At 39.9% G+C, this 144,179-nt stretch overlaps 3 protein-coding genes across 11 annotated transcripts; all 3 read right to left on the reverse strand.

Moving 5' to 3' along the window:
• Window positions 1-4,075: 4,075 nt before the first annotated feature.
• Window positions 4,076-31,584, reverse strand: zgc:113516 (uncharacterized protein LOC541449 homolog). Of its 2 annotated transcripts, XR_004104240.2 has the most exons (9): window positions 31,157-31,584; window positions 25,182-25,444; window positions 23,657-23,800; window positions 16,136-16,284; window positions 15,587-15,670; window positions 13,838-13,998; window positions 10,449-10,522; window positions 4,398-5,283; window positions 4,076-4,182 (listed from the first exon to the last, which is right to left on the reverse strand). XR_004104240.2 is itself a non-coding variant. In XM_031295258.2 (8 exons), the coding sequence occupies exons 1-8, from the start codon at window positions 31,295-31,297 to the stop codon at window positions 5,214-5,216; spliced, it is 1,086 nt and encodes a 361-aa protein (XP_031151118.1). In that variant the 5' UTR covers window positions 31,298-31,584; the 3' UTR covers window positions 4,076-5,213. The 2 variants fall into 2 exon arrangements, 1 of the variants encoding a protein (XP_031151118.1); XM_031295258.2 differs by having other exon boundaries at window positions 4,076-5,283.
• A 24,051-nt stretch (window positions 31,585-55,635) lies between these two features.
• LOC116046824 (protein inscuteable homolog) lies at window positions 55,636-116,037 on the reverse strand. Of its 2 annotated transcripts, none has more exons than XM_031295259.2 (13): window positions 115,742-116,037; window positions 97,136-97,227; window positions 84,019-84,385; window positions 82,807-82,859; window positions 82,588-82,711; window positions 81,856-81,969; window positions 72,372-72,497; window positions 64,088-64,259; window positions 62,554-62,732; window positions 61,847-61,913; window positions 59,864-60,019; window positions 58,025-58,101; window positions 55,636-56,825 (listed from the first exon to the last, which is right to left on the reverse strand). In XM_031295259.2, the coding sequence occupies exons 2-13, from the start codon at window positions 97,207-97,209 to the stop codon at window positions 56,697-56,699; spliced, it is 1,638 nt and encodes a 545-aa protein (XP_031151119.1). In that variant the 5' UTR covers window positions 97,210-97,227; window positions 115,742-116,037; the 3' UTR covers window positions 55,636-56,696. The 2 variants fall into 2 exon arrangements, with proteins under 2 accessions (XP_031151119.1, XP_031151120.1); XM_031295260.2 differs by lacking the exon at window positions 115,742-116,037 and adding an exon at window positions 100,855-101,192.
• A 6,625-nt stretch (window positions 116,038-122,662) lies between these two features.
• Window positions 122,663-136,641, reverse strand: LOC116046825 (calcitonin gene-related peptide). Of its 7 annotated transcripts, none has more exons than XM_031295264.2 (5): window positions 128,306-128,461; window positions 127,064-127,155; window positions 125,811-125,945; window positions 123,740-123,924; window positions 122,663-123,364 (listed from the first exon to the last, which is right to left on the reverse strand). In XM_031295264.2, exons 2-4 carry the CDS (start codon window positions 127,147-127,149, stop codon window positions 123,765-123,767), a joined length of 381 nt encoding a protein of 126 aa, XP_031151124.1. In that variant the 5' UTR covers window positions 127,150-127,155; window positions 128,306-128,461; the 3' UTR covers window positions 122,663-123,364; window positions 123,740-123,764. The 7 variants fall into 7 exon arrangements, with proteins under 7 accessions (XP_031151124.1, XP_031151123.1, XP_035859425.1 ...); XM_031295263.2 differs by having other exon boundaries at window positions 123,740-123,927; XM_036003532.1 differs by lacking the exon at window positions 128,306-128,461 and adding an exon at window positions 127,291-127,608 and having other exon boundaries at window positions 123,740-123,927.
• Window positions 136,642-144,179: the final 7,538 nt, after the last annotated feature.

The following is a 144,179-nucleotide window of genomic DNA, read 5'->3' on the forward strand; positions in this document are numbered from 1 at the left end:
CATTCCATGTAAGTAGGAGGCAAACATAATGTAAGAGTCAACACATTAAAATTAACACATATTCGGTTTTTCATGTTTGCATCTCTGTAGAGCTAAGATTACTTGGTCACTTCCCCCTTTACACTGCCCCAACTGGTCTGGAAAGCTTTAACCTCTCAACCTTTAATGCTCTCTCTAATGATATACTGTGTGTAAAAACATGGTTGATTGAATTCTTTACTTGGCATATTTTGGGTATATTCATAAAAAAGCTGCAGAATGTTTCTCTTTAAAACACTTTCTGTGTGAATTATCAAATTGTGCTCTCTCCGTTTCTCTTCCATGGATAATGTTCAATACTAATATGTTTCGGAGGAAACACGATGATGCATAGATTATGTTGACTTTATTGTCATTTTAATGCACTTTTCTTTTCTTTTTTTAGGTTGCCATTTTCAAACTGGCCAGGGACAACATATGAAAATTAGCCTGCTGAGTTAAATCTGGCTCATTTACCATTGCTTTGCTGTTGATTAATGAGCATTGTCCCTCTTAAATGAATAAATAAATGAAATGCAAAATCATAACTATGTTCTTTTGTCAACTGCTGTTACTCAAGTCAAGAATAAACATTCAATCTCAATTTTTGAAGCCAAAATGGATGAGAAGTCCCTAAGGCGTTTGTAAAAATGAAAATTTGAGCATGCGATTACATACAAGCAATCTTCTGATGAAGGTAATGCCATATGATCAAAAGCTCCAGAACAGCTACTAAAACCTTGGACCCTGTAGAGACATTGTTCAACTTTACTCTAAAAGTTTTTCCTCCAGTATCTGCTCCTGGCATCTAAAACGTGATTAAGGGCTTCATCATTATGTTTGGGCAACTCAAAGCACTTGGTGAAGGTTCTGGAAATATTGTGGTAATGGCAAATACATCACAAGGCTAGGCAACCAAAGCACTTGGTTACATTTTGAGAAAGGTTGTGGTCTTGGTTTAATTTTGAAAAGTCAATGCAGATTTGAAGGATTAGAGAGTCGAACTAATGAGCATTGTATGCTCTGCCATCCACCCCTCCATCGTCTCCACAAACTTTCACTGCAGTATTACAAGGTTCAACCCAGTCTCACGGCAGTTCGTGAAGTGGTCACGTAATTTAATCTATTGATTCGTGTACACGGACAAGTTTATCTCATTTTTTCGTGATGGTCAGCATCTACTAATGTATTAAGAGTGACTACGGTAGCGAGTAGTATGAAAGGCCGAAAATCCGCGTAGGAAGGTTGGTTGGGGTGGTGGATGGGTCAAATAACACAAGACTTTCACCCAGGAGACCGGGGATCGTGTCCCGGGTGTCACATTTCCACGTCACGGAATTTTCGGCGATCGTGTTCATTTCACGGCCGACTGACAGAAAGAATCGTGCTGTGATCACGAAACCCGACTGACAGAAAGAATCGTGCTGTGATTACACAACTCGACTGACAGAAAGAATCGTGCTTTGATCACAAAAGATGCTTCCCATTGAAATACCTCAGTTTAAAAAACGTGCTGGCCATCACGAAAAAAACGAGATAAACGTGTCCATGTACACGAATCAATAGATTAAAAATTATGTGACCATTTCACAAACTGCCAACTGTGTTGCAAGGTTGCACCACTTTGCATTGAAGCAACATGTCACCAGTGGACATAATCCAGGTGGCAATTTCTTACAGTATGTATTTGGTAATGCAAATTTGTTGTGTATAAACCAGTGGTGGAAGAAGTATTCAAATCCTTTACTTAAAGTACTAATATCACACTGTAAAAATACTCTGTTACAAGTAAAAGTCCTGCATTGAAAATATTACTTAAGTAAAAGTATGTAAGTATAATCAGGGAAATGTACTTAAAGTATTTAAAGTCAAACTACTCAATGCACATTTTAGAAACTGGGAATGATCAAAACAGTTCTGTCAATCGAGTGTTTAATCGTCTAATCATTTCAGCTGTACTTGTAGGTCTATCAGTTGTTGGGTAGTTTAAGAATACGAATTTTTAAGAATCAACGATTGCCTCTATAAGAGTTTTCCCTCCTTAGTTTGTGAGAAATTCCGTAAAACACATTTTACATTTAAGCAGCACTGTACTATCAATGAAATGTCCTCATTCACATTACTGACACTTTTTCTACTTTACACTGGAAAGGTACAAAAAAAAAATTGGTGTTGCAGTGAGGTCATTTTAGTACTACAGTACATTTATATTAATGTGTCAGTAATTCACTTGCACACTTGTCCCCAGCAGTTCTGCCTCATATGTAAATATGCACACCTATTGATCCAAGGTGGGATTAGCCACATTTACCACATTAGAAAGCACTTTGATCACTTTGAGCCACCTTCGAACAAAGAAGAAGAAGCTTTTCATCCTAAAATATCTTCTAGCCTCAGATCATAGAGTAAAAAGTTAAATTTGACATGTGTGGAACCTATTAATTACACAGCTCATGTCTGTCTCTGAATATTGTTTGTTTATGATTTATATTCTTACTTTTATGAATGTTTGAAGCATAGAAAACACCTGTTTCTGATGTTGAGAGCACTCCTTACAGAAGAGAAGAAGAAAGTTTTTTTGCAGTGTCCATTTAGCTTTTATGTTTCAAACAAATGAAGAGCATTTGAGTGAATGACGAACCATATTTTTGACGTCTGGTTTTGGAGAGGAGTTCGTGAGCAGCACCTCAGGGTTCATGAGTGGGTCACACAAACACAGGACTTTTCCCCCAGAAGACCGCTGTGTGTGTCCTGTGTGAAACCAAAAGTAAAATACTTAATTTACGTCACATACGTAATCTACTTAATTTACGTATGTAACTTAAGCCACTGCCAACTAATAGCAATATTTGAACCCAAACCATGTTTTTTTTTGTAAACCTAACGTTAAGGTGTTCAAAACTGTGATTGTTTCACAACGTGAACCTGTCGCTGGTATGAGGATATGTTTAAACAAAGTAATCCGGGGAAAAATACTTTTTTCTCCAAACATAATCGAGACTGACACTATAGGCCGTTTTCATGAAAAATATTTTGACTTGTCATAGCAGAAAAAGCGCCGGTTGAATTATAATAATTGTGGCTAAACAGTTCATTCTACAAATGTATTGCAGTTCTACTGTAGGAATGCATGCTGGCTTCCTAGCATCCATAAATGAACCTAAATGGAACAGACCCATCATTAATGTTATTAGTTACACTTGTGCTTTTCCTGGTAAGACAAGTCAAAATGTCTGCTGTGGAAAAGGCCTCCTTCTACACTGTAAATCATTTTAAGCTGGTTCAACTTCAAATTTCCCTGCTGCCTCAAAATGTGAGTTATTGAGCTGAAGATGAGTAAATAATTTAAGTCTAATACGTCTTCTCTCATGTAAAGACAACTGATGTAAATACATTCAATTTCAGATATTAAGTTGAATCAACAACTGTTCAGTCACGCGGACAACCATTGCAAACAGATTTGGTTTCCATTCACATTTTCTCCAATTTAGACTGCACAGCTGTGGCAGCTATTGAAGCACCGTATAGTAAAAACACAAGATGCAGGCTGCTCCCAGTGACCTGATATCATAGGAATATATACAGAATTATAGTGCAAAGCTTACCTTCATCATGGTTGATGAAAAGGAAACAACCATGAATTATCTTGACATGCATTAAAGAACCAGCAGTTTTCCATTTTCTTCGTCTCTCACACACAAAGAAGGGTCACTGTGGAGTTTGAACTCTAAAGCAATGCATGCTGGGAAGTATAATATACTAATGATTTTTCTTTAGAAACGGAATTTGATGAGTTCAGTGAACTCAGTACTTAAAGTCGGGTCAACTCATGTTAATAAGATCTGAAGTGGAATTTGCTTGAAATTAATACAACTTATATATTTATTTAATTAAAGAAAAATATATTGTAACACATTTCTGTATTGTGTTTTACAGTGTAGTGGTCCCTCCTTTGAACTCTTCTTAACTCAGTAACACTTTATACATTAAATCAAACTATTACAGTATATATACTGTACATTGTCCATTATTGCATTATACACTGGGCTAAATTTTAAACAGTTATTAGGCCACTTATTTGGTGAACATTGGGGACAATGTTAATGACGTGCAACAGGCATCCAAGAGGAGGCAGATGATACAGTGTGTCTCCATAGTTGTAGGCTATAGTGTAAAAAGCAATGAGAAACAAATTAATTGTGCAAGCACATACAAATACACCATAATTACAGTGTCCTTCAAGGAAACCTTTTCAGAGAACTACAATAACAAAAAAGCATCTGGAGCTCATTAAGTTAATGTGTTGAGTTGAATTTAGTTGTGAAAGCATTGTTAATAGTCAGTATTATAGTTAAGTAGCACAAGTAAATCAAACTTACCAATTATTTATTCCATAAGCCGTCGTTGTGTTTGCCTTGCTATGGCACTGTGAACAGTGTCTGTTGAAAGTGCAATGAAAGACAAGCGTAGTAACAGTCTTTTCCATCCGTCAGTGAGCAAAGATGCTTTTATACAGTGAATATTTCTGGAAGCTGAAACCTTTAATTTGAACAAATGTCTGACTCTCTGAGCATTTCAATAAAATTAGGACCAATTTGACATGATTTATATATTGCTCCACAAACCTAATTCACTGTTTTTAAACACGCTGTTTTAGCACTTAAATAATGATGAATTTGCAATGTATTTTCAAATTTGCAGAATACTGTATGATTCGTGAACATCCTGTAAGGTATATAAAAATATCCTTTACAACAATAGTCCTTAGGAAAGATAAGGATTTAAAATAATGCAATACTTGGTACAGTCAATAAGCCGAAATGGAAACTTGTTTTCCATCAGAGCTGTGGTACACACTGAATAAGCATGCAAATAACCCGCTTATGGGTTTTATGATCAGCCTCATTTTTTGTGGCTTTATGCGACTCGGCTAAATGTGGGAACAATTAATGTGTTTCTGGCACGATCTCCGTCTCAATTTGCCAAAAAGGCTTATCGGCATACTGGCTGTGGTTAAACAAATATTTTAAAAATCACAGTGATAGCAAAACATATTATCTCATACTACAGCCTGAAATAACAAACAATGGGGAGCATGTGTCTAAGCTAATTCTATGCCTTCCACAGTACTGTATGATTTGACAAAGAAGGACTTTAGTCACTCTTCTTGGATTCTGGTCCTTTATCCTCCGATTCTAGATTATTGTCAATCCAAAATATTCGTCTTTTTTCTCAAAGTAGAAGTTGAATCGTGCCATGGCATATCTGTGAGGAGAGCAGAGAACAAGGAAAAAAACTGATCAGAGAAGATTTTTCTACAAAGCTCTTAATAAAGCTCTTAATGTTTTACCATCCTTGTCAGAAGTTTACGGTCAACCCGTTCTCACTCCCAACTCATCAAATACGGAAGCTTGGGCAGTGGCTCTCAGCGTCAGATATGACGCAAAAAGCACCCTTTAGTATCTGTATGAAACACACCAGGCAGAGCAGCAGCTCTGCGGCACTTTAAGATGACGTAGTATTAAAGGACAAATCCGGCACAAAATTAACCTAGGGGTTAATAACACGTGTACCGAGTCGACCGTTCTCTGGGATCTGTTTTCATGCTAATCAAATGTGATCAGTTTTATCGCAAACCGCTAATTAGCTTATAACGCTAGTCGTCGGGGCACGGGTAAAGTAAAAACAAATTACTATTTCGATACCACTAACAAGGCTCAAAATAGCACCACACTTCCACGGTAGCATAATGAGGGTACTGTTCACGTATACAGGTGGGCGCCATCTTGGGAAAACAGTCATGACCAGTCGAACGACGAACACCGTTCTTGAGCTGTTACTGGTTACTGGTTGCACGGCGTTCGTCGTTCGACTGGTCATGACTGTTTTCCCAAGATAGCGCCTGTCTGTATACCGAACGGTACTGTCTTTATAAACTATCTTTTTAATAAACTGTCTGTACACTTAGAAAGTTCTCAATTCTTCGGGACCCTCATTATGCTCGGTACACGTGTTATTAACCCCTAGGTTCATTTTGAGAGCGACAATGATTGCGAGTAGTATGAAAACCTGAAATGCCACATAAGGAGGCTTGTTGGGGTGGTGGATGGGTCAAACAACATAGGACTTCTCACCCATGAGACTGTGGTTTGTGTCCCGTTGTTGTCCCGCGTGTCACTGAAACGTACATTTACAATAAATGTTATTGATGCTAAAGGAGAGTCAATAACAATGCCAAAGGCACATGCCCAAGTGTCTGTATTTTACGCGATGGGAGTGAGAATGTGTTGTAACGGTGCATTATCACAATGTAACGGCTTCAAATGTGACCCACGACTTTTGTTTTGTGCTCCTTCTGTATGGCTTTCCTTGTCTTTCCATTCCTCCTGGTTTTAGATAAATGAACACATAAATAAATAAAAATTTAAAGTGTAATTATTTATGGTTTTGAAAAGGAATTGAGAACTTCCTCCTTGAATGACACCTTAATAAAATACTCTGTACATATCAAAATGTGGCAATTTAGAGAATCAATTCAAATGTTGTCACTATTTAAACAGGAATATGCAGATGTAGTCTTTTGGCCAGCATGCTGAACACCGGCGATCCTGAGAATATATGGGTAGATGGACAAGGATGATTTTTTTTTTCTGAAGTGATCAGACAATATTTTGTCTGTATTTAAGGTTTGTTGCAGATATTTAAACTACTTAAACTAAGTTCTCTTTAACATATCTGGCCTTTCGCAAAAATCTGTAGACTTATATTTGGAAGTGAATATATGCAGTAATGCTGAATCAATTTTCTCTAATAATAACAACAACAACAACAACAACAACAACAACAACAACAACAATAATAATAATAATAATAATAATAATAATAATAATAGTTCAGACACATGGCATTTATTTGCTTGTGTTCCATCACTCTGTTCACCACCTATATCTCTGGGTAAAACTGCTTTCTAATTATTGTCAGAGTTGGACTGTGTCTGCTCTTTGTTGTTTTCCTAGAGTTGTTTCTGTCTTGTCGATCCATAGCATTTCGAATAAAAGATTGCCTCTATAAGAGGTTTCCATCCTTAGTTTGTGAGAAATACCATAATACACATTTTACATTTAACCAGCACCATACTATCAATGAAATGTCCTCATTCACATTACTGACACTAGTTCTACTTTACACTAGAAGGGTAAAATAAATAATTGAAATCCACTTTTTAAATCTAAAAAAGTCATTAAATGGATATTCAGTAAGTTAAAAAGTGAAAAGAGCCTCAATGTCAGCTTATCCAAGAAAAAATGAAACAAAAAAGTCACTAGTCATAGTACTAATACAAACACTTTTGTTCTGCTAATCTAATTACCCGTTGTGCCCACACCGTCAAATTATAGTTGAGTATACCCATTTAAAAGAACAGCAACCTTCACAGGTGATCCCATTCATCCCTATTTTTTATTAAGGCCGACACCTAAAACTAGCGTGCTTAACATTTATCATCATCAGAGATGAAACTGAGACGTTTTTCTATTTAGCAGAAGTAGGGGAAAATGAACTCCCTCCAAAGCAGGTATTCCTTTTCACAATGTGCTTTTGTGCACAAGTCCCTCAATTTTGCAGTCAGGCTATTCCAAACAGTGGGCCTCCTCCTCAGTCATTTCCTCATAATAATGTCTTTGTCAAATAACAGCTCACCTTGCCAACACATCCACAAATCTAAACTGCTGACTTGCAGACACTTTCAACACATGAATTAAATCATATAAGGAAAGTAAATATGAACAGTAGAGGGAGGGCGGGTTTGCATTCCCCTTGTGGCTCTCTATTGTCACATCTACATCTGGCCTTGGTTAAAGCACAAGGCCTGGGCGACGCCTGTCACTCGTTGGGAAGTCTGCAGAGATTTGGCTCAGGGGGATAACAGTGAGAGGAAACACACACACACACACACACACACACACACATAATCAGGGTTTAACTCTAACTTCCTATCACTTTCCTCAAAAAGAACTTTAAAAAAGCATAAAGCTAGTGCTAGAGTGTTGTGTGTTCTCTTAAGTTAAGGGAAATAAAACTGGTGAAGCTATAAGGTAACATTTGGGTATATTTGATGTGAAAAAAGGTCTTGCAGTAACTAACCCACAGAGAATTATCTCCCAACTCTGCTTTTCGGCAATGGGCTGCCGTAGCTCAGTCCATATAGGGACTTGGCTTGGGAACCAGAGGGTAGTTGATTCAAGTCCCGGGCAGACCAGGTACAGAGTGTGGACTGAAGAGGGCCCAGTTTACATCCTTAAGCAAACCGCAGAAGCCCTAACATCAATCTTTCACAGATAATGAATGTGTGTGTGTGTGTGTGTGTGTGTGAATGAAAAAAATGAAGTCCCCCATGGGGACAAATAAAGTAGCCTACATTATTATACACTCATTGTAACTGCCCCGCACCGAATGGTGGATGGACAAAGTAAGCGGCTAGCTTGTGAAGAAAGTTGAGCATCTAAAGAGACAGATATTTTGTTGTGCGTGTAAGCTTGTTTTGGAGAATACCTCTTAATAGCAAAAACGTTATTTGGTGTAACTACTGTAGCTGGCGAGCTAACCACAAGCATGCTAGCTAGCTGTGACATGCTAATGCTAGTTAGTCACAATAGCTCCCACAGCTTCTTCTTTCTATTACCCCTGGCATTTTGTTCTCGGGATTGTACACTATTTCATATTGAAGATGGAGAAAAAAAAGTTCTGAGAGGCTAACAAGCTTACTACCTGTCAGTTAGCTATTACTAATCCTGGTGTTACCTGGCATCAAAATCTTTTGCAGCAAAATAACAAAGCCACAGTAACATTACTTAACGCTTTGCTATTTAATGTAAATGTCGGTTGCTTTATGCTATCTAAACAAATGGCAAGGACAGTCTGTCTCATAAGGTTATTATGACTGTGGTATGTGCTCATTGTCTGTGTATTTAAAGGAAAAGATGAAAGGATGAACTTGACCGTTGTCATCCACGTTTCCACATCGTTTCTTTCTTTACTGCATGAATGACTAAGAATTCTGAAAGCAGTGCTGGCAGAGGGAATTAGGATACCGGCCTATATACGTATGTGTATCAATGTATGTGCATTGGGGGACAGAGGTTGGCTGGGTAGTGATACCTTCAAACCTGGTTTTCCATTGTTACTGTTGCTCTCTGAGCTCATTTAGGTCTAACTCTCCAGTTAAAGAAAGGTAACCCGACCCTCACCATGCACTTTAGGACAACCTCAGCCGGCGGCTTAGAGGAGCAGACGTCTAGCAGGCGCATGTGGCCCAGCCAGGGATGAGAGACGTATATGTAAGGGAGGACCGACGGCATGGGAACAATAGTGCCTCTGTGCCTCGGCACCCCTCTGGATCACATTTCCTTCGAGGTCCAGATCGAAATGAGGCGGGGGCCCTGTCGCTGATCTCACAAGCGAGCAGGGAAAGCCACACAGAGGGGAGGGTGCCGTATGTCAATAGTGATTAGGATCATGATCACAACTGTGGCGGGTGTGGGGCACACAGAGAAGGGAGAAGGGAAGAAAGCGTAGGGATGAAGGGAAACATTTTGCCCTCCTGAACTTTATTGTCTGGTTGCTGGTAGTGAGGAATGTCTCCTGGACTTGTTTAAAGATAACTACGGAGATCATAATACATTTAAAAAAATAAAACAAATTAGTTCTGATTTCTTTTGTGAAAGCAAAGCCTTCCATCTTTTCATGATTTGTGGTTTAAGAGTGAAGAAAGGCAGAGACTTTCACGTGTAAATAGTTTGTCTGCTACAAGAAGAAGTGTGCTTGTCCAGCCTGTTTGATGCCAGATTCTAGATACACAAAGTCTTGAAACACTGGTGGAAAAAAAAGGAAATATTTCCACACTCTGGGCTCAAGTTCCCAGTCCTTTATTGCATTTTCTCTGCCAACAAATTATTTGTCAGGCAATCCTAATGAAGATCCTGTTTGTCTAAACATTGCAATAAAATAGTGAGTGCTTGAATTCAACACGTAGGATACATTTTTCCATTTGTGAGTATTTAAGTGATGTATGATGAGGTTAAGTGGTACGGTGGTCCCATGAAATTGCACTGAGGTCATATTTTTTTCTTTGTGGTTTCATGTGTTTCTACATTAAACAGTTACTGAGGTGGTGTCAATGTGAAGGCGGTGCTTAATTTCAAGAGTAGCCTACGTCGATTTTAAGATTAACGATTTGTAAACGTTTCTTTTTTGTGCAGCATTCGATTCACGAAACGTCAAAACCACCGAGCTTTAGGAAACTGGAACAATGTTTATACAAAGTGACACCCAGACACACTCCTCCAACTGTGGACACAAGGTAACCACATGGAAAAAGGCTTTTTCTTTCTACTTCATGGGACCTTTAAGCCACCTTCGTCAGAAATACAAACCTTTGGAAGTCAAAGTCAATCGAGGAGAACCGTGATTGCAGGATGGCCCAAAGACCCCAGAAGAAGTTGGATGCCTGGTGGAAGAGAAAGAAAAAAACATTAAAGGGCCATACTGGTAGTTTTCAAACTTTAGACCATTTATTACTACAGTTTTCAAAGCATGTTGTAGTGTTTCAGATTTTTTTTTAAATGTTCCTGCATTGGGTAATCCATAACAGTGAAAATCGTGTCTGCTTCTATTGTGGTCAAAATTGAGAGTAATGCAGTTAAAGTTGTACATACAAATGAAATTACAGCACTATAGAACGTGTGTGTGGTTTGTTAAAACGACAGCAGTACCACTGAAAAACACAATGTGATGCTGTCTTTAAATGAATGGCAGCAAGAACATGTGACTGACATGAAAATCTCATGTGGCCTTTTGATGATCCAATTAAAGCTTCAAAAGCACACTACTTCTCGCCCCCTGCAGGCGCGTCACAGTGGGGTCAGAAGTCAGTGTCTTCAGCAGGGCAAATTCTGGCTGACAGAGACTGAATTGGAGCCATCTAATTGAATGACAGACTCATTAACTGCATGCAGCTAGCCCATGATACTCCTGTAGGGCTGGGATGTGTTTCAAAAGTGCAGAAATCTGGGTTATGTGTAGCATTTGCACACGTGTGAAAATATGTCGTGCTGATTGTTCTAAATTAAATATCACAGGTGGTGTATGGTTTCACCAGCTTATTATTTTTATTTTTTTATGATGTTTTTGCTTGTGCCATAGAGCAGAACTGTAAAAAACACACCTCAGTGCCCTCCAGTTGTCGTGTTATAGCTGCTCCCATAACTGCTGCTGCTGCATACCAGCTGCATGCTGCTCAGTCAGAATGACAAACCTCTGTATTGAATGGTTCCCTCCTTAATGGCTTTGCTCACTTAGGCTTGCGGACATCCATGCCTCCATAAATTTCTGTTGTTCTCCACCCTTATTGTAAATCTTCATGGTTAGGACCACTAATAGCTAGGTCCTAATAAGATCCAGACAGGCCTCTGTTCAGTGGCCCAGTGATATAATCACATTTTTATTTGATAATCAAATAAAGGGTGGAATGAAATGCTTGAAGAGCGATGTGCTCTTTTTCCCCTCGCTGGCAGATTTTCATCTCTAATCTCTGTCTTGAGTTGGAGAGAGAGATTAAGTGTGTTTCCATTATGATTAATAACTGCTCTCCATTAAGGGAGCATTAGTCTAACACTAAGCAGAGACCGTTAGTGACAGGGAGCCATTGAGAAAAACGGAGATGAGAGACATGTGGGCAGAGTGACATCACAGAGCCGCAGTCTTTAGCCTTGACATCACGGGGGATCCCTGTGGAGGAGGCAAGTCGTAAAGACCCCACTGCGTCTTGGCACAGTTTGCCAGGGATTAAGATTTGAAAGCGGCAGCTTCACGCCGCAGAGCTTTGGCTACTGGCCAGGCTTTGTCGATGCCACACAGCTTCCTTCAGTGCAGACTGCTTTCCTTGGTTTAAATTATATTCATTTGTATAGTGTGAATTCAATGTAGTTTGATTATTCCAAGCAATTACCAAGTGATATGGAAGTGGTACAAAAGGATAAAATGGCATTTATTTCCAATTCATAAAAAAGAGAATACAAAAAAAACCAAAAAAAAAAACATGTAAAAGGCATCAGACTGAATTGATGATTATTGCGGTTTTGGAATTTTTCCAAAGCCTGTTACACATAATTAATATATCATCTGGTTTTTCCAGATGTGATGAGAAACCATTTTAAAACCATTGTGAGACTTGTATGGTGCAAATTAATGGTCAAAAATTGTGTGGACAAAACTTTTATTGTGCCACTTCCGATGAAAAGGGATGCAATGAATGATTTTTGGTGGTGATGGTTTTTATTAGCACATGATCTAACAATGATTTGATGAATTGATGATGAATTGATGATGAATTGTTTGATATATAAACTGTCAGATAATAAAAAAGCCCATCACAATTTCCGGGAGCCCAAGGTCATGTCTTGAAATTGTTTGTTTTCTCAGACCAAAATCATTTCATTTACTATTACAGAAAATCAGCAAATATCAAGATTATTCAAGGTTTTAAGATTATTTTTTGGGCATTTCCGCCTTTAATGGATTGGACAGATAGATATGAAATGGGAGTGAGAGGGGGAGGACATGCAGGTAATTGTCACAGGTTGGACTCGAACCCTGGACCTTCTGCGTCAAAGCATTTTTAAACACACTTTTAAAATATGGCTCCTTAAGCAATGGATTATTAGATTGTTGCACTAATGGTTTCAGCTTTAAAAGTAATCCTGTTTTCAGGTCATCATAATGTTTCATATAATAAAAATCACTATTGGATATTTTGTTTATTTTTTGTCTCGCATCAAAGGTTCTGTGGATAAAAAATAAATTAAGTGAAGTTCTGTACACCAACACAACATTAAGTGGGTAAAAAAAAGTGTACATTTTTTTGAAAGAGAAGTTTCAGCTCGATGTTCTAAAAAGTAGACCCTGTGATTTTCTCAGTTATTAGGCTCAGTATCCCTCATTTTGACACACAGCTTGTCAAAAATAAATCGAGCTGGAAACTTGGCTTTTTAAGCGTCAGTGATAAATTTCTCCCACTTCCCTCGAGTCAAGAGTCCTCCTCGGTTTGTCACAGAAAATCTGATTCCAATCAACATGATGTTATCGCCTCTCTCACTCCATTCCAGGCTTTATTTCTTTTCCCCCGCTCACTTCTCCCTCTCAGATTTTTGGCCGAGGCACAAGTTATTTTAAAAAGTAATATGCTTCCTCATCATTTCTGGGCTATTTCAAGAGACATTCACACCACCCCAAAATTGGTCAGGACAATTCTGCATATTGTGTTGAGCTATGAAAGCACTTTTAGACAGATAGCCCGGCACCACTTGAGCCACCAAAGAATGAAAATTGTGGTCATAAGAAAAATAATTTTGGCTGCTGTCTTTCATTTTTCCCTGCGGCAGTTTCTAATCAACTCAGATGAAGTCCATCAAACTTTGAACAGTGGTAGGTCAGCTGTGGACTGGGTTTGGTTTTCTTTGGGGAGGTTTTTTTTTTTTTTTCTTCTCTGGGAGCTGGAAAAGTAAATTGTCGAAATGTGATGGTTAAAATGGTGAGGTGTTGCCGGCATTTCATTTCAGAGGTCTGCGCACATACAGATATTGTTGAAATGCACACACTAATCTCATAATATGGAGATATTTGAGTCCCCCCCAAGAACAGATCTTAAAAAGCAGAAATAACTGTTGATAGATTTGTCACTTTCCAAAGTCTTACCAAAGTGTCAAGGCACTACATAATGACGTATTTCAACATTTCAACAAAGTCGATGGGAGCAGACACTTACCAGTGAGAATTTGCAGACTTGAATGTAGAGCTGCGTAACTTCTGCCTCTGTCACGGTGACCTCATGTCCTTTGCTACGCTTGTAACTCTCCAGATAGGCCATCAGCCAGTCCCTCTGCAGCTCCAGGCTCGGGTACAGGCTGTAGTTCACATCTTTCACACCTCAAACACAAAACACACACACACACACACACACACACACACACACACACACACACACACACACACACACACACACACACTTACACATATGCACATGTTTGTGGAACTACTGTCAGTGTAACAATTCAACACAATGCCTAAACTAAGTGATAGTTTTGAATGTTTGCCACAGAGCTAAATCAGCTTAACTCTCCAGTCAAACTTGTTCCACTTAATTTCTCTCCATCTGTGTACTTAAACTATATATATTGCATCCACACATATATATATATAAGGAATAATGACTCCAACTAATGATTATTTTCTATATAAATCACTGACAAGAATTTCTGCAATAATCTGTTGGTTTCAAAATGTCAGAAAAATACCCTTCCCAATTTTGATGTTACACACACATATTGTCTCTGGTCTAATGTATCTTCCGGTAAGCCATATCACTAATGCGCAAATTTGAGGAACTTGCATTTTACTTGAGTATTTCCATTTTATGCCACTTTATACCTAAAATAGAAAATATTGTACCACACTACATTTATCTGACAGCTATAGTTACTTTATAATCCAGAGTTTAAATACAGTAGGAAACATAACAAGAATAAGATGCATTGTTATACAACTAACAGTATACAAAATAGTTGAAATGAGCTCCATGTGGAACTGCAACAGTTTAATAATCTATTAATAAAGTAGTACAACACTTATAGGGGCCAGTGCTCTGCATTACAGTTTTTTTTTTATAATATTGGATTTAAACTTTAAATAGATTTAGCAGATACTATTTACTTTTACTAAGTACAAATTTTAATGCAGGACATTTAAATGTAACAGTATTTTTACAGAGATACATTGCTACTTTTAGTGTACTTTACTTACAGTAAAGGCCCTGAATACTTCCTCCACCACTGCATACATATGAAATTGTAGTGAGATCTGTATGTTGCAAATGAAGGAAAGTGGATCCAGTTTTGATAATTGACTGCATTGCAACTCTCTCTTTAAATGAAAAAAGGGATTTATAGCCTATGTTGTCATTAAAAAGACTCCAACATACAAACAATTGTGTGCATTTTTGTGACATTTGGCACATTCCAGCCACAATTTGGCATCATGATAATTTAGGGTCTGGACCGTGTTTGCAAAACACATCCATATTTCAGACATTATTTCACTTACAATAATTTGAGGTTGGCACGTGTTGACACGAAAGCTGACACGGTATGCTTCTTCTAAACTATCTAAAAGTGATAAATTGATGATTGTTCCACAAATGTTCAAATGAACCCTGTCAAGCCTTGCTGTGACACAGCTAGTACATCAAAGCTACTTTTATCACCACGCAGAATAGACACTGAATACAGTCATTTGTCTTGGCAGCATCAGAAGAAGGACAGTTTCATGGTACATAATGGCAAAAAGATAAAGATTGTCAAAGAGACAGCACAAACTGGACAATGATTCTGCATACCACTTACTGTATATACAACTTCTACTTCACGCAATATTCCACATTAGGCATTCTTATATGTTCCGGCCCATGAAACCGATTTGGAAGCAAATTGAACTTCTTTTCATCACATGACAGACCTACCAGCAAATTCATTGAAGTGATTGCCAATATCAAAGGCCTGGTAGTTGTAATCGGCGTACTCGTAGTCGATGAATTTCACCATTTCTGACAGAGGCGGAGAGGGAAAGAAAAGAAGCAGCGGTTACCAAGACAACATGATGAACATATCTAAGATATATAACTGGCGACATTCCCTCCTTTTATTCAAAGTACAGGACCTTGTGGGAGTCAAAGGAATAAGAAGTATCTTTTGATTCAGAGTCACTCTGGGCATCCTTTTAAATATGTAAAAGGGGCAAAGGTTTTATTCTGTATGTAAAATATAAATAAATAATAAAAGAAAGAAGACTGAAGCTGCATTATTTCAAACTGATAAAAAGAAACACACTCATCTATTTTAACATTAGCTTCAATAACAGACTTTCATCAGAGAGCTATAATTCAGATGCTTTCATTGCTTCTGATTGATGGAAATCTGCTACATATGTCCACATACATATAATGCAAGTTTATTCTGTATTATATGCAACATGTTTTCCAGTGTCAGTGATGTGCACAACTGTTCCTCACCCTCTTTGTGGTTGTAGATGATGTTTTTTGTGAGGAGGTCGTTGTGGCAGAGGACAGTCGGCGAGTCAATCTGTGAGAGGTGTCTCTTCAGTGACTCCATTTCCACTGACAAAGTCTCAAAGCTGGGCACCTCTCGTAGAGCCACGGGTCTGTAAGAGGTAAAACCACTAAAATTTAATTTTTTCCCCAATGGAGAAGGCAAAATTATCTGTGAGGAATGTTTTGTGAAAGAGGGGTGTCTTTAATTCATTATTACCAATTAGTGGGTGATGCTTTACACCAAAGCAAATAGACAAGAGCTTCAACTTTAAAGGAGACATATCCTGCTCATTTTCAGGTTTCATACTTGTATTTTGGGTTTCTACTAGAACATGTTTACATGCTTTAATGTTCAAAACATACATTCTTTTTCTAATGCTGTCTGTCTGAATATACCTCTATTCACCCTCTGTCTGAAATGTGCCGTTTTAGCGCCTGTCTCTTTAAGCCCCCCTCCCAAAAAGCCCAGTCTGATCTGATTGGCTTGCGAGAAAAATATGGCGCACCTTTGCAAAGGGTTAAGGCTAGAAGGGATATAGCTACGACAACAACAGTTAAGTCTAGGCACCAAAACAAATAGTTAAGTTTAGAGAAAAGATCATGGTTGGGATTAAAACACTCCCAGGCAGTATATGCTAATGAGCCTGCATGCGACATAGGAAAGGAAGCCAAATCTGAATGGCTTGTTGAATCCCATGTTTTCTGACTGGTTTGTCTTATTTCACAGTTTGTGGGTTAGTAGGCTAGCCTGACAAGCCAGACCCACATCAAGATGTTGGGTCTGGGAACACACCACTGGCAGGGCTTAATCCGATGGGCGGGATAAACGGTTGTCTTTCAAATTCCCTCTGCACGCAATAGGATAGCGCTACAACCAACCAGAGCAACAAAGAAGGTAGCAGAGCTAGATAGATTAAACTTTTGCCGTATCCGGTCGGCAAAACTCTGAACACATCTTCCTTTTTTAAGAATGACTTCAGTGCCGTTCTTTGTTCTTTCTCAAAGAAAAGCTTAACTCCAAGTCTTCCAGAGTCACGGCCAAAGCCAATTCGAAAGACATCTTCTTTGTTTTCAAGAAGCAGGGAACTCACGCGGAACCGTCGTAACTCTGCCGTCATTATGTTAAGCCCGCCCACCGACTCTATACACGATGTGATACTGACTAGAGTTTGGTTTTTCCAGCTCGCAAGCCAACGGAGAGTTGCTAGACGACCCTGGCTGCAAATTACATTCTAGGCCATTGGTAGGCCCTACAAATACCCAAATGAGTTTGTTATGATATGTCCCCTTTAAGATGAATCACTGAAGCTGACAAATACACTACCAGTGAGTTACATGTAGGAATAAGACAGGTGTTATTATTTAGCAAATATTAAATCCAGTCAGTCAAAATTCTTCACCTCTAAAATAATGCAGCTTGTTACGTTTTGCTGGTACAACTTCACAAAAATCCATTAAAGGGGTTAATTAAAAAGGCAGTTTGAGGTTTCCACATTTAATTGATGAATACATTTATGTTTTGTGAACACCCTCTAAGCAAAGTAACCAGTCTCGCATTGCCAGACATATGACTCCTCTGTAACTCTTCCTGAGATTTCTTCAACATTTTTTTGCTGTTAAAGAGTTTTTTGGGGGCGAGTTTTTTCAGGGGGTCATATACTGTACAGATTAAAGCCCCTTGATGTAAATTTGTGATTTGTGATATGATCTGTGTAAATAAAATTGACTTCAATAGCTTTCAAGTATCTCAAAATTGCACTTAAGTAGAGTACTTGAGTAAATATGCATTCCACCACTGAGCATAGATAGTCTTTAGAAATATGGGACATTGGAGGGGCTCTTCTAATTAACAACAAGCTAGTTAAAGGCCAGACAAAGAAGAAAAGACATGCTAAAGTAACTAGAAAGACATTTTAAACACAGTATTGTAAAGTAGTACTATCCCTACTTCTTCAAATGTTATTGTAAAGGCTCAATCTTCATGCTGTTTCAGAAGGTTTCCAATCATGGTAAAACAGACTTCTTGCAATTCTTCTTAAATGTTAGTTTGAGTCGTGAAATATTAGCCTGCAGAAATCCCCGAAGCTTGATGGAGTTTTTTGAACATTTGACAAGGATAGGTTTTTAAAAGGATAGTGTGTGTATAGAGCAGCTAAGGAAAAGAAAATCTAAACTAAACTTGTATGAAGGGAAAACAAGACTTTGATGGTGCAGTTGTCAGAGGGAATAAGAAAGTTTGCTGAATGAGAGTTCGGGTGTGCAAAACCAACTTTGTCACAAAGTCCGCACTTTTCTTCTTGGAGCAACATGTTTGTAAACTGAAGCAGTTCAACGTGCCTCATTGAGAGGTTACATGCCTTGTTTTCACTCTGTTGATTACCCGATCTTTCAAAGAAGACACTAATGTCCTTGGACGTCAGTGCAAAATGCACCTGGAAGAAATGCTGCGCAAGCATCCGTCTCCTAATTAATTTTCGTGTTTCCTTTTCAGTTGTCAGGCCACGATAAGAGGGTCATTTAAACAGTGCAATTTAAACACTACCTATTTATTCGAGGAGGAACAAACAGATGCTCCGGTATTATACACACTTGTAGACATAATTTAGTGAGGCCTGTTAGGAACACACAATAAAAGCAGAGGAGCAGAGCCTTGTTTATCGCTGTGCCACAGAGGCTCTGCTGCCTTATACAAGTCCTCCTACACATCCTCAACAACACAAGTCATTTTTGTATATTATCCTTCATTCACTTAGTGAATCCACTCCTTCCTGCTGTAGATAGACAGATCGAGAAAGGATTGATTGAACAAAGACACAGAGATCTAAAATACCTGCAAGCAAGCATGCAAAAAGTATGCAAATATATATTCTTTTTTTATGAAGCCGTTTCCTGCTTGAGTTGGGATCTTTTTTAAATTTCTTATTTGACTTATTGTCAACTGAAATAGTGCATGTATAATTCATCAATCTCCTCTCTAATATGAATAAAAACACACAGTTCAATGGTGAATCACCCTGATTCCTTTTCAACCCATCCATTGCTTTAACTTAACAAACTGACTTTACCATAGAAAACTCACGTTTACTCGAAGTCAAAGGCTAAATGAAAGACTTCCATTGACTTTAAATGGAAACCTGTCGCCTTGCCATCAGATCTTTTCCTCTCTCTTTTCTGTCCTTTTCATGAGAAACTGTATGTCAAGTACATTCGCCTCCTGCTCCTTCAAGTCTCTGTAAGGTAATTAGTGGAATTTCCTCCTCTGGCGCTTCATTATCAATGTGCCTTATTTACATATGATTTCAAACACCAGCCGAGCACTGATTTTCTTCTCTTTTTTCCCCCTTTTTGCAGTTTTATGTGATTCGTAGGAGTGCAAATGGAAGACGTAGTAGGGGGCCATTGGGAGAAGAAGAGGTTGCACTCTTGCTTTCTATTGCTTTTCTCTCTTTTCTCTCCCATCTCTGACTTCTACTGTGCACTCTCCCTCTCTCTCTCTCTCTCCGAACCTTGCAGCTGCTGCAGCCTCTTTCGCTCTCTCTCTCTCTCTCTCTCTCTCTCTCTCTCTCTGTATCATTCTCTCTCTCTTTCTCTGCACAGCGGGTGGCTTGAGAGCTGAAGACCTCCTCTGCAGGTGCAGCCTCTTCCTGCTCTCTCTCTGCCTTTCTTTTACCATTTCCTCTGAAGATCACATTCATACCAGCCCTCATACATTCTCAAGTACAAAAGTTTCTCTGCCTGTTTAAAACCACTTTTGCGTTGTCTCTGTCTCTGCTTCTGTGTGTGTGTGTGTGTGTGTGGTGTGTGAGAGACAGGCCAGTGAATATGTAAACAGACACACACCATACACATGACTTTTAACCATAAATCAACCTCTTAAATGTCATCTCTTGAATCTCAAATCTCATATATTCTCTTATCATCCTTTTCCAACACTCTGTTTTATATGTCCTAATTATTGACCTTTCGCTGACCATTGTGATTTTGTCTGTATGTCTGTGTTTGAGCAGCAGTGGACTGTGTCAAGCTCCTCCATCACACAAATGTCTCACAATATAGCACCATCTATTGGGCCTCGAAATGTGGTGCAGCCTGCTTCTGTAGATGAATATTACAGTGAGAAATATCCTAATTCATCCATACACTCATCACTTTTGTAAGAAAATGTGATCCTCCTAAACTGTAAACTGAAACAAAAGGGCAAAATTAGTTGAATATTGGTCAATAAAACTCCTCATTATCTTGTAAAAGAATGGAGCTCAAGAAATAGTCCACTGCTCCTCTGTACTCCATTTCACTGTGCCTTATGAGGTGTATCCTTTTATGCATTATGCATTTTTAAGCATTATGCACTTATTATAATCTTAAATGGATATTGTCTATCTCATAACAACTTGGCTCAGTTCAACAACCAGGCCAAAGCAGAACATAATAACAAATCTGTAGATTTTCTTATGGGCTTTGTAAAAGAAGTGCTCTAAAATGAATGGCTTTATAATGAAATAGTAGAGGAACCAGAAAATATGGACTTAGAGTGAGAATAGTTGTCTGTGTCTTGTCTTACTGATGACAAAAAAACATTGGTCACACTGGCTTCTCTTTCTGGGACTTTTGTCTTTCTGAATCCAGGAAGCTAAAAACTGCTTTTCATAAAAGCCTTCTCCACATTCCCTTTCTTTAATGGGTGAGTCACAACGCCTTGGGCTAAAATTCAAAGAAGAAACTCCAAATTGTTCAAAAGCGACTTAGAGATTTTGGGCCTTCCAGCTTCAGTTTGTGTGGACTTCCGACCCTTCCGCTGCTTACATAAACAAGGTTGAACGCTTGACTGATAAGGGAGAGCTCTGCAGGAAGCTCGTGGCCGAGCGTCTGTTTCTTTGTAGTGTCTGTAAGGCCCCTCTCACCCCGTGACCCCCGTGACCCCTGTCAGAGATAATGCAATGTCACTGCCACCGAGGCCACTCCCCCACCTCGTCCCTCTGACCAATGACAGCTCACAGCGGCGGACTCTATCCACATTGTGAGAGAAGTGAATATGCAACTCTGAGCAGTGACTGCTCAGTTACTTGAGACACAATGTTTGGGTGAAAAGGAGCACTGTGGGCAGGTTTGAGAAATGTACATTTGGCATGTGAAAAAAATGATAAGGCATCAGTGGAAGTGCTGCTGCCTAAAAGATAAAGATGTGGAAAATGTTGCTGGTTTCTATCAAAGGGATGGCTGCACAAATTAACATGAGGTATTTTACCACTGAGGTACAGCCTCCCAGTGCCAGTTTAATATTTGTTTTAACCTGATGTGATTTCCACTACAGTAGATAATTGACAGCTTTTTTCTCTCACTCATACATTAATGTAAACCCTTCCTACTCTGGATAGGACAAATGACCATTCACTAAGACTCGCCCCCCTTAATTACTGTTGCAACACCTGCGGTTTCCAATGATAATGGTGGCCGATAGCAGAGGCGGAGTGGCAATCGGGAAAGTCGGGACTTTTTCTGGTGGGCCGGTAGTGTTTCGAGGCCGCGAGGGCCGGTCTGATTATAGTTATACATTGCAAGTTCTTAGCAACACCATCCGGCGGCCTGGTGTGCTGTGCAGCCTCTGCTCAACCCGTACAGCAGGCCGCAGCAGCCTTTTATTTGAAAACATTCATCTCCCCCACCCGAATTTCCCGGTAGACAGAGGTAGACAAAGGCCATACAAAATAGAATGACAGTAAACAGACTTTGAACTTTTTGCCGTGGACATTTGACTGGTTCAAAAGAAAATGGTGCTCAGCACTGTGCAATGACCATAGAAATAGAATAAGTTAGCCAGCTACACCGGTCATAGTTCTTTGCAATGGCAACGGTACACATAAAAATGGCCGCCACTCTGACCATCCTGCTATGTTGATTTGATCAGGAGTGTCCGTTCTACTCTCATTCTATATCTATGACAAAAGCACACTTCTAGTTGGCAACCATTGCTAATGATTTTGTTGGCAGAAATGACAGCTGTTGCAGGCAGATCTTATCAGCCTACTAATAAAGCTAAAGTCACCAGCTGACTTTTTAATGTTTTCAGGTGGCTCGTTTTTTAATCTTCTAAACGGATCCTAAATATGACCTTGATGGCTACTGTACATACATGATATTGTGAGTCTAAAGATGCATTTTCCAGGCAGAAAGTCAGCATCCCGGCTCCCACACAGTGGGAAAACACTACACAGTGGATGGGCCAGTTGACAATTGAGCTTTTTTTTTTTAACATAACAAATCATCAGCTAATGTTGTGCTCTTTGGCCTTTAAAGTAAGGCTTGAATAGGTTAGTACTGTTGGTAATAAGCTTGATTGCCAAGTGTACTGTTTTTAGTTTATGTGAAAGCAGACAGACACCGTGAAATCCAGTCCTTACACTTTTGCTCTAATGTTTTTAGTTTCAGAAAGGCCACAAATCCAAAGCTTGAACTTCATTTCTGACCAAGCCAAAGCACCCACAGAATGCTTTTTTGGTGACTCCAGTGCCTCTCTGTTGTGATTGTAGGGCAAAGTTATCCCCTAAACCTAAACATGCATGTGGTAGATGTAGTCTAACACTTCAGAGAGACTGCCACTGTCCACCAAAATCTTGTTAAGAACTCAGGTGCTAAATCGGTCATACAGTTGAGTCATGCTCCATTTCATATCTGTAACATAAAATAGTGTATAGTTATAGTAAAGGTTGAAAGTGGTTGGTGTCATCAACTAAACATTCCCATGAGCCCAACAAGTCACTGACAACTAGTCACTCTACTCGCATTGCCAGACCTTCTTTCACAGCGCTGTGGAGGAGGGTCTAGCGAGTCCACACAGCAATCCGGGAGGGGAGAAAAATGTGCTCTCGTTTATTGGCATTCCTTTAAGCCAATCACAATCGTCTTGGGCAGTGCTAAACGCCGAGCGGAGCCATGGTGCCTCTGCAAAATAGCCTCGGGAAGGAACTTGTTTTGGTGGAACGTGTGTACGTTCAAAGGTTGTTTTAGTCGTGCAACAGAAAACTATGTTTGGACAGATAGTCTAGCTAGCTATCTGGATTTACCCTGCAGAGATCTGAGGAGCAGTTAACCATAGTCCTCATAAATCCACCGGAGTTAAAAATTACAACACAAAGAAAGGGGAAGGTAATGGACATCTGAAAACGGACGTCCAAAAAGAGTCTGGCGGAATTTCTGGCAGAACGAGAGCAATCCTGGAAGTGGAACGTCATGGATATAGACTACTGACAACAAATCAATTCTCCAGACTTCTTCCAGAAGTTCTTCCAGACATTTTATAGCAAAATACTGAGTTTGCAAGATGTAGTTTGGCTTTGCAAAGCTGCTCTTGAGCAATGTAGTCATCACTTGCTCTGGTGCTGCTGCTCATGGCCAACTGTGAGAGTCTGTGGTTGCACGAAGGAAATATGTTGAGATGACCATGATATCTCAAATACATTGAAATGATTTTGTCAAGAGTTGTACCTTTTTGTGCAGCGCTGCTTAGCTGGGCTACTGCTCTGCACCAGCGTGAGAAAGTGGGACATTTTTGTCCAGAGAAGAGGTTCAACAGGCAGAGCACATTTTGGCTGGATAGAGTGGATTCTCCCCATCTCTGCTGCGATCAATCTACAGAGAGAAAACATTTTCTCAGATGAGCCTGGCTGACGCTGTTATTGCACAAACAACCATTATCAGAGTAGAAACACAACTCCCTTTCCATTTAGCACTCTTATCTTGTTCTTCTTTCCCAACAAATGGGCCTTGTTGCATTCGTGACCTTTTGGCTACTTGAGTGCTCGTTCTCGAGGTATCTTAGCGGTGACATAAAGTTTTCTGGGCATTCCCCACAGAGGGTATCAGGCAGAGCAAGGTTGATTGATGTGTATCGTGGCCCTGGCTGTTTAGCCTTGGCTAGCTGTGTTGTGTCCTACTGTCCTGTGGTGAGAATAATGTTGCTGGCCTGTAACCATGTGGATGATGAATGAGACCGGGGGCATGACTAAACAACATTGCTCAACATATATACACATGACCTCTAACAATCACTAACTGTTTCCTTAGAAAACAAGCTGTCGAGGTTTTACATTACTCTCAGTAAACCTGTTGAGTTTATACAGCTTGACCACTGAATGGACCTGGAAATAATAGCCACTGATATTGATGGCATTGTATGGCCAGCCTTCACATTAAATGCAAATGTGTGTGGATTTCTTAACTGCCATATCATGTTTTTGACTTTTAAAATTGAAATTTCAAATAAGTAGCTTTGTTAAAAAAAATATTTCTACGTAGTTATGCTATATCATTACAGGCGCAGGTCATTATGAGTTTGACTGAACACATTAATGATGTGATAATAACTCAACAAATAAACCTTTGTTTCTTAAAATAGAAATCAACAGACAGTCGAATGAAGGACATTTTTACAGCCAAACGTTTCAAAATAAATACATATTTTAAACAGTATAAAGTGTTAGTGAATGTTCAAATGTGTCCTGGGTTTAAAAAAAAAAAAAAAAAAAATATATATATATATATATATATATATATATATATATATATATATATATATATATATATATATATATATAATTTATTGCATGCTTTTCAAAATAGCTTTTTCATAGATTGCTTTTGTTTTGAAAAACGAAAACCTGAATTGTCAGAATTATTAATATAGGCAAACATAGTGGTAAGGCTGATTCTTATACAGTTTTTGAAAAGTCTTGAACGTGAGCATGACTTGTTTCAGATTCAACTTTTCAACAATGAATTCTGAAGAAATGCTAAAATTCTCATCACCTTTTTTTCCCTTTCATGACCAAAAAGCTACACTGGATGATAATCATCATATTGTCGTTTCCAGCTGTGAATGTGTGAACTGTGGAAATGTGAACCAGGACATTCCCCAAAAAAGGCAGATAACTACTCTTAGCACACCGTCTCTGATCAAATCAGCTTTAACAAAAGAAATGAATGAAAATGTGAAAGCTGTTCTGGCAGAGACCTGTAGATGGATGGTTGTCGGAGCAGCTCATCATCCAGTACCGTTCCTCTAACAAACTCGTAGCATATGCCATTCTGAAAGCTGCAGTAGATCTGTGGACCACACCCGTGGGCGTGGAAGACCTGGAACATTTCCACCTCCAGGTCCCTGTTCACATAGAGCTCCGTCATTTTGCCGTACAGTCGCACCAGAACACAGCCGGGCTCCTGGAGAGATGTCACGTAGCATCCAATTAGCTGGTTGGTGATGCCTTCTGTGAATTTCTGAAAGGACAGGAAATCAACTCAGAAAAATTAAAAATCAGCTTAGATGTTCCTCATTTCAGCCGGATGTCCGTTAGACTCTGGTGGATTTATGAGGACTATGGTTAACTGCTCCTCAGATCTCTGCAGGGTAAATCCAGACAGCTACTAGACTATCTGTCCAATCTGAGTTTTCTGTTGCACGACTAAAACAACTTTTGAGCGTACACATGTTCCACCAAAACAAGTTCCTATCCGAGGCTAATTTGCAGTGTTGCACTGTTGCTCCATAATCCAGAGCACGTTTCTCTCCCATGCTGAAATGCTGTGTGCACTAGCCAGACCCTCTTCCGCAGCACTGTGGATGAAGGTCTGGCAATGTGAGACTAGTGTTTGCATAACAGGCAGTCACATAATTATTCTGTAATTATTATGTAAGTGAATAACGTGCAAAGTGTAATGGGTCACTCTACTAAACCTCAGCCTGAGTTACTGTTTATCCATGTCAATGTTGGACTAATCAATCTGAACATGGTTGCACTCAGAGCTTTAGAAGGTGAATAAAAGCAATATGTTTGGTCTCGGGATTTCGACTTTTGGTACCATATCAATTTACAGGCTGCCGTAATGGCTCATTTACCTAACATTTTATACCAACCTTCCATTAATTACACAGTTTGTGCAAAAGAATAAACTATAGAAACAAAGAGATAATTTGCCAGCTATTGTAACATTTGTGTACTAGAAAAGAAACTTGAGAAAATAATTGTGTATTTTGAATCACAACACATTTGATCCTGAATTTCTCAAATATCTAAAGACCCTCACTGATGGTAACATGGCACCATTGTGTGTAAAACATGAAGGATCGAAGGATCAGCAGTGGTGGAAGAAGTTTTAAGATCTTAAAAATAGTGAAAATAGCAAAACCACAGTATAAAGATACTAATCAATACCACAAGTAAGTAAGAGTATTAGCAGCAAAATGTACTTCAAAAGTATAAAAAAAAATAATTTTAATATTGTCAAAGTGGCACTAAATATGAACCTTTTGTAGTTTAGTCTTTCTTTTTCATATTTTCAAATCAACTGATCATATGTTTACATGGAAAATCCTGAAAAGTAACTGGTAACTATGGCTGTGACAATTTCCCTCTGAAATGAAATGGAGTAGAAGTATAAAGTAGCATAACATTAAAAATAAGTAAGTAAATACTTGGTTACATTCCACCACTGAGAATTAGTTAGTTATGCCATTAATATACTGTATCTATTGATTATTCAGATATTCATAAGTATAGAAAATACTGGTATACAGTATGTGCCAAAGAGAATGAGGTGGAAGTAATTTTTCTGTTAAAATATTGAGCTGTTAGTTATATTGCAAGATAACATGTAAGGTTGGATTACAGTACCAACTGGGCAAAGCACGTAAACTGCACAGGGGCCCAAGACTCCAATGGGCTCCCACAAATCTCTGGTTCATTGTATTTCAATTGGTTTTTGGTTATTTGATTAATAGCATATTTGTAAGAGAATTCACACCATTAAAATACAATATTAACAAAGATGAATGAATTACTAACTAATGTTGTGGTCCTGTCTTGTAGAGTGATTATGTGTCAAAAAAACAAATATAAATAAATGTAAAATTGATCTGGCATAGAGAAAAACAGATACGGGTAGGCTATGTGCATGCGACCGAAGGTAAATGACAGATGTAGATGTACAGCTGTGGAGAGCTGCAGTCTGAACTTGTTGACGTTAACGATCACACTTCCAGCAGTACTGCTCTATATGTGTACACAACTATACCACAGTGACCACTGTTTGCTTGCAAAGGCCCCATCGGACATTTGTTGTCATTCAGTGGTTTCTCAAAAGTCTCTCATTCTCTGCTACAGTCGCCACAGCAGAGCCTCAGATGGGCCCTGCACACAACAGCTTTTCATCTAGATGGAAAGTCAACAAACATGCCCACCTTGATATCTCACCAAGTATTTATAAAGTGGATGGAAGGCCACTTGGAATATTTCCACATGGCTTTGCCATTGTTACCAGACTCGCTTTGTTTTGGATTTTCACATATTATCTTTACATGAAAGTTGGTCAAATTTTCTTATTTAACGCGTTTATTTATTATTGTCATATGAAAAAACACTCACTATTTATAGCACTTCTTAAAGTCGAGAAATGCAGAGTACAGCAGGTGTATCTAATGTGCTAAAGGGCTACAACAAGCCATGCAAATACTCAGGCTTGCCTCTAAATATGTATGTTTTTCCTTTTTTTCAGTCTCTTTTAAAATAATTTTAATTATTTCTTACCTGTGAAGCTCTTTGACTTTGTCTCTTTCTGTTTTTTAACAATCCCTATTATGCCTACTATTTGTCTTGTATTCCTTTTATTTTTAATTTCCTTTAAACTTAAAGTGCATGTAAAGCATTCAAATTGCCTTTGAGTTTGAGCTATTGTTTAATATGTCAAAAAACAGATTACAACACGTGTCACAGGAAGGAATTAAAAACAAGCGCAGTAAGAAATACACTAGGATGAAATACAAGATATGACAGAAAGGAAGAAAAACAGTGTAACAGTAGGAATTATCTCCCCTTTCCCTGTACATTCTATAGTGTATGGTCCAAAAAGAACACAATACATCATTAAAGGGACTTTTGGGATCTAGGGGCAGAAGTGAAACATTCACTCCTTTGTGTACACTACTGGACCTGGTGTAGATTGAGAGGTCACCCACCCAATGTGCTGTCACATAACAAACATAAACCCTATTTCTGCGAAAGATTGGACCTTGTGTTTGCACATGGGCCCAGAATGGGATTATCCTGTTCTGAAAAGATGCTCTGACAACACTACACATCTGTCCCAGGGTTAATAAAATAAAAATGTCTACTTTTGTTGTCCAGTTACCTTGGCTTTTCTGCTGGTTTTATACGTTTGTCTTTCTTTATAGTGCCATGTGTACAGAAAATGAGACTTTTCAGTTTTGTGTTACATTTTATCACCATGTATGTTTTTAATTTATCTGTTACATAAAGTGCTTTTATTTGTTTTTTTAAAGAAAAAGAAAACGTATTGTCAGCAGGTTGTACTTTAGACATGGTCATAACTTTCCATTTTAAAGCATATACATGGCTATATTCTATATTTATGTTATTCATTATGTCAACATATCCCATGAAAAGACCAAAACCAACACTGCATTAGTCTGTCTCTCAACACTGACTTCCCCAGCCTGTGGCTCTCATTTTTCAGCCCATTGGTTCCTACTAAAGACGCAACCCTTTAAAAACACATCACAAATATACTTCTTTTTTTTAAAGCTAAATAATGTCCTAAAACAGCTGGGCTTTGTTGTTTTTAGCATACGTTACTGAAGACAGAGGAAATAATAACTATTTTAGCTGCAGATTTGGTGTGCTAGTGAGTATTTACAGCAGCAAAATTTCAAAACAACGCTTTAGCTCATCTTTATATGACAACTAAAAACCAAACCACTGATTCACACACACAGGTGTTTTAACTTGTCTTGGCTGATTATGCTGCTAGGCAACAGGCAGCATGCTGGACAAGCCAATTTGAGCACAGCCAATCACAGAGGAGTAAGCAGTCCTGCTAACAGGTGCATCAATCATGCCTGGTCAGTGCAGGCCCACACAGTCCTGAGAAAGAGTCTACTCAGCCTTTGACTGAGAACACCTGTGGGGAGTTAGTACATGAGCACTTGCAGGTATGGGTTTATACCCCGTTTACACGTACATGGTTATTTTGAAAAACGGAGACATTTCATTTCGTTTGTGCCTTTCGTTTACACGCAAACGGAGAATTCACCTGAAAACAATTCTTTCTAAGACTACATTTACACGTGGCCGGCTATTTTCATAAACGGACATTTAGAACCTCTACGTTTTCAGAAAAGTGTTCGTTTACATGTACCCGTGTATATATGCTGTCAATGTCGTTAAGAGCATGCCACACCTGTAGGTGGCATTTTAACGAGAAGCTCAAGCTCATGTTAGCCAATCACAATCCCAAAAATAGCAACAACAGCAACGAATCACTTCCTCTTTCTCTCTCTCGGCTGTCTAAACCTCCGTTTGTCTCAGTTTACATGCAAACGTGCAAACAAAGTTTTCCAAAATCTCCACTTTGGCCGGAGTTTTTAGAAATAATTGTTTTCTGTGATAAAAACGGGGTTTTCGTGTAAATGAGAGGCCAAACCGCAGGAAAATATCTGCGTCTTCCCTTCGTGTAAACGGGGCCTAAAAATTCCGGCCAGAGTGGAGATTTTGGAAAACTTCATTAGCACGTTTGCATGTAAACTGAGACTGACAGCTGTGCACAATGTTATTTTTGAAAACGGAGAGGTTGAAATGTCAGTTTATGAAAATAGCTGGCCACGTGTAAATGTAGAATTAGTTAAAGGGGAACTACCGTTTTTTTCAACCTGGACCCTATTGTCCAGCTTGTATTTACCTTCACAAAAGTGCTTGTTTTGCCACTGACAGGCTCAGATTAATATTCTAAGTGTCTGACAACATTATGGAAAGGATTTCTAAGGAGGTCAACCTTTCTGTTAAAGAGTAAGATCGTTTTTTTAAACATAAAAACATTCGCGAAATTGCATTCGCTAAAGCCACCAGACTCCATGTAAATAAACAGTAATTTTAGCATTGTAAAATACACTTCATTCAAAGTTGACAGAAACAAAATAAAACTATGAAAAGCCGTTTTGGGTTGTCTTTCCACTTTGTAAACCATGACAACTCTAGTTGTGGTTGAAATAAACACATAGTTTACCGATATGTGAAAATTGTTGGCTCTGTATACGCTAAAAGTATTGTTTTTTTTTCAAATGGAGTCTGGTGGGTTTAGCGCTAGCGACCTCAGAGCTGTTTCTGGTTAAACAGAAAGGTCTTAAATTTAAACTGGGCAGACGCTGTTTATTAATGTTCTACATTTTGTTAACTCACACTACACGTTTAATCGGCCTTTCTGCACGGCCAGAAACTGCTCGAAAAAAGGTTTATTGAAACAAGACTTCAATCAAAACAACTTCATCCTTAACCATGTTGCCTAAAAGAGAGAAAGGCAGCATTTGGCCTTCTTTGTGCAATTAAAGAAGGAAGAGAGATATGGAGCCGTGGGTAGCTGGAAAATGCAATACAACGTACATACAATATGGTCTGTTCTGCAGTGAAATTCTGTTTTATATTACAGCAATTTCAGTCAAGACTGCAGTTTGTAAAATACTACTCTACTAAACTGTGGAACTGCTCAAATTGCAGTAACACAAAGGGTGAAACAGCATGAATTCAGTGTTATATTCCCTGTGAACACAAGAACCTCATCATAAGTCTACACTTTTAAAAATTGGATGTTCTATGAAAATGAGTGTGGGGAGAAAATATTAAATTTAGTTTGCCTTCTCCACATCTTTTTTTTTTGCTTCTGTTTCATCCGTGCAGCTTTTTGTCTTAAGATACTAAACAAACCCAGTTGAAAGGACTATTAACAAATGTCACAGTGACATCCATGATGCAGTGACAATGTCAATGACAGGTCCAATTGAGATGTCATGTGACATAATAATGTGGCATTTGACATCTGAGTTAGGGTTGCACAGTCTGTAGAGATGCAGTGAGTTAAAGTGACACTTGAATGTGAACTTACTGGAAAACAGGGTTAGAAACTAAGACACAAACATTCACTTGCCTTCATCTGAATGTTCTGTGCCTTCCAAAGAGGACGGAGTCTGCTGAGGAGATCCAGGATGCCTCTACGAGGTTCATGCTCATCAATATGGAGGTCCACATGGAGAAGCTGATTCTCAGCACCAGCACACCTAATGTCCATTTTTTTTTTTTTAACAAAGCAGATGTAAAGTCTGAAGAGATTTTACTTTCAAAAAGTTTGAGGTCCAGAACTTGTTCAAAAACCTTTGGACCAAAGTCCTATTCTGTTCAAAGACCATCAAAACATCCTGCAAAACTGGAACCACTTGAATCACAATTCTGGAAAGCCAAATGTGGGTTTAATTTTGAAACAAGAAAAAAATTGTCTGAACAATTCAAGAGCCATCAGTGGTATTTGTAGGTCACTGAAATTGTCCACTTGTGTGTCCAGTGACTCAGCAGTCCAGCTTGCTTATCAGGGGCCAATGTTCCTATGGGTATCTTCATCCCCACTCCTTCGGAGTTTACATATTAACCACTGGTGCCAGGAGGCACAGTGAGTGTTAAACATAATTCATTGGGAGGAAAATGCCTGTATATAGAATATTACTTAATATAATGTGAAATTACAATGTACTAAAAGATGCAAATATTTCACAAAAAATGAAGAAGAAGAAACTTTCACTGTACTTGAAATTACTACTTAAATAAAAAATAAAACATTCTTCAAGTGTCAAACAAGTTGCAACACACGCATAAAGGCCTGGAATTAATTAACTTTTCATGATGGGATGTCTGTAATCCATTCAAACAGATGCCAGTATGTGCTGTCAGCCACAAAGACACAACACTTGTGTCCAAATGGAGCTCAGCCTGTTTTCTCTCCAAACACTGAGCTCTCTTTGCAGTTAATTTCAGCAGAGCTCTCTGACACTAGCTGCCCCACCACGCTGTTCTAACGTTAAAATGGAACATGCTGCAAACATCACTGCAGCAAGTCCCACAGGCCGTGTGCAGAATTTAGGTTACAGTTTACTTTATTGAATTTCATTCAAGCTAAAAAGTAAGCACACGACAAAAATCCAGCCAATAAGATGACTTTTGATTCTGTAAATAATTTTCAGATGCATTACATTTGGCTGCACCAGCAAAGACTTTGAATGGGTGAAGTCTATTGTCTGACCCGAGTCACCGTGTAATCCAGAGGACCCATTTAAATATCATAGAATGAGTTCATTCAAACATGACCTTTCATGCTAGCTCAATGCCATGGAACATTTCAACATGATCACACTGTAAACACAAAACGAATTTCATAAACATTGGAGGAGCATGTTTTCAGTCTGTTAAATTATTTAGATGTTGGGCCAATGTTTACCATTTTGCATCATTGCAGTAATTGCCTAGAAGTCACAAATGTGGTGATCATCTCAAACCGAATACTTTGCAAGCTTTTAGACGAAAATGAAATTCACTTGCCATCAAAGAGAGTCTCATCATCAAAGATGTTGTGTATTGAAAGAGAGATGAGTGTCTTGATTAAAAATGTAAGGGTCAGGCGGTAGAATAGAGTAGTGGAGTGAGTATTTGTGTTACTGCAAGGCATGGCAAGGCATGGCAAGGCAAGGCAAGGCAAGGCAATGCTACTGCATGTAGCTATCAAGTACAGCTCAACAAATGGGCTGGCTGAAAAAGAGATGACACACACAATAGCCCAGGCATGTGAAGCTATACTGTCATGACACTTTTCAGACAGATTCATTTACTGTATGTCTGGCTTCTCTCTTCGTGATTGTAAGTATGGAGAATGCTGGCATTAACCTTTGAGCCTTGGAAATTAGTCATCTATGAAAGAATCAACAAAGTATCAGTTGTGTTGGAGACAAAATGAAAGAGTAGCAAAACTGAGTTAATGTTGATGGTGTTTCACTTCTTGAAATCACTCAAGTCCTTAAGTCAATGGGACTATGAGACAGTAAGAAAATCTATTCAGCAAAATGGAAAACAGATGAGGAGAGGGTCAGAAGATGTCATTATTTATAGATGATTTTTTTGTTGCCGATAAAAGATTATATGCTTTCACTTTTCCTTCTAATGGAAACTGCTACAAAGCATTTCAAAGATCTCTGGATAAAGAATCGATTTCATGCAGGCATAAGTGTGGACAGGCTGTTCTCATGTTCTCAATAACTATTCGTACAAATAGCCACGAAAAGTAATGCACTGTACTTTGTATGTATTCCACGTACTTCTTACTGTAATCCCCACATTGAAGACTGCTGTAAGGCGGCGCCCTCTACTGTCCGTAGTAATAATGAACCGAGGACGTAGTATAAGACCACGAAACAGATATTTGTTTGATGTTGTCCTCGGGTCAAATTTGACCCGTTTTCAAAGTTTTTTATATCAGAAATATGGGACGTCGAAATAAGCGCCTAAAACTTTGGGAAAAGTGTCATGTTGGAAAAAATCTGGCAAAAACGATGAAAAAAACTTCAAAAACACCAGAACAAAGCATCAAAAAGTTGGAAAAAAGTGTCAAAAACACCGGCAAAAGCAACAAAATGTCCAAAAAAAGGGTTACAAACTCTGAAAAAGCTATACAAATGTGGAAAAAAGTGACCAAAACACACACAAAAGACAAAAAACTTAACAAATTTAAAAAGCAACAAAAACATTGAGATAGGGACAACAAAAAGTGTTTTTTTTTCATGTTTGACGAAGACAACACAAGGGTTAAGGGGACTGGTGTTTTAACCCAAATCGCAAACTTTTTTCTAATCTTAACCACTAGCTTTGGAGCCTAAACTTAACTCATGTCACGACTGCTGTCACAGCCATATCACAGTCACCTTTTGGTGGCTAAACTTAACTGTCACGTATGCCTACCGGTGACTGGTCACCGTAATTTCTTAAGATATTATACACATTTTTGGGCTTATGTTTTCGCACGTTATTGATAAAACAACCCTGTGATTATTTGCTCTCATTGTCTAGGTTTTTATCAGAGATTGGTTACATCATACATTATGATTCAATGAGCTAAATGATTGACCGCTGACTAGGGACAGTGTGAGTGCAGCGTTTCTGCTGCTGTTTTCCGCCGGGCCGGCTAGCCCTGACGCTGCTGCTGCTCCTCTCGGCTGGACCAACTGTTCATCTAGTGTACATTGAAACATGTCGACAAAACTCAACATATATGGAGGAAAGGGAAATCCGTCAATTAACTCAGAAAAACGCTCAACTGGCATCTCCCCCAGACTGACCCGGATAGCTCATTTCAATTGGATTATAACGTGACAATAGCACACAAACCCGTTGATGTGGACCTCATGATGGCACTAAAGGCTAAAAGTCAGGGGATCATCAAAGTCAATATGATTCATCCCCTGGTCACAATTAATGTCTACACTATATGTCATGGCATTCCATCCAATGGTTATTGAGATATTTCACTGGATAGGTGAAAGCTTTGTCCTGTTGGTGGCGCTAGATTAAAAATCAGGGGATCTGCAAAAATCATTACGATTCATCGTGTGGGCACCATGAATTTCTGTACCTAATCTAATGCAACTTCATGGTGGCGCTAGAGGAGAATGGCATCTTCGCTTGGGTAAATTGAAGTGTGTGGAATATAAATTGAATCATGTTTTTATCAGAGATTGGTTACATTATGATTCAATGAGCTAAATGATTGACCAATGGTCAATCATTTAGCTCATTGAAGAGTGAAGTGTTTGAAGTGTGTGGAATCTAAATTGAATCTAAGTGATGTTTGGAGATTCAACTTAAAAACTGTAAACAGAATAAGAAAAATGTGAGTTGATTTTTATACCGCAAACAATCGATCAATATATATTTGTCACATGAAATCGTATGAGGTACAATGCAGTGAAATGTTTTCCCATTAGCTCCTTCGACTTGTGCATGAGTCATCATAAAGCAGAATGTGGCTGCCAGATCGGCACACAGAAAAAAAGTCACCTGGTTGAATGGCACCGGCACTTCAGGATCCAGCCAAGTCTTGGTGAAGGGACACCACAGCTCCCAACATCTTCATGTTACCAACTGTGGTGTAAAACTGATACTGGTACTTAATACAACAAAGATATAACATTTGTGTGAAATAGGGAAGGAAAAAGCCATTTATTGTATCAAAGCAATGCAATTGAAGTGAAGAAATTGAGAAACCTGTCTCAAATTCAATTCACCTATTCAATTACTTGAGAACCATTATGGGGCAGGGCAGTGTATAAAGGATGACCTCTGTCTTTCAATACCAAGAACTCAAACTGTATTTTGTATTTGATGAACTGGGAGTAAAATTGAAAGAGATCAAACTTAAAATGTTTTGAATGTGTATTAATACATTCTTTCGAACAAAAAATCTTGAGAAGTTCTCAATAATTCTCCCCTTCAAGGAAACGCTAACTAATAACTAGCTAATCAACAAAGACTCTTTCTGATGGTAGAATTAGATGTTGTTATTGTTATTAACAATGTTAACAATTAACAATTATGTTATTTATTGTTATTATTAGATGGTGGTTATTAAATATAGAAGAAGTGTGTATGTAGGAGTAGGTTGTGTGTGTTTGTTTCAGTGTTGTATTATGTTTAGATATTTATTTATTCATACAACTTTATATATACATTTCATCCAATTCATACAAGTCTCCAAATTCTAACTTGAGTACATCTTAAGGTTTGTCGTGTTTCTTTCTGCCGTACTTTGACAATTTTGATGCCACTTAATATTTTAAGGGCCCTATCTTGCACCCAGCGCAATTGACTTTGTACACCGACGCATGTATCATTCCTATTTACACCCGACGAACAGCGGACTTTTCCCTCAACAGACTGACGTCGGTAAATTAGGGATGATATGAATTATGAATTTGCGCTCCCGGGGCCGGTTCAGCAAAAAGAAGAGGCGTGTTCCGGCGCAAACGTTCCCTAGTGCTATTTTGCAGTTTCAGAAAACCTAGTCTAAAGTCAGTGGTACATTATTCAGATACTATTTTAAGGGCGCGTGCTTGGCCGTAATGTAGAGTGTGCACACCGCGGATACACTTTGCTTCTCTCATCTCACAGACCCAGCAGTTCCCATTTTTGCAAACCATACATAAATACAAGGAACAATATGACTTTGTTTTACACAACATCTCCATGAACCATGGATGTGTTGATGACATAAATGAGGAAATATTAGAGGACTTAAGGAGATGTGATGTTGAACTGCATGTGCCGATGCCACTTAACCCAAATGTCCCAGCAGCAGCACGGGAGAGGAGAGACAGAAGAGCTGCATCATCTATAGTGAGGTATCTCGGTCTAATGTTAGACTACGTTGCAAAAATATCACCATGCATTCATAACCTCATGATTCAGTGAGAGTGAGCCGAAAACATCGGAAAGTATGTTTTTGTGACATTTCTTTATTTACATTTTGAGAAAAAGAAAAATCTATAACAAACATCGGTCTCCTCGGCTGTGAATCGCTCCTGGCGTGTGCCCATGGATGTATTAAGAGCGTGCGCCTAGCAAATCCGCCTTTATAATAGCAATGCGCCATGGAACAAGCGCGCCTGCTTTTAAAGGGAATGTGAGATAACGCTCTGATTGGTTTATTGCACGTTACGCGCCAAACCACACCTATGAGTGATGTAGCTACTTCAGACCAACCCATTTTAGATTTGCGTCGGGCGCAAGAGTCATTTATCCCAATAATAGCAACAGCACCCGAGATCCGCCCACAAAGCTACTTGCGTTTGGCGTTTGATACTTGCGTTTCAGATCGTTAAAATAGGGCCCTAAGTGTTTTAGATCATTATGATACAAAGAAATTACCTACAGAATGTATCCTCCACTCTGTTTCAACGCATTCTCATGAAAAGGTCCGTGTGATATTGTACAAAAATGTATGCACACCAAAACGTATGATATCCTACGAAATTAGGAGACCGCCGGCTGGTCACGTGATGCCGGCTGGCTACGAGCTCCATGACGCCGAGCGGCAGTTGCTAGTTGTTTAAGCTGCTACAGAGCTTTGTGACGCCGGCTACAGACCTCCGTTGTATCAGCGGTAGTTGGTGGTTCAGTTTTCCTAAAATAGGTAACTTTGAGCCAAGTACAAAGCTGACAGTCATTTCAGCAGACATTACGGTACTCTTTAATTTTAGTTCACAAAATATGAGCGTTTTGCCATGACGAAAGTTAAAGGACAATTCCGGCGCAAAACAAAACTAGGGGTTATTAACAGATGTGTACCCACTCGATCGCTCTCTGGGACATGTTTTCATGCTAATTGAATGTGTTTGTAGCTTGAAAGAAGCTAGCGCGGACCGCTGATTAGCTTACAATGCTAGTATTCGGGGCACAGGGAAAGTAAAAACAAATCGCTATTTTGTACCACTAAAAAGGCTCAAAATATCACCCAACTTCAATGGTAGCATAATGAGGGTCCCTAAATGTTAATTGAAGCATTGAGAACATTGTAAGTGTACAGACAGTTTATTGAACGAAGAGCTGCGAAAGCTCTGTGAAAGGGCTACGAGAGAGAGAGAGAGCTACCGGTAGTCAATGCCGCAACACAGCCTTGTACTACGGGAAACTGGTGGTGTACCTGTGGACATTGTGAAGCTATGGCCACCGAACAGGAGTATCTGTGTTGCATGGAGTGGGACCTGTTGCATCGTGACACCCAAGAGATGCAGTGTTTTGTACAGTCTGAATTAACAGGGCTGTACTTGAAACTTTTTTCCATGTCCCGAAAATAAATTGGAGACGGCGACCCAGACCGGAGGGACCAGATGTACAGTTATCCACTGAGTAAGTACACTAAACAAGTTATGCAGAGTGTGATTATTTCAGATATATTGAGCAAATTGCTTTTGATTTTAGTTTGCATCGCCAGCTGTAAGTCATGTCTGGTTTTCAAGACGGCGGCGGCATGTAAACATGAACGCGAGTGTCTTTATAATCTCTTTTCAATAAACTGTCTGTACCCTTACAAAGTTCTCAATGCTTCGGTTAACATTTAGGGACCCTCATTATGCTACCGTTGAAGTTTGGTGATATTTTGAGCCTTTTTAGTGGTACAAAATAGCGATTTGTTTTTACTTTCCCTGTGCCTCGAATACTAGTGTTGTAAGCTAATCAGCGGTCCACGCTAGCTTCTTTCAAACTACAAACACATTCGATTAGCATGAAAACATGTCCCAGAGAACGACAGAGTGGGTACACATCTGTTATTAACCCCTAGGTTCATTTTGCGCCGGAATTGTCCTTTAAGATTAGGCACCAATACGACTAGTTAAGATTAGGACAAAGATTGTGGTTTGGATTAAAACACTCCTAAGGAACACGCATTTCCTGGGTGAAAGGCTTTAGTTTTCCCTGGGAAGCGAACTCTGCTCTCTGGCTTGAAAGTCCTGTATGTTATGTTGTTCTTATACAGCAGCCGTCAATGTAGTGAATACAGCATCAAAACCGTGGAATGCTTACGAATTGCAGGCTGTCTGTTTGGACACAAAGGTCAGAAATCATTACTTTTTTAGGTAATATTAATATTATCAATTATTTTTAGGTAAACTCTTAAAATGTGACCCCTTATAAAGAAATGTTGTATTAATACCATTAATATAATACTAAAACAACTCAAATATGTGGAAGAGATGCTAATGTGTTTAGAAAATATACACATGGCCAACTGAAGAAAAATAAAAAGTGCAAAAATGCAAATACCATTATTATACTTGCATTCTAGATATTTCTAAAATGGCAACAAAAAGGGTGACTTTATAATAGAATATTTTTGATAAATTGTTTGTGTAAATGTATACATCAAATCACTTCATCAACTGTCTTACCAAGTTCAAGTTTATTTGATTTTTTGATCAGGGACAGTGCACATTAATGAACACTTCAGTTTCCACCTCAATGTAAATGCGACAGAGTTGATGTAATAATAGTAGTAAGCTAATTGTTATGTCGTCCCTGAGCAGGTTATTACAAATAAGTGTTATGAATACAATACAAAATGCTTGCACTACAGTAAAACACAACACAACACTGCAGTTCAATAAAATACATAAATATAACTGTGTCCTTCGCAGTTCAACACAAAATACCGTGGCTCCTTTCTTCATCGAGCTTTTTGCTGTCTTTCAGAAGTTTTTGAAAGGAGAAAATGTCCTTTTATTACAAGCCAAACAGTTGTTGGTGTTCTTTATCAGACAGCTCTTTGAAGAGAAATAGAGAGAGGGAGCTACGCAGGCATTTAACCTTTTTTATATAGTCTCACAATTGGGGCTCTCAAGGCCTTTCATTTATGAAGTTCCTGTGGAAAAATCAGGGAGCTTGGACTCATTACATCTACCGGTACAGTATATTTATATTTCAGCTCCAATCAAAGCTAGCCAATATGCCATCCCTATGTCTTTTCTCCTCTGAGCCCTGCCTTCCCACTATAATTTCCACCGACATTTTGTGTGCAAATGCAGTAATAGACACATTTATCACATCAAAAGGGATTCAATTTTCTTTTCAATCATCCACCGGTATGAATAGCGCCACATCCTCTGCGGCCAACAATGAGGGGCCATTACCATGAGCCAAAGGATGGCTTCGCCTTCTCTATGCATTCAAGGGGAAAGTGTGTCAAACTGTTTGCTGATGCCAACGTTTGTTCTAGGCAAATGGAGACAGCTTTCAGACAGGTTAGTATCCAATTTTATTGTCAGACAAATGTCATTTTTGTTTGGGGCCGCGGTAATCATTGGGCTCAGACACCGGTGTTCCTCGACAGTAAAGCCGGCAGTTAGTCCATTTAATACTCTAACTCTCATGTCAGTAACACATTGCCAAGTCCAGACATGACACCCGCTGTCTCCTCATTATGTGAAGAGGGTGACATGTGGGATTCAGGCTTCAGCCCTCGGGAGAAGGAGGGGGTGGAGGGGCTGATTGCCCGACACATTGTTGATCTACATGGGGAAAGTAAATACTTTGCAACTGCAATTAATTGTCCCCTTGCACTGACAACTCAGAGATGGGGACAGGATATTTTCTGTCACATTTATTTGTACTGACGTGCGACCCGTCTAGCTGCAGGAGTGTTGTGCTTGCATTCAATGTACGTCATTTAACTGACGTTTACTGCTGCACTTCAGGCCTGCACTGATTGAGCTGCAGGTTTGTGAAGTCAAAAATATCTTCAGTCAGTACCGTACATTAATGTAGCTTATTTCCTGTTTGGGGAGTTTTGCTCATAATTAATAATGCAAAAATGAAACATGCTCTTATATACAACTGCAAAGTTTTAATTTTGACAAATACGTTTTGGGGTTTGGTTAATGCTAATATATTTATAAAATACAACATATGCAATATCAAACGGTGTCAGAGATATAATATTAAGTGCTGGATTTATTTCCGAAAACACCCTACTCAAGATGATGACAGGTTTTCAATGTTTGACTTTAACCAGCTAAAGGAAATTAGAGGGCCGAATTGTAACTTGCTGATTCATAAAAAATCTATGGACTTTAGAGCAAGTGAGGAGCTTTCCTATAAGCTAACTACTTAGGTTTTCAACTCACATTATTCTTTTTTTCCTTTACTTGAATTGTAGTCTGTGTATTCTAATTAGTTTTTTACTCTAAAGGTTTGATTCAGTATCAGTATGCTTACACTATCACGACTCATTCTGACTTTTACATAGTAAACTAGTGTGAAGAGTGACAAGTGTCAAGGGTCATGGCATGAGTACTCAAGAAGACCATTTTATTTTGCTAATGCCATTTTTAAAAGGCTTTTTATTCACTTTTGGCTGATTATACTTTGATTTCATTTCACTGGTTGCTTACAATTGTGTCTTGTCCATCGGTTACTTTGTCCCTCTGTCATTTCATCCCCTCTGCCATATAAGACAAGACTATGCTGATTATATTATTAATACTATACTCTGGATTGTGTATTTTAGCCACTGAGCAAAAGTTCAGGTTTTCCAAACTACTGTCGCGCTGCACAAAGCTTTCATATTTTGTCGTAAACAAGTGAATTAATAGTTTTACATGTCTCTGATTATTCTAAGGATTTCAAACCCCCAAATGCTTCCAAAGCATTACTCTTGTTGAGTTAATTCTATCAAATAAAGCATTTAAGGATCAAACCGTTGCCAGTGTCGGCACCAACACGCTCTTTTTTGCAGAACGGCGTCTCTGCTGTGTATTCTGTCATCTCCTGCCACGGCTTATACATGGTCGCTCGCTGCCAAACCACCCGAGCCACAGCTGATGAGGTCATGCATGTAGCCAGCACCGGACGGGCCCTGAAAGCTCTGCTTAATCTGATATCATTGGCAGAGAGACGCTTAACCAGCTCCATCTCTAACCACACTGTTATGGTGTGTACACCGTCCAACAATGCTGTCTTGTCTTATGCCTGCGCGGATTCCAACCGGATTCGTAGGGGCCACTCGTAAAGCTAAATCATTCTCAGTTTATACGTTTGAAGTCTATAGAGGGCTTGTGCTTGTGATGTCGTTTGCAAGGAGCAGTGCGGTGGTTGGGACAAGGTTTATAGAGCATGGCGGCATTGGCGGTAACGCTGAAACGATCTCGAAATGAAGAATGAGCCACGAAACCACGTCAGCACATGAGGCAGAGGTAGCCCATTTACTTTTATGTTAAGTGGAGTGTTTTCTAGTTGTGGTGTGGCTACCGAATGATGTTGGAAGTTGAGGAAATGAACAATTATTCTCTGGATTGAGATCCTGTAAACTAGAAAAAAAAGAAAAGAAAAAAAAAAACATTTCTTATTAATGACACATTGAAAATGATAAATAATGCAGTGTGAAGATGCTATGCGAGGATTTATTTGACTGCCTGATTTATTTCACGGGCTGAAATGAGCATTAGCAGCTGGGGTTGATACTTAAAATACAGTAAAGCTCACATATCCAGTCACATATGTTCGCATTCTGTCTTTCTCCATTAAATATATATTGCATAGGCTCGGGCCTCTGACCTTGGCTTGGGAGAGAGCTCGCATCATTTCATCTTGATATAAAAAAGAGAGACTGCCAGCAATTATAGCATGTTAATTACATATTCACTTTCATCTGCGAGAAAATCACACAGATCTGCACTCAATGCTGCTGTTGGGTCTCTTTTGATGTGGTGTCAGGGGGGGGGGTGAAAAACAACTGTCAAGTGCCCTGTTTAGTTAGTAGCTACCTCCTGTCCTTACCTGTTTTGGTTACGATTGCTGCTCTTGTTTAATCTCTTCAAAAATCATGAAGTTGGTATGACATACTTGAAGACAGTGGGGAATACTTGAAATAATTATTCCTGACAGACCTAGGATGGTATCGGGATCTTGTTTCGAAAATATACTGTAACATCTGTGAGGAAACATCGGCCTTTTTGAAAACACACACACACACACACACACACACACACACACGCACTTGCTTCCCCTCTTGAAGAAAGACTCTTTATTCTGTCTACAAGTGTCTCTAACAGAGAAGGCCAGACCAGCGGCTGTAATTTCCCCTGTCAGGGTAAACGAGGAGAAGGTGGAGGGCTTTGACAAACACTCTCCCCCCCCCCCCCCCTTGTCTGTGTGTCAAAGAGCAATTTACATAAAGATGGTAATGTCGCTGCCTTGTTAGATCGGAGGGCAGCAGCGCGGAAAAGTACAGCGGAAGAGTACACTGAAGAAGTCAGCGGCTTCAGCACAAGGACAGAGATTTTTTACTGGATAAATAGAATTAAGTCTAGTGTAGCTATTTTACAGAGCAATTACAGAAAGGAACATAAAATAAAAATCAGGGATTTGAAGTTTAATGTACCCAATAAAAGATGTTGAACACTAGATGGAAATGTTTTGTGGTTATCTGAACATGTGAGGGTTTTTTTTTTTTTTTTTTGTGAGACACAGACATGAAAATGACTTTTTGATATGTATATGAATACAGAGTTGAGAAGCTCAAATCAGAGCCAAAAGGCAAATCCTTGACAGCCATCTTTGTCACAAACTGAGCCTGTCACTGCCATTGATTTGATCAAATGAAATGACTCTGTAACCGAATTGCCATGCTAACTGTGAACAATGAAGCCATGATTTATACTAAGTTTGAAAACTGGCTTTTTCGTTATGTTTTAGCAAAACTTTCCCAAGACTACAGGATACCATCACAAACCCAACAAGGTGCTGGACGCAAAAACACAGAAGCAATAAAACAAAATCAAATTATACGCACCAAATGTACTATCTAAGCTTTTAGTCACAATGACCCTCCTCAGAGCTACCTCTGAGGATGTCTTCATTCTTTTTTATCATTTCTGTTTATGTTTTAAAAAGTTATTCAGTCACATCATGGTGCAACTCTATTCTACCTGCAACCATCTCTTAGAAATCACGTTTATATTATAGTACTATTTTGTAACAGCAAATATTTTTTTAAAATATAGTGCTGTACATACAGTACATGCAACATAATGCTGCCTGAAATGTGTTTTTATCAAGATGGGGAAGAAAAAGTGTTTTTAATGAATATATCTGCAAGTTGCAAAATGTCTGTACTAACCGGCAATATATTTCATTTGTGAAACCGTATCTAAGCTTGCTCGTAGCAACTAAAGCATGATTAATGTTCTTTAGAGTTATGTTAAGGCACTCAAAGCACTTGGTTTAGATTAGGGAAATTTAGGAATCTTGGTTTGATATTAATAAAAGTCAGAAGTGACTGGAGACAGGAGCTATTTGGTTTATTATGAACTTCTTTTTTGAAAGCCACAATCTTTTCCGAACCTTAACCAAAGTGCTTCTGTTGCCTAAACCGATCCACAAATCAGGATGTGAATCCCAGTCTCAGGTGTCTAAGTCCTGCCAACAGCATTCCCTTCACTTAAAAAAACAAAAATAACAAAGGCCACCGAACACAGTCAGGACAATAATTATCCCCCGAAAACCTATTTGGCAAAACAAGTACAGAAAATAGAATATAAATGTAATTTTCTATGAGACGCGTTGCTTTTAGCTGGATGAAATCACATTCAAGACAACAGGCTGTCATGATTAGGAATCTGTTCAAAATGACATCCCTGGTTATGTTAAGTTTAAACAAAAGCAGTAACATTCCTCCTAATATGAAGCCAAATGTCTGTCTTTTCCCCGTAAGAATCAGAATCAGAAAAGGTTTTTTCATTGCCACAATAAGTACACTTATGTGGAATTTGCCAGGGTGAAAAGTGCATACATAAACAAACAAACAAACATATTAAACATGAATATAAAATAAACAATAAATACAGAAAAAACAAATATATACATACAAATTCACTGTTGCTGAAGAAAAGAAAAACGCTGAATCAAACATCCACTACAAGAGAGCAAACTCAATCAGTCACACGTCTTGATGTTTAATTACGAGTACAGGTTACAGGTTACAGACAGTCTCTATATCTACTGCTTCTGGAAAAGTTGCAGGAATCCGCTGCTAATTCAATTGAATTGTTTTATTGTTTTCATTAGAATCTAAATACGTGTTTGTATATATATATTTTATATTTTTTATTTATTTATTTTTTTTTTAAGTAGAAAGTTAATGTATTGATTTAATGTTTAATGTGTGTGTGAGTTACCCTTTGAGACTGTGTTAATAAAATACATCAAAAACAAACAAAAAACGTAAAAAAATCTGGAATCTGGGTGAAATAATAAAATTAAATAAAAAAAGATAAAGCCACTATAAAACTCATATAACATATGGGCATTTTTGGCAACTGGCATGTCTGCACATCCAGCACAGTTTTGGATAAGACATCCCACAACATGTCACTCAAAATATAAACACCCTGGAGACCAAAAACTGCTCATGCCAGTCCAAAGCGGTGTCAGACTTACTCAGGCTTGTTAGACATTGAAAACCTAAAGGCTACAGATACTCAGGCTGTTACATGATACACTCCATCATAACAACTGTGGACACAGACAGTTAGCACACACAGTCCGGCGGTTTGCTACTGTCTGCCGTTACAGGCAGCGCTGCAGAAAAAACAAATACAATTCTGCAGCCTGGTCATCTGCAGAAAAAAAAATCTCTCCACAAATCCTCTGAGACGCTGGATGGAGAGAGAGGAAGGAGGAGGGCGCATGTGTGTGTGTGTGTGTGTGTGTGTGTGTGTGTGTGTGTGTGTGTGTGTGTGTGTGTGTGTGTGCGCGAGGGGGGACTTTGGGTGGACTGGAGGATCTAAATGGAGAAGGCATGCTGCGGTGGCCTGTTAATGGTGAGGGGGGGCCCAAAGGACCAGAGAGGGGAAAGTGTGTGTGCGTATGTTTGTAGCATTATAGAAGCTGGATGATTTGTTTGAGAACAGAGTGTTAACTGTGTGTGTGTGTGTGTGTGTGTGTGTGCGCAGAAGAAAGTGAGGGAGAATGTGTGGCTATGTGAATGTCTTTATGTGCAGTTTTGTATGTATATACACATGTGTTGGTAGAAGTCCGCCATCCCGTTGAAAACCTCTTCCTCTTCGGCTAATAAACTTATGTTCAAGTTTCCCTCATTGTTGTGCTGAGCTCCACCTCGAGGAGCAGGGAAATCAAGAGCACCTTATTTTATTAATTAAAATACCGCTATTTGGCGTCAGCGTATCGGGCTATCGGGACAACGATATATTGCCGTATTGATATTTAAGGTTGAGGGACTAGACTCAATTATGTCAGTGAGGGTCCTCATAAGTTTAGAGGTACAAACATATGTGTTCACATGTGATGTTCAAGGCAGTTTTTCTCTGCTGGAATTGCCCCAGTCCCAAGAGAGAGAGAGAGAGAGAGAGAGAGAGAGAGCAGGCAGGCAGGCAGGCAGGCTGTCTGTTTGTCTGTCTCTCTCTCTCTCTCTCTCTCACACACACACACACACACTCTAAAATGCAAAAATGCAGACTTAATACCCTTTGACACTAACAACTAACTAAAATTTTAATCACCACATTTCATTAATTTATTCTTTTTCCACTATCACCCTGCTCTCTGTCCAATGAGCTACTGTACACCACGCTCAATAGTTACTTTAGAGAATGAAAAAAGATTTGAAATGTTCTTTTTTTTAACTGAAAAGTAATCACCATTGTTTATCTTCTACTTTATGGTGTGAAAAATAAATTGCAGTGCTGAACATGCAGAACATTTTATCAAGGCCACACGTTGGGACAAAAAGGAGCTGTTTGAGCCTCGGCATGAAGCATTTATTTGAGATTCAATTCTGAACCACGCAGAGTGACCTCCTGCTGTCCTGCCTGGAACACACAAATTAAGGTGCACTCAAGCAACAATTGAACAAATTCACGGCAGTCCACCAGGAATTCTACTGAACACAAAGAACACCGGTGTTGTTTTACCTTGAAGGTCTGTGACGGTATAGTTTACAACACACTGCGTACTGCCTGACTTGCTTTTGTGTTAGTTTTGTCAACATGCAGATGCTGCTTTTATTTTTTATTGTAGCTTCTTGTCAGTAGAGTGTTTTTAATCATGCTGAATTTTAATTTAGTTTCTTTTGCCAAAATGAGCTATAATTTTTTTTTAAAAAGCCAGGATAATGTCAGGTTTTTATTGAGTGGATGCTGGCTAAATACTGACTGGAAAATAGGGTGAAACACTTACCATAGTTCTATGGGATTTACATTTACTGTATGATGGAAAGAATGTAATTTGATTAAATTAGTTAAAGGAACACGGCGACTTATTGGGACTTTAGCTTATTCACCGTAACCCCCAGAGTTATATAAGTCCATACATACCCTTCTCATCTCCGTGCGTGGTGTAACGCTGTCTGACAGCTCCACCGGTAGCTTAGCCTAGCACAGATCATGCAGGTGAATGGTTCCAGTAACCCTATTGCTCCGAATTGTGACAAAAGTGACAAAATAACGCCACCATGTTCCTATTTACATGTTGTGATTTGTAGAGTCACAGCGCATACAAAAAACAACGTAACATGAGACACAGCCATCTTCTAACCGTAAACAAACCGGGAACTATATTCTCAGACAGGCTTGCTGCAAAGCAAATCACTCCGCCTAAGTACTATATTCTTCCGCCTGAGAATATAGTACCCGGTTTGTTTACGGTTAGAAGATGGCTGTGTCTCATGTGACCTTGTTATTTTTACACCCTGTTGCTATACAAATCACAACATATAAATAGGAACATGTTGGTGTTATTTTGTCACTTATTCGGAGCAATAAGATTACTGGAACCATTCACCTGCTTGTTATGTGCTGGCCTGATGCCGCTGGAGCCGTCAGACAGCCTTACAACACGCACGGAGATGAGAAGAGTATGTATCGACTTGTCTAACTCTGGGGGTTACGGTGAATAAGCTAAATTCCCAATAAGTCGGCGTGTTCCTTTAAGTAAGCAATAATGCACTCCAAGACATCTTGGTATAAGGAAATGATTGAGGGTGCAGAGATCAGTGCTGAAGTACTTGAGTCCGGACTCAAGTTGTTTTTCTATCATCTCGGATCATCTTCGACTCGTTGGTATTTGCACTTGGACTTGTCTTGGACTTGGCCATTGGACTCGTCAAATATTCTAGTTGGTCTCGACCGAGTCCAGCCCATATGCTTTTTTTTCTAAAGTAACTTCCTCCTTCAAAACAAAACCATTGATGAAGATTCAAGAATGGGAACACGTACATTGTTTAAGTGACACCTGTGTTGCTTGTTATTTGTTACACTTTTCATTGGCAGTCCAGAATGTTCTTGTTCTTGTTCTTGTACTCAACATTTAAAATGCGAAGTTGCAGTTCAGCTCTATGTGAATTTGCTCTTCTTAAAGTAAATAATATGGCCTAATTTGATTCTGCAGTGTTGTTATTCTGCACTTGCTTTTTTTGATCATTACAAGTAATAATGCAAAATGATCATCTTAAAATAGAAGATATACTGTCTCTCACACGTCACATGAATTATGAACAGGTACGGTTTTTTTCCTGTCTCGGTCTTGACTGTCTCTCATTTGGACTCGGTCTTGACTTGGACTCGAACCTCTTTGGACTCTGTCTTGACTCGGTCTCAAATAGTCCTGGTCTTGGACTTGTCATGGACTCGACAAAGGTGGACTTGACTACAGCCCTGGCAGAGATAATACCTAAACATAAAAAACTAGAAGGGCACTCGGAGAGTGCAGGCCTCTACCAAGGTCATGCCCTATCTCGCAATGTTAACGAAAGTGTAAAATAATGTGTATCTGCCCTGTGATTCAGATCTGCTCTAAAATGCAATGGGTTCTTCCTTGGCCCATGCCCATGGCCCATAGTTTTCCGTAATCCTGCTGACAACCAGACAAACAAACAAACAAAACAAACCGACAACCTCCTTGGCGGAGTCAGAGATTGGAGTTTTCTTCACTGAGTCCATTATTATTTATATCACAACACCACACAGTGTGTTATCATGATTATACCATACAATACAAGCAGGCTGTTCTCATTAAACCATTCGTCCATATAGCTACGAAAACTAATGCACTGTAATTTGTATGTATTCCATATATTTATTACTGTATGCACCACATTGACTGCTGCTGTATATGAAATCTACATAGGTAGGAGGTCAGGGTGATAGATCCCAAAACACAGGGATTGCAAGCAGTGGAGCAGAGATCGTGTCCCGGAATAAGTTATGGGGAAAACGCAAAAACACCAGGAAATGAGTGTTCATATCCCAGGAGTACTACTTAAGGGGACAGGTTTTTTAACCCAAACCACAAACTTTTTTGTAATCTTGATAAGTTGTTTTGGTGACTAAACTTAACTGTCACGTCGCCGCATGACAGTCAACTGTTTGGGTAAACTACTTTTTGGGTAAGCTGAACTCAACTGTCACGGCTGCTGTCATGATCATCACCTCACGGTGACCGCTCGGCTCACGGTCACCTTTTCTCTACTAAATGTAACTATCATGTGACCCGTTGGCTAAACCTAACTGACACCAGTCGCCGTCACATGATCGGTCAGCGGTCGCCATCATTTTGTAAGATATCATCATGATATCACACCATAACAAACCTATATTATTTTTTAATTATTCAGGAGTCAGGAGACACCCATGTTTCAATGCTGAGGAACAATGAGGAAATCAAAAAATGAAATGGGACTTTGGGGGAAAACACCTCTAAAAACAACAGCTTCTCTCACTTTGCGCCTCCATTGCCACTGACTTACCAACTGATGGAATGTTGGAATCATATCTTTGAACCGCACATTCAAGAGTTATTTTCTATTTGTTGCTTGTTTGGGGAACTTGGGTGCAAAGTAGAAAAAACAGTTGTAACAAACAAAAGTTAGTGATACTCACCAAAAAGCTTTGTGTGTATCCTTGAGCTCTAAAAAACATGTTGAATGAATTCCTTTTCTCTTTAAACAATTTGCAAAACTGTTTTCTTACGTGTTTTAAATCTAGCATTGTTGGCATCCATGTTTGCTAGCTTGCAGGCTTCTTCTGTCCTGTCTCTGCTGACGCATTTCTGTGTCTTGGTGCATTAGTGCCACCTGTAGGTCAGTGAAAAACATAAAAAAAAGAACGTCTCTAGGATTGTCATAATTGTTCCTCTGTACTGTAGACTCCAGAATTTCTGTCACCACTGTTTTCAGCCAATGACAATATTTCAAAACAATTTTAATTTCCTTTTCCATACAAGTCAGTTAACATACTTCAAATATCACACAGACAGTGGCATTCAAACTTATTTTCAGTGAATGTTTAATTAATTCCTGCTACACAACAACAACAAAAAAAGGCTTTAGAAAATTGAAGTTATTTTGCCAGTAGTGATTTCTTTTTATTGCATAGTCTATTCACTATTTATTTTTCTGTGGTATCAAGGCACCTTTAGTAGAATAAAATCATGATTTCTCCAGAACAGTGTTTAAGACTTTATGATGCACTAATGCACGGCAGCTACAGGATAAAGCCATATGTCCACTGTACACAAACTCCTGAACATTTTTGGCATTAGGCTTTCACCCTCCAATGACTTTAGCCAGAAGTTGTGAACGCAAAGTGCTGATATTAATTTATAGTCAATGTTGTGGTTGGTTTTCAGCAATTAAAATCCCCACTGGGTCCTCTAATGGGAGCCAGCTGGGGACCTGACTAGAGATATCATTAAACAGGAATATTACTCTCTTAATTGGCTGTCCAACAGGTGATGGCACTTAGGACATAATTAGTGTGTGTGTGTGTGTGTGTGTGTGTGTGTGTGTGTGTGTGTCAGATTCCAAAGCTAAACATGAAGCAAATTTTACTGTAGAGGCAACATGATAAATGTAAGTAATCGTCCTCTCTTTTCAACAGAACAGCTGGCCAGATGTGGAATTTTAAGTGGTGGCTTTATTTTTGCACCCTGTTAATATAGTCCAAAAGTAACTATTGTGCACAAACTACAACTGGCCTGCAAGCTAGACCTAACTATCTTGCAAACAAGTTAGCAAGCCATATATATATATAGCATTCATTGGGAGTGTGCAGGTCCTGATGGATGGATGGATAGATTATCACAATGCTGCAGTAGGGGCTACCAACTTGGAATAATGCATAAAAGTGTCCCTGTTCTTTCCATTTTGCCAACATTGTGTGAATACAGCATTAAACCACTTGATTACGTATCAGACATTTGAGTTTTTGACTTCTCATGCCAAAAATAGCTTTAGCCAACTTCCACTAATTCCATTTGAAGGCGACCATAAAGCACCTTTTATGGCATTTATAGTCAAATATACCAAACTAACATACAAATTTAAGAAAAACAAAGTGCTTCCTAACACATCTTAGGGGCCTCGGGGGTCTTTTAAAATAACCTTCCCCTCCTTGTTGATGATGGAGTCCTTGGGTGGAAACAAGGGTCCACACTTCTTTGTGTGCATCTTAAAAATGTACATCACTTTTCATCCCTTTTTGTCAAAGGAATTTGACTTTTAAGTTTGGCCAATTTATTGCATACTAATTTGTGAGTTTTGCAAAAGTAAAGTCTAATATATCAACTTCTGAAAGCAGTTTCAAAGAAGAAGTGTGTCTAATTTCCAGCACTCTGAAATAAAATGAGTCAGACACAGAAAAACTTTTCTGCGGCAAAAGGAAAAGATGTGACCCATACAATATTAAAGTCTCAGGAGAGTCACTGAAAGTGACTGTCTCGTTCCAATAGATTACAAGTCCTCAGCTCCTTCTCTTACACAACGTGTCTGTTATTAATGGTTTGAGACAGTGAATATGACATGAAAATGACCATGTAGCGCAGCTTGCCCTTTTTTATTATCAAGTTTTATTTGTGATGTACACAACTTGTTGGTAGGATGATTTGATTAAACTATACTCGGCATCATGGTCATGGTGGAACCAAAACAATATCAAAGGAACCTGTGTTTTTAGGCCGTCTGTTTAGTTCTCCTCTGCATCGATACATATTTCATTGGGTCTCAACAAAGTGAGGCAGGAGCATATTCTATCACAAAGGCCTCTGAACACGGTCCCACGTGTATGCTGGACAACACATACAAAGCAGCTCAATTGTCTCAACTCTGGGTTGGGAGCATAACAAGTCCAGGCTCAGCATAAGTGCCCTTAGGTTAAATAGAAGCTACAGAGAGAAAGCAAGAAGACCCTCAATTGTCTCTCCAAGGAGAGGAAGGCTCATGGAGGGGGTGAAGAAAAAAAACCTGAGAGTGATTTTATCAAAGAGATGACCAACACAAAGGACATGTTTTGCAGATAGGTTCTCGCATATTTCTTTATAATCACTTGCTGCATCATGTCCCAATCACAATGTGATTGAGACATCATTCAGCAAGTGATTTTTAATGTGTAAAAAAAAATAACTGCGGCAGTTCAGCTTATGAACCGTTTTCAAAATCATGGCGGATGAATTAATGATTTCTCAATGTGTGAAAAGTTTTTCCAATGCACACAGCTACATTCTGTACTTGTATTCATCTCAACAAGAACCAATGTTTTTTGGAAAGTTCGAGGCTTAAATAGCAAATGTCCCTCCTGGTTTTTTGAGAGGACCTGGCAGTTCACAGGACCAAGGAGGACCAACAGGTAGACCGCTGGGTCCACCTCCTCTTAGTCTCTTTCTTTCCCTGTGAACCTCATTCAAATGCTTTTCTCATCCCTGTGCATGCATTTGTGCAGAAGACAGAAAGTGAGAGCGCAGTTCCTCTGAGATAGCTGCAGGTCGGGGGGGGGGGCCTCAGAGGAACTTTAGCAGCGTGAACCCCGACTGCACTCATACTGCAATAAGGTGGCAGTGTGGACTATTTGTTGCTGTACCAGGGGTGTAGCAGTGTTCTGTGTGACCACAATAATTATGATCAGAAGTTGAACTGCAGTCTTTTTTGCGCTCAATGGTGTTTTTTGCCTCCAACGGCTCCTTCCAGTCAGCACTGCGACCGCTGCCTCCAAGGCACCTAACCCTAATCTTAACCCTAACCATAACCATAACCATAACCATAACCATAACCATTGCCTAATTGACTTCAAGGCAGCGCTGTGACCATTGACTTCAAGGCACCTAACCCTAACTCTAACCATAACCATAACCAGTGCCTAATCCTAGAGCTGTTGGGGGCAAAAAACACAGATAAACCTTTTTTGCAGTGGAGTTAAGCTATTTCTATTCAAAGATGATTACATTTCTGTTATAGAAAATGGATCAGACTGTAAGTGTTATCTTCTCAGTAGTACATAGGTGTGCATGTTACCTTAAATCTCAGATACAGAGAAACATTTATTTTCTGGTTTCTGGCCAGCTGTAAAATATAGTTCTTTTTCTTGGTCTCTACCAACTCTTGAGGGAAATATCTTTTTGCTGAAAACGGCGCTATGACAGAGGTGAGAATAATCGACTAAACAGTTAAAACAATGAGCTGAATCTCATTATAAACCTGCGTACAGTCGAGAGAAGCTGGAGCGAAACAAGCTACAATGTAAGTTAATAGGGCAACTATGCAGGCTCAGATTAATATTCAAAGTGTCTGACAACATTATGGAAAGGATTTCTAAGGAGGTCGACCTTTCTGTTAAAGAGTAAGATCCTTATTTTAAAATAAAAACATCCGCGAAATTGCATTCACTAAACCCACCAGACTCCATGTAAATAAACAGCAATTTTAGCATCGTAAAATACACTTCATTCAACGTCAACAGAAACATAATAAAACTATGAAAAGGCGTTATGGGTTGTCTTTCCACATTTCCAACCATCACAACTCTAGCTTTGGTTGAAATAAACACATATTTTACCGATTTACATGTGAAAATATGATGGCTCTATACAGTGCCTGACAAAAGTCTTGTCGCTTATCTAAGTTGTAGGAACAACAAATAATAACTTGACTTGTAGTTGATCAATTGGAATCAGAAATGGTTTATATGAAAGGCAAAGGCTTCTGGATTATGCTTATTATACCAAAATAAAGTTTTGTATCATTCATTGAGTTTTATCATTGAATTAGGACAGAAAGGTCAGATTTGGCTTGGACAAAAGTCTTGTCGTGTCTTTATATGATTCAACCAATCACAGATTAGAGTTTCACCTGTGACAAATACTGTAATTAACACATTCCTGGGTGTGTATAAAAAGAACTCCAGCACACCAGACCTTCATGTGAAGTGCAACCTGACCTCTCACAACATGCCAAAGATTCAACCACAGACCAAAGTGCTGATCATCAAGAGCCTGAAGACCAAGTCTGCTGCTGAGGTGGCAGACATCTTCAATGTATCCGAAGGTCAAGTGGAAAGGATAAGAAAAAGATTTGAAGAAACTGGTGAAGTTCATGACAAGTCCAGGTCAGGCAGACCCCGTAAGACAACTGTTCGAGAGGACCATTTGTTGCTTCGACAGTCCAGGGCCAGCCCTTTTTCTGCCAGAAACCCCTGTATCTATAACAACAGTTTGTCGAATTCTCTCACGCAGTGGCCTCCATGGCCGAATTAGTGCTCACAAACCAGCATTAAACAGAAGACAACTAAAAAAGTGTGTTGCATTTGCAAAGGCCCACAGCTTGGTGAAAAGATGGACAGTGGAAAAGTGGCAGAAGGTTGATTTTTCTGATGAATCATCCATTGAACTGCATCCCAATTGCTGCAAATACTACAGAAGACCTGTTGGAACCCGCATGGACCCAAGATTCACTCAGAAAACAGTCAAGTTTGGTGGAGGAAAAATCATGGTTTGGGGTTACATGCAGTATGGGGGTGTGCGAGAGATCTGCAGAGTGGATGGCAACATCAACAGCCTGAAGTATCAACAAATTATTGCTGCCCATTACATTCCAAACCACAAGAGAGGGCAAATTCTTCAGCAGGATGGCGCTCCTGGTTATACTTCAGCCTCCACATCAAAGTTCCTGAATGCGAAGAAGGTCAAGGTGCTCCAGGATTGGCCAGCCCAGTCACCAGACATGAACATTATTGAGCATGTCTGGGGTAAGATAAAGGAGGAGGCTTGGAAGATGAAACCAACGAATCTTGATGAACTCTGGGAGTCCTGCAAGACTGCTTTCTTTGCTATTCCAGATGACTTCATCAATACGTTATTTGAGTCATTGCCGAGACGTATGGATGTAGTCCTTCAAGCTCATTTTCTTTTTCCCAAGGCACCATGACTTTACGTATGCTCTGATGTTATTGTAGCATGTTTGTGTATTCACAATAAAGTATAATTTCTACCGTACATTACTGTATTTTTGTATGCGACAAGACTTTTGTCCAAGCCAAATCTGACCTTTCTGTTCTAATTCAATGATAAAACTCAATGAATGATACAAACCTTTATTTTGGTATAATAAGCATAATCCAGAAGCCTTTGCCTTTCATATAAACCATTTCTGATTCCAATTGATCAACTACAAGTCAAGTTATTATTTGTTGTTCCTACAACTTAGATAAGCGACAAGACTTTTGTCAGGCACTGTACACACTAACACGTTTTTTTAAATGGAGTCTCGTGGGTTTAGCGCTAGCGACCTCAGTGCTGTTTCTGGTTAAACAGAAAGGTCTCAAAGAGGTTGTAAAAAGGCTTTTCTCTGTAGGGATCCTTTCCATAATTTTGTCAGACACTTAGAATATCTGAGGCTCTTAGTGGCAAAAACAGCACTTTTAGTGGACCAAACTGACGCTGAACATTTGCCCCATAGGGTTACAATGCAGCCGGTCTGTGGCTGTTGGTTACAGTGTTCACGCTTAATACTGAACCAATTTCAAAGATTGTTGTTCCTGTCAGTCACTTACACACAAAAATGGTTGTTACCCTTTAAATTATACTTTTCCTTAGATTTGTTTTGTCAGCTGATACATTATTTGTTATCTCTGTCTTTTGGTGGGCTCACCGTGTTCTGAGTAAGTTGTACTGGCTTTGCTTTATGTACAACTGAAGCATACAGCTTTGTGACAGAGCGTTAGTGATATGACAGTAATTCACCAGAATGACACACACTGAACATTAGACAGATGATTGCCTTTATTCCATGCATGGCATACAATAAGGGTAATTCTCTTTAAATAAAAAGTATTTCTGTATTCAAATTCAAGACCATTTTTATACATTAACTTTCCAGTGGCAAATATAATATTTGATATTAATGGCAAATAAGTTCAAGACAATAACTCAACATGCCATACAATGAGCTTTAACAAACAATATATTGTACACCAGGAAAAATAGATCATGTTGCCACGTCTCAGTCAAGTCTTTAAATACTAATAGTGCCCTGTCAATTAAGGTACTCAAAGAACAAACTGAAAATATGTAATAGTTAATCTAACTGTAATAATTTAGTTGTAAATGGTCAAAATAAAGTGGCTGATAATAAAAAAAAAAAAAAAAGGCACAAAAAAATTTACGAACAATTAAACAATTTCACCAGACAAACATCTCGGTACTACAAATGCTAAATGCTTTAGATGATCATTTGTGTCGGAGACATTTTAGATAAAATATGCGCTCAATGGATATTTCTCTGTTCTCAGATTGCCAACACGATTTGGATACAATATCTTCAGACATTGCACAAATAAATTGCACAGTGGCGACATAAAGTAAAAAGTGTTTTAATCCAGAACCGGTTCTTTCATTTTCAAAATGGAGCACCCTATCGTAGAAAATAAGTACTGATAAAATTACTGATATGAAATCCCCAGCGGAATAAAATAAACAAATTACTTTTTTTTTAGAACATTGTACACATTCATTGCATTTAATGTGGTCACTGAGTTGCACTAGGCAACCCATTTATGTACATTTACATACAGATGTCTTCTGCATCCATTCAAACTGACACCATACAGCTGCAGTCTCACTCCATTTGCCCAAATTCTCGATGTCCAGTATGACAAATCTTCTCAAGACACACAAAGTGACAAACCAAAGCTCCAGTCAGGAAATAGATGCAATGTTCTGGAGTGAAGCTGCTCATTAGTCCTCTCTGTGTCACGCAGTGGTACATGTACATGATATTGTACATGAGTTCAGCTCTCCAGTAGCTGTGTTCGCTGTGCAGGCTGTCATACAAAGCTCTCCTCCATGTTGGAACACAGCAGGAAAGAGTCGACTAGCCGCGGTTTGATCAGCTGCTGGTGGTCGGCTGCCTCTATGCTGTCTGGACACCCTGCTGCCAGCCTCCTCAAGGCAGCCTGGAGACATACACACACACACACACACAGACACACACACACACACACACACACACACACACACACACACACACACACACACACACACACACACACACACACACACACACACACACACACACACACACACACACATCAGTATGCATATGCACACACAAAAAAAAAAACAGACATATGCATCCTCACATATTAAAGTCATGCTGTACTGCTGTATGCAAACACATACATGACATAAGTCATGTACATATATATGCGGTTTACATATTGTGGTAAAATATTTTTTTTAAAAAACTATGTGTCTGCAGGTTTACAGTGAATAACAAACTGTAGTGATACTGTATTAAATGCAGTCCGACCAGATCTGTTTCAATAACACACCATGATTTCAATAGCACATGTATAGTAATATGTGTGACGTCTGAAACCTATTCAGCCCGGCGGGCCTCCAACATTTACATTAAAGATTACAAAATGATCTGTGAACGCTCAGCATCCTTTGAAGGTAAAACTCCAACACCTACAAATGCTGTAATTGACCCTTGGCTAAAAGGATAAAATAGAATCACATTAATTTGAATAGACACTGACAAGTGTGGGCACAGTGAAGTGGAGGGCTTTTCTCAGCGCAGCGAGGCAGCCCAATTAGGCTCCTGACCATAATGGGCTTCAAATCCCCTCATCGGCCCTAAGATCTGTCTTTAGTAATTATGACCAGAATGAGAGAGTGATAAAGCGCGAGCAGGGATAATATTCATGATATGTACATATTTAAACATACAAGGTTTGAGATGATGTGAATTGGTCAGCTATCTCAACATGGCTTAAAGATACTGAGGTTGTGATGTATTTAAAATTTTCAGATATTGCCCTGTGGATGTTATTAAATTGGACAGTCATTTGGTGCACTGATGTCACACATGCAGGCCTGTGGTATAATGCCCGTAGTTTAAACAAATTATGTACTGTATAGCAAGTATAGCAGATCGAAATGTATAGTATTTTACAGGCAAGGCTGAAATAGGCAGTTTGAATTATATATATGTTTTCGGGGCATGGAGTCATTTACTATCTACGGGTCTGCACGCACGCACACACACACACACACACACACGCACACGCACACGCACACGCACACGCACACACACACACACACACACACACACACACACACACACACACACACACACAAATATACCTACCAGGCATGCGACCAGCACTGAGTCACTGTTATTTCTCTCAGTAGGGGAGCGACACAGTTCAATAAGACGAGGAACAGCTAAAGACAGCAGAAGAAAAAAAATCACTTACAAGCTTGTCCCATTCTTAGACATTGATATCAACTATTAACAGAGGGTGCGGAGAGAGTGTGTGTGTACAGGAGACATTCATAAAAAAGGACTTTTTGTAATGCTGAGAACATTCCCAAAATAACAGGGATGTTTCCGTTACATTTAAGTTTCTGCTTGTTCTTAAAGGTCCCACATAATGCTTATTTTCAGGTTCATACTTGTATTTCTATTAGAACATGTTAATATACTTTAATGTTAAAAATTTTTCTCATACTCTCTGTCTGAATATACCTGTATTCACTGTCTGTCTGAAACACTCTTTTAGCGCCTGGCTCTTCAACCGCCCCTCCCAAAAATAATTTTTCAATTAACTTCAATTTTATTTATAATATCAAATCATAACAGGAGTTATCTCAGGACACTTTACAAATAGAGTAGGTCTAGACCACACTCTATAATTTACAAAGACCCAACAATTCCAGTGATTCCCCCCAGGAGCATGCATAAATGTGTAAATGTGACAGTGGCAAGGAAAAACTTGACCCTGATTGGTCAGTGTTTTTTGGGTCTTCCATATCTGCACTCTCAGAGCCTTGCACCATCATTGCAGCCGGGAAATTACTGTAACGGCACTGTCGCTACGCTTTTACCTATATATAGTATAGTTGTGACATCACAACCGTACGGAAGTCCTGACGGCTCGTTTAAAGGCACAGTTTCTGAATACGGGCTGTGGGCATTTGTCTGTGAATTGAGTGTTTTGATACTTTCACAGTTTTTATATAGCACCTCAGCCTGCATTATAATCAAAGAACACATGGAAATCTCACTTTTTACAATATGGGACCTTTAATGTTCTATACACAGCTCAGTAAACCACAAAATTGTATCGTCTCTAGTTTTAAAAAAAATGCCTTCTCTGGCTTCTGTAATGGAATATAACATACTGTATGTAACCATGTTTCCAATAATAATATTATGGGGTTTCATGAAGCATTCATAGAGAGCTGCCTCCCTTGAGACAAAGAGGTCTACTGGGGAATGGACATACATGCAGTACATTCAAAGTGGATTTTTTTCTGACTAATGTTAGGACAAGGACCTCTGGCCTGTGAAATTATCTTGCGTTTTTTTCCTCCTTAAAGTAATTAAATATTCAAATTTAAAGAGGATGCATAATTAGGGAATCGTGTCTAGTTCATTGTTTTGTTTTTTAATTACAAATGGAGTACCTCTAGGTCCAGCGGTATTGTAATTTTACTCACTAGATCATATATATATATATATATATATATCCTTCTAAGTCATGTTATCCTAGCTCACAACTGGCTTACATCTTTATTGAGCCCAAATCATGATTGAATGTACTTAAGTCAATCGAAGTCAGCTGTACAAAGAAACGCATATGATAACATTATTCTTAGATATAGGTTGCTTAAATACATAGCGGTAAATTGTGACAAAAACAAAAGTTTTTCACTTGAGGAGCCCTCAAGTGAAAAACTTGAGGGCTGTGGTGGCTGTGGTGCCCTAAGCAGCCTTTCAATTTAATTTATAGCATGCTTTGGGTTGGCTACGCTGATTCTCATTAATAAATAATTATTCTGTGTCGCTGTGTACAGCGTTTCTTTTTACCACTTGTTTTTCAGCACTTTTTTCACATTGTTTCCCTCAACTTGTTTCATTTGTCAACGGTACTTTTTAATTTAAAAAATAAAGTTTTATAAGACAACTGAAATTCTGCACTACCTTTCAGCTGGATGGCTGTTTGGGCCACATCAGGTTCTCTGCTCAGACGGGCCAGAGTGACTGCAGCTTTCTGCTGAACACGCTCGCAGGCAGCGCCCTCTGATGGACTCCCGGAGGATGGCTTTTCTCCCAGCAGCAGCAGCAGTCGCTCTATTCCTACATGACATATCCAAAGAATCAAAAGTGTCAGGGAGGATGGAAAGGAACAGCGATACAACAAACAGCACAGTCATAAAAAGAAACATGGTACCGAAGCTACAGTCAAAGACACAATAAAAACAAATGAAGACAGGAAATAGACAAGCAATAAGAAACATAAGAACCAAACCCAACACTTCCATAAAGTTACACAAGACCCAGACACAACAAAGTGCTCAGGTGAATTAAAAATGAGCCAGACATTACGCACATCACCGTCAGACAGGATTTAGACCAAGAGTGCCGTTATAGAAAGTAAAATCCCAAAAGAGAAAGAGATGAGATAAAAACAGCAAAGTCAGTCAGTCTTCAGGTGGTTACGCAAAATTCTTTACAAAGGACAAAGACTATACCAAACTGACCTTAAAATACACCGTGCACATTGTTAAAGAAAAAACGTTGCAGCAGGCACCTCATTCTTTTCAGTTGTATCCAGCCCCTTTTTGCCCTGCACCTCACCGGTGGGGATGTGCACACTACCACTACTGCTCTAAAGAATAAATAGTTGCCTACTTATTCTATGATCAAATTTTATAAAGACTCACAAAAGCAAGCCATAACATTTATCTGGAAATGACTGAGGGACCTATATTCATCGAAACAAGAACTAAATGGGTGAAGAATTTTAAGGAAAAACTCATTTCACGTACGTGAAAAAGGTTCGGGAGACTTAGGACTTACAAAGAAGCATTTAATGAACACTCAATTGAGGAGACAATTAGGCAGGCAGTACGGTTTAACCACGATGTCTTATTGTGCAGTGCCGTCTCAACTCTCTGAAGTTCCTGTCCTCCACAAGGTGTATTTAAACTCATGCTGGAGACGTTACATTTAGCTGAACCTTTAAGGGAAACAAAGATGTGGCAGTCGCCTAAACACAGATGCTAAAGCCTAGTTGAGCCTATCTCTCTCTCTCTGGAAGTATGCTAAAGTGTGGCTGGCCCACCGACCTCCAAAAGGAGACAGTCCTGAGACAAAACATTCCCTTAAAATGCAGCTGCCTAGATTCCCTGAATGTGTAGAGAGACCATTATACATGAAGAGGTTTGGTTGTTAGAGACTCGCCAATATTCTCGTCCCCTGACCTGTGACCTATTAATGACCTGATGTTGTCTAAGTTTTCCCTTTAGTCTCACCATACCACAACATGGTGTTTCTGGAAATTCCACCACAAAGAATATTACTGATACATGGCATCAATCAGAGGCTCTGACACAATGTACCAGGCCTGTACTGAAAATGTGTATCTATCCATGTATTTTTACAATACATGGATAAAAGCATAGAGGCAATGGAATATGGAATGGACTCGCTTGTAACAGCAGAAAAAATAAATAGTGATTAAGGAATGAAAAACAACAACATTAAAATGCATTTCAGTTGGGCACCCGGATAGCTCAGTTGGTAGAGCGGGCGCCCATATATAGAGGTTTACTCCTCGACGCAGCGGGCCAGGGTTCAACTCTGACCTGCAGCCCTTTGCTGCATGTCAATCCCCCCTCTCTCTCCCCCCTTTCATGTCTTCAGCTGTCCTGTCAAAATAAAGGCCGAAAAATGCCCCAAAAAATTATCTTAAAAAAAAAAATGCATTTCAGTTGTCCAGCTGCAAATCTCAGTGGTTGTTTTATTTAAAAGCTTCCAGGCTACTTCACAAATATTATCTGATGCTGACATCTTGAGGATTAAAGAAGAATTACACTGCTTTATCTTGCCTGTACATCAACATATCGGTATTAGTGAGTAGTTCAATGCATGTTATAATCAATATTGTTTAAAATAGATTACCTTGGTCTTGCAGGACTTCAGAAGCACACTGCTCTAAGACCGACAGGTTTGCCAAGATTGTCACCACCTGAGATTAAAACAATAAAGAATAACAAAATGATCACAAAAACAGAGTAATCGAGAAGAGCGATTATTTTGCACATGGCGTTATGCGAGTAAACTCCTATTTTGTCTTGTGTTCTGAATGGGAAAAAAAAAATGGGGAAGTATTGAGGGCAATTTCAGAGTTCTAGATGTTTTCACTGTTGATTTGTTTAACTTTTGGTTACACTTTACTTGAAGGTATCTACATAAGAGTGACATGACACTGTCATGAACGTGTCATAAACATTATAAACAAGTCATAAACGTTTATGACATAACGCTTCTATCATTACGTGTCATTCGGTTTTTGTCATGACAAGTTAGGGTTAGGGTTAGGGTTCATGTGTCATGACAGTGTCATGTCACTCTTATGTACCTTCAAGTAAAGTGTTAACAACTTTTTCACTGTTTTTTTAAGTTCAATAATTGCAACATCTTTCCAAAAGTCAATGAGGTATCGTGTTAAATAATTGTGATTTCAATATTGACCAAAGTAATCATGATTATGATTTTTTTTTCTCCATATATCATATTATGGACTATATTATTATATACTACTATTTTTTTTTTTTTTTTACTTTGATCTACTTTGAGAGAAATAACAGCTAATGGCAGACGTGTACCTGGTCTTTGGAGTAGGGTGTGTCAACTCTCTGGCGGTCTCTGCAGGCCTGCAGCAGGATGTGGATGGCGTTAAGCTGCAGGAGAATCTCACAGGCCATGCTGTCGAAGAAGGTGATATTGGCCAAGGCTGCAGACGCCAGGAGGAATACTTCACCACATGAGGCGCTCTCGCACAACTCTGAGAGAACAAGTAACCAGTGTTTATGACATAACACAGCAACGTAATGCAAGGAAGGTAAACCATAAAGTTGCAAGGAAGGTAAACCATAAAGTGCTCTGATTGACTACCGCATTATTTGCTCCAGTTTGTTGTCCTTTGGCAACCGTATCACTTGTTATACTTGTTTAAAGGTTTTATGTTATGTTTGCACCTTTTGTAGATTGAGATGTAAAGGAATTGAATAAGGTAATAATGAGGCATATTTAATCAGGGAGGCTGTTCCGGTGTTTGGGAACACTGACAGCAAACAAGCTTATGTCTGTAATTTAGACAAGGGGAGTAACAAAGTACAATCCTAAAATCTGTATTTTTATTTTATGATGTATTACTATACTTTAGTTATTGCACTTTTTGTATTATACAACATCACATGCAAAAACACATGAAATATCTGCTCTGAACCGCTATTATTATAAACAAATGAATAAAAAATAAAACCCTAAGTAATCTTAAGGTTGGATAAAGTTTTTTTTTTTGCATTGTGTGTACAAATTCCTTTGTCCTAAAACAATTGCAAAGCCTTAGCTTTTTTTAGTTTAAATCCATGTTTATGTCTTCTTCTTCGCTCCCTTTGCTAGCGCACTGCAGCATATCTTGTCGTTTTACCACCACCACCTGTGTAGATCAGTGGGTTAGTGCAACACAAATAGTAGGACTGTGTACCCTCCATAAAACTCCTTAGCAGGTCTAAAACTCCTCAGGAAACCTTTAAAAAAAAAGTATTGTAATTAAAATTTTCTCTATAATTAAAACTCAGTTTTTTTGTGTTTTTTTTTAAATAACAAAACCTGTTTCTCCAAACAATCCTTGGTCAGGCCTTCCATACGTCAAAGGCCAGGGTTACGTTATCATTAGTCTATTTCGGCGATGTTTCACTTCCGGGATTGATCAGGTGCCGCTGGATGTCCCTCATTTATGCCGGATGTCCGTCACCTTCCTCTTTCTTTGTGTTAGCATTTTAAACTCCGGTCGATTTCTGAGGACTATGGTTAACTGCTCCTCAGATCTCTGCAGGGTAAATCCAGACAGCTAGCTAGACTATCTGTCCAATCTGAGTTTTCTGTTGCACGACTAAAACAACCTCTGAACATACACATGTTCCACCAAAACAAGTTCCTCCCCAAGGCTATTTTGCCGAGGCACCGCTGCTCCGTCCGGCGCTAGGCGCCGCCCATGACAATTGTGATTGAGAAATGCCAATAAACCAGAGCACATCCCAGAATGTTGTGTGGACTAGTCAGACCCTCCTGCGCAACGCTGTGGAGGAAGGACTGGCAATGCGAGACTACGTTATCAGTGTCAGGCCCACTCACTGATGAGCGCCGTGACGATGTCGTGCATGCTCTCCAGGAAGCTGGCGAGGTGCTGTGTGGACGTGTGGTGAGGTGAGGTGATCTGAGCCACGACCGCCGCTGCCTCGGCCCTGGCTGCTTCCACGCTGCTCTCATCAGTCAAGATGTCAGCCAGACACAGGATCCCATCCACCTACACGTCAGACAACATACAGTACACATTAGGTGCCGTTTTATCATTTATTCATCTGTTTTAGATAGATGAGAAGATTTTGTTACCGGAAACAACCTGGGATACTCTTACACTGTTAGTCAAAGATGGTCAGTGCATTCCAGTATTTTACCTCGTGCTAGTGTACTTTTTATCATTTAGTTATTTACAGTACAGTCAAGGAAGTCATTTTTCTACATTTAGGGGAGACATTTATTGGGACCTGCTCAGGTCCCTACTAGGGCTGCACAATATATTGTTTTTTTATTGCCATCGCGATGTATCAACTGGCGCAATAAACACATTGCGAAAGGCTCTGACATATCAAGAAAGACGCTCCAAAAATGTTTGTGTTAGTTGAAAGAAAATATCAGTAGAAAACTGTACATTAAAATGTCATTCTTTTTTAGTGGTGCCTTTTAAAGTTAATTCAATGTCCAAGTTTTCATTAAAATAATGTTGGAATTGATTTCCTTTCATTTGCTTTAAATTCAACAAGCAATGTCTTGTATTTTAGCAGAATACTGAAAGCAGCAGAAAGGCAGAACTGAGTACACTTTAATATCTGTTTATTTATCGTAAGTAGAATCATTATTGCGACAACTTTATCACCTATCGCATATTTTCCTAGCATCATGCAGCCCTAGTCCCCACATTTAAAATCTTCAGCAACAACAGCAGTATCATCTTTATGGGAAATACACTCCCTCTCATGGACCTCTCATATAGAATTTATTTGCGAAAGAATTCAACAGCGTATTCATTTTCTTCGTAGATTGAGATCCATCGTAGAGATTATCACATCAGTAATTCAGAGTATCATACTCTATTGTAGCACTGATTGGCTGAGTACCCTATCAGTTAAAAATAAAACAAAGCTATTTGATCAAATTAAAATTTGTTCAAAGATTATAGGACTACCTGTAGCACACTCACAATAATAGTATGCTCAGACTGGCCAAGGAACATTTCAAATGTCTCCTCACATGTTTTTGCACAGAGAATGTCGGCTTCTGCCTTCAAACAGACGCATTAGAGTTCATTCTTTCAATCGCAACAGACTTAAAAGCTCTTTCATACATCAATCTATCCTATTGTTAAACCAGCTACATTAAATCCAGTGCAATATTTATTCAGGGTTACAAGTCTCCAAGACCTTGTCTGTGTGTATGCTCATGTCATTTTCTGTTGTTATACATATATGCTTTGTTTCCTTACTGTGTGTTTATGTCATTTATGGTAATGTTTCATGTACGTATGTCCTTTGGTGTTATTCATCTTATGTATGTCTGTGTCCTCTTTCTTATATGAGCTACCCAGGGATGCAAAAATAATTCCAGCCCTGGCTGACAATAAAAGTTGTATCGTATCGCATCGCATCGCATTGCATTGTATATTATATGTTAGCCTTTGGCACTTAACATGACATCCTGACCTGAACATGGAATTGACAAAAGGGGCATGTTAGCTGTAACACTTTGATCTGGTTTAAACTGAGTCAAATGTGACATTGAAGTCAAACATTTTCCACCATCTGGCCTTCATCAGTGTGGCGCACACAACGCACCAACAGGGAGGGTCTTCCACCTCCCTGGCTGCTACTAACTGCATTACCTTGACAGAAAATGCTAATTAATGTTCACTACAATGCATTAATGAATGTAAACAAATCTGAAGTCGTTGTTCATCGATTTACATATTGTAGAAAATTGAAAAGAACCCACTGGCTGCATGGAAGGTTGGAAATCAATTTAATACAATCAATCAATAGTTTAATACATTTTAATTGAGTAAGAAGTGCAGTTTGCAGGCAATGTATCTCAAAAACTTCCTTCATGGAGTTGGGGGAACTCGTGTCCACCAATAGAATGTAAACACTAACAGTCTATGTGCCCACCCCACTCGAGCCAGTGCTGCCGACTTTTGTTTGGTTAAATACCAACATAGGTGTGTTCCTTTAGGTTCTGTGTAAAAAGTTCCCTTTGCACATTCAACTAATGAGTAACCAACACATTTTTACAAGGTCATATTATGGCCTATGCAAAATTTGGTATGTAAAAAAAAACGGTAGTGTACATGTGTCATCTTATTTAAAATGTGCAAGTAATTCTTTATATAATTCATAGTTGGTTCAGTGTGTTAGTTTGTTGGTCAGTGTATCTGCACACTTTTTGCTTTTTCCTTTTAAGACTTTTTAAGGATCCACGGATACCCTGGTTGGTACAGCATGATGTTACCTAGTTACCTGATCTCCTTCATCTACATTCTTTTTACATCCAGGACCAGACTGGAAACAGGTTTTGGACTTTATGGTGTTATCCCTGACATTTTTTGTCATTTTTGAAATGTCAAACAAAAATAAGGTAAAACATGCAAAATCACTTCAAGGTGATTTATTAAAATATCCAATAGTAGAGGTAAAGATCACTTTCAGTGGGATCTGTCTGATTGCTGAACTAAACTCTCACTGAACATTTCATCTCAACACTGCAGGGATGACAGAACATCTGCAGCATCACTGGCCCTCCAAACAGACTGTATGTAGACAGTTACGTGTTCATGGTGTCAGCTTGGCTAAAACTTGCAGCTCAGCCTGTAAAGCCATCACAATTAAAACACACTACTCTGATTAAATGGCCAAGAAAGTCGTGTATATCTGGCTGGCATCGACCCGGGGTGTGTGCCTCATCGGGTTTGAGGAGGAGCTCAGAGTTATAGAAGAGCAGGAAGGAGACGTTTACTCAGGGGCATGAGCCCTCCTATTTATCTCATCTTTGTGTGTGTGTGTGTGTGTGTGTGTGTGTGTGTGTGTGTGTGATTTGGTATTGGAGGCTTCAGTATATAACGGAGATGTAGAGCAGATGCTCATCCACTTGGGGGCAGTATTGCACAGTCCATACAAACTTTACTACAGCTTTCTACAGCAGTTCTTATCAAATCGCACACATGTGTAAGTGTGAAAATCAGCACAACCTCTGGAAGTCATCCATACTATCAAATAATTAAATACATTGTGATAAACATTGTGGTTTGTGATAAACATTGTGATAAACATTGTGGTTTCCATGGCGGCGGTTAACACCTAAATTGTGTTGATGTCTGGTGAATAACCCATTACCTGATACATCAGAACCATTTTGTTTTCTGTATTAGGCCTACAGTGTATTTCTGTATTCCTTTTCAATCACAGTCATGATTGCCTTTGTTTAGGGAAAGAGCAAATTAATGTTGTGGATGCTCAGCCACCACCAGCCAACAGTCCTAAAAACTAAAGTTTAGAGTCGAGCATCCAGAGTGAGACAAAGCGTCAGCTCTCAGCCCGCCACACCTGTCAGTCTTATCTGCTGACGAGCATCACTGCACTGAGCTTCACAGGACAATTCCCTATTTTTGTCTCCGTGGACGTCAGCAGCACTGTGCCATCGCGAACCCACTGACGTGGAACAATCCACTCTCCACATCCCCGTTTATCTAACGCCCCACTGTGTCCGCCGCGTCCCTACCCACCCCCACCCCTCCTCCCTAAAATAGGATATTCCCAAACTTCTCATTTACCGTACACCGGATGTATCTCATTCAGTTTGTTGCAACTTATCTGAGTGGAGACAAAGTTTACGAATGAACATTTTGCTTGATACCATGAGTATTTATTTCAGCCTGTGACCACTTTTCTTCTCAGTTGACTCAGTTGAGTTTTGAACCTCATGAATCCTCTCTTCCCCTCAAATATGGCACCCTGGAGGGATTGGATCCTAAGAGTGAGAGGCCCTGCTGAAATAATAAAGGGTAAGACACACCAGCGAGCACCATCGCAGAATGACGCACGTCAACGTGTCATGAAAGTGTATCATCAACATGCCGAGATGCTCCACAAAAGTGATTTTGTCACATCCATCTCACGAATCGCTACATCCAATTCAATTCAATTCAATTTTATTTATAGTATCAAATCATAACAAGAGTTATCTCGAGACACTTTACAGATAGAGTAGGTCTAGACCACACTCTATAATTTACAAAGCCCCAACAATTCCAATAGTTCCCCCAAGAGAAAGCATTAGCAGTGGCTATTGCGACAGTGGCGAGGAAAAACTCCCTTTTAGGAAGAAACCTCATCCAGGCTACCGTATCTTGACTACTTTCTCCTTCTGTATGCCACGCACGCCTACATCAAATGTTGCAACACAACATGGCCAGCGTGTGTTGCACGTTAATGAAATCATGTCCTATAATTTCATTTTAGCTTTCACAATGCAATCATGTCATTTATAAGTATGTCTATTTGGTTTAAAGTTTGTCTATTTTGTTATTATTTTCTAGTATGGTCTTGAATATTGTAGTTACAGTGTCATCTTTTCTAGATTTTTGTCTGGGTGGGGGGGGGGTATGTTTGTGTTTCAAATTGTATGTTTTGTGTGTTGTGTTAAAAATAAATAAATAAAATGTTAATCACAAAAAAAGAATGCAATCATGTCCTATAATTTCATTTCACATTTCAGAACTGCAGCCTAAAGTTAATAAGCCTGATGTAGCTTTTCCCATGAAAATATGATTGTGGTGCAAAGTTTGAACTTTCAGTCTGATACAATATTGCAGACCTCCATACTTCATGTGGAGGTTCTGTTTCTTTGTTCATCTGGAGCAGCTGTGTTCCTCATCAACACTCTTTCCATTCAAGATGTCTTGAGTTCAAAATGTTCCAGTTGGGGATAAAACTTAGTATTAGTTAGTATATACTAAATCGACCAATGAGCAGCGCAGATGCATGCCGCCCCCTTTTTCTCAATCACCCTTCAACAGCGACAGTTGTGTTTCTCAAGCCTGAGCGATCGCTGGTGAGCGGTTGGTAGCGTAGATATGCCTGACAGCCTCTCTCCCGGGACGAGGCTGCTAATCTGGGGCGGACTTTGGTTCCTGTCAAAGATTTTTCACACTCGGGTGATTCATGCTGTTCCAGCTGCTCTATATGTGAACACAGACACCGTTGTGGCATCATTATTAGCCGGAATCAGGTTATATTCGCTTGCTCGACACAGGTGCGTCTGTTGTTTTTTTTTGTTTGAATTCTCGATAGAGAACAAACAAGGACAAACAAAGAAGCTTGTATCATTAGCTTTCTCTCTCCCTGGCTCCTTGCACACACACAACACACACAGACACACAGACACACACAGTGAGAAGTCACCCAGGTCTAAATGTTTGACTTGTCAGCTCAGCAGTCAGAAGGTCCCATATAATGATCTCATCTCTGCGCACTACGGTGACACACTGTAAATCATGATTCATCTTTTTGTGTGTGTACTGTATAATCCTGTCATCAGAAAAAAAGCACAGTACACAGTATGATGCCTATTTTCTCACTGTCTCCAATCCTAAAATTATACAGCGAAAGTTTAATGGTGGTTCCCCTGCCCTGAGGTAACTGACTCTGGTGAACTCATTCATGAAAATATAATCAGCTGGAACTGCTGCACTCAAAACTTTTCCCTAAAAAAGTAACAACACAGGAATATAATAGGCTGTATGTGCCAACTGCTGCCTCCTAAACAATGTAAAGGTGCCACATGGAAAATGATGTATATATTATGTTTTTTTATATATATATATATATATATATATATATATATATATATATTATTATTATTATTATAATTATTCAATATGAGACATAAATAAAGGACTGGCAGTAGCAGAGGGTTAAACCACCTGCAACATGTGTATCCTCTTCCTGACAGTAATCAACAGGGTGTTTAGGACATTTTGGTAATAACTACCACCAGTTTCATCATATTTAAATGTAATTATACCAAGGTATTGTGCATTGAAACCAATGTAGAGATATTTTAAATTATCTTTAAGGAAGGAAACCCTTCATTTCATTGATCTTTTCATTCCCCAATCACACACTTTGTTTCTGTGCAGCCCAGCCTCCTGCTGCTGCTGCCATTGTTGGCACATGTTCACCTGTGAAAATAAACTAGCCTCCCAGTCATAACATAGAAAGTGAGAGCATGGCTGCATGTGTACAACAGTAGACATAATATAGACTGTGCTGTTGCTGCTGGGTAGAGGAATAGCCTCCTGTCTGAGTCACAACTTCAGCTGATCAGTGTAAACATAATCTGTCTGGACTGGAGGGAGCCAAGGTATTTTACTGGAAGTACTGTACTTAGTTGAGATTAATGTCATCTCATTCTCTCTTTCTCTTTTTTTTTCTCTCCTTGTCTTAAAGCATCAACATATCAATTTTTCCTTTGCAAGAAAAAGAAAAAGTGCTGATGTGCCATTTTCCTCCTCATTTTAATTGAGTTTGTACATCTGGCCATGAAAAACAGATTAGTTCCTCTTCTGTGAATAAGTAGGCATTATCCCCTCATATATAATCAATTGTATTACATTTCTTTAGGCCAAGGACCCCTAAGCTGAAAGAGAGACAGAGCATGGACCCCATACTAAATAATTTGTATAAAATGGATATTCACATTTTATTTATACTTCATGTTTTAATGTTAAAGGTGCAATATGTAATACTGACAGCTAGTGTTTAAAATAGTTACTGCAGTACAAATTCAAAATACTGGAGAGAGTCGTCTCCCCCGCCCCCTCCTCCCCAGAATCGAAGTTCACGGAGGTTGCCAGGCTGAAACCGCAGCATCCACAACAATGTTGCTAGACGCTTGTCTCACATAGCCAGACATTACTTCACAGCACAGCGGAGTAGCTAACGTTAGATGCTGGCTATATTGTCATAAAAGCCCGTGCTCACGCGGAGCTCTGTACCCACACTTTTTCGGCTTAGACTTACGGTTGGAACCACTAAAAACACAACAACCTCTCCGTCCTCTCCACCCAATGGACAGACACACTTCCTATGCTTAGAGTTACGGTAGGAACCGCTAAAAACACAACAACCTCGCTGTCCTCTCCACCCAACAGACAGACACACTTCCTAGGCTTAGAATTACGGTAGGAACCGCTGTCGGCTACGGCCGCTGAACAGGCTACACGTTGTAAACAGCCGTGGCCCGCTTGCCTGGTCCTTTGGTAACGTTAGCAGTTAGCAGGGTTAGCATGGCGGCGTTAGCCAGGACCAATCGGGATCACTTTACTGGCTGTGTCTCAACTGTTTTTGCAAGTAACCAACTCGGGTACTCTAGCTATATAATTCAATGTGAGTACACAAATGTTAAAATGACATAAAATGCCCATCCCTTGTAGCAGTGATAAATTAGCCTGAAGCTAATGCTTACCTGTTCTGGAAGATATTAGCCAACTCGGTGTCCTTTTGGGCTCTAAGCTTTCTCCATCTTTCAAATACATCTCCAATTTTTACCCGAGGTTTGTTACATCTCTAGTCACGCAACTGTTAGAAACAAGCCAGGTTTTTTTAGGTCGGGTAAAATCTATCTCCGTTGATCCCATTTGTTTGTTTGCTGCTTTCATGGCTGTACTAATGTTACAGCTGTAGCACGCTGGGTTTCGTTTTTACAGGTATATCTGGCAACCCAGGCAAACTGGGCAGTTGATAACAACACACAGGCCAAAACACAGACAGAAATTCTGTCACGGAACGGAAATTTCAAAGGAGAAAATACTGGCGTTAGCATTTTTGTCAGAAAAGATAGTATTTCAACTTAGCATGTTTCCTTAATATCTGATGACACATTGGGATCATTTTTGGATTTATTACAGTAAATATATTACATATTGGACCTTTAAATGTGGAAGGCACAGTAAATCCCTAAGCTTAACTGTATTTGTGAATGGCTACCATAGTAGATACCTGACCTACTGTATAGTAATCCTATCATCAGTGTTGTAAATCAGATGTTTCTTTGTTTTTTTCACAAATAGGCCAATTTATCTTTGCTAATAACATGTTGGATTCATGCTAATGTATATTTTCAGACATGCTAAAATTAAATTAAAAAAAAAATTAATTAAATTAAGTTGTCCAGTCAGATATTATCAAGATCTTGACCTTCATTATCTCTTTCTCCTCTGGTATAATATCAAGTTCATGTTTGTCTCTTCTATTTCAACATTTCGTAATTTGTGTTGTGATTTGTGCATGACAGCGAGAGAGATAATGACCTTGTCCAGTTGGTTGATGCCTTCTTCCACACAGCAGATGGAGGCCACTGTTCTCAGAGCGTGAGCGTAGAGCTCCCTGAAGCGGTCCTGCCTGCAGATCTTAAACAGGGCTACCACAGCTCCTTCCTGTGAAGGAAGGAAAAGTAATTATATGTTTGTGCATTAGAAAAATGCATCATAAATCTGCACTGATGCTAAATTGTGATAGGTTCAGTCCACACAACAGTAAAACTGCTTTCAGGCATCATAATGTGTGTGTGTGTGTATGTGTATCAGGTGTCTTAGAAATAAGGTAAAGCTGCTAAATACTATGAATTCTAATTAAGATAAGTGTATTAAATGGAGAAATGTTTTGAGACTCTGATTTGATACAGTTGTTAAGTGGAACAAACTGATTACTGCATGTGAATATGGAACAATAATGACAAACTACTTTTCACTTTATGTATGTGGTTTAACCCGCCCCTCATTTTCACTGTTCTCACAAGCCTTAGTGCTGGCCAGACACATTCTAGTTTCTATTATTTATTTATTCCATCCTCCTGGTTGTGTTGCTAAATTGTGTAGCTTAGGCCTCTGTGGCTGAGTTATGTTAGCATAGTTAACATATATATATGCTAACCTATTGTTAACATTGTTAACATTTTTGGTCATTTCACTGTGCATACTGTCATTATTCACATTAATTAAATAATTATATATATATATATTCTCAAATAACCAAATGTTTGTTAATGAGCACCCATCCAAATTACCCGTCCAGTCCACCGGTCCAAACTGGCAAACAGGAAGTGAGAGCTTCAAATGGACTTTATTATTGTAGAGGGGACTCGGACTGTACCATTCTGAATAGAGTAGAGGGGGGTCATTGGTTTCATTTTGTTATTGAAGGTTCAGGTTTCTTCCGTCATTATTGTTGGTGTGACTTTAGTATGTGGTTGCTAACTCAACCCGCCTGGCTCATTGCTGGCCACAGCTACAGTTTACATGCCCAGAAATAGGTCGCGCTGTATGTCCTTAAAACCTGCTCCAGGTACTGTATATATGATATTGCAACCATGTCTCCTAGAAATTACATGCATATACAACTAATCTGCAACATCAAATACCTGTCAAAAGAAACATGGTGCCCGCTTGATTAACTTTTCTAGTAAAATAAAAAGGAAATGTTATTTAACGTATCTGGCAATTCCCAACATGGTTGGTACTGAACGTATCAGTTAAATGTTCACTGACAACAAATGTAATCTGTTTTGCCAAATATCCGAACTTGTACTGTAATATCCGTGTGTAGTGACTACAGCATTATTACACCTTTTATGGTTATGTTTAGGCACTTACAGCACTTGGTTAAAGGACAATTCCGGCGTAAAATGAACCTAGGGGTTAATAACATATGTGTACCGAGTCGAACGCTCTCTGGGATCTGCTTTCATGCTAAACAAATGTGTCTGTAGCTTGAAACTAGTTACCGCACACCGGGGGTTAGCTGCTAACGCTATCTTTCGGGGCACAGGGTAAATCACTATTTCTACACCACTAACAAGGCTCAAAATATCACCACACTTAAATGGTAGCATAATGAGTGTCCCAGAGAGCGTTCGACTCGGTACACATATGTTATTAACCCCTAGGTTCATTTTGCGCCGGAATTGTCCTTTAAGGTCAGGGAAAGATCATGGTGTTGGTTTAATACAGAAAAAGTCCACAGTGATCAGAGACCCAACATATTTATTAACCAGTATCTTTCCCTAATCTTTGCCATAGTGCTTTTAAAGTGTTACATTTACGTGGTACATAATTGTAGCACTTCATTTACTCAAAAAAAGTTGCCTGTGAACATAATTCAGGCAGTGATGAAGTTTGACAGCGCAATGAATTCTTAAAAATTCTTAATATTTAAACGTAATTTCTAGATAACATAAAAACTGTTGCATATTATGTATTTAACATAATGAAGTGCCCATTTTTAAGAATGCCCAGCAACACCACATGATGAGGTGCCTTAAGTTGCGTTCTCATGAAGACAAGTGAAGACTGTGTTTGTTGCAACTGGTTCTCTGTACATTTTTGTTAGTTAAAGTGGGACAAAAAGGTGGTTAGGATGGGAAAACAACTTTCAGTAAGAGTACAGCTCTTCTGAGACTTTTACAGGCCTGACATTAGGCTTCATACCGCCACATTATACACCATACGTCATAATCTTGAAGCACACATGATTGTGCAAAATGATGGATCAAATTGCTCTTGCTAGACTGTGCTGTGAGAGCCAACAGGTCCCAGCAGATCCAAGCCAATAGCAACATGCTGATTTTAAAGAGTACAGAGGACCTGGAATGATCTATGGATTTGGCCGCCTTTATTCAGCAAGCCTGCCAACCGTAGAACCTATCAAGTGGCTCACACAATTGATCATCTCGGATAAAAACAGCCAAAATATACATATTTCATGAATGTGAAAATCATGAAAAAAGATGATTTGCCAGCCATAATAGTTTTCTGTTGGATTATGTGTGGTATAAACAAACAAAAATAGCTCCTGTCCTGGCTCTGTCTACACCAAAGCACCCCTCTGACAAAAAACACTTGCAGGTATTGAATTGTATTCAGCGTGCAGATAGATAGAATTACCTGGAGAAAGACAAGGCCTGTAACTACCACCATTATCCTAATAAGGCCATTATACTGGGCTGGCATGTCTCATATGCTGCTAAGGCCATGCTGCCGGGGCTTGGAGTGACTAATCATCCTGCCCTCCAGCCTGACCGCTCTTCCCTGTTCACTGCCTACGCAATATTGTTCCACAATACCTGGAAGAACTGCGAAAATCGACAGACAGTTTTCAGTAAACCTTTTGAAACTCCAGAGACTCGCAGACAGATTCAAGCTGTGTTCAGGCAGTGATGAAGAGGTTGTTGATCCTGTTGTTATTCTGTGACGCAAGTGTTGCTCATAGTGTTCAGAAATAATGTTCAGAGTGAGTCTATAAAGAAACTCTGAATGTTGTAATACACTTTTGAGCTTTAGTTCTTTGGTTGTAACGTCATATTTTGTGATATTCACATACATATACATATTTTAAAAAGCAGCCTAATTTTTGTGGTCGTTGGATTGGATAATCTAGCTACAATAGCATCTATGTTTACATTAGCCAAATCAAGGCCACATTTACATTGATTTGATAGCAAACTCCACACAGCAGCTGTGCAGCATTCATCAAGATCACGGCTACAAGGAGTAACACTTTCCTCGCAAAAAAAGTAACTTCAGTGGTGAATGAAAAACAAATCCAATCCAATTTGATATATTTAGTTGCTGCCTATGTGTTTATGGGTAATTTATTTGTTAATAGCCTGGGTCCCTTGTAGCCTATACTGTTATGTGTTCTTTATGGGCGTACTATAGCAGTGGTGTCTCACATGGTGGTGTCGGATTGTGCTGGATTGTGCACTCGGCCTATATGATTTAACGAAATTATTTCAGTAGCATTGATTATTCCTAATTTCCGTGTATTTCACAGTGTGTATAGTATCCTTAGTTAAACTTTTGATTTCCAATGTGTCGGTCTTCACTGTTAATTTCCTATGGTGCTGAAATGTGTGCGTTTGACTACTTTTTCTAAATCTGTATAGCAACAAGTCATGTAGGCTGTGGTTATTGCAGAAGGCTTATCTTGAGGGTGGGGCATTCAACTGTTTTGAGCACCCACCGGCAGAAACATGAATCGGCACCTATGTATGTTTATATTTGGAATTTGAGTAATACTATTGCATATGCTTGATACATGAAATCAAGCAGTAATAAATGAGACTGTGTGGAAGGTTTCACTTTCACCAATCTTATAGCATTTAGCTATCTTTCTTTATTCACTAAAAAAAGAAAAAGATAACCTCCAGGCAGTTTTATTTAGACAATCATCAGTTTGTAGTAGAAGCTTTCGGTTTGTTTTATCTTTACAGACTTTCTCCTGCTTTTCCTTTTCACAGATCAGTGGGCTTGTCTGTCGTTTCTTTCCTTTCCCCATCAAACAACTTGCAGTTGTATTGTTTCCACTGACTTCATCCTCATTCCTTCAATGAAGCCATCATAACACATTTATCCTCACACTCATGCACTTTGGTACTTGCTCCACTAACATCATCATGTGAAACTTGACTACTTGTGCCTCTCTATCCGTTTGTTTGCATGTGAAGGCCGTCACAGCGTGTAATTTCTTTCCACCTCAGTTTTCTGAACTGAACTCTGTGCTCTGGTCTGTTGTGTTTGCTCACACAATGCCTGCAGCTTCTTGCTGTTGCTGACAGTTTTCTTGATTTGCAAACAAAAAGGTTGTTAGCAGGGTACGATTTGCCAGGGGGGATGCGTGGTATTTCCCCCTTTCTGGTCTATATATATATATGTATCCCCCCCCTCAAAATGACCAATGCTACTTCACCAATAGACCATTATATACATAAAATAGAAGTATTTAAACTAAGTAAAGTGCTGTAACGTGAACAGTCTACAGTGGGATAGAGCGATGAAATCCGAGCGGCAGTTTCTGGTTGTATTTATCCGCTACAGAGCTCCGGGACGCCAGCTACCAGCAGCAGTTGTTTTTCTGCCAATAGGTGACTGTGAGCCGGCTACAGGCTTTGCCAGATGATGGTCCTTTAAAAATTTCAAAAGTAAATACAGGGCCAGTATCGATACCGATACGATACCGATACTTTTTAATAATTAAGGTACTGCATCAAATTGCTAAATCTGAATGAATTTTTATGACCTTTAAGTGATTTTTTCCTTTGGATTATTAATAAGTTAAAACCCACGACAGAATTGTCATATGCTTGTATACATTTGTTGTGTTAACACTGTATCTTACAGCCTTTTTTACAAATTATACAGCTTGCTGTTCATTTTTGGCCTAAAAAATATAGCCACACAGCGCCATTCTTCTGCTCTGTCTCTGTCCTGCTTGTGTGTGTGTGCTGCTGGTCTCTTTGATGAAACCGCAGCGGTACATAGGGGAGAGAAACTAAAACTAAAGTATCAATCTCATTACACTGGTATTGATCAATATCAATACAAATGTTGGTATCGATATTATCGATATTTGTATCGATCTGCCCACCACTACCTTTCAGGGGCCATGGTAGTTGAGTTTAGCCAGAAAAAGTTAGCGTCATGCAGCGATCACAGTTATGTTTAGGCACCAAAACGACTACTTAAATTTAGGAAAAAGATTGAGGTTTGGATTAAGACATTCCCAGGGAACAAGCCTTTCCTGGGTGAAAGTATTTTGCTTTCGCCGCGACGTGATCTCCGCTCTCCGTCTTGAAAGAGCTGTATTTTCCATTGAATATTGAAGTGCATATTTAAGTGTTTGGCATGCCTGGCCGAGTGGCACTATATCCATACAAAAAAAGTGAAACCACCCTCCAGAGTGGAAATCTTAAAAACGCTCCACTGTCGCCTTCCCATCTAAAGGGTAAAAACACAAAGGTCTGCAGCCTCTATTGTTGTGGTGGCTGGTGACCCACCCCATATTTCGTTACATAAATCAAAATATAGAGTGATTACTCGCCCAGGGCCACTCCACCATTGGGGATCCACAGCCTGTACTTGGTCCGGATTAGAGCTGTAATCGGGCCTTAAAAGTTCGGCCCGACAAGGCCCGACCCCGACAAGTACATTTTGATTGACAGCTTTTTAAAAGCCCGATTGCAGCCCGACATTATTCAAATGTATGCACGCACACAGCTATTTTGCCTTTTGTCAAGAATAAGTAATTTCTCATTATGCACATGGTCAAAAGTTTTCCACACCTCAGACTTTGCTTTCTTTGCCGGTGCAACCAAAATGTAATCGCCAGAGGCTCAGGCCAGCCTCCGTTTCACCTCCTCAGCATCCATTTTCCTGCTAATCGAAACGCATCACCTGACCGCTCATAATTTTAAAATTATAGAAATTAAGACCCGTCGGGTTCGGGCAAAGATCTTCAGCTCTAGTCCGGATGGCTTTCAGCTTGGTGATATCTGACTTCTCGTGTGGATATGACGTCCCTCCAGGTACAGGATTCTGCTGAAGAAATTCGGTCCATAAGTCTATATATATTTTGACTGGCAGGACTCCCAGTCCACGCCCTGTTGTGCCACCTCCTTGTCTGTCCAGACAAAATTGTCTGTTTTAGTTTCAGAAGGAAGGTTCTACGCAGGCACGCGGACATGGTGGTGTTGTGTGGCAGTGCTTCACACTACCACCTAGCCGCCTGGTGTGCATACTACATCGAATTTCACACACTTTTGCATCACCATATGCACACAGATTTCCCCCCCAAAATGCTCGTTGAAACGCGGAATAAAAAAGTGATAACGCAACGCCACTTTTGCATTTTCTCTTCAGATCGTTTCCGTCTAAACATAGCCGGAGACAGCACTTGAACAACTTCCTCTGTTGCACTGTGTTTGTCAATGTCTCTGCCCTCTCTACCCACGTAGTTTTGACGACACGCTGCCTCTCACCAGGCCTGAGTTATTGCCATGTCATGCTCTTACAGCCTGCAGTCTAAAGCTCTCAGCGTTAGAAGAGCAAGGACACACACACGGGGAGTCTGCCAACATGGACACATTTAGATCCGTATCCATCATGACAGCAGGTAAACACTGAGACAGCAAACTCCCCTATACATCATGACACAGTCGCGCTCTAATATTCCAGCTGCTGTATGATTTATGAGGTGGCACATGGCTCAGTATTAAACACTGTCAGCTCATATAACATTTTTCTTTTTAGTGATCTCAGCCCTGCTCTTTTCTGTGTGGAGTTTGTGTGTTCTCGCTGTGTTTGTTGGTGCTTCTGTTTCCTCCCAGAGTCCGAAGACATGCAGGTAAGGGGAAAATGTGAATCTAAATTAACTGAAACTATAACTGTGTTCGATGAATAATGATTGATACTAAAGAAAAGAAAATAGTTTGGTGGATTAAGGAACAAATATCGCAATGCTTTTCTAAGATGAATATGTGATACATTTATTTTGTTTGTTTTATCATTATGAGAGGGTCATCAAATAAAGGCTGACGTGGATGGTGTTTGACAATCAGTTGTATAGTTTGTTTGGACCTGCTTGGTATACCAGGTGGGTTCAGTTCATTCTGTCATGACAAATCAGTCACGATAATGTGATTAGTCAGAGTCTAATGAGCTGTGAATTACAGAAAAGTGCTTTAAGTATCCTGTAATAGTATAAATCACACATACATTATGAGGCACTGAGTATAAAACAGTGCTAATGTTTTTGAAATCATGAGTTCTTATAATTAGGAAAGAAGTGAGAGACAGTAGATCTCACGCCCTATTTTGTTCACTTCAAGAGACAACATACAAAACTTGTAGTTTTCTTAATTTAGATCTTTGTGCTGCTCTTTTTATTAGTCATGAATACATTTAACTTTACTTAAACATTTACATTAACATTTAACGATTTATTGAGCTACCACAGAAAGTTCCAAATAATCGGTTTCAATCAAATTGATTACATAGTTCATTTAAAGCTGCTATAATCAATATATTATATTTACAATTGATCAAATTTTTACTTGTATATGAAAGGTCTCGCTGTGACAAACCCACAGAGAATAACCACTGGACTCTTTCCCCTCAATGTTAAGAAGTTTTTTAAGTGTCTTTCAGCTCATTGTTTTGGTCTGCAACTTTACAGTTTTGATTCAGTCCCACAGCTCTTATTAGTGCTGTTTACAGCAGCAGGCATGTGTTTTAAGAACATGACCCACTGTGCACTACATGTTCTGCAGTCCGCAGACAGACAAAGTTTGCGACTGGCTGGTGAACATAGTGGTGCATTTAGCAGGTAAGAGGTAGATATTTCTCTCGGGAGTTGGTGGAGACCAAAACAGAGTTCAAAGAGAATGGCTATTGGATTTACATTCATCAGGTGGCCAGAAACACCACTCCAAATTAATGCTGGATGTGTAAAAAGGCAACTGTTTCCTAACAAGTTGTCATAACTTTACATGGTAAATATATTCCAATGTTGTCTTAACAGCTACACAACCAAAGTATCAATTAATGCAGCTTTATAAATACCCAAATATTTCATTTGATAAAAAAAATAATTTTGTTCATGTTGGAATCGTCAAAGTATGAATGTGTTGATTGCATTTGAATCCTTCTACAAAACCCAGGGGATGACTTCATGACCTGACAACTGCCCTGATGTGATGTGGAAGTTAGCAACAAATGACAAGCAAAATGAGCAAAAGGAAATGTTATCATCACTGCAAATGACAAGTTAATACCTAATTATCACACATTTCCCCTGAGGAGTTGCCCCAGCCTTAAACTGTCTGGTATCCATTATGCTGTTTAACATTGTTAAACCCATCTGGTACTTCCAGCATATATACACAATGATTCATCTCTATTTAGCATGCTGCCTGCTTCACTACCACACATTACACCTACCTCCTTTCTCTTCACACACAAAACATCACTCACTAAACTATCAACAGCAACACTGGTAAATAGATGGAAAAGGTGGAGGTATCAGGTGCCCACCCAAATATTTAAACGGCTGCAGTGCAAAAGTAAAGTCAGCAGGCTGTGGAAAATGATAATGAGTGAAGATCTCAGATATGAGCCAGAGGATACGCACTACTGTAAAAAGGGTGTGTATGTGGGAGTGTGACATACTGACTGGTGCTAGCTAATTAATTCAGATGGCAGGTGGAGGATGTTTTGTATTGGGTATTCATTAGCAGCCATTGGCAGGCAGGTTTCCTTCAGATGTTTCTCTGAGGGCTCAGCCAGCGGCGTTACTGAAAAGAACGGACTGAAAGGGAAAAGACGCCTGAGCAACCTGCATTTGTGACCAATGCTCACGCCTAATGGGAGCTGACAGTATTGATCTGACAATCTGGCAGCAAAGCAGGTGTGTGTTATTCTGTGTGTAATATTCTGTGTGTCTGGGCGAGCAGGAAGAGTCTTATCAAGAGTATCCTGGAAGCGGTTGGTTATCTAATGGCCAATTGAGACTTGCTGTCTGGTCTGTCTTGTCTTATCTCACAGTGAAATAGCTTTTTAGAGGCATATATAAAGAGATATCTGCAGGTCTGCTGGCCTGGATGATGAACACTGGCAAAAGGTGGAGCTGATCATAGCAGGGGCGTGTCTAGAATCAAGCAAGGGGTGGAGATGTAATATCAAATGAAGCTGCTTCTGCCAAAGACTGGGTGGGAGGGCCGTGTGAAAATTGCAAACCTAAGAATATAATACATCATGTCGCCGACTTGTGAGTGACGTCAAGATCTCCGACCTCACAGGTTTTTGCGCAATGAAATGTGTCAGTGGACACGGGTTCATCTTAGACACATACATTTTATTTTAATCATTAGCCAAATCAGACTCATGGCCAAGGTGGTACAACTAATGTCAGCACAGGATGAAAGCAGTACGGTACAGAGTCCACTCATACATTCCACAGTACCTTGGCAATGATGCTGCAGAGCTGAGGTCCGTCCTGGGTGAGGGACAGCAGGTTGCTGATGGCACTGCCGATGGTGTGAACGCTGTCCGATGAGTCAATCTGTTTGATCAGGAGCTGCGAGGAAGATCAAACGTGCACATTTTTATTTCGGACCCAGAAATGCAATTCACATTGTCAGTAGCTGTTGCTTTTGAATGCTGTTTAAGTGTCTTTAAAGAGGTTATTTTTTTTTAAAGTGGATTTAAGACACTACTTGCAGGACTTTTCTGTTATCATGGCATCTTTTAAATTAACCTTGTTTGTTTGAAGTCTGTTGTTTTCCATGGCGCCAAACTCAGAAACAGTTGCAGGATAATTGGATTTTTTTACATTATTTCATAAATCCCAAATGATATCAGTAGATAGCATGGATAAAAGGCTGTGTTTATTAGAGAAACACTTAAATCACAGTGTGTATGTGGAATCCAGTGAATGGTAAAAGTAAAATCCAAGATGGTGCTATACTGTACAGATGAGAATTCATTACTATAAAGTTTACTTTAAAGTTTCTATTATTTTGTTGATTCACCATTATTATTCCTGAAGACAAAATGGGGTTCAAATGCACCAAAGACTAAGTTACAAAATCTGCAGTGATGGATTTCAACATGTGACAGAGCACATTTGGAGGATAAAAATAGGAATATATTGGGTAAATATTTCAGAGCTGGGAGTTATGATTCAGTTACATACCCGGATCTCATTGGCTAATGCCATGTCAATCATGTTGCTGAAGGAATCACTGACATCTGTAAGGATCTCATGGATGGCCTCCCTCATGGACTTCAGAAAGAACTCATCATCAGTGTGAAGGCACCTGTGGGTGAAGGGACATTTTGGATTATGTTCCACATAAATCCAGCTGTTTACTATTTTTTCTCAAGATTTTCTTTTAGCGTTTAAGAGTCTTACCTCTCTGTAATATTGGTCAGCTCCATACACTTTTCCAGCAGAGATTTCTCATACTGCAAGAAAAGGAAAAGGAGAAACACATGATGCTGTGATGTGACATTAATGGCTTTGTGCCAAGATGTATTCAATATAATCTGACTTTAGCACAACATTACTGCATTTCTTTAGGTGTCAGTATCAGATTTTTCAAGATGTATGACATTTTGATCATTAATATAGCAAGTTTTCAAAGGGCAAATGTGTAATTCAGCTGTTTATCAACAGACCAGCCCTTATGAATGTGGAAGTCTATAATAAAATGGATAACACCCATTTATTTATGGGGGAAATATGATTACAACTTTTTCACAACATGAATTTGAAGAATTAAATATAGGTTTTTATTGAAAGTGGGCATAAACGTCACATTTAATTTCAGCAGTGACACCACGGCCACTTGATGGCCAATTGATGGCTTCTCTTTCCCTGTTGTTAGACTGATATGCCCAGACAAAATATAAAGGTCTTATTCTAAAATTATACTTTTTAAGTAACTGCATGAAAAAGTCCAAAATATATATTATTGGTGTGGCAGGAAGTCTCAATGCCTGATTTGTAACTTCCTATTTTGTAACCTTGATGCTTTTAAAGGTCCCATGACATGCTGCTCTTTGGATCCTTTGATATAGACCTTAGTGGTCCCCTAATACTGTATCTGAAGTCTCTTTCCCGAAATTCAGCCTTGGTGCAGAATTACAGCCACTAGAGCCAGTCCCACAATGAGCTTTCCTTAGGATGTGCCATTTCTGTGTCTGTAGCTATTGAGGAGGAGAGAGGGGGGGGCAAGGTGGAGGGTGGGGGTGTGGCCTTGTCCAACTGCCACTTTGCTCATTTGAAAGCCATGATGTCTCTCTCTCTTATGGGTGGGCCAAATTCTCTGGGGGGCAAAGCAGAGAAAGGGGAGGTAACCTTGCTCCTTATGACATCATAAGGAGAAGATTCCAGATCGGCCCATCTGATCTTTCATTTTCTCAAAGGCAGAGCAGGATACCCAGGGCTCGTTGTACACCTATCGCCATTTCTAGCTACTGGGGGATCATAGACAGGCTGGGGGAACGCATATTAATGTTAAAAAACCTCATAAAGTGAAATGTGCATGCCATGGGACCTTTAAGGCTGGTAAGGACCCCAAACTGGCTTCACATACTAACTACTTCAACAACCCACAGTCACCTTCTGCATCTCAGGCGGTGTGCTTCGGGCGGCGCCATACTCGTGCACCAGTGAGCGCACGTGGCAGTTTGCCCTCACGGCGGTGCTGTGGACCCTCTGCCAGCGTCCCTTCTCTAGTCGCTGGAACATCTTGCCGAGCTCCGTGCTGACCACCAGCGCTCGGCGGAGCAGCGTCTGCAGGTTGTTCCTGGCCACGTGGTCCCCTGCACCGACCCCGGAGGTCACAATCAGCTCTCCCTGCTGGCCGTCCTCCTCCACCCCGATGGGTTTGGCCTGGAGGACACACATACACTCTACCTCTGTCATGTGCCGGAGGTCCTCCATCCAGCGCTGGACCGAGTCAACCTGGAGAGACTGCATGCGGGTACTGTGGGAGAAATTAACACACAGAAAAATAAAGCAAGTCAGACATAGTATATTCATTTTGTGTCACAGGGGTTTAATAGCAGGAGAGAGCTGTGTGTGAGTACAGGCTAAAAGTAGAAAAAATACAGGACAGAGATGTGGATTTAAACTTAAGATGGTTGATTTTACAGGCACACACAAACCTTTAAAATGCATCAAATGTTCCAATTTTAAACTAAGTTGGAGATCTAGTTTGCCCATATGGAATGTCTTTTCTTTTCATATTTGGATATATTCGGGCTGTTTATGTAGATCAATGGCCTACATAAAGATAAGGTCATACAGACCAGAGTTCATTCGCCTTTATTGATCGGTGTACGCAGAGAAAATTCATTCCCTGCTAACAAGTTGATTTGCCGATAGAAAATCGATAAATTGACCGTATGGTTTCATAGCAGTTGCTCATTATTGATGGAAAAATAAAAAGTACAAATTACTGCACAAACAGAACCACACTAGATCAACAAACGTACTCAGTATCACACAGATACTGTGTGTGTGTACATGTTGAGGACAGTATCGTCTGAGATCCGGGAAGTCATTTGTGCTGACCGGCCTGCTGACTAAAGCTTGAACTGATTCATATGAGAAAACTTTAATCATCTTTGCCTCCTCCACAAGAAAGAACATATGCAATTAGTAGAAAATTAAAAAAGTGGTTACTCATAAATTCAAACTGGTTGTTAGGACAATGGCAAATAATTTAACTTGGCCGTGCCACCCTTGTAGCCTATATTATTCATCCTTCTCCTGTCTTCTTTTTTATAAGAAAGTCGAACCCGCGGTCGCTGCACCGAGGAGTAAACCTCTATACATATATGGGCGCCCGCTCTACCAGGTGATCTAACCAGGCGCCCGGTTGTGTCTTTTTTTTTTAATGGCATTGCCAAAACCAAAAAGACAAGAGCAAAAGTGTAAGATATGGATTTAACCGTGTGTTTGTCTGGTCTAGCCACTAAAATTAGCATGCCTAGCTAACTAGTTACCTACAGTATGTTATGTGGAGTGAGGAATAGTGGACCCAAACGCAGAGTGAGAAGCAGGCAGGAAGGCAGGAGAAGGTTTGTTAGGTCTGATTTATTAGTCCAAACACCAAAATGAACAAAGGGAGTCCCGGATGAAGCAGCAGGCAAAAAACGATTCCCAAAACAAGAAAAGGCATCCAAAAACAAACCAAGGGAGTCAAAAACCAGGGAAATACAGGAGGGGAAGAAACGGACCAGAACAGACACGGAGAACACACAAACTCACACAAACTCACACAAACTCACACAAACTCACACAAACTCACACAAACTCACACAAACTCACACAAACTCACACAAACTCACACAAACTCACGGCACCAGGACACAAAATGATCTGACAAAAGACAAGGGGAAGACAAAGACTAAATACACAGGGTAACGAGGAAACACAAGACAGGTGACACAAGGATGGGAAACAGGTGAAAAACATTAGGGCAATCACAAGGGTGGGAAAACAGAGAGTAAAACAAGACAAGACAAGACAGAGAACAGATTATCAAAATAAAACAGGAAACTAAGCAAAATACAGAACAGAAACAGACTACCAAAATAAGATACACACCAACCCATAACACAGTAGTAACCAAGCGTTACTTCCAAGACCAACAGCGTTAGCATAAATTTAACAAACTACATTATTATGTGGGGATACTGTGTGTAATAGTCAGCTTACACACTCACAATACAAGGTATGCAGCATTATACCGTACTTATCTTTATTTACATACATTTCATCAACTGGTGTGGATGCTGACTTTTTTCCTGGGACCTGGAGGCTTTAGCCTTAGTCTGTTTCTTCTAGTCTGAATTAGCATGATATAACAAAGTATGTAGCCATCAAATTCATACCTTTTTTGCATATTTGTCATTGTCAAACGAGTTAGCTGAAAACAATTCAAAGTCAGGTGGAGACAGTAGAGTTTTCAATCCACTCACAGAGTTCATGTTAGTTAGCTAGCTAGCATAGCTAATACAAATTGCCAGTGACAGTTGGGATTTTAGTCGGAAACAGCGGCAGTCGCTGACTAAAAATGTCAAGGACCTATTGTTTCAAAATTACTGGGAATGTTATGTGGAAAATCTGCCACCGCTATCATTGTAAACTGCCTACGTACCATGCTAAACTGGAAAGCTTAACAGGTGTAACAACAGGAATTAAAGGTGATGGGCTTAGACAGGGGTCAGTTATAAAATATGAATCTGAGCGGAATTAGTTGTTAATTTAACGTTAAAATTAAATGAACCACATTGCTTAAAAATTTGATATAAAATGCTGTTTTTGATGAGTGCAAGTATGCGTGACTTATGTGGGTCAATCCTCCTAAAATGATCATTTGAGCCCTCATACATGCAAATAAAACCCACACTCCTCTCTACAATAAAATTCCATTTACCACGTAATATAACTGCAGCTCTAAAACCACCACGGCATTCCTAAAATCAATGATGTGTACTCGAGGTCAATTATCCACCAATGGGTTTCTACACTTGTTAGTTTAAGCATTTCCCCAAAGCTTGGAGACGGCTGCGCAGAGCAAACACTCCTCCCCACTTCAATCTCTCCCAGCACTGACCCTAATGAACGCAGGCTTAAGGGGGCAAGCCAGAGTCCTGCATCCAGTGAGCCAAAGCTCCCTAAAAGTGGACAGGTCGATGCCTACCATAGCCACCTCTGCCTTGAGTCAATACATGAGAAAGGGACTTTAATGAAGCTTGATATTTTTCCTCTTGGAAGGTTGCTGGAGACATTGGGATATTGCATTGGTATTGAATATTGGTTGACCTGGCTGGTTTAAGAGGAGCATTGTTGCTGTGTTAACACTCAAAAACAAAGATTTGTCATTGACCAGCATACGTCACATTAACAGCTTCAAGGCAGGTATTGGGTTTCAGCTTTCAGCCAAAGCTGGTTATACAGGACAGAATCTTTAGAAAACCACAGCTCCAATTATATCTAATCCACCATCAAACCACACTGTTTACTGAAGAAACTCGTGGAGATTTGTCAAGTGAAGAAGATTAACTTGGGTGACACGGAAGGACATGAACATAAACTGCAGACAGTTTTAATAATTAAGAAAAAGAGTCACCAAGAGAATGCACAAATTATTGTGCCATCTATTTTAGGTGAAGCCTTTCTTTAACGGTCTTTAATTTGATGTTCAATTTAAATAAACAATCAAAACTTAAATAACTAACCCTAACCCCAGAAAGCATATTCTTTCCTGCAACTCAGAGCATTCAGTTAATATGTTTCAGAAATATTGAGTAAGGAGACAAAATGCACACACTGACACGTACACAAATGCACATACTGCATACGTATATAAATGTTGTATGTGGAATAACAATCCAAAAAGTAGTCAAATCTGTCGAATGCAGAGTGAGGAAGCTCACCATTTCAAAACTCTCTCCAGCAAATAAATCTCCCTCAATTTGGAAAAGGATGAAGATGTAATTAGCTGTGAATGTAGACTAGAATAAATAACAGCACAGTGTTACGCAGTGCAGTAATCATTAATATGGAGCTTGTTCTGCTAAGTGGAGTAAATGGTTTCATAGTGATCATCGTGACTCCTGAAAGTGGATGACATATGAGTTTTGCTTTAAATCTAGGCAATTAAAGAAAATAATTTCTCCTAAATGTTCCTTGCAAATAAAATACGCTTCAGTTTTTTTTCTCACATTCGAAAAACCTCTTAAAAACCACTCCGGTTCTCAAAATTTCCTTTTGTTAGAGATTAATCGCACAGTGGTAAATAACATAGTGGTTCAAACTAAGTGAGTCAAATTAGCCACAAAGAGCTTGATCACCAGTCACTGAAGAGGAGTTGGAAAGAGCTCTCACTTCTTAATTGGCATCAACTTCGTATACATTACACCCAATCAACCTACACTTTAACCATTTTAACCTCTCCTTTTTCAAAAATAACATTGTGCACAGCTATCAGTTTTCATAAAAGTGTTTGTTTACATGTACCTGTGTATATATGCAGTCAATGCCGTCAAGAGCATGCCAAACCTGTGGGTGGCAGTATAACGAGAAGCTCAACCCCACGTTAGCCAATCAGAATCCCAAAAATAGCAACAACAGCAACGGATCACTTCCTCTTTCTCTCTCTCGGCTGCCTGAACCTCAGTTCGTCTCAGTTTACATGCAAATGTGCAAACGAAGATTTCCCAAATCTCCACTCTGGCCGGAGGTTTTAGAAAGACTCGTTTTCAGAGGCAAATTCTCCGTTTGCGTGTAAACAAAGGGCACAAACGAAGGGAAATGTCTCAGTTTTTCAAAATAACCATGTACGTGTAAACTGGATGACACAGAAACAGAGAAAATATCCAGATTTGGTTATCATAAATTGCTATTATGTTTTATCAGGTATTTCATTTTTCCTAATAGCGCCAAAGTGACACTCTGAGTCTGAAAATGTATAAACAAACAACCAAATCAGTCTAAAATGTGCATCAATATGCAAACTTCTCTTCATATTAAACCCAATGTGGCCATTTCAAACCCCTTTTCCACAGTTATATAACAGCATCACATGAGGATGAACCCATCTTGATTTACACGCCCAGCAAGCCACAAAACCCCTCACCACGGGCAGAAAAAAAAGATGATAATAATAGGCTTGTTTTCCAAAGGAGGGGAAGCGGTGCACTTCAGCTAGCAGTGAATGACAAATATTTACATGTGGGGCCAAGAGAGGGTCAGGAAACAGCAGCTCTATTATCCAAGACAGGGATCCTGATGTGGAGATGAAGCATCCATCGTTCTCATCTGCTGGTGGCTATCAGTAAACTGAGCCGCGGTGGCAACAGCAGAGATAGGCACTGGTTTGTAAGAGATGTCATTGCTTTTTTGTTTTTTTAAAAACGGCATTGCAAGATTTAAACATGTTTTTGTACCAGGCTTGGAAGTTTATTCATTTTTGTTTGTTTTTAATATCAAATGTTCTCTTTGTATTATGATTAGATTCAACTTGAGATACTGTTAGTTTTTGATTGTGTCATACTAACAAAACATTATTAAACAAAAGTGAATTGAAAATACCTGTAATGCTCACCTGAAGTGCTAAGACTAAAATTGAATTAGGGCAAAGAGATTGCAATGCAATGTGTCCTAAAAAATAAATAAATGAAAGATGAACTAAATCAATCTGAAAATTGGAATTGTAGTGGGTAAACATTGCATAAAAACAAACGTAAACCAGGAAGAAGAATAAAATCAAAAAAGATTAAAAAACGTTAAAAAAGAAGAATTACATAACCCTTGTATGTTATGCAAGCATGTATGGTGTGACTGCGATACAGGTTTAATCCTGTACAGATTTACAAAGGGAATCAGGTTTGTGTGCTGAGTTACTCACTCTTCCTGTAACACATCAGGTGAAAATGATAATGTGAGCTTTTAAATGATTTACTTTTTCAACTTTTCCTGTGCTTGAGAGACATAAAGAGAGTTGTTCTGCTGGATGAGTCACTGAGAGGCTGCTGCACTGACTGTTCAGCTCCACAATCATCTGTCCCTAACCCCAACTCCACATTTATGAAAGAGTTTGTACTTAGGCATATAGTTGTTTATGGGGGGAAAATACTGTGTATTTACAATATACAATCTACAGTATATCCATTTAATTTACATTTCATTACATTGCACTGACTTGCATTGGACTTCGGCTGATATGTGGCTTGGTTTTCTGACATTTCTGTATTATGTTAGCCTGGTTGACACCAGACCCACTCGCAGTTGTAACTGCGAATGGGTCTGGGAGAGGTTCATTCACAGCCCATTTCCAAAGGGGCGTCACCAACGGACGGCGCTCAAATGCCTATCGGTGCAATTGGACAGACCTAAAACCAATCAGAGCGATGAAGGAGATGACGCTTCAACATCGGTGCGCTATTGTCATTGTGTAAAGCCCGCCTCAGTGGTTGTGATTGGTGCCTCGATTTGGAAAAATCGGAAATGGGCTTGAATTGGCTCTTGGCCAGACGGACTTGCAGAGCAAATCTCAAATTTGCTGGAAGTTCGTCAGTGTTTTCCTAGGCTAGTAATATGTCAGAAAACCAATGAAAAGGATATATCAGACCCTTTTCAGAAAAGTCTGACTGGATGGTCACATATTCGAGTCGGAAACTCGTAATTATGATAACTCCGGTATGACGAGAATGCAGCATAAGGTCATAAGTATTTAAGTACAAAATACGTAGTAGCCATGTTCAAGCAGAGTTCAGTCACAAAACCAAACAGTTGGTTAAATGACTACATGCAGCTACAAGGAGTTTTTAACTGGTTATGAAACTGTCATAATACTGATGCCTCTAAATGACTTACATAAACAAACGAGACCATCAGCGAGAAGATTTGCTATAGTTATTCTTGATGCCTGTCCCCGGGTCCAATTCACAGCAAAATCTAACAAACTGATTTTCTGCACGCAGAAAAAATAGTACTTTTTAAAGAAAAATTGTATTACAAATGTGTTGTGTCTTTCTTTTACTCGCTTCCAAAATAAATGCACGAGCTAGCCAGATCAAGATCTTTACGACACGAGGCGGTGGTGCTCATAAAAACACTAAAGCTTTCGTCCATAGGGGCCGCCAAAATCATCACAAAAATAAAAGTTCCTTGTAGTTGCTTTAATATGCAACTTATATCGTCAAAACCACACTCACATACACACACTTTATTCCAGAACGATAAGCCGTCGTAGCGAGAGCAAACTCCAGCGCTGACATAGCGCTGTGGAGATAGTTCTACTTCGATAGACTACAGCCAACATGAATTCAATGAAATACATGTTTTAAACAGACAGAACAATTTGCATAAAAGTAATTGCTATTTAGAATGGCTTGCTGGTTAAAGCCAGGGCTCATCACAGATGTGATATTCAGACATTCAAGTATACAAGACAAGTAAAAGATTTCATATTCAGGTGTAAAATGTTATTCATATAACAGTAACCCATTTTCAAAAAGCTTCACTCTGTGACATGCGGCTGCTTTAGAGATGGAATCATCTGCTGACAGCTGGGGGAAACCCTCGCCGAGCAAAGAGAAAGATAGACACAAAAGTAACACATGCGGACAAAATCCCTCATCACAGGATGTGAGTCACTTTGTTTGAGGCTAAAAACAGCAACCGTGTAAGCATGGAATCACACTGTAAGCACTAATCCCTTAGCGTGGGCTGTCTGTGGGTCATTCGCTAATTGCATCTTGAAGATAATGAAAGTAACTGACAATATATATGTGCTTTAAACCATAGTGATAGTCACATCTTTGCCCAACACCTAGCTCACAGCGGAGCACAGCGAGCAGCAGACGGCATGTTTGAAACCAAGCAGTAGCACCTGTTGTCACTCATGTGTGGCAGTTATTGCACAGCAGGAACTATTTTGTTCTTCAGGGGTGCTTGCCCATTACTAGGCTTGTTCTACGTATCACTAGAGGCTTTAAATGATTTAGAAACTATGTACAACACTTCATAGATCATGAGCACAGGTTGAGTATGCCTGCTTCTCTTCGCTCTCACTGATGTTTTGAATTAAAGTAAGACGCCCTGTGTGGCTCAGTGAGTCCGGTTTAAGGAAAGTGTGTGAAATTAACATGTCGTAAAATACAGATAAGGGGCTCCACAGTTAGGACTTTGTGGAAGAAAACACTAGAAAGGTGGCCAGTTTTACATTGAGTTTTAGGATTTGGTGAAAGGTTTAAATGTAATTTAAAAGCTGAAACAATTTGACTATTTTGACAGTCACATTTTTCAATGCCAAACATTCTCTTAATTGTGAGAATGTGCATGCTTTTCCTCGTCTATGTGACAAAACAAGCAATACGATGGCGTCCCCTTGGGCTTTAGATGATGATGATGATGGGCATATTTTCTGGGGCAAACGATTAATCAATTAATTGAGTAAATAATAATCAGCAAATAATCGCACATTAAAATAATCATTTCTTGCAGCCCTATTTTAATAATTTAAGTGATTTAAGTTTGACTAGTCTATATGGACAACGTTTCATTTCTGGGATTGCTCTGGTGCCGCTGGAAATTCCGCCGGATGTCCCTCATGTTGGCCGGATGTCCGTTACCTTCGGCTTTCTTTGTGTTGGAATTTTAAACTCCAGTTGATTACTATGGTTAACTGCTCTTCAGATCTCTGCAGGGTAAATCCATAGACAGTATATAAACCGGACCAACAGATTCCGTTGCTCTGGACGGAGACCAGTGAAGGATATTAGAAGCACTTTTCCGGTGATGACTGAGCGTTACTGAGCAGCCTCCAACTGAGAGAGACGACGTAAATGTGACGTGAGCAACCTGTCTGAAAGTTGGAAGTCTTCTGGTAGCTGTGCCAAGAGAAATCTCAATCATTCCCAATTTTGCAGAGACGGAGAGCGTAGGTATATGTAAGGAGATAACATAGGCACAGGCTAATTATTGCTAACTAAAATGCTAGTTAACATTAGTAATTAAACTTAAACAGCTAATGTTATTCGAAACTGCCTGCGAGCTTCTCCTGTACTATACGGTAATTCCTCTACTATGCGACAGTAAGTCGCGTGGTTATGACACAATCGTTAGCCTATTTTTATAAAAACGTCTGCTACGGAGCCATAACGTGAGGTACAAGGTAATGGAGCCTTTTATATATTGTCGTGTTTCTTTAGAAATAAACAATGGACAAATAGAGTCTTTAAACGCTTCAGATGTAAAGTTATTCGCTGTCAATGTCACATCAAAATGAATGGCAGTCAATGGAATGCTAAAGGCGGGTGAGTGCTTGTTAGCATCAAAATGGTGCCATAGGATCTACAGGTTGTTGACAGACCCTTACCCCCTTGGGTAAATCCAGACAGCTAGCTAGACTATCTGTCCAATCTGAGTTTTCTGTTGCACTACTAAAACAACTTTTGAACATACATGTTCCACCAAAACAAGTTCCTTCCCGAGGCTATTTTGCAGCGGCACTGTGGCTCTGTCTGGCCCTTAGCGCCGCCCATGACGTATGTGATTGGTTTAAAGAAATGCCAATAAACCAGAGTACGTTTTTCTCCCATCCCGGAATGCTGTATGGACTAGCCAGACCCTCCTCCACAGCGCTGTGAAGGAAGGTCTGGCAAGTTTGACTAACTAATTTCACTATGATGACCCAGCTTCACTTCAGATCATTAAAAAACTCTTAATTTCCATCACTTATCTTGATTTACCAGCATTAAAACATTACCACAGTAAGGTTTAAACAGGTTTTTGTGTTGTTATTCATGTTTTGGATCCGTCTGCATTCAGTTCACAGTATTCTTCTGATATGGAAGTCATTCCGCACACTAAGCAAGAAGGAGCCTTCACTGTCGTCTGCTTTTCATGATTATCACAGTCTGACGCCCGATGTCACTTATGAACAAATGGAAATCTTTCCCAAATACCACAACAGAACCGCAGTTCAGCGGGGCAGAGTGAATGGAAATGTGGGCAGAATGAGCTGCGAGATTTTGAGGACCAGACCATTGTGGCTTTGGCTTCGACTGATGGAGGAAACAAGGACACTCTTGTCCCAGAAAGAATTAAATATGGAGGCATACATACAAAGAGACCAAAGTGGATGGTAGTGCATTCCTCTTCTGCTTGAAAACCAGAACTCTCTGAACAAACCTTTTTTACACAGCTCCACAGAAAACTTCAGGGAGTTTTTACAAAATGCTGCTTCACTGTGTAAAGAGCTGACAGATGAGCTAAGAAAATGGTAAAAGCATATGGCTAATGGTGCTTTCAAATGCGTTAGTCACGCCTTTATTTTCTGGGTCTGTTCTCCTCCCGAAGTAGCCCTTAGTAAGGGGATAATGTGGCCTCTGACTGGTACAGTTGATTCCTGGCAACAGGGGCAGACATCTGACTCCCAGATGTTTCAGACGGCCTCTAATGTGCAGCCAAGACCAGACTCACCTAAAACAGCACATACTAAGTCAGTTTCTCTCTTGTTCTCTGTATCTTTGTCTCTCTAACTTATTTCTCTCTGTTGTTTGTTCTCTTTCTCTCTGACTCACACTCCTGCCCTCCCACATAGAGATATACCAACCCGGTCTCACGCCAGTTCGTAAATAGTGACGTTATTTTTATTTATTGATTAGTGTACAGATCACGATTTTCTCGTTTATTTCGTGTACAGGTCACGATTTTCGACGTTACCATTTCACGAACTGCCACGAGACTGGGCTGGGTATACCTACTTCAGGCATATGTGCAAGACATTTTACTGCAGATTTTTCCTCTTTTTCTGTCTGAAACCATCTCCAGCTGACTCGTCTCTCACTTTAGTTTGTTCCATTTTAATCCTTGAGCCTCACACTATTTCCCTCGCATCATCAAACCCACACTTGTGCAGCCTCCAACATTCCTGCGTGCACTGCAAACACAAATCCGCAACTTAAAAAAAAGGCAAATGTACAGACAAATGACGGCACAGAAACTTGTTTAACCTGGTCGCAGAGCAACAGCCGAGCCTCTTTCAGACTGTAACCTGAGGCCTACATTGTCCAGACAATCTGATCTGGGCAAAGCACTGGTTCTGTTGTGGAGATGTTTGTCAACTGAGTGCCTGTGTACGTTCCATCTGTGTTTGCAATTTATTTTAATACAATTCAGTCATTTGGCTCCTTTCATCAGTTGATTTATTGAGCCATGTTTTCAACAAACAGGATTTATGTGTGAGTGTGTGTATGAGGGACAGACAAAGAAAGCAAGTCAGAGATCTGTTTGTTTGAAGATGATCTGTTTGTTTATGTGTGTGTGCATCTGGTTGCCTATGGCGTGACAGCTGTACTGATTTGATATCCAAGGGCATGCATTGCGTGCCTTCTGCGACGTGGTGTAAGCATTTGTAAACACAAAACTGTCAGAAGATATATATTCAAATGTATTATCGATGACTCAAATACTCTCAACCGCAGCAGCTGATGAGGAGGCTTTCCCCATAAAAAAAAAAGAAGCCTCAGCAGCTGACACTTACATTACAAAGATGTAAATCACTGCTGTGTGATGCGAGTTTTGTCCTGTGTTTCTCGAAAAAGAGACTTTTCTGTAAGTCAGCAGCAATAGTTTAATTAAAAATTGATAACCATTAAGGTTTAAAAACACACAATGGGATTCAGATAAAAAAAATGTTGGCCCTAAGTTAATAAAATGAGAAAAGAAGGACGTATAAAGTGTCAATTAAAGATAAATAAACAGGCAGTTAGGGCTCCAACTTGTGATGAAGAGAAATGAGTCTAGTTTGGGTCAGCTGGAAAGGTTTGTGCTCCCTGTCAACTTTTCTTGATAGCGTTGAAGCAGCACTGCTTTGTTTTTAATTCAGTTTCTGATTGTTTGGTATGTGCACACTTCTCTTTTTGCATATTGATCACATGTGTCTGACAATTTTTTCAGGATTTTTGGTTTTAATCTCCAGCTTTTGTGTGCAGACATCCACACAAAATATGGAATCCAATCGTGATCAGATGTTTTCAAGTCGTGTGTGTTCGTGGAAGGCAGTGCCGGAGTGTGGGTGTTTGTGTTTGCATTTTCACTAAGGTTTTAACCTTTGGACCTCCTGCTGTTGACTGCCTCTTAGGATCCTGACTAAGACCAATATATTGGTTTGGGGATGTTGAACCAACAACTCAAATCAAACATCAGCCGGTAAATATTTCCCAAAGATGATATGAAGGAGGCGAGGATGTGATTTTACTTTTACTCAGCTTCAGGGGTGTCTTCTCACCATACACATGAGCCATCTAAAGTTCCTTTAGTCTGAGTTTCAGTTCAGTTCCATGGTGGTCTAAATAATGGTGTAGACGTGTTGTGCATCATGCAAACAATACAAGTCAGTAGGAAACATTCAGCGACCAAAATGTTTGCTTTTTGGTTGAACTGGAACTTGGTGTACTGGCCATTGGCAGTTAAGACAATACATGAAACAGAGACACTGAAGCTAAATATATCTGATTAACACCACCCTGGAATAATTCCTTAAATTTCTCTATGAGTTTCTGTATGAGTGCAATTCTGTTTGTGTCTTCCAACTCAAAGACAACTGAGAACCAAATACAACCTGCCTTCCTCCCAGCAGCCTCATTTGTTACAGTCATCTCTGTGATACATTCATCTCCTCACAAAGCACAGAGGACGACCAGCGACACAACTAGACCCCCGTCACCACTGTAAACCTCAATCTCTGCTCCTATAAGAGCTGCCATGATACCAGCATCTGCCACCATTACAGTGCATTATCAGAAGGAGATAGGGGGCAAAGTGCGCTGCATTTTTGGGGGATGAAACAGGAGGGTTATTTCTTGCTATCATGGCTATTATTGTCAGTATGTTGTTTGTGTGTGTGTTTCTACATGAGTGTGTGTGTGTGTCTTGATGGATACGTCCAGAAAAAAATGTGTTGTCAACATAGACATCTTTTGCATCACTGGCTTTAATATTAGCATACACAGAGCCTGCATGAGACTGTTTGTATGAAACTTTGTGTTAATAACAAACAATGTGGTAACTATTGCATTATTTCAGTGCAGACACATAAGATTACATTTTCCTTTCAGTCCCTACACAGCCATGGTGCACCCTCACGGGCGTTACTTATTTTGCCAGTTTAGAGCTCTTGTACAGGTACTTGACTACTTCTGCTGCTACTTGCCTCATCGGGGATGAAGAGAGCGAGCTGCTCTGTCTGGAGCTGCTCTGAGGAGTCGCCATTCTGTCCGTGGCCATCTTACTTCAACTCAGCACCTGAAACACAACACATTCCAACATAAACCGCAAGGTCACAAGACATGAAAGTATCTTCCTTTATCAACTTATTTTCCTGTCAAATGTGAAAAATAGTTAGGAATAAAGTAAAATGTTCACAACAGTGTTGTACAATCACCTCAGACTACTTCTGTATATAAACTTCTTCTACATATAAACATTCAACACACACACACACACACACACACACACACACACACACACACACACACACACTGCATCCTCCTGGCTGTGTTGCTTGCCACTGCAGCGTTATCCACTACAATATATCCTTATTGATCCGCCTCCAAGCATTCTATTCTTGTTTTGTCTTTTTTTTTCCTCCAAGTAATTTAATTATCAATAAACCTCACTGTTTTAAATAGCTGCAAGCCGCTGGTGTGCCAGTGGAATAATATTTCTTATCTTCTAATTTACTGGCTGGCTGCCAGCCAGTGACTCTCTTCCCTACTTTGAGCCTGAGCAAAAGAGGCTGACGCTCTTAAGTGCCCGCAACTTTATTCCGCCGTTTTATTGATGTATCCCATTTAGATTAGTCCATTTTCAATCGGGAGAAGCCACAGACGCCCTCCTGCCTGAACCACACTCTAATCCTTTTAGTTATAATGATATCCTGCAGTGGTGTGGTTACACATTTCATGTTTACTGTGGAGTATAATTAGCAGGTAGTTAAATAGTGAGACTATCTCCCTCTCACGCACACACACAAACACACACACCCTCCTTTCGACGGAGCAGGTTTCAGCTGTGGTGCCCTGCTTTTTATTAAATGCCTTCAGAGTGTTACAGGATCGATACACGTAAACAGGCGCGCTCGCAATAAAGAAATTGAGACTAGAGGGTTGTGTGATGCACGTGGGACGTCACTGGTTTGATCCCATGGTGGCCTGCTTTTTCAATGTCGCAGTGTTCAAGCCAAAATGCCCCGCCAACAAGAACAACTGATCCATTCTGTAGAGTTTGGAGATGGAGAGGATCAGGCACAACAACGCATCAGAGGAGTCACAGATTCTTGTTACTGTTTGCTTCATTTGCTTCTGAAACTCCCCGTGTTACATAATTATGAGAAACAAGGGAACTATTTCATAATGAGGAAAAAAAGATGGCTTTTTTGAGTGGGTGAGTGACTCAGTGACTGTGATTAACAGATACCCAGCTGGATGAATAGGTGACTAGATAATACAGATAGAAACAGAAAGAGAAGAGAGAGAGAGAGCAGGAAGAAGAAGATGCTGAGAAGGAGAGAAAGGGGGAGAGGAGCGTTTTTTTTTAACTGCAGTCTTGGCATGGCTCCTCCAGGGCCATTTTCAGAGAAAGCATCACAGCGATTCAGAAATTATACCAATACCGTGCCAGGACCATGGAAGTCTGGCAGTGAGTACCCAGTTTTGGGGAAAAAGCCACATCTACATAGTCAGTGCAGTTAGAACAGAATGCCATGGAACGAGGTCTGACATAATTGCACTGTTAGATTATTACAATAGAGGTGTGGATGAATTATATTGGCCCTATAATTGAGCACAGGGTCACCGCCAACGGGACACAGATCCAACAGATTCCATTACATGTGCCTCCGGCTCGTTACAGCGCTCTTCTGTGGATTACCATACAAATGGAGATGAGTTGTCCAATCAAGCAATTCAGTCCTGAGCACTTAGAGTGTGCCACAAAGTGCTGTGTTAAGGACCATTGCACTGAAAGTGATCTCTGTCATTCTGCAGTAAGTGGCCACCGACAGAAAATGATGCACGAGGGAGGAGAGTGAAAGGTTTTTAGCAAAATGTCAAAAGTGTACAGCAAGTAGTCGTTTTTCCAAGACTATTTCTTTTACAGCTTCCCGGACTGATTTAGTTTTTGGTACAGACAGTGCTCTGTTGTGTTGTAATAATTTAAGACAAAAAACAAAAACTGCACCTTCTATTCATTTTAAAGCAAGACTTTATTTCCATGGGGCTGAAGGCACCGCAGTTTAAACATCACCAAGCACAGGATGGCTGCAAGCGTTACAGACATATGAGTTTCCTAAGCAGATGGTCAACTTTGACGGATCCTGGCTAATTTTCTTGCTGGGGTGGACATTTCTTTTTATGTCTGGGCTGAAACCCGAGTGGCCCTGTGGGTTTCCCCACTCGGTTGCCGTGGAGAACTTGTCGGTTGTAGGTAAGCCAAACAAAGGACACCTCTGTCTCGGCCTCATGTCACATGCCGGGTAAAATAACAACCACTCAGTAACTTGTGTGTATGTAAGGGAAATCGCTACAATGTGCGCTCCAGATTCATTGCTGCACTTGTATTCATTCTTTGCATGTGTGTCGAGGGGGATTTAAATGTTGGTGTGTGTGTGTGTGCTTGTGTGCATGTTTCTGTCATGTTTCATGTAATGTCTGTCCGTAGTTAGTCACGCCAAGTCCTGCATTTAACATAGAGTCATCTTGTTCTTTCTTATCGGAGCTCAGTGGCCTTTATATATTCTAGCTGTATAGCTCAACTGCTTGACTAAGCTTAGGAAGCAATAGGCCTTAATAATGAGCCAGTCTTTTATACCATAAAGAACCAAAGTAAAACCATAAACTTCCAGGTTCTGTTACAGAGGTAAGAAAACCTCCAACATCCTGTACTATAACATAACCTTTCAGAACAGTATGTTATACAGTTACCCTGTTTGTCTTGACAACTCAAGACTGCCACTGGTTAAACAACCCCTGTTTGACAAACTGAGACTATGAGAATGGGCTGTCACTTATCAATCTCCATAATACAGTACGGTAACTTAATGGCACACCTTACTCTTTCCCAAAAGGCGAAGATAATGTAACAAAAAAACAATATGATTTATAAACTGCACACTGCCTCGGTGAAAAACTTTATGTGAATATAGTTTTTTTGAATGCAAACAAATTGATTGTTGTTTAAGTTTGTTTAAATCACAAATAGCAAGAAGATACAAGTTCTTTTTAATTAGTTTTAGTAAACCAAACCAAGTTAGTTAGTAAACCAAAGGACAAAAGCTAATGGAGCGGCTGCTAGCACAGAAGTAGTATCAGGACCTCTGCTCTCTTTTAAACTCTGATATTGACTCCTAGTACATCAGACATTTAGCTTGACAACTCTTAAAGAGCTGCCAACCAATATTGTGCCTTTCTAAAGTTAGACAAGTGGTGACAGACAGATAATATAATTTTTTTAATTGACGCTGTAGTACCAGAGATATCCTCCCTTTTGGTCCATGCAGCTTGTTCCTGTTCAAGATCTTTCCTAACTCTTTTTTTGTCTAACGAATGCATACAGTATGCGTATGTGCAGGCCAATGTACCACCAAGATTTCATTGTCCGGTGACCTCATTGTTTGTACTCTCCATAACTGCAAAATCACTGGTTAAAAATACATCTCCAGTCCTTTTTTTTTTATAATATTCTGTGGTAAAGCAGAATGCATTTCCCAGATTCTAAGTAGAAACCACCACAAAAACTGGTCTGCAGAAAACAAAATACCAAACCACTGTGGCTTAGCTATAGTGTTGTGCCAAAAGCAATGCATTTCTGTTTGACAAAAACAGAAGGAATCAAACTCTGAGGAAATCGCAAGACACAAGCAAAGCCACTCACCATTTTGAGAGGCCAAAACCAGCTTGAATCAATGTAACGGAGTTCAGGACGGAGTGAGTCAGGCTGTGTACTCCAAGTTTAATATCCTTGTTGTTTCAGGAGTGCCTCATTGATTCCTTATGGTATGGCTTCATTTCAAAACTGCCAACGATTAGGTACAAAATGCTTCTTTCTCTGCTGCTCTCCTAACTCACACAGACTTGTGTCTGGCCTTTGGCCTTTAAATACAGTGGACATGCTCTGCATCGGCGACTTGGCGGTGCCGTGCTGCTCGTGTCCTATCATTGAGCTGGAGACTGGGTTCACAGGAGGAGAAAGTGGTCACAGTCTCACCACAGAGCTGTCATGTAGGGAGGAAAGCAGAGCAGGATGGGTACTGTATGGGTGGTTGGGTGGGAACAAGCTGGAAGCAGGCTGTGCTGAGCCATGGACACGACATTCCCATCCCACACACAGTGGGCAGGCTCAAAGGGGACCCTTGTACTTGGACAGAGAGACCCACACAGGGCAGCAGATAATGCCTGATGTTAACTGCTACTGTCTGAATGTTTGGTGAGTCTGCTCATTTCTCCTATTCTACGACGCTGAAGCTACTTTTACATCATCCTACTTACAACCCAAAACTTTCATGGTTAGTACGATTCACAATATTTCCCTTAGTACGATTTCTTATAGCCCCAGTTATAAACAACCTCAGAATCCAGGCTCCGAAACCAGTTGGTGCCATGCTCGACCCATTGAGCTACCTAGTTAAAATACACGGCAAGAGATTTATCCCAAAGTAAAATGATAGATTTGCTGTTATAATACATTTAAACTGTTCCAAAATAGTAGAGTATAACATGTTTAAACAATAATGCAGAGGGAGCCAAAGGTTGTGTCAGAAGATAGTTGAAGTTGAGATTTTGAGAAGCGACAATAATGTGTACAAACTGGGAGCACAATCTTGAACAAACTGGGGTACATTTGGAAGTCTTACTTAAGCTAGTCACATAAGGCTTAAGCTAATGTAACACAAGCTAATGTTACGTAAGCTAACATAATGCAAGATAACATAACAAGATAATGTAACGCATGCGCTTAATTGACAGAAGTTCAACCCATGTGGATGATGAACTTGATCATTTTGTCACGAAATACATAAAATACCAACTTGTTGATCAATTTGTTTATTCTATGTAAAGCCAGACATTGGAAGGACGTACTCTCCAGACACAACAGTCCTCTTGCCCATTATCTCAGTGAGTCTAAATGCAGTGCATTCCACAGATAACGCTGGCATGAGCTACTTATTTTAGGTAGGGTCATGTTTTGCCAAGCTTACACTCAGAAAAACTACTACAGCACTAGTAAACATAGACTTACACTGAGAACCAAGAAAAATGTCATAACCAGCAAAATTTAAATAAAAAAGCCACAACATTAAAACTCAAAATGCGTTTGACACACCTTCCGTATGTTTGTAAGTAGTCTTCCCAAAGAACACGGTGCTTGAAAACATTTCCGTTTTCTCAGCAAAAAGGGTATCACCATGTCCAAAGAAACTTCTCGAAGTACTCCTGTATAATTAATGATGTTGGGAGCTTTGCCAGATGTGGCATATGAAGCCATACTTTGGTGACAAGTGTTTTGAATATACAGAGATTGATAAGAAGATCACAATTACAATCTTTTGTAACTGGCAATAATTTAAAGTGAGCACAGCTGATTTTCCCTATGGATGAAACAATAAACTTTTAAACCTACAGAGGGGTAAGTGTTTGACTGAGACTACCTATCACGTTAACACAATTCTTGAAAGAAGCTAACGTGCACTGAAAACATGTAACATACTGTAATCTTACAACACTGGCAAGTTATTTTATTTGCTCTCAGAAAAAAATACACTATTAAAACTCCATTGAAGATTTAGATGATTTGGATTTCAATTTATGAAGACTAATCCACTGTGCAAATACATGCAATCTACTTTGAACTAAGTTAAAACTTAATATTTTATATTTTTGTCCCTGTATACTCACAAGGACATATGAGTCCTGTATTAAAATAGCAGCTGCTCCAGCTTAAAGGGTTCCCTCTGCCTACGTTCAGGTCTTCCGGTGATCTGACAAAAATAATGCATCCTTTAGATTTCACCACAATCATTTCTGACACTGAAGTCAAACACAATGGGAACCACCACTGAAATCACTGACAGTTTTGTTTTGATAGGCAATAAAAAAACAGAACATTTTATTGAAGTTTGACTCAGTCTGCATCATCAATGAGGGCTATACATTTTCCATTAAAGACACACAGCACCAGATTCTACTGTAGCTGTGTGGCTAATGATAGAAAAACAATGCCAGTTGACATGTCTCAGGGTGATGGTGACAGGGGCTTCAGGAGCGTCACAGGTTTGAGTGTGACACACCGTGATGTCAGAAATAAATGTGTAGGAGGATGGAGAGGAAGCGCTGTTCCCATTTCCATATATTTTACTACAAAATAGTAGCTATAGGAGGAAGGGGATTGAAAGAGTTGAGAAATAAGTGGAGAAAATGACAAGAGAAAATATGGGAGATGGATTGTGTGTAAAGCAGGTAACAACACAGCACTGTACGAAGACTCCTGTTACATTAACTACTCTCCAAATACAGCAGATGTTTTTTAAAGTTAGTTTGTAACAAAATATTTTCTCAACATTAGAGGTTCAGGTTACTTTAATAGTATAGGGTAAGGATGAGAGAAGTGCGGAGTCTTGCTTTATTAAACTTCAGAAAGGTGAACAAACTGTATGTGGTCATAGTAGTTTTATCTTTGGACTGACTGCAATTGTTAGCACTACAATAAGCCACACAGCCGTCCTTATAATTTGAATATTTAATAAGATGTCTCTTTCTGGGGCATCCTGGTGGCTTAGGTGTCTAAGAGGTCTAAGACCATTAAATCGCAACATACTTTGCCATCCGTACTCTCTCTCCCTTTATTTTTTTCCCAACTCCTCACTGTCTCAATGCCTCACAAATACACGTAACTTGTTCACTGAAAATAGCTCATCTGTGGGGCCATTATTTAACTCACTGGTCAATCATTTGAGCTAAATGATGTTCATATTTTTTTGATCAAATTTTCGTCTAACACTCGCTTTAAATGACGTGAAAACTTCATGTGACAATGTCAAGTCTTCAACTTTATTATCTTGCAGCAAGGCGTTAAAACACATGAATGCACAGATGACAAAAATATAACAAACATGTACTGCATTGATGCAGTGCTTTTATCCAAAGCGATTTACAATTTGCCTCTCATTCACACACACACACACACACACACACACACACACACACACACACACACACACACACATTGTTTGCAATGAGGGGATAATGTGGATAATTAAGACCCACACCTAATACAGAGCCAAATAAAGGGAAGTTCTAGTTAAATCTTTTAATTGCTACGGGAATAAAATGTTCTGTGTACAGTATATTGACAAGTGGTCAATATGAGTCACCTTTCCAGTGTCTTTGCAACAATTTGCTGGGTGGGTTGAGATTTAAACACTAAATAAAAGGAAAGATGGATCAATTAGATTTTTAAAAAAAATCACCGAAAGTTTCTGTGGGGATGGCACATGGCTGAAATAGTTCTACTATTGATACTTATGTGACATGAAAGTGTTAGAAAGTTAACACTGGTGGATGCGCTGGGAAAGTACTAGAATGCCTCCTTAATTGATCATTTAAGCCTTCCTGACTTTAAAAATCCATTTGGGAGAGGGAGCGAGCCGGTTATCGTTCAGCGTCTGTCACCAGCCTCTACAGAGAAGATGGACTTGCTTGACATGTGAAATGGCTCCCTCAACAGTGTACCTGACAGCAGAACCACAGTTTTGCTCCATTGTACATCTGTCACTCATACTGCACCCATCCATTGTTACCCAGGACTTACACTGGATCTCAAGATGCAAGCAGGAACATCTCACTTTGGCGAACTTGTTTTTCTTTTCTCTTTTGGAGTTTACAGAACCAAATGTTTTCTTTCTTTTTAATGCAGCAATCATCAGCCGAGCAATAGACTTTGCTGCAAGCAGAAATAAACATCAACTAGAAAAGTAATTTTCCAGCATGCGTGCCATTTAAAATGTCACCAGTAGTCTCAGCCCCAACATGATAACACTAGCATACATTAACATGATTTTTCAGACACATAGCTATTCTTAGCAGTGCATACAGTAAACACACTAACAAGTTTACTAGAAATTAGAACTGTTTTGGTTTTGTCTAACATGCCATAATTGCCCAGTTGTCTCTGTATCCACCAGTTTGGGAGATGAAAACTTCAAGTCCTTCCCCAACACACTCCTGACAGGACTGAATGAGAAGATTCCCTTGTAAGGCCAAAAACTGTGTAATCTATTTGGGTCTGGGAGCATTCTTTCCTTTGACAAAATAATATGGAAGTTTAATGCTCAGTCCTTATGGGGTTTCTAAGCAACCTGCGCTCATGGAGATGAGATCAGACTGGGTCAAGTTGCACACATACACACACACACACACACACACACACACACACACACACACACACACACTTGTTACCGCAAACATGGTCTAAAACCCGCCATCCTGTTGAATGTCACACTTTAAAAAGTGGACAGATCGCTACAAATGATAGCAGTTACACTTCAGCTCTTCATTCCTCAGACACCACAGGAGCATGAGACACATTTTCCCCTAAACAAGATTAAATTCAGCTGCATAAATAACTATACTGCTTCACCACAAGTCTGCTAAAGTGAACACACTGTCGTCTTGGTACTTTATGATCAGCTATAAAAGTACCCGTAATTCTCATTTTCAAGGGAAAAAAAGATGATAGCAGCAACATACCTCCTGAGAGCTCAAATAGCCCCAACGTCACGCCAAGAGAAATATCCAAATGCATTTTAAGCTTCCCAGTTCCATTGACAGTTAGCTGAATAAATAATGGGGGGAAATCAGCCAGGGATGAGACAACATCCAACAAAAGGTTTTGGAGCGGAGCTCAGAAAACTTTGGGAGCAGCTCCAACAGGCCGAAGAGACTGGAACTGGATCCTGGTTCAGTCTGGTTCAGTGAAGGGGATCGTGTGGGTACCTGATACCTGTGCAGTGACGGCCAGCAAAACATCAGGAGCTGCTTAATAATGAATGAGCGAGGCCTGCAGAGAGGCACACACACACACACACACACACACACACACACACACACACACAAACATACACCACATGGCTATAATAGGGAGTCACACTGACATAATTGAAGACAGGCTTACAGCGTGGTCAGGTAAAAGTAGGGTATATGACCATAATCAGTCAGAGCAACTTGACACATGTTGCTAACAAAGTACTATGTCATCACACTGCAGCACTCCATAATTTACACACAGTGGGCCTCAACTGCGTTTTGGGCTAGTTTATACACAGACAGATTCTGTCTAGTCTCGTAAAACTTCCTTTTATACGTTTTTCACTACGTTTTAGTGCAACGGCATTAAAAACAAAAGAGACCTGACAACATCAAGTGGGACTGAAAGTCTGAAAGATCATTCAGTTACAACCCAGCGTGGTGTTCAAAATAACAGGAATGATGGGTGTTGTCATGTATGACTTAACCTCAACCACACCCGCCTCATCGTATTCGATTGGCTGAGATGCAGTCCTCGTGGCAAAGAAGAGGGGAAAACCCAGTCAGAGTCGAGTAGCGGCTAGCTCCAAGCAACAAAAGTAGAAACCACTTTTCTCCTATGAAACATCAGCTAGTCACCTCAGAGCCAAAAAACATGAACAAACACTGAGGTTAAGTACAACTGATGAAGTCCCCTTGATGAGTGCAAAAACGTGAAAAGGGGAGGGGGATATTTTTGTTGAATGGGTAGTTTTTATGTATTTTGACGTAAGATATGTTAACATATCTTCCAGGGTATTTTAGTTTCTTTGTTTTCTCAGATCCTTTTTTTATCCTTTAGCTAAACTTATTTATTTTAACACCTCTGACACTCATTTAGGATTTAACACTCAGCAATAAAGAACTTGCAAGTAAGCACGTAGCATATAGCATGTATATATTTAGGGCCCATGCGCCAACAGTGGCGAAGGCCCTATTGAAACTGAAGGAATTTTTCCTTTCCTTTCCTTTCCTTTCTTCCAGCAAATGAATTGCCTTTTTGAGGGGCTTAACATACTCAAAAACTCACCAAAATTGACGGTCACATCAATCCTGGTGAAAATTTACGTATTTTAAGGGTTTTGGGGAATAGGCACACAAAAATGGCTCGCTAGCACCCCCTACAAAGTAAAAAAGAAAAAAACCTAAACCCAACAGGAAGTCCGCCATTTTTAATTGAAAGTTCGAAATTAGTGTGATTTTGGCCATTTCCACATGTCGTACTTTAACGAACTCCTTCTAGAGATTTCATCCGATCAACTTCAAATTTGGTCTGTGCCTCTTAAGACGTTAAAGATGAAAAGTTATTAAAAGAAAAACTTTTCGTCATAGGGCATGGCCGTGGCAGGGCGGCCATTTTGTGTGTTTCGCCATCGAAACAGGAAGTGCGTGTAACTTGAGTGTACATTGTCCAATTGGCTTGAAACTTTTCAGGATTCATGAGTCCAACCCTGAGGACATATGTCATGGGGCGGCGGAAGTAGATTTTATTTAAGCATGCTTTTACTTAGAAGTGCTGTGTTTTTACTATTTGCTGTGTTTTTATATTGCATGCTTTTATTTTGAAATGTGTGGTGTGTGCTTTTAATGTTGGTTTTACTTCCGCCATTGAACATTTTAACAATTAGGATTTAAAGACTTGCACCTGGGAGCCAGAGGTGATTGACTGGGTTTTTTAGATAAAAAGAGACAGGAGACACAAAGAGGACAGGCATGGGAAGCACATGGAAGATGGAGGACACTGAGAGCGAGGCAGCTGCGGACACGACAGGCAGAGGAACAGACGGAGAGACAGAGGAACAGACGGAAAGACGCAGAGACCGGAGTCTGGAGCCTGGAGCCCAGTGAGAAGAGTATCGGCCCTGGTCGGAAGGAGACCGGAGGATACATCCAAAAAACCTCAAACACCGAACGCTAGCGGCAAACAGTGGGAGGAGGTCAAACTCCTCCCTCCCGCGTAAGTTCCCTTCTAAGAACGGTGTTTGTGATAGTATATGAAACTGTGGCGTTTATTTTAAAAGGACGTTTGACTGGCCCTGAGTTCTTTTCACAGGCTATGCCCGAGGGAAGAGCCAACATTAAAGGAACTGGTTGCCAGTGGAAATCCGGACATTTTAATCTCCGACTCCTCTCTGCTGTGCCATCATTTTAGTTTGATTTTAGTTGTTTGTGTTTTGTTTTTAAAATTCTTTAAAGAGGAATTTTAATTGTTTTATGTTCTTTTTTATAATAAATTGTTATTCCTCAAAGAAACTGGGTTTTATTCACTGGTTTTAAATACACCTTTTTAACTGCTCTCCCCCGGTACAAAGAACCTGTTTTTAATCTTTTATCTCAAATTACAATATTTATAGTTTCTAAGAGGTCCTAGGCCTCAATATAAAAAAGACCTAGGTGGCGTTGTCGGCCCCCTTCGGCCCCTCTCCTCTTTACACATATAAAGGCCGATATTTACTCAAAGTCATAGCGCCCCCTAGTGGCAAGTAGGCCTAAATGTCAAGGTGCTACACTTTAACGAACTCTTCCTAGAGATTTCATCAAATTGACTTCAAATTCGGTCTGTCATCTAAAGACCTTAACAATGAAAAGTTATTAAAAGAAAAACTTTTCGTCCAACGGTGTGGGTGTGGCGTGGCAGCCATTTTGAGCATTTATCGATGAACGAAGAAGTTGTTGTAACTTTAGTGTACATTGTCTAATTTGGCCAAAATGTCTCACGATTGACATGGGTCCAGGCCTGAGGACATTTATAGGCCAAAATTGACTTTTGGTTATAGCGCCCCCCGCTGGCAACAGGAAATCAGCCAATTTGCAGTGTCGGAGGGCCGCGCAAATGCATGGTCGCAAGGAGCGGCGTCTGCCAGAAACCCCAACGCGCACAGAGGCGCGAGGGCCCGTCCAACGCTGCTTGCAGCTTTGATTGTTTTTGTGTTTATTGTTTATTCATGTTAATGTTCAATATGTTTGTTTATGTATGCACCAAACACCAAGGCAAATTTCACGTGTAACTTACTGTGGCAATAAACGCTTTTCTGATTCTGATTCTGATTCATAGTAGGTCCAATGCTTTTTCCAGCATTGCCTTGAATATTGTGGCCGAAAGTTTTAAAGTAAGTCATAAATTCTTAGGAAATCAGCTTCCAGGTTGGACTTCAGGCATGTGGCCAAAGTAATCCTTTGAAGCAGATTCCCGAAAGCAGCAGGAGTTTTCAACCCTCAGCATTATTGCCTGATTTTCTCCTGTCAATCATGCGGAGAATGACGTCACTGGCATTTATGTCACGCAGCTCCTTCAGTTAGATGGAGTGCCTTGGAAATGGCATTGGCCCAGTTATGGCCCATCTTTACATGTCAGCCAGACCAGGCCACTACTTAAACATAGAAGTCAACCACGATCCATACGCACAATTTATAGCCAGCTGTCTGTCTATCCATCTCCGCCCACGGGCACCTACGATGTAAATTCATGACCTCATAGCCAACAGCTGTATCATAAATACACTTTGAACAGATACAAGGTTTAGACACCACATTTGGGCCTATGAGTGACTTGATATTAGGGGCTACACACAAAATGGCTGAGAAAAAGAGAGCAGAGAGGGAGGGGCGGAGGATGTAATAGCAGCAATTCCTTGAGAGTCAACTCTACAGCTGTTTGACATTTGGAGGTGGGAGTAAATTAGGTGGGCTGGGTCTGTGTGTGTGTGTGGGTTTAGGGGAGAAGGGAAGACTAAGAATCAGGGGTGGAGGATAGGTCCACTGCCCAGATCTAAGCCGAGGAACACAGGCACCACTTTAGGGCAGGGTGGAATTTTTCAAGGCGTTTTCCTCCAACTGTTATTCCATAACTGAACTAAAGGCACATGCAGGGAAAATGGGACACACATGGGGTCAATGTGATAAGTAAATATCAGCTGCAAAAATCGCAAGGTATGCAGGAAAAGCTCCATATGTGCCCACACATGGCACTTCAAAAGGCCATTTCATTGCTATTTTTTCCCACTTTGGGCACAAAAAGTAAACACATGTGAGAGTTTTCTGGGTAATTAGATCTAGAAAACAGTCTGCCATATCTCATTTGAGATATACAGAATATTCTCAGAAATAAATACTTGAAAAGTGAGGTATGCATCGTTTGAAAGGTGTAACACCTACTCGTACAGAATTATTGCTGTCATTGAACCATGGTCTTACGAACCATTTGAGTTTGATTGAGTTTCTTTCAGTTTCACAAGTTAAATCTTGAAAAAAACAATTAAGTGAAAAATAAAGGAAAGTAATGTGCAGCGAGAGGAAAAAACCAAAAGGGGTCTATTTACAATGTCAAGAAGATGTCAATTTTGATAATCAAGTAATGGTTCTAGCCATTTTCAAGAACAAATGCCAAATATTCTCTTGATTCAGCTTTTAAACATTTTTTTTCAACAGGATTTGAATTTTGATTTCTTTGTAAATCACATCTATGGATTTTGAACTTCTGGTCAGACAAAACAAGCAATTGGAAGATGTCACCATGGAAACATTGTTGCAAATATGCATTATTTCTCTACATTTTGACATTTCTTAGACTAAAAAAAAACCTATTGATCGAGAAAACAATCGGCAAATGAATCAGTAATGAAAATCATCATGCGTTGCAGCTATGATTATTTTAAAACAGGTTAAGTTATTTTTTTTTAACCAAAAAATATTCCACAAGTTAAGCCCATATATCTGATTGACAGTTCTCGACATCATAATGATATCATTCCAGAAAAGTCTGCTGAAATTATAGCATTTTGATATCATATTTTCAAATGCCTCCTGTGAGCTGCTATTGCTGCTCCGAAGCAGTAAGAGCCAGTAGTAGTGAGGGTACGGGGGTTACCCAAACAGAAAAGGACACCACTAGAGAGAGAGTAACTCCTCTAGACTCCCTAAGGTGCTCTCAACAGCATCAAGACTTATTCACAAGGAGGAGGAAGTGGTGACCTTTCTATCCTCTGTAAATCATAAGCAAACAAAAGCGCAGATATTTAAGTGCATATCATTACTGAAGCCTCCATTTCCTCTCATAATCTCCCCAATGAATAATAACAAGGGCCACAGAGTAAATACAGTAAATACAATCACAGATGAACAGACTGAAGCCCAGCAATGACCTCCCTGCAATTAGCAGATGGAGATGGGAAGAAAAGAAGACAGCAAAGAAAAAGAGGTCAATGCAAGAGAAGCTCCAAGCTGACGCTCTAATTCAACCAGTCGGATATTGATTTATCTCCCAGCCTTGGGCCCCAGAGCGGCTGCCATATTGGGCCCCCCTACGCAAAAATTTATACCTGCACTCTCTTAATTGAGTCCCCACTTTGAAGAGAGAGCCTCCACTGAGTCATGAACGCTATCGCAGTGATGTGTCAACAGTCACCGGAGTCAAACATTTACACGCAACGCATGTGCGTCGTCCACATTTTGTGATGTAAGAAACATGAAAGTGGAGCTTTCTCATTCTCGCTTCATGCTGTGGTCCAACATTATTTAAAAAGTATGTCATTGAAGAAGGTTTGGGTTCCAGCCTGTTCTTCATACTTACCACAACAGTTTGCTGATTAATTTGTGGTAAATATTTATTATCATAATATTTCATTTCTTGAATGAATGTTTCAATCAACAGCAGGAGGTGTGGACACAATATTTTTTTGACCATAGTTGTTTGGAAGACATAAAAACTGCCTCTTTGATTAATGTTGGAGACAGGCAGCTGGCTCCATGCGGAGGAAGATGTTGTCTGTACTACCCATGAGGTCAAAGGTCAGCAACTCAAAGGTAGCAGCCCCGAGCCACTGTTGTTGTAACCATGCAAGTGTAGAAATGTACTACATTTGTCACAGAAGTACTAGCTTGTATCTCTTTTCTTAATAGCTATGAAGTGCTGAAGAAACTTGCACAGCAGTGTCTTAAAATGGCACCAATAGTCAGAGGCTGCAAACTGTTAACCTGACGAGCCAGATGGTTTGTTAACACAGAACCATGTGAGAAGCCGTCATTGAAAACTGTTTGTGAAAGGGCAGGCACTCTCAAAAAAATACCTGGCAGGTGAACCATCTGTCTATTTGAACAAACAATCGCTGCTGTCACACACACCTAAACCACGCCCGTAACTGCCAGTAGCTCCTCACCGGACGCTGATACATTTACACGAACTGCCATGAGACCGGGTTGGATAGGTGCGGTAAGCAGTTAGTTCAGACACAAAGAAATTACTGTCGGCTGGAGCCTGACAAGATGGATTTTTTTTTTCGTGATATGTGATTCTCGCATGATATAGTGATATGCTGTGCAAGGAAAGCATGTATTTACTATGTAGAAATCATGTTTTGAGCCTGGTGATTGTTTTATAACAAGGATTAAGCGTGATTTATGCTTCTGCGTTTAATCAACGCCGTGGCTACATACGTAGGTACGTGGAGATACCGACCCTACGCCAGACCTAACCATAGCCTGACGTGCACCTTTCAAAGAATTTAACTACACTATTGTCTTGCTCAAGGGCACTTCAACACGTGGACAGGAGGAGGGGAAATAAAACTACCAACCTGCTCTGCTGCAGCTCCATAACCACAGCATCCCCTACCTCTATGACACAAACCAGGACAACACCTTGGAGGTTTACAGCTGTCAGATCGAAGCAAATGTCCTCAAAATTACAAGGCCACTTTTTTTTACCAACATTTAGGCTACCAACTAAGTACCCTAGGTCACATAATGGTAATTATTCTATAATGGTATATGGTATATGTAGTTATATACTGTAGTTATGTCTAATTATAGATAATAAATTATATATTTCCATTTGTTTAACAATACTGTAGTATAGGTACATTTTGAAATACAGACAAAAAGGTGTAGAAAGAAAAGAAGTGTAAAGCTGTTGCTTTCCTTGACGAAAACGCAATAAATGGGCATCTGGATCGAAACCATCGGAGGACAGGCAGAGCTGTGTGAGAAATAGCTTGTGGGGAACACCAGACTCGTGGGAGGAGGAACAAAATGATCTGACTATAACAAGGCCACACAGAGACAAAGAAATGGGATGATAAAATAGCAATAGACAAAAAAAGAAACTACCTCATCCAGAAGAAAGGCACTACTAATGGAGAATGACGGACAGCTCCCAGTGTGGGATCTAAGCCTTGATCGTGAATCAACTTGTTACCTATTATTATAGGAGCAACTATACGGGTTTGACTTTTGTCTTTGATGAGTGAAAGAAATGTTCATGTTGAGCATAAAGCCAGTTTAGTGTGAGCACGCTAGTTTGAATACGCAATGCTTTGACACTGGCTCCTCAAAAAGCAGACTTGTGTGGAGCCAAGAGCCGCTTTATGTTTCCAACTTTAGCTGTGGTCGCAAAGTTCGGTCACACCCTCAGTGATACTGTAGTCTCTAGGCGCTCTCTTAATGTCTCAGACAATGAGCGTGTGGGTGAGACTAAGGAGAAATGGGGAAAAAATTACAACGGAAACCCTGAGATTCTCCGCCCATGGAGAGAAAACCTAATTAAACAGTGTGACAGCACAGTGATGGCCACACCTGCGCGTGCGGTTCATGTTAACCACGCTACGCCCTCCTCAGCTGTTCACCAGGCGGGCCAGAGGAGAATGCACGGCAGAGAGGAACTGTGCTTCTGCATTTATCCCTAATCAGTCTTGTATGATTAGATAGAAGTGCTAAACAGATGTTTACGGGAAGTGGCTGTCGTAGCTTAGCTTCGCTGATGCTAAATTAGCCATTCAAACCAGTTTGGAGCATGGAGCTCTTTTTCTGTATAACTTATGCTAAGCTATCATTTGCTATAAAAGCAGCAATCACATAGTCTCGCAAAGGATATTTTTATACCAAAAGGGCACCAGTTACATTGTAAAACGTGTGTGACGCAATCAGTCACCAGATGCAAGACTCGCTAATGTGTCAGACTAAAGAAAGGCCAAATACTAAGAACAGAGCAAGACACTGAAGGTGTTTCAGCTACTTCTTGATGTATTTTTGTGTTTTTTGGCAACTTCAACGTCCCACCTGTCCTCAGAGGACCAAACACAACATTCATTCTTCCTTAAAGACTCAAAAATACACAGCTCTGTGTGTTTTTGTTTGTCATATAATTATATAGTGACAACACAACTTACATGGCTACAGAAATATTTCTGGTGCTGGCAACATATTTGCTGTTCAGTTCATGTTACTATTCAGAGCCCTTGCACTTTTTTCCACTCATGCATTTACACTGAGCACACAGGTGATGGCAGTTAAAGTTGAGTGAGTAAGGTTTCACTGGGCAGTTGATGGGTAGAAAAGAAGGGAAATACACACAGAGAGAGTTCATATTGAGAAGCATAATGACACACCTCTCTTATAATTTATAATTCTCTCTCTCTCTCTTTCTCTTTCTCTCTCTCTCTCTCTCTCTCTCTCTCTCTCTCTCTCTCTCTCTCTCTCTCTCTCTCTCTCTCTCTCTCTCTCTCTCGCCCTTTCTCTCTCTCATTTCTTTACGACCACATCACAAGCACACACAGAAGCCAGTAGTGAAGACATGTGGTAGCTGCGTCCTCATCATGACCGTCAGCCTCACTGTAATCTTTGTTGTTTTCCAGTCTCAGCGTCCACCACTCCCACACAAACCAGATCAACCTACCATGGCGTTCAGCTCCAGCATGACTCGTAACAAAAACATAAAATACTTTCCAATTGAGAACACTGAGCAGTATCCCGAATGGACCGTTTATATTTATCTTGATAGCATCAATTGGCAAGTGCAAGTTCCCACAAAGAGAGATGCTAAGTGAAACGCAATGTATGTGTGATCTAAAATGTAAATGTTTAGCATACAAAGTCAGGTGTAAAAATCAGTCAGTAGGGTTGGGCGATTGAACGAATATAATTTGTCGATCGCTTGGTATGTTGGGCTGACGCTCAGAAAATGATGTCCCAAAATGTACCTCTAACCTGATCATTTTTGCCAGTAAATATAATGCATTACCTTTTCAATTATATTACTCTTAACACACTATTACATTTTAGATTTTGGTATAGAGTTCAGTTGAATCACTTTCACAGATGTTTTTTGTGTGCTTCATCTGACTTTTTGCTAAGGATGATATTGTAAAATAGAAAAATCTAAAGCTTTTTGAATTTTACAGATATCAGTCTCCAGAGGGGTTCACATAACCTTTATGTTTTGTGAGAATCTGGGCATCGAGATGATCAATACTGCCGCCCTTTTAAATCAGAAGCTTTTAAGTTAGAATGCTACTGACATCTTTAGAAAAGTTTTAAGGTTTCTGTGATTTAAAAAAAAAAGCAGACTTGGACGTTGGTCAAAAACACTTTTATGAGAAAAAGGGCTTTGCCGTCAGTTAAGTTACCACCCATTTAAATGCGGGAATTTGAAATCTCTGAAAGCACCTTGCATAATAAATGCATTGCCAATTGGAAAGTCTCTTGTAATGTCAATCAAGTGGGCAACTGCATTGCTGTTTAAGATATTTGGAGTTTTCTATTTAAATCAGGTGCTACATGCTGCACAGGTCATGCTTATTAAGTTATCTGACACACTTTATTATCTACGTTTTCTGAAAATGCAAATAAAAACGCCTTTAAAGTTTCTGTCAGCATCATTTCAACATTCTCACAAGTTGAGATTAGACTGAAGCGGTTACCAAACTTACCCCGGTCAGCTACTGAAAGGTTAAGTGTTCCCAGGAGGGTTCATAGTTACAGAGGTTCTTGTCTTCTTCACTGCAAAACGTCTGTCTCTGTCCTCGCTTTCACTCACTCTAACTTTGTCTCGCTCTGTCTCCCGTCTTGGAGCCCAGCTGGGCCAACCACCACCAAAGCCTGCTGGAGTGGGACTGCTCAGAGACTAAACATGACTAGCCTTAAAGGTTTTTCTTGGGGAGAAAAAGCCCACATCCCACTGTCAGTCAAGCAGCGGAGCATAGTTTCAGCTGGGCCGCCATCCAAACAGACATGAAACTATTCTATTTCGGTCTGCCATATGAGCAGTGGTGCTGCTCAGAGGAGGGGGGGGAAAGATTTTGTGGTTGGCCATGTAATTGCAGAGTGACCAGTTATGGCGAGATGTAATTGCAGACCTCATCAGATGGAGAGAAACTGCCAAGAAGACAAGGTAAAGGACTTTTAAATAAGACTTAAGAAACAACACAGACCACATAAATAAATGAGGAGCTAGGTTCCAGATGTGGCAGTAAAGGGAGGGAGGGGAGAAAAAGAAACAGAGGGAGGGACAGAAAAGAGGGGGAGATGAAGGAACTGAAATAGCAGCAGAATGAAATCCCATTTCTGACACGGTGAAAAGGTGTTTACCTTCCCAGCAACAGTCGCACAAGACGGAAAGGGGGATTGGGGAAGGTGAGAGGATGTCGGGCCGGTCTTATGTTGTTTCTGGACCTTTACCATGAGTGCTCCTGGGTGTCTGATTTCACATCGGCCTTGGAAATGACTGCCTTATGGAAAAATTGGGACCTTTAAAAATGAGGAAGGAAAATGAAAATATAAACGGCAGTCGGCTGGTTCCCATTATGAGCAAGAAGACTCAGCTGGTCCGGGTTGCTGCAGTTAATATTGCGATGTATTCTTTAGTGAATAATTATCATGTGATTATGTGAAGGGGGCGGCTCCACACACACTCCCATGTGCACATAAGGACCTGTTACACTATATAGAGTCAATAAATATTAGCTTTAGCTTAAATCTGAATGTAAACAGCTAATTTCCTCCTCATTTCCTGGCAAATGCAACAGGGGAGTGCTCATTCAACCACATTTAGAGGCACATTGCTATGTATGAAGGCAATTCTTAGCGAGACGCCATTCTTTACAGGTCTGGTTCAACATTTTGGGAAAATCACTTATACGCTTTGTTACCAAGAGTTAGATGAGACCATCGATGCCAGTCTCAAGTCTGTACGTTAAATGTTGAGCTAGAGCCATAAAGATGGGTTAGCTTAGCATAAGGCTGGAAGCAGGGGAAAAAGGTTTTTAAAAAATGGCTACCAGCACCTCTAAAGCTCACTAATGAACACGTTCAGGCTGTTCTCATGAACCATTCCTACATATAGCTTTGGAAAGTAATGCACTGTAATTTGTATGTATTCCATGTATTTATTACTGTACGCACTACAATGACTGCCGCTTTATAAGAGCGCTAATATGTGGGAGAAGGTCGGGGTGGATCGATGGGTCATAAAACAAAGGGAGTTTTCAAGCGGGAGAGCGGAGGAAGATATCCTACGAACCCGTTCATGAGAATACATTGACTTGGGCTTCCGGTTTTTATTGCTAAGCTAAGCTAACCACCTGCTGGCTCTAGCAGCATATTTAGTGTAACATTACACACATGAGAGAGGTATCAGTCTTTTTAACTCTCAGCTAGAAAGCTAATAAGTGCACAGAGAGCTAAAGGGAAATCGGACATTAAACAGACTTTGTACTTGGGAGCTGGCAGGGTAATGTCTGTTTAATGTCCGGTCCTACTGATTCGGACATTTGCGTTCTCACATACAGCTCCTCCGAGTAATGTCTAGATAAGTTCAGGGTTGCAGTGCATGTGTGAAAAGGGGCTATCATGACTCAAGCTCTCTTTTTCCCAAAATGTTGAACCATTCCTTTAAAACATTAAAAAGAAGCATTTACCAAAGCCTCTGGTTTTGAAATTGGTTTGTGGTATAGGTTTCTGGGAACTGGACTAGCGACTTGCTTCTCTCTGGAGAAGGGGGGGTCTTGCTTCTCGGTTTCTCTTATACGAACCATCTAATTTCCAACTGGAAGGGCCCCATTCAAAGCAGCTGTGTGCCATTAGGACTGCTGTACTCATTGGCATAGTGGGATTGTTAGATACTGCTGAGAAAGAAGCTTACAATCAAACCGACCCACGCATCAGCACTCACCCTCCGTACCCTCAATTATCAGAATATAGAGAGGGGGGGTTTATTTTTCCCCCCTCAGTCATGTAGGAAAAGTTTCCATGTGGATTCTAGCATGACTGCAGAGAGACAGACAGACAGACAGACAGACAGACAGATAGTATCAGAGAGAGAGCATGAGTGGAAAGACTGTAAAACAACTGACAGTTGAGGGTTTTAAAGCTTCAGGGGTATTAGAGCACAAATCCCTTTTTTTGTTTATACTCCGATCGCATAAGGTCACATGTGTTTCATACATCTCCTCTCATCTGGTAATTAATAAGTCATCCAGTCGAATAGTTGGCTTTATAACCAATCATTTATTGCTGAAGTGTTTATAGCGTGGACATGGAATGTCTGGTGTTGATGGTTTCTCACATATTCCTTGTATTACATCTGAACTATGAGATGTGTAAGCCTACAAAAACCTTGCAGTGCTGGAATGTAAATATGTACTTTACTCAAGTAGCCTACCGTACTTAAGTAAATTCAGGGTACTTGTACTTTACTTGAATATTTCCATTTTATGTAACTTTATACTTCTACCCCACTACATGTCAGGTGGATATTTTGTACGTTTTACTCCACATTTATCTGACAGCTTTATAGATGACAGAGTTTCATCCCCTTCCTTTCCAGTGAAAACCATGTATCTCCAGATGTGTTCATGTTGAATTTTTGTGATAAACTGAAGGATAAAGTGTTCCTTTATGTGTTGAGAAAATTCTCCTACTTTTTAAGCTAAATAAAGTCTTTAAAAAGCCTCTTGGATCAGCTGGAAAATGCATCGTCACAAAGCTGACAGGGCTGTTTTTCTGACTCCATGAAAAGCTGTCTTTTAAGAGATACGGTTCTTCCAGGACAGCGCCGCCACAAACATGATGAGCTTATAGAATATGATGCATTGCTGTAGCTTAAACTACCCAACAGTATATAAAGGAGTTACAATGAGCACAACCTTCAACATCTACAGCAGTAAAATGCAACATACACATTAATGCAGCAGTAATATTAATCCATAAACATCAGATAAAATAGGAAAACACAGACAGGGAACATTTTATTGATAATACTTACATATTTTTAACTGAAATAAGGTTTTAAATGCATGACTTGTAGTGGAGTGCTTTCACAGTGTGGTATTAGTACTTTTACTGAAGTAAAAGGATCTGAATACTTCTTCCACCACTGGTTCCTAGTGTGCTTGGGTGTGATGCACACTGTGACAAATGTCCTGTTTTTGCTCCGGTGCACACTTGGCAGTCATCCGTGCAACCAAATAGGATCCACTGTATCCTGTTTTTCAATTTCACCCTTATTGAATGAGCTCATTTTCCCCTCAATTTCCAAACTTACATATTACCGTATTTGTCATCCAAAAACTGAAGGGCCTTTATTTATCCTCCTTTTTTTTTAGCTCTCTGTGATTCTTCTGGAAACACTGCACCTTAAATACATAAAAGGAATGTTATTGCTGGCAAAACAATGACCTAAAACTGTAATTATGCATTTGCATGATATTTATCTGCTCTAGTTACCATGATTTATGTGAAATGAATGTTTTATTTCCTGTTGCAGGTCTTTCTAAATACATCAAGATTCATGTTTTATTTTTCACTAATGATGTTCACCTTTTCTTTAGTTTCTTTTGTGGGTTTCTTGTAACTTTTACTCAGTGGTCCCTGTAGTAGTACACATAATTTAACTCAGTAAGTAAACCACACAAGAGCTGCCCAGTACAACCAGTCCTAGTCTCGCTCTGCCAGACCTTCCTCCACAGCGCTGCAAATGAGGGTCTGGCTAGTCCACACAGCATTCTGGGATGGGAGAGAAACTTGCTCTGGTTTATTGGCATTTTTTTAAACCAATCACAATTGTCCTGGGCAGCGCTAAGCTCCTCAAGGAGCAACGACACCTCTGCTCGGGAAGGAACTTGTTTTGGTGGAACATGTACGTTCAAAAGTTGTTTTAGTCGTGCAACAGAAAACTCAGATTGGACAGATAGTCTAGCTAGCTGTCTGGATTTACCCTGCAGAGATCTGAGGAGCAGTTAACCATAGTCCTCATAAATCCACCAGAGTTTAAAATGCCAACACCAAGAAAGCGGAAGGTAACGGACATCCGGCCGAAATGAACAATCCCGGAAATGAAACGTTGTGGATATAGACCAGTCCTGTACTGATGAGGGTTGGAGATGACGGCACTTGATCGCGCCTTTTAAAAGAAAAGAGAAAAAAGAACATTTTCCACGTCTGGATTCTCACAGGTGGTCCAGAATTTGAGCTGACAAGCTTTTTTTTTGGCTCCTACAGTATGAGGTATTATGTGTCTCAGCAGCAGCAAAGAGACAGTATTTGTGTGTCACCAAAGACAATTTACCATTCCTCATGAATTAAAACCCATCAAAAGCACACACCCTCGTTATGCAGCACTGCTTGATGACTTCCATTCATGATCCACCTGGAACAGGAGAGTTCAAAAGGTCATTGTTTTACGCCTCATTGCTGTCCAGACAGCCTGGAACAATGACACTGTTCAAACATCATCAAATGTAGAAACCTTAAAGGACAATTCCGGCGCAAAATGAACCTAGGGGTTAATAACATATGTGTACCGAGTCGACCATTCTCTGGGATCTGTTTTCATGCTAATCGAATGTGTCTCTAGCTTGAAACAAGCTAGCGCAAACCGGTGATTAGCTTATAACGCTAGCCTTCGGGGCTAGTTACGAGTAAATCGCTATTTCTACACCACTAACAAGGCTCAAAATAGCACCACACTTAAACGGTAGCATAATGAGGGTCCCTACATGTAAACCGAAGCATTGAGAACTTTGTAAGTGTACAGACAGTTTATTAAAAAGATAGTTTATAAAGAATGTACCGTTCACTATACAGGCAGGCGCCATCTTGGGAAAACAGTCATGACCAGTCGAACGACGAACGCCATGCAACCAGTAACTAGTAACATAGCTCAAGCAGGGCATTCGTGGTTCGACTGGTCATGACTGTTTTTCCAAGATGGTGCCTGTGGTGCTATTTTGCAAGGGGGTAAGCCAGTCTCTACAAAGCGTACCTCCTATGGCCCCATTTTGACGCTAACAAGCACTCACCCACCGTTAACATTCCATTAACTGGCATTAATTTTGACGTCACTTTGACAGCGAATAACTTCACATCTGAAGCGTTTAAAGACTTTATTTGTCCATTGTTTATTTCTAAAGAAACACGACAATGTATAAAAAGCTCCATTACTTTGTATCTCACGTTATGGCTCCGTAGCAGCTGTTTTTGTAAAAATAGGCTAACAATTGTGTCATAACCACGCGACTTTCTGTTGCATAGTAGACAAATTACCGTACAGTACAATAGAAGCTCGCAGGCAGTTTCGACTTACATTAGCTGTTTAAGTTTAATTACTAATGTTAACTAGCATTTTAGTTAGCAATAATTAGCCTGTGCCTATGTTATCTCCTTACATATACCTATACCTGTTTCAAGCTAGAGACACATTCGATTAGCATGAAAACAGATCCCAGAGAACGGTCGACTCGGCACACATATGTTATTAACCCCTAGGTTCATTTTGCGCCGGAATTGTCCTTTAAGGAATCATCATCTTATGTTGTCTCTTCTGTCCTTGTCATTTTCCCCTTTTTTTGTTTTGTTTTTTTAGATTCAGTTCTTTCTCCTTTTAGTTTATCATTTGTGCAAATAAACAAAATACAAACAGACCACCTGTTGACCAACAGTTCACATTTATCACCAGTGGAGACTTTTTAAAATGCTTTTGTGACTTGAGTCGGACCTGTGAGACTCTGCAGAGCTCCACTGAAACTTTAGTCTAGATTATTATGTTGCCACCTATTGGAGTGCTGCTGTGAAAATCAAGAGAACCCTAAAAATGTTCAGTCACAATGCATGTGATAAAATTTTCATGAAGTAGTCTGTCAGCTAGTATAAATGCAGTACGTAAAGGCAGCTTAAACAATGTATTGTGCTGTAAGCTGTCTCTGAAATGTTGTGTTCTGTCTGCACTGACGCCGAAAAAGAAAAGTAGTATAGAAGAATATTTGTAGTATAGTAGAATATTTGTAAAACAAAGATTTAGCTTCTGATGAATAATTATTGTAAGTGGCCGTATACAATGCTTCTGATTGAAAGTGAGTTGTGTGCATTTACCTCCACTGGAGCTAAAAAAGAACAAGTCTGACTGCAGGTTTGGCTGCCTTTTATTAAGCAATTACCCATGCAGATTTTTTTTTTTGTATCATCACGTATCTCAACATATCCATGCCGCTGTGGTGTCAGAAAATACTCCCACTGAAACTGATGTGTTTACACCTGCAGACTGTCGCTGCATACACAGTGACCCAAACAGTGTATGAATGTGGATGTGGTTTCCAATATTTTTGCCAAATTATAGATGTGTGCTACACATTTTCAGGATGTCAGTCTGTACTGGGAAATCTTGTCAAATTTTAAACCAATACATTACATACGGTTTGCTAATGCCATGTGATTTAACATTAATCATTTATGGACATCATGAATCAATATTCCAGCAATTTATGTACAAATATAAGCTTCTCATTATAGAATCATTCAACCTCTTTCTACAACTAAATGCTTAAAAACCTTTAAAGAACAACACAAGTACCCCAAACCTGAGTGTATCTAAAATACATTTTAATCTTGCTGAAATCTGTTTTCACAATATCGTTTACAATATTAATCTGTCTTCGTTCTCTTCCTCCTCGCTCGGGTCTTCTTTATCGTCTCGAAACAGAACTGTACAATCATGTTTGTGTAAATTGTTCTACATCAAGGCACAAGACAACAGCCGTTGTGGGGGGGGGGGGCCTTGGGTAGGCTGATCTTTAATGGCGTCCCTCTGGCACACAGAAAAACAGTGTACCCTTGGGTGGAAAGGGAATTATGGAGAATGTAAGCGTATGGATCTCAAATGGGAAGAGGGCATAGAAGAAATGTGCTCAAACGAGGTGAAAGGAGGAGAAAAGAAGGTCATAACCACTGCAGCTTTCATTTTATTTTCCAATGATACTCATGTATAAAAAAGAGGAACCATTAGGATGTTTTTTTCTTCAGGAGTTCATTTGTTCATGTACATAAACTAAAGTGCTTTTTTTTTCTTTTTTTTTTCTCTTATTTGCCAAAAGCAAAAGGTTTCACTAACAGGATGGAAATGGGGACGAGAAGTCCTGTGGCGTCTTTTTCTATTTCCCGTAGGAACGCGAGGGAGTGGATAAAGGGCCAGTTCAGTGTTTATTTTCTGCGTGATTTTGTTTTTGTGGATTTTTGTTCACAGGTTGTTGTTTTTTTTTCTGATGTTTTTCTGGTATCAACCTCTGAAAGAAAGAAAGACAGAAAGAAATACACTTAATGTAAAGCTTTTCGAAGGACAATACTGACTGCTGTTCATCATTATTCCATTAACTAATCATTACATGATGAACCAGAAATTATTTAAATCCAATTGTGATCAAATAAATGATTTTGTGAAAAAGTCAAGTTAAATGTGAATAATTCTGCATTCATTTTTCTCTGCTAAATCCTTCTATTGCAATTTTTGTCACTTTTTTTAAATAGCAGATGGAGAAAGATTAATTTTTTTATGATACTCTTCATGATCACAAGTGGTGGATTATGAAAGCAATGAAGAAAAAGGTAGAAATCACATTTAAAGAACAAAAACAGAAGAGGAAGAAGAAACTTTCTTTTACCATGTCCCTAAAGGTTTTGGAGTGCTCACATCTGGACGCTTCTCCTCCGCCTGCCGAAGGCCTTGGCGCCGACATTGGTGGGGACGAAGTTGCTGTTGCCCATTCCCCCCGACCGGCTGAGGAAGTCCGCCAGGCGGTGAGTCACGCAGGTGGCCGTGTTGCAGGCTCGCTTCTGTGCTGTAACGCTGCTTCAGGAGAGCAAACCAGAGGTTAACGACTGGAGTGACATTCATCCATACAATACTGACACATAGACCTACACACATCAGTATTTTCACACAGTATTTCACACAGTTCATTTTTATCAGCGTGAACTTCACAGCACAGGAAAAACAGGACGTACATGTTAAAAAAATATGCATCAAGCATGCAAGGTTGAATCGCATATTTTCTATCGTTTTTTCTTACCTTTGAACTCGATGAGAGGTTCACAGATTATGTCAAGGATGCTCTAAAATCAATATTTTTGTCCATATTTGCTAATGTGTTCATGAAGTACCCACTGACTGTTTTTAAAGGACCCCTAAGAATGAAAATGGGCTAAGGCTTCCTGGTAGAAAAATACGTTTATTAAACAAGAAACATGGTGTCGCATGAGTGGATCATTTATTAATGGTTTGATTAAGTGATCTCTCTCAACTCTTCAAATTTCAGTGGCTTTTGAAATGCAATCAAATGACTATCCACGCACAGTACACAGAGATGGATGTCGGAACTGGCTCCTGAATAACATTTATGAAAACTAAGTCTGATTGTCTGAAAATTATATGGGGCACATAATTTTCTGCCAAAAGAAAAGGGGGTTGGGGGGAACAACTAAAAAGGTTGGTTACAGTTAAAAGTCATATTCTTCTTATGTCAATCGAGCAGGTAAAATTAGCATGCACTTGCCAATCCAAAAAACAATGAGGAAGAAAGTGGGATGAGGAGAGGAAGAGGACAGGGGAGAAGGAAAAGGACAGGAAGATGCAGTAAAGGTAAAAGAGGGGCTGAGGGAGGATGAGGAGGGGTTAGATGCTGTCAAACGTCTCGCCGTAGCTTGCATAGCCGTCGCTCTCAGGCGCATTGCGCTTCTTGCCGGGCGTTCCTGCTCCCACGTTCGTGCGAGGGAACGTCTGCAACTTGTGCAGATCCTGAGACAGTTTGCCCAACACACAGGTGCTGAGGTTGGAGCACCGCTTGGTTAGGGGCCTGTCCATGCTGTCGGGGAGGGGGGACACAAAAACACATGCAGAGAACAGGCTCATAGGCATGGGAAAACATGCAGGTAACACTTTCTTCATCTCTGTCTTTCGTTTTCCTTCTATTCACACACCGTTTCTCTCACATGCATTTCTTTCTCATGCCTTCGCAGGTATACAAAAGTATCAAAAAAATACACTACCCCCCTATAGCATCATGCTTGTTCCCCACCATTCAAAGAACCTGTCTTCCATCCCCTCATGCGCCAAACCTCCACCCACACCCCAGTCATTCCCCTCCTGTCACATTTTTTACACCTACAGAACAAACAGAAACCAGTCGCTTCCCACTGTCATGCAACTCCACTTAATTGACATCATGCACACTTATTCGTTCCGTTAGGCATACACTGTCCACATGCCCGGCAGGCAGGCTGGAAATAGTCTGTTCAAACAAAGTCAAAATCAAACTCATCCATGCGGGAGCAGGGTCATGACAGAGAGTAGGGGTTTTTGTTTTGTGTATTAACATCTTTTCTTGGAAACAATCAGTTTTTCTCTCTTTTGGTCAGCTAAGAAGTACATACCTCTACGCCTGATTGAACCCAAGTGGGGCGCTAGAAAATTGTATCTTCAGTGGTGTAAAAGTGGGACCAGAATATGATACGATCCCTAAAAAGATACACAAAGTCCAACATGGTAGCCCAAAGAAGAGCTGTCCCTGTTACCTTTTAATTTCACCGTTTAACTTTCCATTCAGTCATACTAGTCTAATCTTTCAGCAGCTGTTTCTGCTCAGGGAGGACATTTCAACTGCTTTTTTAAAAAAAAAAAAAAAAAGAAAGAAAGGGTTAAAGCAAAGAGGAGTCATCTGTTTGTCATCTGTGTACCTGTTTCCTTCAGTTGCCTGCTGCTCCAGCTCCTCCGCCGTCATCTGCACAAACTCCTTGACGATGGCGTTGAGTAACCTTCGTGCCTCGTAGTCGGTGAGCGTGACTCGGTCTGACATGGACTCTAAACCCGGTCTACGGCGAAGGGATGAGCAGGGAGGTTTAGGGGTCAGAGAGGTTGGGGGAGGAAAGGCATTGAAATTAAGCATTAAATCCTTTGCTAGAATTATCACCTGCAGTTAAAAGGAGGGGTGAGGATGCATGTGGGGTGTTAGGGTGGGGTAGGGCGGTGGTGGAGTGGCTGAATGGATAGGAGGGGTCAGGAGGGGATGAGGGAGGGAGGGGAGGGGTTTGCTGGGACGTCACCAACTCTGGGGGGGGATGACGTCTGAGTTCGAGGGCCCCCGGCCAACGCGGGGAAACAATCTGCGGAAAGTGCCCCATCTGAGAGAGGGGCTGATGTGTAACCGGCTTGAGATTTATTACAAAATCAATAGCTTCATGGGAACAGTGCGGGGAGTGGCTTGAATGGGGATTCATATAAATATATAGATCTCATTTTTCTCCCCTTGAAGTAAATTACACCTTTTTTCCCTGTCTTGTTTTACTTGTGTTGGTTCTTTTCTGATTCCATTATTATCTGAGAGTGATTCATGATTTCATAATTGGATTCATCCAATTGGATTAGAGGTATAACAGGATACACAAACTTCAATGATTAGGAAATGGAATATATGGGATACATATTTTAAACCTTGTAACTTTCAACTGGAGCCTATATTTTATTCTGCTCATGCAATGTGACATAAAGTGATCATACATTAAGATAAACCAGAACATATTTATTTTAAATTCGTGTGCATCCACATTATTACACACTATTTTGGAATGTCTTTTAGTCAATCTGTCCCACATACACATCCTCTTCCATTTCTACATATTTTTCTAGCAGTACTGACAATACATTATATTATATGTATTTTTAGAGAAGAGAAACCTGATTCCCTCAGTGAAAAGTATTTACTACATTTTTTTTTTAGGTGTAATTTTTTTCTTCCATCAACCTTTTTTAGGTGTCATTTTTTTCTTCCATCAACCCTCCTCTCCTTCCCACTGGTTGCGTGTGATTCTGACAACTGTGGATTTTAGGTCCGTCTACTTGGTCCGTCTACTTTTTCCACATATTTCAAGTAGCTGTAAAATGCATGTCAGCTGGGAGATGAAGTGTAAAATGTGAATGATGAGGGTCTCACCTGGCAGGGGCGGCTTGTGAGCAGTACATCTGGCAAATGACCAGGGCGTAGGCAACGAGGAAAGCAGAGATCTTCAACATAACCATGGTCCCCTACACAGCAAGAAAGACACCCCCATCAGCTCCTTGTGCACAAGACTGCTGTCATTAACACTCACACACCGCTAAAATAAGTTTGCAAGTCACCTAAGAATCTACAAAGCAAACATATATCTGGAAAAAAAAAACCTGCTAGTGCCTGATCCTCTGGTGCTTTGGGAAGAAGTTGCAACAAGAAAAAGGGCTTCCTGTCACTTCCCAGAGAGATGAGCTCAGCTCTACTCACATCTCAACTTGCCACTACTTAGCTCTGGTCTACTGCTGCACATCCTTGCTTTTACTTCAACACAACACCCCTTCAAAAGCGAGCCACATAACAATCCCCTCTACTCTTCTTCTGCAAAACACACTGTTCCTCCAAAACATTCAGCCAAGAGCACAGGACAGGTAGTTCTCTCATTTTGTACGCTGCAGGTCCCGGTGTGTGACATGCCTGTGGGTGTGTGTGTGTGTGTGTGTGTGTGTGTGTGTGTGTGTGTGTGTGTGTGTGTGTGTGTGTGTGTGTGTGTGCGTGCGTGCGTGCGTGTGTGTGTGTGTGTGTGTGTGTGTGTGTGTGTGTAAGGGTAGGTGGGGGTCCTAGACTGTGCAATGCATATAGCACTTGCTAGCGTTGGAAGAGGAGGGGTGAAAAGGGAAGGAGGGAGGGGGACTCCAAGCTTGCCAACTCCCTAAGGGACCAGTGCATTAGTGTAATGAGCTGCCAGCACACTCTCTCTCTCTCTCTCTCTCTCTCTCTCTCTCTCTCTCTCTCTCTCTCTCTCTCACTCACACACACACACACACACACACACACTCAAACCTAGTTCCACCTGTCCATCTCTTCTTTCCTTTTCCTCTTTCACTTGCTGTTCTTCACTTTAGTTCAGTTTTTTCTGTCTTTCTTCCCTTTTCTTCCCATTTCTCTCTCTCTGTCAGTCTTTGGCCTTCAAGTAGCAGACTGGACCCTCGCAAAACGGGTGATGGTGGCGATGCTGGTGACCCCAGTGACCACACTCCAATCCCATTACAAACCCAGTCACGTCACCACAGTCTAATGCAGTGAGTCTGTGTCCATATCCCCTCTGATCCACACACAAATGCAAACAGCTTACCAGGTACATTTATAGTTCCAACACATAGCCCAACAATAAAAGTCAACACTTACCTTCAGTGATAATCACCCAGCAAAAAAAATATAAATATATATCACTATGTATCTCTATGGAAAACACAATAAGTTGACTTTCTCTCAACTTGCAGAACAACTCTTGATTCTGTTGCATGCAGCGCCAACGCACCAGCCTATATATCCCACCACTTGGATTTGTGCATTGACTGTGTAGGTGTTTAATTATCCGCCGGCATCCAATCACGTTGCTCTGATGCTATGGCGAGCCAATGGGACGCCTCCCCTCAGTCCTGGCTCACTAATAAGGGATATGGCTTTGCGCTGACGTCATTCCTCAGTCAGTAAGTGCTCCATTCACAAAATCCTTCAGTCATTTGGACCATTTGCTATCCCCAATTTGCATTGATGTCATTAATTAAATAGGAGGCAAAGCAAACTGGTGTTCATGGAGAAGCATCACCAGCAATAAATATTTTAAGAACCTTCCAAAAATGTTACATTGCATGCTATATCTCAAATGCCAAATCGATAACCCCCCCACCTCCAACGCCGCCACCACCACCCCATCCAAACTAAGCACTTGCAGGCGGGGCCATCTGCTGGGGAGGGATGTATACTACACAGTGACGCACTCCTGGGCTCTTCATTCATAACACTGTTTGGATAGCACCAACTCCAGCACTACACCCACTGTGCTTCAGCTTATAGACCATCTAACACACAATCTTCTTATGTAATCCCTTGATTTGATTTGGGCCATTATGATGATTCATCACTCATGGCACTTTACAAATCATGTACCAAACCATATGGGCCAACTCTGCTCAGAGTACCTAATAAACTACTTTCAAACTACGATGCATTGAGCAATTTCAATCTTCTCCAACTTTAAGTGTGTATTTTTTTTTATCAGTGTGATTAACCTGAAACATATTTCTTGTCTCACAGCAACTACTGTATGAAGTATGACAACCCCCCCCCTCACACACACACACACACACACACACACACACACACAGTGAAACATCAAACCACATTGAGTTAATAAAGTGATACCACAGTCAGTCCAGTAATGATCACTGCCGACCGGGCCTCCTCCCACACATTGAGTAAACGAGTTGTCCTCGGCAAAGACAAATCGATGACAGCCTCCGACAAGAGCCGTTTCTCAAAAGCAATTACACAACTGTTTGTCGTGCACCATAGTCTCAATTCCCTTCCTTTTCATTAGTGTGCAGGACAGTGAGTGTGTGTGTGTGTGTGTGTGTGTGTGTGTGTGTGTGTGTGTGTGTGCGCGCGTGCGTATGTGTGTGCGTGTTTAGGATTATATGTCAAAGTAAAAGAAAGGGAGGGGTTACCTCCCCTTGTCTGCGTCATAGAGGAACCCCATTAGACAGGATGAGCCTTTTAGTGCTATTGAGCCACAAAGCTTACCCATGTCAGATGCTAAATCACTGCAGAATAGACAGCTGCTGGGTCTCAAGCCACATCTAAAAATCTACATCACTACTTTCCACCTGTATGTCCACTCTGCTGCCTAACGTATTACACAGTGTTGGACAAATTGTAAAATACCAGAAGACCACTAACGTTTTTTTAAAATACAACTTTATCTTAAGTTCTCATATCGGCTTCAGACCTTTCATCCAAAACTTTGAGCTGTTTTCATGCCAGGCTGCATCAATGGGTCATGGCAGACTATGAAGTACTGAGATCTGTACACACATCTAGTGCATGTCTGTCCATCTTGGAAGAGGGATCCTTCCTCTGTTGCTCTTACTGAGGCTTCTGTCATTTTTTCTCCATTAAAGTTTTTTTTTTTCCGTTTTAAGGATATAGGGTCATATTTCCGTACAGATTGTAAAGTCACTCCATGTTGGGGCTATATTATAAATTAAATTGACATGAATGGGTTGCTTCACTGATAGTCTATATCGTTGACATTCCACTTTCGGGATTGCTCCAGAGCCACAGGAAATTCCGCCAGATGCATGTATTTTCTGTTTCCTTCCGCTTTCTTTGTGTTGGAATTTTAAATTTGGTGGATTTATGAGGACTATTGTTGAGTGCTCCTCAGATCTCTGCAGGGTAAATTAACTAGCTAGACTATCAGTCCAATCTGAGTTTTCTCTCACACGACTATTTTGCCGTGGCTCTGTGCAGCGCTTAGCACCGCCCATGACTGTCTGATTGGTTTAAAGAAATGCCAATAAACCAGAACACGTTTTTCTCCCATTCCCGAATGCTATGTGGAGCACCCAGACCCTCCTTCTGCACACTTTGGAGGAGGGTCTGGCGAAGTGAGACTACTTCACTGACTACTGTGAACTAGAGACTATCTCTCAATAAATCTGCTGCCTTGCTTTCTCTGTTGCCCTGATATTAAAGAGTTCCTTTTAAAGAGTGATTAAGGGTGAATAAAACCTTCAACGTCACATCTATAATTCTATTATTTTTTTCCACCCTATTCATGAATAATCAATTTGGCTAGATTAAATAACAGAAATACTCGTATAATGCAATACAGTAACAGCACCACAAACTACAACCTCCAAAATGATACAATGATCATACAGTTGATCATGCATTAGTTTTAGCTAGGTGTACTTAATAAACTGGCAACTATACAAAAAACCAACCAGTCTTACATTCTAATGCTTTTGAATAAAAGTGACATTGAGGCTGAAGAGAACAATAAAGTATGTGTGTCCATAGAAGAGTATGTTGCAGAGAGAGAAAACAAAAGAGCATACTGCATCTCTGTCAAGTAAGAATTCAGTTTTAAAGGTGCTGTAGGTAGGATTGCAAAGATCCAGGACTTAAGCCTGGTTCACACGGCAGGATAATTAGGCCGATTTTAGCCCCGATTCACCCCTTCCGACAATCTTAAGGATGCTCCGATTATCGTAAAATAATCTGATCAGATATTCCTGCCGTGTGTGGTGTGTTAAGACTGCTCTCGTCTGCTCGGAAGGACGTCGGGACCGCTCCGATCTCAAATCGGGGATATCCAACATGTTGGATTTATTTGGCCCGATTTCTCCTCGTGTGTGGTGTCCCCCGGGGACAAGCGAGCACGCAGCCTGTGGACTGTGGCGTGTAGCCAATCAGAAAGCGAGGTGACGAGGCAGCGAGGAAAGCACTGGGAAACAAAATCAAAACAGCCGGCGGCATGGCGCACCAGAAAGTCCGGTGGACGTCGGGGATAAGTATAGCAAGTATAGTCCATGCTCGTGTTGTCTCCACTTCTTTGACCATCGCATTTTCTTTTGATAACTTTTTTTTCGGTTAAAAACAAACTACAAACTATCGCCACTGCATCCTCTTCGTCCGCCATGATTGTTTACTCCGAAGTCACATTTGATCTCGAGGGATTTTGCGAGATTTCCCGTCTGACCTGGGAATGCTCGGGAGTCAAATCGGTTTGTGTGTGATGTGTTGATTTTGCCGTGTGCTGCGCACCACACACTGTACGACCAAAACTGTTAGACCCATGATTTTTTATCGCCGTGTGTGGGGTCTCTCAGAATTGGAAAATCGGCCGACAATTTTAAAATCGTCCCGTGTGAACCAGGCTTTAGCCAACAAATTTGAAAATTGACAACTTCTCAGTCCCTCCCCCCTTTCCGCTAAAGCCCAAAACAGTCTCCTAAGCCCCTCCCCCCACAAGTGAGGATGAATGCACGAGCAGTGATTGACATGCAGCTAGACCCCCCCCCCCCCCCCCCTCCCCTGGCCCTGATTGGTGCATCTGAACAGGGAGCGGTGGATTTTTGCAAATCGCACTACAGGCTGTAGTTGGTGCCAGAGGAGCTAGATTTTTTTTTATTACCTGCTTCATGTAGTTCTACTCAAACACAGGGTCAGTTTCAGCAAATATGACAGAAAGTTTTACAGTTTACAACTTTCTAAGTCTTACCTACTGCACCTGTAACTTCAATTGAAGGTCTGTATGATCATTTACTCCATTGGTTCCCAAACTGGGGTATAGAGGTACAGAGGGACATAGGGGGTATGCGGGGAAAAAAAATCATATACGAGTGCGGGGGTTGGGGGTACGTAGGAGTACGTAGCTTGAGGTTGAAAGTCTGAAGGGGTTTGGGAAACACTGATCTACTCTTTTCAACCCTGTTCAATCAAAACCAATTGTAAAAAATGTGTGTGGTGTGACTGTGTCATAGTTAAATAAAAAAATTCAATAGTCCTTTCTTGGTGCCTTTTCTTAGCTTTCACCAGACAGTGTGTCACGTGTGAGCACATCTCTGTGTGCGTCTGTGGATCTATATATTGTATTCCTGCGTGTGGGTGAGTATATCTATACCGTACGTGCGTGCTTACGTATATGTGCTCATGTTTTCAGTGTGGGTGTTCCTTTTGGGTCATTTTCACCCCAGGGAGATGCACAGGCAGTCCTGACCCCTCCAAAGTTTCCCCCTCAGTTCCTGAAAAAACTTTTGAGCATCAAGTCGATATGGTAACCTTTGAAGCCGTGCCTCCCGCAGCTGAGATCAACTTGTCCACCCTAGTGGAAGTTATTACTGGGGACACAATGGCTGCTGTGTCTGGTGCTGCTGCTGCTGCTGGTGCTGCTGCTGCTGCTGTGGTATTGATGGGTGTAAACAGATATCATGCTATATGTCATCTTTATGGCTTAGCTCTATTGGTCTAATCAAGCAGCTCATGTGTAAATGTAGCAACAAAAAGTACATCTGCAGTAATGATGCTCACACACGAGTGGTGGTATTGATATTATATACTTGAACGCTGACACAGCGCTGTGGATATTACTGGACTGCAGTGCTATATGTCAACGTAATGACAGAGCTCATTAAAGAGTTAATGTATAGGTATGTTTCATGTCATGCAAACACACATGCACATAAAGTATTCATACACACGCATTGGTATTATCGCATGAGTTCCAATGTTATGTCAATGGCTTAGTCGGGACTGTTAAGAATGTCATGTCTGTAAATGTGACCAAAATGTAATATCTGCAAAACAGACATGTAGGTGCTCACAGGCTCACAGTTCTCAGTTCAATCTACTATATACTGTAGCCTATTATGTCTAAGAACACGGTCTTGGATTAAGCTTTGTGAGAATGCATTTTTGAGATAATTTTATAGATTTTAAACTGTTTGTAATTTAGGTCTGGCTCTGTGTCCAGATGCCCTCAGACTTTCGGTGAAGACTGGTCTTCTGGGTTTTGGGTTTGCTGTGATTTTTTCATGCTGTGTTCCTGTGCTGCCTTTGCCCATCTACACACCTGCTCTGAATCAGCCTTGTTAGTCCTTCTCTGCCTCCAGAGTTTTTTTGTCAGCCAATCAGCTCCTTTCCTGCCTAATCACCTCATTCCCCTCACCTGAGCTTCTCCGCCGATCTCTCCACCTGTACCTCATCCCCTCGCCAGATTAGTTTGTATTTAAGTCCTTGGTTTTTAGTTCAGACTTTGTTGCGTCCTTGGTTTTGTTCTCTTATGATCAATTTTGCCTTACCTTCACAAACCTTGAATTAAGTTATTGTGCCTGCAGTCACCTGCGTTTCGGTCCACCTGCTTTACCTGTCGTGACATAAGGAGGATTTTCTGAATTCTAAAATCTGAAAATTTAAAATCACAAAATTCAGAGATACATGTTTTTCACTGGACGGCAACTCCATGCCAGCAGGCGGCATACAACTACTACTAGAGCTGCAACAATCAGTCGATTAGTTGATTAGTCTGTTCATTTATTAATTTGCAACTAGTTTTGATAATAGTTGCTGATATTAATTGTTCAGTCAATTTCAATGCAAAAATGATAAATAAAAAATATTTGCTGATTTCCAGCTTCACATATATAAGTTTTGGGTTTTTGGTTGAACGAGCCAAGCAGTGTGAAGATGTTATTTTGGGTACTGGGAGGTTGTGATGGACATTATTTTAACATGTCCTAGACTGAAAGGTTAATCAATGAATCAAGAAAATAACTGGCAGATTAATCATGGTTCCTAACAGAACTTATATCACATCCGGGGTGGTAAACTCCTGAAAAAGTACAGTATAGACCAACTTCCTGCTAATGTTGTGTTTTACCAAATTGTATTATGTCAAGAAACATTCAGCAGATTTTTAAAAAATAATTTAGTTTTCTCAAAATATTAAAATGTCTTATTGTGCTATCAAGATCTAGTAATTACTTTTCTCTGCAGTACACCTGTCCACTTGAAGCCCTCATTGAGTTCCTGTGAATCACCTGGGCCACCTGCCTGCACAGCTGCTCCTCGTTAACTCATCAGTTAGGGGTTATATTTTAAGGTCAGTTTATCTGGCCAAAAAATGCTGTATTATAGTACACATTTTCTCTACTGATTTAACCATTCGTCAAGCTTTATTTAGTTTTTTAATGCAGCAATTAATTTTATTTTTATTTTTCATTCTATCTTAGTTATACCTCTGTTTGACAAATTTCTAAAATTGCCTAACTCCAACATTACAATATTAATTAATGTATTCTTTAAAGCTATAGTGCGTAGTTTCTGTCGCCTCCATGACATTAGTAATGACAAAAAAACTGTCGGCGCATCCACATGATACAAGCCTTCCGTGATCGCGCAAAATATCAAAAAGTTACGCCCTAAAGCTTTAATAGTAATAAAACATTTTGCAGGTAATACTTCTGTACTGTTCTGTTCTGTAAGTAACATTTTTGAGTAACACGCAGGACTTTTTAGACTATGGTAGGCCTACTTCTTTTACTTAAACGTACAATATGTAATTTTCTGCCGCTAGGCGTCTCTCAATCAAAACAATGGATGTAAACACAGACTTTTGATAACGTCGTGAAGTGGCATTATGGGAGTTGTAGTTTTCATTGTTTAACACAATTGGTGATTAAAATATATCTGTTGTTAAAATATATCTGTTCACGGATGGGTTCATCCATTATAGTTTATTCATGTCATTCTGATAAAATAGCTGCAGTTTCCCCCACATAATTATGTTTTTTTGATTCGATTTGTGGTAGCTAGCTAGCTAGCTAGTTGACCAGTTAGCGAGCAAGCAAGCTAACATTAGCCAGCAGCTAAAGCCACAATATCAAAATATATATTCCCGTCAGTGTCACTTTTTGGATGTTTTCTGCAATGGGGGAAAAGGGTTTGTTGTCATGTTACTCAACACCGCTGAAAGACTAATGCCACGTTCTATTTACCTCGGAACTCGGTTTTAACGAGGTCAAAGTCGTAAACACGCCCCCTGACCTTGGATTTACAAGCTCGGAACTCGGACAACCTCGCAGTAGCCCGAGTTCAAAATCCACAAACAATTGTGAAAAGCTGCAGTAACATAAAGTTATAAGCACTTCTGTCTTATTTGTGTCACTAAATCAATTGTTCACACAGGCATGTCCAACTTCTATCTGTGGACATGTTGTTACAAAAAACGGCGTAATGCGTTGTTATCAACTGGTATTGCTAACAATAGCTAACCGGGCTAGAGCTAATGAAAACAATGAAACTCCGACTTTTAAATAGAACGCATTCAACTCGGGTATGACGTCATTCCCAGTTCCGGCTTCCGAGGTAAATAGAACGCGGCATTACTTAGCGGCTGGGACTGGCTGCCGGGTATCTTCGGGGCTGGCCGCCGAGTATCTCCGGTGCCGAGCCACAGCACCAGAGATAGCGGCCGATTTCTTACATCAATAGGATGGCTGCCGGATGTTGCTTTCGGACTCTCCCTACTGTCACCATTTGTGGGTCAAATGTAACTGTACAGAAGACCGCAAAACGCTAAAGGGGTCAGAATTTCAGCACAACACCGCGGCCAGCCAGACTCGGATGCCTGCGGCGATATGGTCTGTTTCCCCAAAGGAACATAGCGCTTTCTGTTACTGCCGTTAGCATCGTTATCACCCGGCGCTGGAGTTTGTGCTGGCTGGGTTCTGTTTGCTGTAAGTTAATAATAGTGGCTGGCTGCCGGCTAACTGTGGATGTGTCGTGTCCCCGGGGCTACTGTTTGCTTTCATCCCGACTTAAGTCCCTTAGCGGCGGAGAGTGAGGCAGAAAAACCAGGGTGGGATACCTGGCTAAATTAGCATTAGATTTGTCTTCTATCTATACAGCTAACATTAACGCTAGCTGGCGAACGTAATCGTGGGTTACCCCAGTGTTGTTTAACGTTAACTTTACCTTGATCAAAACAATTATACTTAAAATAACTTCATGAACGTGTTGAACAATGTTGTAACCTTATAACGTTAAAGTTCCCCACCTCGCTAACGTTATGTGCTACAATGAAGCACATAACGTTAAGCTGGATCAATCAATATTGAAATGTATCAATAAATAAGATATCTGCTGTATTACTGTGTTGTAAGTGGCATGTAATCAATGACAAAAGGATGCTGTGTGGTAGAAAGCAAGCTGTATTACGGTTACTGAGTATTAATCTTTCTGTGACATTGTATGATTTACGATTACTCTCGAACGTATCATCTTGGTGCCCATGTTTTGACGGAAGTTAGAGTAACTAGAGGGGTCAAAGGTGTTATGACGCCACTGACAGGCGACTAAACGAAACGTCCCGTGTCATTAAAATAAAATAACAGATTTCCTTGGGTTTGAACGTTGTTGGAAACATTTGGGATACTGTAAGTACACAACTCAACAAAATACAGTTTATAACATAGGTATAGTCGTTTTTAGACATTTTAATGCAGAAATGTTACATATTGTACCTTTAAGTAAAGAGTACTTCTTCCACCACTCACAACATGTACATATGTACATTATATTGTTTTTGTTTGACCAGCCGAACGATGAGTGACACTCGCCGTAATGTAATGGATTATTAGGGCTTAATATTCCTTTATGAAATGAAGCAACAATACACGTGTTTGTAGAAGGGGCACAACACTGTGTTTCTCAGCTGACAGCTGCTGTAATGGCTCTCTCCACCTACACAAAACAATAAGAGTTAGCTTGATATTGGATCTTCAGTGGATATTTGTTGTTTCACTTTCAATAACTTGCAAAGCGATTAACGATTAAACCAGAATAATTAGTGCATTCGCGATTCTTAGAAAAGGAAAAACTATTTACAACCACTGGTTTTAATACTTTGAAGTGCCGCCCACAGACACATGGAAACCGCTCACGCCAGATGAAGGACATTCTAGGAAATGCAGGAAATCACTAAGTAGCCGATGGACATGGATGACTGACTTTAATACTGTCGATGATGCTTTTTGCTGTCACACTGCGATTATTCTACATGACACTTCATAGCTTGTGAATCACTACATCCTTTGATCCTTCTGTTTGAAAAATGTAAGATTTTATTTGTAATTATCTGACCCAATTGACCAAGTGCAACAGGCAGTGCGCTGTCAATTTGATCTATTGCATGCCCCTTTTGTTGCCCCCAGCAAATTACGCAATTGTTGTTCACTTTGTTAAAGCAAACTGGAGAAAATGAGCAAGAAGTTATGTGTGACAACATTTTTTATTCTACACTTTAGATTGAAAAATCATGGTGAATGACTGCTTGCTGCCTTTTAAAAATCCAATGGCATACAATACCATTGCTGCAACAACAACAAATCAATGAAAACACATACATTTTACAACAAGGTTCAGGATTAGGCTATATGTGGGTTGCATTCTAATTAATTCGAACAAATTACATTTTCAAGAATCAAAGGTGAAGTCTTCAAATGTCATGTTTTGTCCGACCAACTATCAAAAACCTAAATATATCTAATTTACAATGATAGAAAATAAAGTAAAGCATCAGAACATCCCATTGGAGAAGCTTAAGCCAGAGAATGTTTTGCGTGTTTCCCAATTTTTGCTTTAAAAGGGATAAAACGATTAATTATGAAAAAATAGTTGCTGATTAGTTTTCTGCCAATCAACTGATCTATCACTCAACTAATCGTTTTAGCTCTATCACATTTCTAAAATTACACAAGGCAATGGACATATTAAGTGAAGGACAAGAACAAGTGAAAGCAACATTACATCTCACAAGCTGTGAATATAGCCAGTATTATACTGTAATACTTTTCCATGTACAGAAAGAATAAATCACCATTGGGAGGACAGTGAGTGTTGATGGGGTCAGAGCAGGGTGATATGATCTATGAATGGTACTCCTCACCATTGGGCACCTTCCAGTCAGTTAAGGCTAGGCCCATCCAGATAAATCACTTCCTGAAGAGAAAGGAAGGCGAAACAGCACTTAAGTCATTATCCAACTGCAGCCTCCTGTAATGGCTCTCAATCTCCAAATCTAATCAGTGGCTTGCCACCACAAAGGAGGCACGCCACCTGATTAAATGCAAGTTCAAGTGGTGGAACTGGTGTCACTTTGTGGTTTTACGTCAGCGAGAAGGGCAACTGTGTTTAAACACCTGGGAGGGAGTAGCAGGAGCAGTTGGAGTGGAGGATATGTAGCTTCAAGCAGGTACACTCTTGAACATGTTGTTCTATCAGTTAAACTGGCGGGACAAGTGGCTCTGGGGGACAGGTCATCAGTTAAGGAAGCATGTAAAATGTCAAGGAGCACGCAGGACTGTCTAATTTTCCATTGTTCGTGCCCAGGCATTAAGGAGATTACATTCAGTTGTTGAAACCTCAAAGAATCAATCAGAGGCCTTTGACATAGCGGTGGGGAGGGATGGCAGCCCCCTGCCTCTGGCATCACTGTCTGAACGGCTGGGCTTGCTTGTATCTACTCCACATTCATTCAAGAAAAAGGAGCATCCATAAAAAAGAGACCTCTCAGCAATCTATAGCTAGACACTTACAAACGCTGTGGACTGACGGAGCAACACTAAAGTGGGTTTGTGTTTCCAAAAAGTGCCCACTGAGACTCCCATTTATCATGATTACAACAGAATGAATGAGGTGACCTGACTAGCAGAAATATGGTGGAATTGGATTTGAGTTGGGCAGCGATTATGCTTGCCAACTCGACTATATAAAACATTATTAGAATCCTTCAATCATTTATTTCATCCACTCACATTTCCTACTATAAGGCAAGACGTCATGCAGTCCTAGACGCTGATGCATAAACAACTCAACTCCAATCTGGATCCTTTTTTTGGGACATTACAGAGAAACACTAAAGCTTATACAGCACCAATCGACAACTAATTTACATAGTCTGACATCAGTTATCCTGAACCACTCTACCAAACAGTGATTGTCCATTCATAGTTTAGCAAATGTAACTCGGCACAGCAGGTCAGTCAAACTTTGGATGTTGAAACAGTGTGCATTGGATTCAAGTAATAGAGATATTTTAAAGAATTTGGAGAGTGATGTCTCTGTTTAGCCTTTGCAAAACACAAGAGCAAACAAAGAGTTTGTCTGCTCTAACTTAAGGTGCATTATTAACATGTCAAGCTAACGAGCAACCTAGACTCAGTTACAGTAGTAACTGAGTGTTACTTCCAAGGCCAAAGAGAGTACATCATTGACTAACTACATTATGTGGGCTTACAAGTTATGTAAAAAAGAAGCCATGTTTATGACTAGCACATCCCATACAAGCAACACTTGTGTTAAGAGTTTAGGGTAAGGTTAGCGGGTCTGTTTTGCAGCACACCCCAGCCAACATTACGCAAGGTAGCTCGATTACATTTGTCAAAAACATTGGTTGGTCTTTATCCTGAAAGCCTTTTTTTCTTTCAACGTTAAAAGTGAAAACATACTGTTTAAAATTTGAGTAAGTACTTAAGCTAAGCCAAACAGTGTTATCCATGTTAGAACAGAATAGCAGTTAAATGTTTCCTTAATATGTCGACTAACTAGACTACAATGCAATACAAGAATAATGGTGTTTCTGAGGGCTGCAACTAAATGATTATTTTCATTATCAATTAATCTGATGATTATTTTATCTATTAATAGTACATTAAATATCAGCAAATGGTGGAAAATGCTCATGGCAATTTGAATTAAGTCTAAGGTTACGTCAGCTGGTTAGCTACATTTACCAGCTATAGTTGTCATTTCGCTGGCTAGAAATGAGAAGCTGCTTTTGCTTACCTCTTTCTGAAATCTATAGGACCCATTGTTCCACAAATTAGTAAGATGTAAGTGGTAAAATGGTGTAGCAACCGTAACTAAGTGGGCTTAATGAATGATCAATTGAACTACCTAGCCCCTCTCCCAGAGACCAGTGTAGTGTCCAGTTGAAATGAAAACACAATGATCAGACCCTTGATGGAAACAATGTGTAAACTAATATCTTAGGACAGGAATCCCTTTGTGCACAAACCAGATCACAGACACTCAATACAACAAAAATAGCTCAACTGCCCTTTTAAGATACCAATACTGCTTGGGATTTTGTGTATTGCAACCATTATTTTTGCTTGAATAACTCTGATTTACCTTGAGAAACCGTGGAGTGACTCAGGCTGGTGCCCTGTCAAAAAGCTGGGCAGGGGCAAGCAGTTCCTCTGAAGTATCTTAAGGAAACTTGGCTCTCGTCTTTGGAGTCATTTCAGATTCAATCACACTTGATCAACTTGGACTGTGTCCCGTGGTATTTATAGAAAGTTAAACGTTATGCGGTTATAAAGCCTGGCCGAGACCCAAGAATCTGCCATCATTTCTGCCTCTGCAGCAAAGCTGAGAGTTGGAAATTTCTGGCTCTTTGTATGGCTTAAAGATGCACACGTTACAATGAAACCAAGACAGAAAATCTTCATTAACAGGCAAAAAAATTATTTCAACATGGCTTTTCATTTTACCAAACTGTCTTTTTAGACAGTGGCTCTCGGCAAAGGCTTAAATAATCATTCTTTTTTTCTTTTGTCAGAGTGCACTTTCTTTCACCATCTTTTGTTTTTTTCCTGAGGCATCATCATTTTCTTTCATTGCCTCTTTCTTTTTTCTTTGTTATCCGTTCTCGTAAATTCTGCTGCCTAGGACAAGTTTGTCATGTGTCTCACCAAAGAGTACTCATCATTCTTTGGAGACCTTGTTCTTTCCACAGGAAAATATCTGAAATTGTCAAATTCCTGACCCATTAACCTCTTCTTTCCCTTGTAATGTCACCCACGTTGACGTAATTGAGTCTATACCAGTTAATGGTTCAGCCGGCATGGCAATGAAATTGAATACGGTGTGTTCAGCCATTGCATTTCTTTTCTCCACCACAAAAACTGGGACAGTTTTTCCAATCAGTCAAATGCAGTTAAAAGCGCCCTTCACTCGTAAAAGCCATTATTGTGACATGATGGATCCTGAAGCACAAGAGGCCATTAAGAGGGTTTAATGAATAGATTAGCTGAAGCAGCCAGGTGTCTCCAGAACAACACTTGATCATACGCCCACCTAAACCTAAACGTTGCCACCAAAGTGCCTCTGGCCCATTAGGTGCCAAATCACTGAAGATCAGTCATGTCGTAGCTCTTTTTACTTCACCAGTGGACAGGTTTTTCAATAAATTGTACATGTTTATCGCTTCTTGAAGGGAAAGAAAGCATGTCTGGTTAAATACATTTGGTAAAAAAAATGTTTCTATATTAAAAACTAATACTCTGAGAAAGGATTCCATCAAGAAATCCAAATATGTCTAGACTTTATTATTTCATTGGATTTCCGAAACCGCCATGTGTCAAATAGCATAAATATCAAATTGAGCTAACCTTTTACTATGACTTCCTCTGTGGGCTGGACTTCTTCATCTTGGTAAGTATTGTTTGGCAGGTCTCCCTGTCCTCATTTGCGGCCATGCATGCTCCACTGTAACCAACAATACATACTTAGGTAATATCAGGATAAAACCCACTGTCAAAGCTGATGACATGATCACATAGCAATGGCTCTCCCAAATCAACCATTGGCTTTTTATATCATCCTGTAATCATGTAGATCAGTCACACATGTGATACTAAACTATAAGCTTTCATATAAATCCGACATTCAAGCGCAAAATAGTCACATCACATGAATTTTAAAGCCTGAGGATATTTTCATTTAGCAAATTAGTTAAAGCTATTTGCTGTCTGGCTGTCCCAAGTTGTCTGTTGTACAGCATGTTATGTTTCTACTCAAGCAATTCTGCATCTCTTCAATGTTGTATAAGTCTCTTTATTTTTAGTGTAAATGTCATACTGTTAGTTTTTTTTGACTATTAAGACAATACATAGGCTACATATATAGATGTACTTAGATATTAAAATGTGAAAAAGAAAATCTGTGTCCACTTAAATCTTGTTTATTGTATTGTTTATTAAAAATTGTTTATTTAAGCAATATTATTATGTAATAATCTAATATCTAGGCTATATTAAAGACTCGGGATCAGCTTTATGGGCCAAGTAAGTGCACATGCAAAGGAATTTGACTGACTTTGGTTTTTGTCACTCTCAATGTACCGGCACAGAAACAGACATAACAGCTAAAAACAAGGACAACAAAGCTGAAAGTAAACAGACATGTGACTACTACGTACATATATATATATATATTGTGTTGGTATATATATATATATATATATATATATATATATATATATATACACCAACACAATAAAATGTGTAGACTGTAAGACAATAGTGCAATGGTGCAGAGTGCAAAGGGTGCTGAAATAAATATGGAATTATTAATGTAACAGGTTCCTTTATATATATATATATATATATATATATATATATATATATATATATATATATATATATATATATACATGAGGTAGTTGGATTCAACTGTTAAAAAACAGTGTCTAAAAATAATTAGTTTACAGGTACATTGTCGTACAGTGGATGCTTGGTGTTACATGGTTATTGACAAGGCTGTGATCCATTGGCTGGGCTACTTTTATATTTTGTTCCTAATCTCAACGTAAGCATATGTTCTGATGTATTTTTGCTGCTATTTAAAGTTATTGATACTACTTTAATTTCAAGGAAAGTGTTCAAATTGCAAATTGCAGGAGTCTCCCTAGGGCTCTATTCCATTTCAGTTACCATTGCCAGACCTATCTCCACAGCGCTGTGGAGTACCTCCAGCCTCATACATTAACATACTAATAAAGAGGAATTGCACTAACTTTTAATTTAATTTATCTGACATATATCCTCCTAGCAGCAAGGAACAGAAATACATGTGTGATGCAACGTGAAGCTCATTGTACTGAACTTCACACGAGCCAGAAATCAGGCTGATGTATTACACAGCAGCTAGCTTTTGTGTCAAACATTCATCTACTGTGAAATACCTCATTGTCTAGAAAAATCAGATCAGAACAACAAAATGAAAAGGGTGACTCATGATCAACTAACCTCTCCCAACTTCTTCCAGCTCTTGCTATCATCAAATCTGTCTGTGGAACTCCATTCAACATGGGCGTCGGAACCATTGTATGTGGGTGGGACAAGACCCACCCACTTTTTGGGACCAAATCCATTCAACTTGAGGAATGCCCAAATATATCAAATTCCATTCAATTCCAAATCACAAGCGGCAAAACGTCTGGTTTCAAAATGTGCTCCTTGGGAAAAAGATGTGGTTATGCCCTGTTTATATTAATCAAAGGAATTGGACTTTGTGGTCAATTGTAGTCGGATGCAAAAGCCCCCTTCCCTTACTGCATTATATTCCATTAAATTTAAAATCTTTGAATTGTTACCTGCAAAATTTGTATTTTCTTTGACATAAATTAAGAAGTTTTCCCCATAAATTTGTGCCTGAAAATGTATCAGAATGCAGGAAATTAAGTCTTTAAAGTGCCCATATTATGAAAAAAATCACTTTTTCTGGGATTTGGGGTGTTCTTTTGTGTCTCTGGTGTTTCCACACACATACAAACTTTGAAAAAAATCCACCCATGCTGTCTAGAGTGAGATACGGTTTCTGAATGTGTCCTGCCTTCAGTCTCTGGGTGAGCTGTTCAAAATCGGCA

The sequence above is a fragment of the Sander lucioperca genome, chromosome 7 (assembly GCF_008315115.2).
Source record: "Sander lucioperca isolate FBNREF2018 chromosome 7, SLUC_FBN_1.2, whole genome shotgun sequence".
NCBI classification, from domain to species: Eukaryota; Metazoa; Chordata; class Actinopteri; order Perciformes; family Percidae; genus Sander; species Sander lucioperca.

Coding starts and splice junctions, on each gene's coding strand:
- zgc:113516 (XM_031295258.2), bottom strand. CDS start 31,297: ATGGACATTAGGTGTGCTGGTGCTGAGAATCAGCTTCTCCATGTGGAC. Junction 15,671..16,135: donor CATCTACAACCACAAAGAGG/GTGAGGAACAGT, acceptor CGCCTCTGTCAG/AAATGGTGAAATTCATCGAC. Junction 5,284..10,448: donor ATTGACTTTGACTTCCAAAG/GTTTGTATTTCT, acceptor CTCTCCTCACAG/ATATGCCATGGCACGATTCA.
- LOC116046824 (XM_031295259.2), bottom strand. CDS start 97,209: ATGGCCACGGACAGAATGGCGACTCCTCAGAGCAGCTCCAGACAGAGC. Junction 82,712..82,806: donor CTGACCAATATTACAGAGAG/GTAAGACTCTTA, acceptor CTTCACCCACAG/GTGCCTTCACACTGATGATG. Junction 81,970..82,587: donor CATTAGCCAATGAGATCCGG/GTATGTAACTGA, acceptor TCTTCCTCGCAG/CTCCTGATCAAACAGATTGA.
- LOC116046825 (XM_036003531.1), bottom strand. CDS start 127,149: ATGGTTATGTTGAAGATCTCTGCTTTCCTCGTTGCCTACGCCCTGGTC. Junction 125,946..127,063: donor TCACAAGCCGCCCCTGCCAG/GTGAGACCCTCA, acceptor CCTTCGCCGTAG/ACCGGGTTTAGAGTCCATGT. Junction 124,940..125,810: donor CAGGCAACTGAAGGAAACAG/GTACACAGATGA, acceptor CCTCCCCGACAG/CATGGACAGGCCCCTAACCA.